Source organism: Budorcas taxicolor, chromosome 16, assembly GCF_023091745.1.
Source record: "Budorcas taxicolor isolate Tak-1 chromosome 16, Takin1.1, whole genome shotgun sequence".
Classification (NCBI taxonomy): domain Eukaryota; kingdom Metazoa; phylum Chordata; class Mammalia; order Artiodactyla; family Bovidae; genus Budorcas; species Budorcas taxicolor.
Genome location: NC_068925.1, coordinates 49405661 through 49548727, shown reverse-complemented (window position 1 = coordinate 49548727; position 143067 = coordinate 49405661). Strand labels below are relative to the sequence as shown.

Genomic DNA, 143067 nt, shown 5'->3' with positions numbered 1-143067 from the left:
ACAACGTGCAGGAGGACTGATGGGGCAACATGATGGTTTTGAGCGTGAGCGGGAAATCACCCTGTATCGGGTTTGGTCACCAAGCTCTGCAGGTTGTCTGTTGATGCAACAGTTTCTGGTCTGGGCTGAACGATGCGGTTGATGAATTGATTTGGAAGAGACAACAATAGCTCAGAATCCAGGGCATCCAATTCGACCCTTCCTGCTTAGAGCCAGGGGTCCCTGGACCTGCCAGGAGCAGCGACCCCTCCAGGGTCAGCCTTCAGCCCCTGTGCACCCACCCCTGATGGAGGAGCTTGTCCCCCGGGAGCCTCAGTCACTGGTATTTTTTCCTGCACATCCTCAGGGCTCAGTCAACACAATGAGGGCATCCTCAGTCTCTCTCCTCTCCTCCTAGAAGGAGTGGGACTTCTGGGGCTAGTAAGTGATGTCCCCCGGTCCCTTACTGTATCATTGAATGTAACCAAGGAGCCCCTGACCTGCCCCCAACCCCGTTGATTTTCCTTAATACCCAGTTCACCCATCTAAAGCCCCATCCTGAGAACTCTGTGAAGTTGGTTGGCCCTTCTTGCCACCACGGTCCCCATCTACCCAGGGCCCAGAATCTTCTGGAATGTGAGGCAGGAAGGAATTTTCCTCACATCCCTTCTGGAATTAGTCATCGTGTCCCAATTCTTCCTCCTGGTTTCTCTGGCCACTGTTGTCTCCCCCAGCCCTCACACCCCCACAGCAGAGGTCTCCCAACGCCCCTCGACACAAGCACAACTACAGAAACTTTGCAACACAGGACAAAAACCTCAGACTTTGCTTCATTTAAAAATTTAAAAAAATTGCTCATGTATTTTTGGCTGCGCTGGGTCTTCATTGCTGTGTGCATACGCTTTCTCTATTGTGGAGAGCAGGGGCTACCTTCCTAGTGGTGCAAGTGCTTCTCACTGAGGTGGCTTCTCCTGTGATGGAGCACAGGCTCCAGGGTGCCTGGGCTTCAGTAGTTGCAACATGCTGGCTCAGGAGCTGCGGCCCATGGGCTCAGTGATCGTGGCGCGTGGGTTTAGTTGCTCCATGACACGTGGAATCTTCCTGGACCTCCGGCATTGGCAGGCAGATTCTTATCCACTGCACCACCACGGAAGGCCAAAACCCTCAGATTTCAGACTCAGTCACAGGAGAATGTGTAAGGATTCAGCTGGGTAGCCCCATCCCCAGGCACCTCATTGCCTGGCTTCCCACCCATGTCTGTCCACCCTAGACCCTCTCCTCTCCGGCTTCATGCCCCAAACCTCCAGACCCTGTAATGCCAAAGGACTGCTAATCAAACGGTCACTTCATATTGCAATGGGAATGGACCCTCCTGGTCTTCATCCTTGCCCATTTAAATAGAGCAGGAAAGTTGGTCATCACAGAGAGTTTCTAAAAGGCTTGAAGTGAAGGTTTCCTTTTCCCAGATCAAATTCTCAGGCAGCCCTCATGGGAGTCCACTGCTTGATCAGAGGAAGCGGAGGGACCATATTTTTCTCTCTCTGATACACATGCGTATTTGACGGATAGTAGAGACCCAGCATCTCCTTTGGCCAGGCCCGGGTTGCTGGACAGTGGCCCTCTGAGTCGTTTGATCAGAGGGAGTCTCAGTTTCCCTCCCAGGCTCTGACCTGCCCACAGCTGGAGTGGGGGGCAGGACTCCGAAGTCAGGGGCACTTATCCTCCCCCACTCAAGAGGAAAAGTGACTTGGACTTCCTTTCCCGAACTTCTGACCCCTTGAAAGTTTTAATGAGTGGAGGAAGCTGGAAAGGCAGCGGGGCAGGGGCAGAGAAGACTGTGTGAACGCTTTAAAGAGACATAATAATTTCAATCAGTATTTCCCATCCATTTAAAATCACAAACGTAGCCACTTAATCAAATGTCATGCTTAAGACACATTTACCTCCTTGGGAGAAAAATGAACAATGGCAGCTCAATTTGGCTTTGGATGGGTTTTAAAAATAGTCAGGTCTGTGAAGGCCATTAAGTAAATGGTCTAAGAGCTTCAAAGAGGGCCTCCCGCTGGGGGTCGGCCAGCTTCTTTGTTGGGAAAATAGTGCAGGGCAGAGAGGGCTTCCAGAGGCTGGGGCCAGTCTTGGATTCCAGGTCCCTGGGTGCAGGCTTCTCTTGGGCAGGGGGCAGGGGGGGAACCTGATGATCTTTCAACAATGGGTACATTTGAAAAGTTCCCTTTTGCATTTGTTGAAGCTTGTAGGCGTGTGTCTGTGCCTGTGTGTGTGTGTGTGTGCATGCTGGAGTGCTGGGTGGGAGATGACTTACACCATCCCCTCCAAACTCCCAGGAGAGGAGAAAAATGGACTGGTCAGAAATATGAGATGCCATCCAAGCAAAAGAAACCAGTTACATTAACAGTGAAATATGTCATTGCTCTTAGTTAGTGTTAGTCGCTCAATCATGTTCAACTCTTTTCGACCCCATGGACTGTAGCCCACTAGGCTCCTTCTGTCCATGGAATTCCCCAGGCAAGAATACTGGAAAGGGAAACCATTCATTTCTCCAGGGGGTCTTCCTGACCCAGGGATTGAACCAGGGGGTCCTGCAATGCACACAGAGATTCTTTACCATCTGAGCCACCAGGGAAGCCCAATATGTCATGATTTTATTCTTTTTCAGCACATACAAATGGCCATGTTGGGACTTCCCTGGTGTTCCAGTGCTTAGGACTTCACTTTCTACTGCAGGGGGTGTGGGTTCGATCCCTGGTCAGGGAGCGAAGATCCCAAATGCCTTGCAGCCAGAAAAAAAAAAACAAAAAACGAAACAGAAGCAATGTTGCAACAAATTCAATAAAGACTTAAAAAAAATGGTCCACATAAAAAAAGGCTTTTAATAATGTCAATATTTGCATCAAGAGGAAAAAAAAACAAAATAAGAGTTGTTCTCTTCGGAGAATTTGCAGCTGAGTGGTCAGTGCCCCAGGGAAACAGAAACTGGTAGGTCTTTGTCCTAAATCTGACTTTCCAGCCTGGGTGAGGGCAACCTCCCGCCCTCAGGTGTGGAAGGTGCCCCGCCAAGTCTTGGTGGTTCCCTGCTGGGTGACTTCCCCTCCTGACTGTCCCTGTCCCCAGCTCTTTCCAGAAAACACTTCCATTTACTGTCTTCTCAGCCCTGAGGTTCCTACCTGAGGTCTGGGGATCCCCTGGGTATGTGGGTAGAATGCAAGGGGTCTTTATACTTGCATGGTGAGAAAAATCATGTAAGTCCAGCATTTCTTTCTGTTATAAACACAGCAGCAGAGCAAGGCGGTGTGACATACCTGCGGCCATCAAACAGAAACTGCAGACATTTCTCTTGCATCACCACGACTGTGGATGGCTCAAAATGTTACTGCTACATGTCCGGACACAGCCAAATCATGGCACACTTTGAATCTGGCAATTCATCCTCAGCGTAATAAAAAGAACATACACTGCTATATGAAAAATGCATTTTAATATCTTGGTGTGTTTCAGTACACTTGGTTCCCTAACAACCCTGTGCATTTTAGTTTCTATGCACTTAAAAACGTTCTGAGACGAGGGTTTGCTTAAGGGTGCTGAAGGGGTCCTTGGAGCAGGACTGATCGGGAGACCCCCAGGCTCACCTGGTTGAGCAACCTCATCAAGGATTATTCTGGCTCCTGAAGGGCCTCCCTGGTGCAGCACTCCCACTTTATCCCGCTAGGTGGCAGCAGTGAAGTCACCGCTTCTCTCCAGGCCTCAGGGGCCCAGTCCATAGTTCCAGGACCTCCCTTTGGGATCTGTCCACCCCCTTAAACGCTCAAGCAGAGAGAGGACTCCAGGGGAAGACCTGCCAGGGGTGGTCAGGTAGGTGAAATGCTGATTCAGCCTGCCGCTTCTTCGGACAATAATAGTGAAACAGTGTGAGGCAACCTCATTTAACCCCCACAGAAATCTCTGTGGAAAGGAATATGGAACCCATTTCACAGATGCGAAAACTGAGGACCCAAAGAGGTTGATAATGTGCCCAGGATCCCACAGTGAGTAGACAGCGGCACCTGGGCTACCTGCGTCAAAGACTTGGGGTGATCTGGCCACCACACCACCCTGTCCCCTGCCCTCTCCTCTAGGACCTTCTCAGGGAGGCAAGTCACCCCCTTCTGTCCTCCTGCCTGGGCAGAGAAGACCCTTATGACTTTCAAAGTCCTGGAGGCTCAGGGATGAAGTTGCCTGCCTGGGAGTCCACAGTTGCAGGGACAAGCACCGGGCCTGGCTCCACCCCACAACCATCTGCCCCCTCCCAGGGAGGCCTCTCTTGATAGAGGGGGTCTCTCCCGCGGGCTGGGGGTTACAGAGCTTCACTGGGAGAGGCACCTGCATAGACCACTGGTGCCTGCCCTTCCCTGGACCCCCGCATCCACACTTGCCACACAGGAGCTTCACTAGCTGATTTATAAGGCCTGGTTTGTGCACCTCCTCGGGCCGCTGAGAGTTGGAAGCAGGGCTTTGTCGCGGCTGCTCACGCTCACGGAGTCGGCCTTCAACGCGGAGTTTCCCAGGAGTCTCTTCCCGGTGTGAGGGACCCCGCCGCGGGCCCTTTCGCCTTTAGTCAAGGCCTTGCAAAGACAACCTAACCAGGTAGGCATGGGAACTCCAGGGACCCACAGTCCGGGACGCCGGGGGTCCTGGAACTCTCCGGGGTCCTCCTTCTTCAGGGCTGGCCGAGCAGCAGCTGCAGTCGGGCGATCGGGCGCAGCCGGACGCCCAGTCCGGGGGGCGGTTGAGGTTTTGGGGTTCGGGACGGGACGCGACCGGTGGGGGGACAGAAGATGGTGGAGCTCTGACCAGGGACGCAGAGACTTCTCTCACCGGAGCCGAAACAGGGGTCCAGGCCGCGGGGAGAGACGAGTGCCTAGTAGCGGACCCTCCCACCTTCCTGACTCCAGCGGCCGCTTCAGCGCACCTCTCTGCCTGGAGGAAACTTTTCTCCCAGTCCCCGCCCCAGGCGCCCCCAGAGTACTTCCTCGGGAACGTCCCCTCCCCCAAACCAGCTCTCCCGGGGCACTGGGCGCACCGGTAACCGGGTCAGAACCTCGAACCGCTTCGCGTGCCATCCGGTTACCGTGGCAACACCATCCGGCGGCGCCCGGCGGTCCAATCCGAGCCCGCGGCCTCTCTCGAGCTTTTCCCAAGGTGGGGACCGGGACGAGGCCAGAGCTGGGGAAGGGGCGGCCGGGGCCCCGCCTGCAGTGTCTCCGGGGCCGGCACAGCCCCGCGCGGAGAGGTGGGCCACCGCGAGGCGGGGCGGGCGGCAACCGGCAGCCGGGGCCGGGCAGGGGGCTCGGGCTTCAGTTCGAGGGGCGGGGGAGCGGGTGACGTGAGCCGGGCCGGGCGGGCGGAGTTGGGGCCCGCTCGGGGAGGCGGGGGCGAGCGCGCGGAGAGGCAGACGCGCGGAAGGAGGCGGCCGAGCGGCGCTGGCGGCTCTGCGGCGGGCGCGGTGGGCGCGGGCGGCGGGGCTCCGGGATCCCCGCGCGCCTCCTCGGCGCGGCGCCGCCGCCGCGCGTCCCCACGCCCCGCGCTCCACGGCGCCCTCGCCCCGCGTACCTCCCCCGCCCGCCTCCTGCCGGCCTCCGGCGCCGCGTCCGTCTGCGGAGCGAGCGCTCAGACGGAGCCCCCGGCCAACTTGAGCGGCGCCGAGCGGCGGCTGGAGTCCCCGGCAGAGCCCCCCAAGTCGGTGGCACGCGCAGGGGAGACGCGTCCGCCAGCGTCGCTGCCGCCCGCAGCCCCGGACCTCGCCGCCCCCTCGGCGCGGGGCTCTGGCCGGATCGAGAACCGCGCCGCGAGACACGCACTGTGCGCGGCGGCGCCGCCCGCCTCCCTCTTCGCGGCTCCGGAGGACGAAGCCGCCGCTCCCCGATCCTCGCCGCGCGGCCGCGGCGCTGGAGTGCGCCCCTCCCGGGCCGGCAGCCGGCTCCCTCACCTCACCGCTGCCTTCTCCGGGTCGCTCCCGGAGGGGGTCGCGAGCCCTGCACCCGGGCTCAAGGATGTGCGCCCCCGCGGGCCGCCCCGCCTGAACCATGCGCCCCAACGGCGGCGGCGCGCCGGCCGGCATGGAGCCCCGCGCGGCCGCGCTCTGACTCGCTCTGCGCCCCGCGGCCGGCGGGCGGCGGGCGGCGGGCAGCGGGCGGCGGCGGACCGAGAGCCGGAGACCGGCGCCGCGGGACGGAAGCGAGCGGGCGCGGGCGCCGCGCAGATGGCCGGGGCGAGGGAGATCTGAGGCTCTGCTCCCCGAAACGTGACCATGTGGATTCAACAGCTTTTAGGACTCAGGTGAGCGACCCAGCCAGCGCCGGGGTGCGTGTGGGCGCGCGGGTGCGTGGGTACCGAGCTGGGCTGAACCGGCGCTTTCCTCTGTGTTGCGAATAAAGCGAACCCCTCTCTGCTCCTGCGAGAGGCCAGCCGGTGTCCCGGGATCCGGGTCGGGGCGCCGCTCCGGAGCTTGGAGCCCCGGAACCGGCTGTCCCGGGTTCCGCGTGTCCGGGTCGGGGCGCCCGCCCCATTTCTCCCGGTTCTGGGGCCGGCCGGGCGCGCCCGCGGCTCCCGGCGCCAGCAGCGCAGTGTCCTGGCCGGCCACCCCGGCGCGCCGCCTCTTCGGGGCCCAGGGGAGGCGCGGGCCGCTGGGCGCGGCGGGCTGTGAACCCAGGGCGGGGGCCGGGGCTGCCAGGGAAAGCCAGGGGCTCCAGGTCTGGCGAGAGCTCGGCCGGAGGAGTTAGAAGAAACCGAATCCTGATAGCCACGCCGCCCCTCTTTTCCCCTTCCTCGGGGCCCCGGGACTGAGCAGGGGCCTCCTGGGCTCCCAGCTGCCGATCCAGATGTTTGCCGGTGACCTCCGGGCCCGACGGACGCGCACAGCTGGCAGGCAGCTGGGGCGGGAGACGTTGAGGCTCTGGGGGAGCGCGGGAGGGCACCCTTTCTCCCCTACGGGCAAACACCCTCCAGGAACGCCCCGGGGGTTGCCTTTGTCCCGGACTCCAGGGCCGGTTGAAACCGGGAGTTCGAGCTCGATGCCCCCAGCAGGGGTACCCAAGAAGACCCTTTGGGGCAAACTTTGCTCGCCTGCCACGGCTCTCGGGTTTTAGCCCTGCTAGGAGCCAGTCGGACACACTTGTCCCCTTGGCTGGGCTGACGGCCTCCGATCCGTCGCCCTCCCGCCGGGGTCTCAGCGGAGCTGTTGCGTGTGGGTCCCAGGTTGCATCGGAGAACTGGAAGGACGCAGCCGGAGGCTGCGAAAGCCAGCGTGCGGTTCTCGAGTTTGTCCACTGGGATGCACTGTACTCCCGCTTTGGGGAGAAAGGGGCCCGGTCGTCGCCGGAGCCTTTGCCTGAGCCTTCCCCACCACCAGCCGATAAAAGCTGGGGGAAGCGAGCTGAGGGGGGAATCGAGTGCGCGTCCTGATTTTGAGAAACTGGGAGAGGACGGAGCCTGCAAGGCGTCTCCTAGCTACCCTTGATTTATCAGACGATTCCCCAGTCCCTGGGCAAAGCCTGCTGGAAATATCTAGTGAGAATTGTCCAGTGTTATCTTTGGCCTTTTTCTTGAAAGCGGCGTTCCTTGTCTGGGTGGCCGGGTCGTGTTCGGCGGCCTGGGCTTTAATAGGTTAATACTGAAGCGGGCTGCGCTGGATATTGGCTCAGCCTGAATCGATGTCCTGTACTCAGACTAGATAAGGTTTAGGCTCAGCCGCTCTGGGACACAGACTCAATGGAGCGTCAGGGCAGCTCTGCCCGAGTGACCCCTTCCAGGTGCCCTCGCCTCTGCCTGCCGGGTTTCAGCCAGACTCCAGAGCCTTCCGAAAGATAAAGGGGTCCCCCCTCTTTGGGAGAGGGTGCTCCTTCAGCTCCCAGACACCTCCCCAGCTGCTGTCTGGCACGGCCTTCCTGATTGACTGCCGGCAAGTTATTTGAACTGACATCTTTCTTTATTACTAACTTGCTAGATTGAAAGATTAGTATATTTTGATAAAGAGAAAAGTGAATAAATATTACGGGGGAAAAAGAACCTCTCTGGTGGTTCAGAATTCACTAAAACAGTTCATCTAATGCATCCCTGAGTGAGGTCTACTTGGGATTTTGCTTTAGGAAATAGTTCTGTTGCTGATTTTGAAGTTTGACCTTTTGGTTTTTTCCCTTCCGTGTTAGCACAAGAGATTTTCTGTAAATGTGCCTCTGAGGACGGGCTGTCACCTTTCGGGGAGGCTGGCAGGAGAGAGCTCTGTCATGTCTGAGAGCCATCCCCTGGCCGGCTGGCCAGGAGAAGGGGCCGTGCTTGGAGGGTCTGTGTTTCTGCATCTCACCAGGCACAGCGAAACAGTCACTAAAAGCCAGGAATGGCTTGCCTGGGACCTGCTAATGCGTTTTTCCTTGAAGGCAGCCCATTTCCTCTGCTCCCGAGCCTTTCCATGGCTCCCCCAGGTGAGCACCGGGCATTGTGCTGCCCGGCTTCCAGCCTGGTTAGGTCAGGCAAGCATAAGACATGGGGCCCAGGTGACAGGAGATGGCTCTGGGCGCGACCTGAGTGAAGACTCTCAGCTCTGGCTTGCGAGACAAAGTCTGGGCTAGGATTTCTGCTTCTGCGTTGGAAAGGAGCTGTGCGCGGTGCCTTTTCTTCCGAGGAGGAGGAGGAGGAGGAACAGATTGAGTGTTTTGGAGCTGTTTTTATGCCTTTTTGGTGGTGGTTGTAGCAGAGCTCCAAAGATACCTTCCATCCGTGCAGATAAAGGTATCTTTTGAAGGTGGCCTCAGAGCCCTGCCAGCTGCGTCCGAGCTCGATCTGGGAGCAGCTTGAAGGGGATGCTTACTCAGCAGGCGGCACAGATTTTAGAGTTCGGCCGCCTGCTTGTGAGTGGCCTCTGAGGCCACAGCCCTCCACATAGCAGCTTTCTCGGGGCTCGGAGCCTGCCAAGCACTTGCCAGGTGTCCTCAGGGGCACAGTGGCTAGCCAGCAGCAGGCTCCTTGCAGGCCTGGTTCCTGTCCTTCTGCCTGTTCTTACAGCCTAATGTTCTGTTGCCCCTTCTGTTCCGGAGGCCCTGGGTGTGCCTGCGGTGGGGGAGGGTCTGTAGCAATATAAGATGACTCTTCTTTCATGGGGGTTCACACAGGTCCCCACCGGCCACACGGTACCATGCTTGGGCTTCTGTGCACAGTCCCAGTGGTTTGGTTGTCCCCATCGCTGCCTGTAAAGTCCTCCAGCAGCTGGGGCCCTGCAGCTGGGCTTTAGAGGACCAGGTCAGAGGCTCTGTCCACAGACGTCACCCTCCTGGTCAGTCTTGGTTCTCACTCACTTCAAGCTGCTGGCACCAAATTGATTACCACTGGAGCCCCTCGAGTGTCAGTGGCTGTGATACTCATCCAGGACAATATTGCTGGAATAAATCATCATTTTAGGAGACAGTTCACATCTTTTCTGCCACGTGGGTGCATCTCCCCTCACCACTCAAAGCTCCCCCACCCCCCAGGGGACGCACTGTCCACGAAGAGGAGGGGGCAGTAGGCTCCTCCCAGCCTGTTGATTGATTTATTCTTTGGTTGATTTATTCTAATCACCTGCTTCTTTTTCTTCTGTGCATCAAAGGGGCCAGTAAGTGGGGAGCAGGGCACAAGCTGAGACAGCTCCTTGCCTCCCTGAGATGTCTGTCTCCCAGTCCCTGGAGAAAGAGCCGCCTTCTTCCCCATGCATCCTGCATCCTCCTAGCCGGGTCGCTCAGAGGGAACAGTGGCATCCCACCCGCCTTGTGGTCCCCAGCCCCAACACGGACACCATCAAGGTGTTTGGCAGCTGTGGGCTGGGTGTGCTTCTTGAGTTCTTCACCCCTCAGACATTGTGTGGGGAGATCACAGGGTGCACAGAGCAGGTGGGGCAAGGCTGCACCCTGGGTTGTGATGAAGTGGGTGGACACCAAGCCCCAACCCGGTTGACCACTGCCCAGCCTCCCGGAGGCCCAGGCTCCTGTCTGGGGTTACGTAAGAGTCATCTGCTTTCCAAACGTAGTTGCCAAGTTTTCTTCAAAGGGCTACAACTCAGTAGAGACCAAATTGATGTAGAGATTAGCTTGGAAAGCCAAATATATCCTTGATCTAGATTTTCACTTTTGAAGTCTGGCTCGAGAGGGTTTCTCCTGCCTGATGCCAGTCAGCCAGGAGGGGGAGGCAGGAGGAGGACTCACTGGGGCTACAGCAAACAGACCCTGTGGCCCCAGACTCCACTCTCTCTCAAGACCCCCTTCCAGGAATTCAGAGGAGCTGGTGCGTCAGGAGGCCATCCAGCGGGGAGTGGTGGTTACGTAACTCAGATTAACTCAGTTCATAGAAAGTCGGAAGCTGCGGTGTTCCCATGTTGGAGCTCTGGGAGCCCTTGGGTCCTGGCTCCCCCGGTGGCCATTCATATAGAGCCTGGATTGTTTCTGGCTGCTTGGAGGAGGCTGCTCTGGCCCCTTGTTGGGAACAGCACTCTCTACCAGCAATGAGCCAGGCACAGTAGGGTACTTCTTCAGGGCCTCTTCCAAAGCCCCTTCCAGAAGAGCATGCAGGATCCATCCCCTACTGCTCGTGGTGGTGGGTGGGGGTAGTGAGCTGGATTGTCTCCTAGCAACCTCTGGACCAGCAGAGTTAATTGGGATGTCCCAGCAGGTGCAGGGAAGTAGCCAGGTGATGAGTGATGTTTCTCTGAGGGTGCTAAGAGGCTAGAAGCCCCCCGTTCATCTATGGGCATCTTCATAGTAGATAAATACCTCCAGCATGATCCAAAGAGAGCACGGGTGGAGGACAGTGGGAATGGTGGCATCCGTTTTGCCCTCGTTGGTCCTGACCCACTGACCTGGGCACCATCAGAGTGTCATGTGCTGGCAAAGAACAGGGTCCTGCTGCTGTACCATGGGAGACTAGGGGATCAGGGGGTCAGGGGTGGGAATCAGGGGGCGGGGGGATCAGGGGGCTGGTGGAGGGTTGGGGGGCTAGGCTGGAGGGACTGGGGATTGTATTTGCGTCTCCATCCCATACGTGCACTCTGAAATAAGCTATTACCTTTATTTCTCCCCTCCCGCCAAGACAAGGTGGGTGGCAGCCGTGCTGGGTGCATCTGTGCGTCAGCCTTCCGCACACGCTGCTCATGCGCTGGTTCTGTCCACTCACCAGGGTTTTGGTCATTTGGTGCACTGTCTCTTGGGTGGTCAGCCAGCAGAGCCCACTGCCTCTGCCCTCTTGCCGTTTTCAGCCCAGATTGGGCAGGGGCCTGGACTCTGTGTCTGCTGAGACCTCCTGCCTGACTCCCCAGCAAGTCAGTGCTTGGGCCCTGTGTGTGACCTCAGGGGTTTCAGCTGGCACTGGAGACTCGGGGATACTGGTGCACCTGTGCTCAGGCTTCCTGGTTGGTGCTGGAGAGGAGCCCTGGTCTCTGGACTGTGAGTGATGAGGGCAAGGGCCGTCTCATCCTTCAGCACCTCTAGAGAAGAGTGCTGCTGCTGCACAGATGCTCAGGAGCTCTCTGCAAATGAGTAAACGTATCCACTTGGCACAGTGCCCATGCTTTTTCCAAGTGTTGCCCTTGTAGTTACTTGGTCTTGACTCTAAGCTAAGATCCAGGGAAGGAATGCACAGCCAGAGCCAGGTTTAGGCTGAGACTCTTTCTGCCCCCCCACAGACAGAGACCTTCTTCAACCCTACTTGCTTGTGCTCACAATTCCACCATTAGAGATTCATTCCTTTGGCTTGAAACTTCATCACAATTGGAATGCAGGCATGTTCAGGAAAAACTATCTGAGCTACTGATCTGATAATAACTGAAAGCACTCAGTGGGATAGTTTTGAGTTACTATCAGTTCAGTAGGAGTGAGAGCATCCAATTTTTAACTTTCTGAGAGGAAAGGTGAGTGTAGAAGAAAAGAGAACATGAAGGCAGGTGGCACAGGTCTGGCAGTGGGGGCTAAGGTACCACCAAGGGAGGCCTGAGAGGCATGGGGTAGAAGTTGAGGGCAAAAGGCAAGCTCACTGGCCTTCCATGGGCTGAGGTCTCCCCTCCCCTGGATTGTCTTGGGGAATAGGGACAGTTAATGTGCCTACTAGGGATTAGTGGAAGACAGGGCCAATGCATCTGAAAGAGAATATTCTGGTCAGTATAGGAGTGCAGGTGGGCAGCTGGAAGATGTTGAGGAATGTTAGTAACACATAGGCACCTTAAGCCATGTCTGTTCCTGTCTTAAACGTGAGCTGTGGAATTTGTACTGTATTTGGATAAAATATGCATGCTTTTTTTTAAATTGAGGTATAATTTTCATAAGCATTATATTAATTTCAGGTGTACAACATAATGATTCCATACTTGGATACCTGTGAAATGAGCAACACAGGAAATCTAGTTAAGATTTGTCACCATACATAGTTACAGAATTTTTTTCTTATGGTAAGAACTTTGAGGGGGGGATAAATTAAGAGGTTGGGATTAACATATATGCACTACTATATAGAAAATAGATAATCAACAAGGCCCTACTGTATAGCACAGGGAACTATACTCAGTATTTTGTATTAACCTGTAAGGGAAAAGAATCTGAAGAAGGATATAAACAGATAGATAGTTGTTGTTTAGATAAAAACTCAGTCATGTCTGACTCTTTTGTGACCCTATAGACTGCAGTCTGCCAGGCTCCTCTGTTCATGGGATTTCCCAGACAAGCATACTGGAGTAAGTTGCTGTTTTCCTTCTCCAGGGGAGCTACCTGACCCTGGGATCTAACCCATTTAGGCTGCATTAGTAGATGGATTCTTTACCACAGAGGTATTGGGGAAGCTTCATAAATGGAGTTTTATACATATATATCTTTGCTGTATATCCAAAACTAAAAAGACAGGGTAAATCCACTATAATTCTATTTTAAAAAGAAATTAAAAAACAAAACAAAAAAGAACCTTTAAGATCTATTCTCTCAACAACTTTCAAATATGTGATTCAGAGAACAGGCTGGTGGTTGCCAGAGATGGGGGGGGGGGCGGGGTGAGGGGAAAGGGTGGACGGGTCAAAAGGTGCAAATTCCAAGAATGAAATAAGTCCCGGGGGTGTCATGTGCAGCTTGACACTGTAGTTCAGGAGAGATATCTGCTGTAAATGTCTGTACAGCACAGAAAGATGTCCTGATCCCTGTCTCCACTTATCTCTCTCATTGGGCTTGCTCCTCAACTCCTGAGTGCCGGGGCATGCCCCACCCTGAGCAGATGCCGAGCAGACCCAGAAATGAGTGGATTTCTCCTCTTCGAGACTCCTCACTCCAGTAACGGGGGCAGGCAAATGAGGGTAAAACACCCTTATTGGGGGTGAAGAGGAGCACTGTCCAAGAGAAATATAACGCGGGCTACATTGGTATTTTGAAATTTTTCAGTAACCACATTAAAAGAAAAATGTAACAGGTGAAATCAGCTTGAATGATATATTTAATTTTTCAGTATATGCAAAATAGCATTTCCACGTGTCATCAGTCTAAAATAGGATTAATGAGGATTCCTGTTACATTCTTACCCTGCTCTGAGGCTTGGAGATCAGGAGTGCAGTTTACTTTCATCTCTCCCTCTGGACTTGCTGCATTTGGGGCTCATGTTGGACACTTCCGTATGGAAACTCAGAAGTGAGAAAAGCAAGTGTTTGGAGACTGCCACCTCCCCAACCAGTGTGTCATGTTGGCACCGTTGCTCCATTAGTAAGAGCTCCGAGGAGGGCCAGTCTGGCCAGCAGCCCTCCTGATTCAACAGCGGGCGTTTGCTGATGCCAGCTCTATGCCGGGTCGGCGCCAGGGCCAGAGGCAGAAGGATGAGCTGGGGTGGGGGCATTGGCTGCTGCCATTAGGGGTCCTCGGCTTGGAGAGGGGGGTGGGCTGTGCTAGCATGTCCTGTCCTCCATACCTACCATACCATCAGGGGCCCCCCACCAAGGGCCCCCCACCAAGCTGTAATAAAACACTTTTGGGGGCCTGAAGAGGGGATGGCAGAGCTGTTCCTTTGTAACAGAGGTGTCAGAGGCCAGGGTCAGCTGATGCAGAGGGAAAAAACCAATGAAAGAGCCTAGTGAACACAGAAGCTGTGTTGCCCACCAGAAAGGAGTGCTGACCCCCAGGATGAACAACCACAATCAGAACCTGGCTTCTGACAAATGCTCAGAGAGACAACAGACCCCAAGGGGCTGGTGTGCAGCTGATCAAAGCTGCACAGGTACAAGGGGGCTCTTGAGCAGATTTGGGGGCAGTGTCCTTGCAGTAACCAGCCCACCCTGTGCCTTCAGGAAACACTGATGGGGATCTCACTAAGTGTAAGACCTTGGCTCTGGGCACACTTCTGGGCAGTGGGGTGTGATCTGTGAGGGGACTGCACTTTGCTGAGGTGCCCTGAGTTACCTGTTCTTGAGTATTAAAGAATTTGTACTGTGGAGCAAGTCCACAGTATGGGAGTCTGTCTGTATTAAATGGTAAACTCTTTGAGCTCTGAGAAAAGTATCTTTTTGATATCATTTAAATCTTTTTGAATGTACTGACTCAGTTAAGCAGGGCACAGATTCACTGTTGTTCAGTTGCTAAGTTTTGTCCTGCTCTTTGTGACCCCATAGCCTGCAGCACACCAGGCTCCTCTGTCCTCCACTGTCACCTGGAGTTTGCTCAGATTCATGTCCATTGAGTCAGTGATGCTATCCAACTATCTCATCATGTGCCACCCGCTTCTCATTTTGCTTTCAATCTTTCCCAGCATCAGGGTCTTTTCCAGTGAGTTAGCTGTTTCCATCAGGTGGCCAAAGTATTGGAGCTTTAACTTCAGCATCAGTCCTTCCAATGACTATTCATGGTTGATTTCCTTTAGGATTGACTGGTTGAATCTTGCTCTCCAAGGGACTCTCAAGGGTCTTCTCCAGCACCACAATTCAAAAGCATCACTTCTTCATCACTCAGCCTTTTCTATGTTCCACCTCTCACATCCGTACACGACTACTGGAAAAATCATAGCTTTGACTATATGGACCTTTGTTGGCTAAGTAATGTCTCTGCTTTTTAATATTGTGTCTAGGTTTTTCATAGCTTTCCTTCCAAGGAACAATCATATTTAATTTCATGAATGCATTCACTGTCCATAGTGATTTTGGAGCTCAAGAAAGTAAAATCTGTCACTGTTTGCACTTTTTACTCTTCTATGTGCCATGAAATAATTGTAAAATCCCTAAATTCAAACTTAGAGAACTTTGGGGCAACTTAGATGACGATTAAGTGGCTTCTTGTGCCCAGATCCAATGATGCAGCCTTTTCAAATGGATCTATAGCCTCTACCAGCTGTTGCGAAGATTCCAGCAAAAGAAGGGTGAGGAAGGAGTAGTCATCAGTGTCTGTAGAAGAGGGATCTCAGGAGTTCAGTATTGATTGATGGACCTCAGTATACCAGGGCCCTGTGCAGAATTTTCATGCTATTTCATGGAATCCCTGGTCCTGAAAAAGGAACATGTAGGTTGGAGGAAGGGAAGGTCTCATGGAGAAGTTCTGACAGACGGAAAGTGTTATTAAAAAGCTATCATCCTCAATTCTTTAGATCAATATAATTTATGAAAATAGACCAAGAAAATCCTTAACAGAGTATTAATAGATAGGTAAACTTAGCAACATGGAAAAGAAGCACATGGGGGCTTTCAAGGTGGCTCAGTGGTAAAGAATCCGCCTGCCAGTGCAGGAGATGCAGGTTGATCCCTGAATCGGGAAAATCCCCAGGAGATGGAAATAGCAACCCACTCCAGTATTCTTGCCTGGAGAATCCCGTGGACAGAGGAACCTGGTGGGCTACAGTCCATGGACTCGTAAAGAGTCAGACATGACTTAGCAACTGAGCATGCATGCAAAAAAAAGTATGCGCCGTGACAAAGTGAAGTTTATACCCTGGATGCAAGGATGGTTCAATATTTGGAAGTCAGGTAATGTAATGTATCATAAGAAAAGGCTAAGGAAGAAAAATCGGAGGATCATATATGTTTAATAAATTCAGAACTTCTCTGTGATGAGAACCTCTAGAAAAAAGGACTAGGAGTGCATTGCCTCAACTTGATAAAGGACATTTATAAAAACTACCACTGACTTGATAGTTTATGCTGAGAAACTGGATGTTTTTCCCCTGAGATGAGGAAAAAGTCAAGGATATGCGCTCTCACCACTGTTATTCAACACAGTGCTGGAAGTTCTAGCCAGTGTGCCACAGGAACAAAGGAAATAAAAGACATACAGAAAAGGAGAGATAAAACTGTTCTTATTTGTAGATGATACAATTATCTCTATAGATATGATTATCTACATAGAAAACCTCCTGTAATCTATTTTAGAAAACTCCTAAAGTTAATAAGTGAATTTAGCAAGGTTGCAGGATATGAGATAAATTTACAAAAATGAATTCTATTTCTATTATCAGTGAACACACGGACACTGAAATTTAAAAATGCAAAACCGTAAGTGGTTACAGTTGCTAAAAAATGAAATATTTCAGTGCAAATCTAATAAAACCTGTTATGCTGACACCTTGTATTCTGGGAAATACACAATGCCAATGGAAGAGTCAAAGAAAGTCTGAATATTTGAAAGACATACCAGGCTCATGTACAGGAAGACTCATCATAGTATATGTTTGAGGATGTCACTTTTCAGATTGATGCAGAGGTTTAGCACAATTCTAATCAAAATCCCAGCAAAATATTTTAGCACATAGATAATTCTAAAATTCGTATAAAAAGGTAAAGGAACTAGAATAACTAAGCCAATTTTGAAGAAGAATGATAAAATAAGAGGCATCGGTCTATCTGATTATGGCATTATATAACTACTGTTATCAAAACTGTGTAGTATCAGTGAAGGGTTAGATTCACAGATCAGTGAAACAGGAACAAGGAATCTAGACTCCCACAAATACACACAACTGACAGCTTTTTCAGTAAATGATACAAGAACAAAAGGACGTTTATAGGCAAAAAGAAAATCCTCACTTTATACAAAAGTAACCCTGGATACAAAGTTCTGGATCACAGAATTAAATATAAAACATGAAAACACTAAAACTTCTAGGAAAAAAAATCTACAAGATGTGGGGCTTCCCAAATAGTTCTTAGACTTGACAGCAAAAGCACAGTCCATAAAAGGGGAAAATGATAAATTGGACCTCATCAAAATTTTTGCATTTTCTCTGTGAAAACTTTCTAAGAGGATGAAAATATAGGCTGAAGAGTGGGAGAAAATATTTGCAAACCACACATTTGACAAAGGGCTAATATCCAAAATACAAAAAGACTCTCAAAACTCACAAAGACGTCTCAAAAAAAAAAAAAAAAAGATGCAGGCTAATTAGAAACAGGTAAAGCCATGATGGGACATTTCATCTAAGAGGATGTTTAGATGGTAAAGAAAAAAAAAGGCATGTGAAAAGAGGGTCAACATCATTGGCTGTTAGAGAAATGCAATTAAAACTACAATGAGACTTCCTTATCCATCTACCAGAATGGCTAAAATAAAAAATACTGACACCAAATTCTGACCAGTATATGGGGACCCTGGATTACCCTCATACACTTTTGATGGGAAGGTGAAATGTTCAGCCAGTCCACGGAGCGCTTTGGCAGTTTCTTATTAAATTAACCATGCAACTTCCTTGAAGTTGAGCATTCCACTCTTGGGCATTTAGAAAAATGAAGATTTCTGTCCACACGAGAAATTGTATATAAATGCTTATAACAACTTTATTTGTAAATAAATTCTCAAATTGGAAACAATCCAGGTGCCCTTCAGTAGGTGAATGGCTAAACATATCATGGTACCTTTACACCATGGAATACTGTTGAGCAATAAAAACGAGGAAGTGCTTAGTATGCGCAGCTGCCTGCATGAACCTCCAGAGAGTTATGCTGGGTGAAAAGAGGCAACCTCAAGGGTTACACACTGTATGGTGATTCCACAGTCTTCTTGAAATGAAAACATTATAGAAAATAGTTCTTGTAATTATAATTATAGAAACACAGTAATAATTGTCAGAGGTTAGAGAAAGAAGAGAATGGCTAAAATAGGACAAACTCGGAGGCCCTCATGGTGACGGGAAGCTTTCTGTCTTGATTGCATCTGTGTCACTATGCAACTTATTTTGTTGCTGTGCAGTCACTAAGTCGTGTCTGACTCTTTGTGACCCCATAGACTGCAACACGCCAGTCTGTCTGCAACACTATCTCCCAGAGTTCGCTCCAATACATGTCCATTAAGTCAGTGATGCTATCTAACCATCTCATCCTCTGTTAGCCCCTTCTCCTTTTGCCTTCAGTCTTTCCAGCATGGGGATCTTTTCCAGTTAAGTTGGCTCTTCCCATCAGGTGGCCAAAGTATTAGAGCTTCAGCTTCAGTATCGGTCCTTCCAATGAATATTCAGGACTGATTTCCTATAAGATTGACTGGTTTGATCTTGCAGTCCAAGGGACTCTCAAGCGTCTTACCAGCACCACAGTTTGAAAGTATCAGTTCTTTGGCACTCAGCCTTTTTTATGGTCGAACTCTCACATCCGTGCATGATGATTGGAAAAATCATAGCTTTGATTATATGAACCTTCATTGGCCAAATGATGTGTCTGCTTTTTATCACACTGTCTAGGTTTGTTGTAGCTTTCCTTCCAAGGAGCAAGCGTCTTTTAACTTCATGGCTGCAGTCACCATAAGCAATGATTTTGGAGTCCAAGAAAATAAAATCTGTCACTATTTCACTTTTTCCCCTTCTATTTGTCCTGAAGTGATGGGGCCAGATGCCATGATCTTAGTTTATCCAGCTTATACATTGTATTGTAGTTTTGTAAGATGTTACTGCGGGGGAGCTGGGTAGGGGGGTGCAGTATTTCTTCCTATCATGTCTTACAACACTTGTGAATCAACTCAAAAAGTATCGTTAAAAAAACTAGTATTCTCTACCACACTGTCAAAGGTTAGCATCTGATTGTGTGTGCGTGTCCCCTCTTTAGGTACCATGTATTTGAATTTAATGACAAGTCACGGGTGATGTGAAAACAGGTAAAAAAAATTTACAAGATTTGCTATGCCACACTTTTTATCATGCTAAATACATCAGAATGTAAACTTGCAGTGTTGCTAATGTGATGATATCTGTTAGCAGTGATGGTAATGAATGACCTGGTGCATAATTATTGGATAAGAAGAGCTGTCCAGATTCATGCATAAATCAGGTCAGCTCTGAAAATAGCACAGGCTTTCTGGGGACAGTCCTGCTTGCCTGCCCTGGCACATAGGGTGGTATCAAGACTGTATTCCAAGGAAACACAAACAGTTGGTTTCCTGTTTTTAGATCAGTAAGACAAGAGCCTCAAGTTTGTGAAGGCACAGTGTTCCTTTGTATCTTTGCTGTTTTCACTTTCTTTGGTCTTTATGATAAAAGAACTGGTGTGCGTGTGTGTGTGTGTGTGTGTGTGTGTGTGGTATGCACACATGTGCTCTATTAATACTTGTGGAATGAAGTTGGATAATGCAGTGGGAAACTCCGTGTCAGATTTGGCTGTGAACTGCTGTGATTCCAAGAGCTAGACCCTTAACTTCTCTTTTTCTCTCCTTTTCTGTCCAGCTAGGAGGCGCTGGAACACAGTGTTCCAGACCTTTCCATAACCTGGACTTTTGCAGATGACCAGCCAATCAGCACCATCTCAGTCTGTCCTCAGGATCGACGTGACAACCCTGCAAGGCAGGTGTTGCCACTCTGATTTTACAGAGGAGGAACCTGAAGTTCAGAGAGGTTAAGTGATTTGCCCAAGGTGACTCAGGTGGCTGGTGGAGGAATGTGCTCTTCCCACTGTCCTTTATGGCTCTCATGTTTTATATAAAATCTACTTTTCACTGCCTTGATTTAAGTCACATTTTGCCCTTCTAGGAAAAATAAAAATGAAAACAAAACCAAATGTAAAGTGGAGAAGGACCCAGCCACTGTGATGTCATGTTAGCACTCTGTGGATCTAGCTAGCCCTGACTCTGAGGTGGTAAGTCCTTCCTGCACCCAGAATTTTAGGTGAAAGCTTTGTAGTCTAAATCAGAGGTTATTTTGCAGCAAAGAATTCATAAGATGTCATAAAAAGATGAAAACTCATACCTGTGACACAGATACAATTATTTAATCTATTTAATAATTTAAAATAAGTATGTTACCAAATTTAAGGAAGCCTCTTTTGAGAGCTCTTGTGAAATTAAACTTGAAATTAATGGGTTGAGAAAGTTTGGTTTAACGTAACTTGTAAATCTAGTCTAGTACCAAAAGAATTCATAATGGAAGTTGGCACATCCCATAATAATCAAAAGCTCTCACGTATGGGATTATCTGAATGGTTGACTCTGATTATGATGCGTATGTATATGTACATGCAGAAGTTTAATATGTAAAGCTAAATAGATGGACATAGCTAAATACAGTACATTTAAGAAAAAAAAAAAAGCTTAGTCTGGATAAAAAGGATTGCCCACCATGTGTGTGTTTATTGAGGTATAGTTTATGTACCATAGCATTCATCCATGTTAAATGTACAATTCAGCTTCTAGTGAACTTACTGTGTGTGCAACCATCTTTGTACTTATCTTAGAGCATTTCCACCGCCCTCAATAAGATCCCTTGTATTGTTTACAGTTAATCCCATTCTCACCCCCAGCCTCAAGCAATCTCTTGCCTGACTTCTGGCTCTAGATTTGCCTGTTCTGGGCATTTACTATGAACAGGATCAGACTTTTTCGTCTGGTTTCCTTCCCTTAACATAGGGTTCTTGGGGTCTACTTTGTGGGCTTTTTTTTATTTCTAATTAGCGTTCCATTTTTTGGACATACCACAGTTGGTTTAGCCATTCATCTGTGGACGGGTCTTTTTGCTTTGCTATTTTGTGGCTGATACAAACAATGCTGCTGTGACCATTCTTTCCATTTCTCTCCTGATCCCATGCTCTTTGTACCCATCCATATAAATGCTTTGGCAGGGGTGGGGTTCAGAGATGCCCTTAAGGCGTTACTCATTTGGTGGAAAAGCACAGGCCAGGTATCCAGACTCCACCTCTGGGTTTGGATTTGCTCCTTCCCTTTGATCTGAAGAGAAGAGCTGACTGCACAGAAACCTTTGTTTATTCATTCATTTTTCATTCGATACACATTTATTGAGTGTCAGCTGTGTCTCGCCATGGTGCCGCATCTTGGCGAGATAAAGACCCGGACAAAGGTTTCCGTTCTGCCTTGGTACAAAGATACTGTGAAGGGGAACATTTTGTTCATTGGAACAAGGGCTCCTAACTGGCCTGGGGCTGGTTCACATGGCTGGAGGGAGGCAGCCTGTGGCCTAGGGGTGGAGGGGTCCTGCAGATGGTCCTGCAAAATGTCCCCGAGCCACAAAGCACCCTCCTGCTGCAAGTGGCTGGTTTGGCCCTCGGGTCTCCCAGGGAGTCTCAGGGAAGCAGCTGTGGCTTTTTTGGGGTCCTATGCTTCCTTCCGGAGGGCAGTGGCCATTTTAAGGAAATCTACCACCATGGGACATCTTAAAACAAAAGCTATCATTTCAGATGAAAGAGAGTGCGGGTCTGAAAGCTCAGGACAGAGTGTTTGGTCTGGTTTTGCTGTGTTGGCTGCAGAACCCCCAGACCATACTCTCCTGCTGGCGGTGGGTGGGGAGCCTCATTCTCAGCAGTCAAGGTTGGCCCTGAGAAGTGGCCATGACTTGGGAGATCGAGCTGGGCAAGTCCTCACCTGCTTGTCTTTCTGTAAGTGAACCTTTGGGTGAAGCTCCACATGGTCCCATTCGAGCATCCATATAACCCACTTTGATGAGTCTCATCACTTCCCCTTCGGCCCGGCTGTACCCGTGATCAAAAGTGAATGTTCCTCCTGGGGATCCAATCTCCCAAACTGTTGCAGAAAGCCACCTTAGGCCGGAAATTACCCAGGGATGCCCGATGGGCTTCATTTGCGCACATCCGCTGTTTTATAAAACTGACTTTTCTAGGTGACCAGTGAGCAGGCAAGGTTCTGCCTTGCAGGCTAGCATGGAGCCTCCAGAAACCACGAGGCCAGGCTGTGACAGAAGCCTCAGCCTCCAGACCAGCTGAAGACCACGTTCTCACGCTTAGCAAGGAGCACATTGTGATGAGGAAGGATCCACCCTAGAGTCTGTTTCTCTCACTCCTCCCACCCCCTGTCTTTTGTAAAGAGAAGATTCAGGACTGTACCCAGATGCTGAAGAGAACTGTGCTTCCTGCTGAGGGACACAGTGGCTTTCAGAATGCAAGGATTCTTTAGGGAGCCAGTTATGCAAGACAAGAGTAAGCATATTTATTTTTATGACACCACATTTCAAAACCCCAGAAAACATTGATGGAATGGCCCCATTAGGCGCTGGCCCCTAGTGCTGTGGCATGGCACTGGGCAGGTTTCTGGGGGGCACTGGCAGGCCCTTAATGAAAGCCCGGCCTGGGGCTAGTTGACTGCCTGTTACTGCTCTGGCCCCAAATTCCACCTTTCCTCAGCATCTGCAGGCTAATTCAAGTGTCTTCACAGAAGCCCGATGCCTTCGAAAAGCTGAGCCTCAAGCTCACACAGCTGGCATCTGTCTCCCAGGTTCTTGTCCCCAGGGTCACGGGAGAGGTCAGGGCTGTGGCTTCGTCACACCAACCACCAGATGGCCCCCTGAAGGTGTGATGCCCCAGCACTGCAGCCCAGGCTACTTCTGGCCTGGTGAGGCCGAGGGAGAGTTTCTCCTGCAGCTTCATTCTGCGGGTGTGGTGACCTGCCCCCAGGTGCAGTGCTGTGCTAGGCATGGAGACAGGGGACTTCCCCCAGCTCTGCAGGAACTCTTCATCAGAGTGGGAGCAGCGGTGCAGCTGGAATTGCAGGAGCTGAGAGGAAGAAGCAGAGGGCTCTACCTGGAGCCACTGGGAAGACTTTCTGGAGGAGGTGGCACTTGGTTCTGTCTGGGAAGAGGAGGAGGAAGAGGGTGCAGCTAGGCAAAGGGAAAGGGTGGCCGCTGTTGACCACTTCCAGTGCATGTGCTTCACAGCCAGTGACCTGGGGGTACCGAAGGGTCAGTGACTTTCTGAGGACACCCCTCCCACCCCCGCCGCCAGGAGGAGTGTGGGTGCCAGGAGTAGATAGAGCTGGGTGATTAGCCAACAGCACAGAGTCAAGGTGGAAATTTCCAGTAGGAAAGGGAAGATGGGAGATTGGATCCTCCTCAAATGATGTCACGTGTCGTCCAAACCTGTGTAGCAGAAAAGATGAAGGCCTTCTTACAGTAGCTTCAAAGAGAGAGCTGGTGTGTGTAGGTGTGTGTGTGGAGGTGTGTCTCTATATGGGGTATGTTTGTGTGGGGAATATGGGTATGTAGGTGTGTGTGGATGTCTGTGTGTTGTGGGAGGTGTGCATGTGTGTGTACATTTGTCTATGAATGTGGTGGTGTATGTAGCTTTTGTGTTTTTGTGTGTGTCTGTGTATATGGGGATTGTGTATATGTCTGTGAGTGTTTTTGTATGTGGGGTGTGTGTTGTGAATGGGTGTGTATGAGGAGGTGTGTAAGTGTCTGTGTGTTATGGAGGCATGTGTATGTGTGTGTATGTCTATCTACAGGTATGGGAGTGTATGTAGTTTTTACGTGTCTTTGTGTGTGTCTATGTGTATAAGAGTGCATGTGTAGACGTGTCGATTTTTATATCTGGGCCTATGGGATGTGTGTGTGTGTGTGTGTGTGTGTGTGTGTTGTGTAGGGGAGTGGGTATGTGGCATCACTAGACTTGAAAATCACCAGTTAACAAATCTTTGCCCTTTTCATCCATCAGCTCTCAAGCAGTGCAAAAACTTTCACAAAATCTCTTAATAGCTCTCCAGGGTCAGGAAACATCATTAGCCTTATTTCACAGACTGGTAAACTGAGGCAGAGCAAGGGTGACCAGTGTATCTCAGCTCACGCAGAGTCACAGAGGATCTAGCCCAGACTCTCGGGCAGCCAGCGGTCCAGCCCTGGCCCTGGGAGGGGGACTCTGGGGACAGCATGGCATTTCCTTGTCTTATTCTGTGTGTCCTTGGGAGCCCCAGCCTAGGAGATGGGACATCATCCATGCTGATGTCCATGGCAGCTCTGAGAGATGATGGGAAGGGTGGACTTCGAACCAGCTCCTCCCATCATCCTAAGGCCCCCCCTCCTCCCACCTTGTATAGGAATTCCAGAGTCCTTCTGAGCTACAAGCAGAAAGAATTCATGTCAGTGGCGCAGGGAATATTTGGATCTCACAGGAAGGAGTCAGACTCAGCCAACACTCCTTTCTTTTTCTTTTTTTTTACTGATATGAAATTCAATGGTTAACAAAACTAACCATTTAAAAATGTACTTTTCAGTGGCATTAGTGTGTGCGCAATCTTGGGCAGCCATCAGCACTAGCTAGCTGCGACGATATTCGTCTTCCAAAGGGAAGCTTGGTACCCATCAGCTGTCACTCATTCCCCTCCCTCATGCCCTGGCAACTGCCAGTGTACTTTCAGTCCCTAAACTGTCTATCCTGGACAGTCCATGTAAATGAGATCATGCAGCACCTGACCTTTGGAGCCTGGCCCCTCTCACTCATCCACACGGCAGCCCGAGTCAGTGCCTCAGTCTTTCTCGTGGCTGAATAATACTCCACTGTATGGGTGGACCGCATTGTATTTTCCATTCATCCACCGATGGTGATTTGGGTTGCTTCACCTTTGGCTACTGTGAATAGTGCTTCTGTTCATGTGAGTGTACAAGTGTCTGTCTTAGGCCCTGCTTTCGATTCTTCCTGGTGTGTGTAGGTGTCAGCACTTCCCACACACGACGTTTATGCACACCTACCTGGGTTGGAAGCAGCTGCACTGCTTGCGTGATCTTAGGCAGCTCCCGTGGTCCCTCTGAGTTTCCCCGTGGGCTTGGGATGGGCTTGTCACCCCACGTGGGGCTGGGAGGAGGGTCACTGTGTGAAAAGCACAGCCCAGTACCTGGCTGCCCAGTGACAGAGCCACCCCCATCCCCACTCCATTACAGACAGCCAGGCTTTCGCTTTGCCTGTGGTCCCAGTACTGGAGTGCCCGGCATGGAGCAGCTGTTTTCATCTTTACTCCTGACACATCCCCAGGGAAGAGGCTCGGGTGAGAAGCAGCACTTTTTATAAGCTCTGCACTAAAGAGGGATTATGAGCCATTTTGGGAGTGGATTAAAGCAATTGCCCCTGGGATGGATCTTATTCTCGGCGACTTCTGCTTTCCCCTCTTCCTGGACCTCAGACCTGAGTCGTGTGGTCTATTGAAAACCACCTGAACCAACGTTTATCCTTTTAGTTGAAAAGCCAGCCTGGACCGTGCGATCACATGGGGCCTCTGTGAGCCAGCCATGGGCCGTGAACTTGGAGCGTCCCCATAATGACTTCCTGAGCCTGTTGCCTTTCCTTGAGAGCTGTGTCTTGCCAGCACAGAAGTGCAATGCCCACTCTGCTGCTGGCTCCTGGGACACTGCTACCCCTCGAGTCCAGTGCCTAGGTCCCCAAGGAGCAAGTGGGTGGACGTCTCCCTGTCCGACCCCATCCATCTGCAGTTTTTAAAGAACCTGCTGGGCGACTTGTTAGTAAAATGTGTGAGAGCGGGAGCACAAAGGCATCGTATTCCAGATTAATTGGAATACGGGTTCCCAGAATGTTATTTTGTCCTCTCCCTTTTGGAGGAGGGGAAAAGGCAAATGACTTACCCAGTATGTCGACAGGAGGGTTTAAGTTTTAGGGAAGCATCTTTTAAGGGATGCCCTGGCATGGAGATGGTTTGCGAGAATGCCCTGAGCCTTATGCGTCGTTCCCCGTCTTGGAGATGGAGGTGATAGTAACACTTGCTGGCATTTCATAGAGTTTGCCTCACACTTCCCATGCATTGTTGTTCACAGCCACGGGTAGAGTTGGGTGATTTTGTTCATTTCATAAGTGGAAGAAACCGAGGTCCAAAGCATAATAGTGATACTAATAATGACATGAGGATGACAGTTTTCATAAAAATAGCAATAGCAAGCAACTGTTACCAGGAGCTTACAATGTATCATAGCACAAATGCATCATCTTTCTTAATCTTCACACAGACTGATGGGGGCATCAGAACATGGATCTTCTTATCTGACAGGTGTGGGACCATGGGCTCAGGACACGCCCGCCTTTCCCAAGCACAGCCTGGGCGGTGGAAGAGACGGACCTCTCCCAGATCCTTCAGTCCTTCTCTAAACGTCTTCCTGATTCTGCGCTCACAGCATATCTCCATTCATCAAAGGATGCTGGCATGATGACATGGAAACCTCGTTAGGCATGCTTCTAATCTAAAAGATATTGGCCCATTATTTTTCCTGCTTTTGTAGATCCGGAGACTGAACAAAATTGAATCCCTGGGTAACCAGAAAATGTAATTAATGGGAACACAGAGTTTCACAGAGAAGCTGGTTGGAGCCTGCTTTCATTGTGATGGTCTGAGCGGGGACCCACAGTGCAGACCTCCCACGTGCACTTGGGTGCCGTGGCAAGAATGAGACTTTTGAAAATGAGCATTCTCCTGAGCACTGTTCTTCCCCACTGAGTGGAGTGTTCCAGAACCCTCCCCCACCTCCCTGGTTTCTGTGGTTTGAGGCTCTCTGAGGTGCCTGAGCATCATTACAACGTGTACGTTTAATCTAAACACTGCCTGTCTCCTGGGTGTGGACCCTTGGCATTGGGTGGGAGGGCATTCAAGGTCACTGAGACCTTCCGTGGCTGGACCTTTTGTTTGCTGAGTGTCACCAAGGTTATTGGACCCCATATCAGTGCAGTATGAAAAGCTACAGGCACATTGAACAAAAATGAAAGAGCTGAACCTCTAGGGGCCACAGGGCTACAAGTGGTCAGATGTTCCAGCATTGGGGGCACTACGGGAATGGAAGATGTTTCTGCCTGAGCTTTGCCAATGTGGTGTTGGGATATGGTATGGCCCTGTTTGGGATTCTGCATCGTGCTTCTGATGAAGTCTGAGGGTCTGGGAAGCACGATGTCTGGCAGAAGCTCCTCAGATGGCCCCAAAGCAGCCATTTCTGGGGACCAGAACCCACTGTAGAGGCATTTCCATTGCAAATGCCAGCTCTCTCCAGTGCCATTTCCGGAGACTGGACCATGTCTCTCTGGTGCTCCACGGGGTCTCCAGGGGTGAGAGTCCCAGTGGATGATGGTTGAGACTTGTGGCCCCCTTGCAGGTCCTGGGCTTTGACTGGGATGCGATGCTCTGCCCTGAATCCATCACCTGACACACAAAGGGGACTTTGCAGAAGTAATTAAGGTCACTAATCAGTTGATCCTAGAATAAGGAGATTTCCCTGGATTATCCAAGTGGCTGTAGTGTGACTGTGCCTGCCCTTAGACACTGAGGCAGAAAGACGGAGAGATGCAGAGGCCAGGTAGGGAGATTCCAACCATCACAAGGATGTGACGTGGTGTGGAGATGGAAATGACCACCCATTGAGGAAACGGGGACTTCAGTCCTGCAACCATGGGGACTGGATTGTGCTGGCTGTCTGCATGACCTCAGAAGAGGATCTTTCCCCAGGGTCTCCTGGGGAGAAGCAGCCCAACAGTGCCTTGATGTGAACTTGTGCAGCCCTGAGCAGATGGTCAGTCATGCCCCTCTGAACTTGGACCCACAGAGGTATGGGCTGATCCCTGGCTGGTGGTTCAAGCTGCTAAGTTTGTGGTAATTTGTTACACAGTGCAGCTGACTGATACAAATAACTTAGGTAAAGAGGTGTCCTAGATGTCCAGTTTTCTTATGCCTGCTCCTCCCCTCTTGTCTTCCCCTTATTCTGTTCTCTCTTCCCTTCTGTCCTAAGGCTTTCTCAGAATTAGTGGTTCCTGAGATTTGGGATCTCTGTAGACTGTATTGAACTGTGTTGCCACCACATATGACTGCCAGATAAAATACAGGATGCCTGGTTATATTTGAATTTCAGACAATTGTTTAAATGTACTAAATACATTTTTGGTAAAAGTTTGTCCCAAGTTTTGCATGAGATATCCTTACATTAGAAAAAAAAAAAAAAAGGCTAAAGCTGTGGTTTTTCTGAAATGCAGATTTTATTTTCATTTGCTAAATCTGGCTGCCCTGGACCCCGAGATTGCAACCAAGCTGAGGGACTGGCTTGCAGCACAGGCTAATGGGTCGGGGGAGGGCATTGGAGAGGGGATTCATGGAGAACCTTTGGGGTTTTAGGAGCTATTATGTAGGTCAAGGGTCAGCAAACCAAAGTCTGAGGGCAGTATCCCACTCCTGCCTGATTTTGTAAATAAAGTTTTATTGGCACATGGCCACACCCACTCATCTGCATATTGTGACTGTTTTTGTGCTGCAAAGGACAGGATTGCATGATTGTGCCAGGGAGCCCTGCCCAGCTCAGCAGCCTGAAATACTTGCTCTCTGGACTTTTACAGGAACAGTTTGCTGACTCTTGGTGGGTTCAGAGGTCAGAGGGAAGGCAGAGGTGCTGGTGGTGAAATGAAGGACTGAAGTCAGATACAAGGGGGGACTTTCTGACCCAGAGCACAGCTGGCCAGGCTTTTGCACACAGCAGGCAGGAGCTCTTGGCCCCCAGGGCTCTGGTTTGATGAGAAGCTTATCAAGCCAGTTTTTGTTTGCACAGAGGACAGGGCAGAGTAAGCAAGCTACGCTCTTCTCTGCCTCCCCGTCTCTGTATTTTGGGGTCTCTGGCAGAAAGTTCTGTGCAAACAAAAGCCTCCTTTCATCTGCCTGTGCCTATTTCTGTCTCGTTGCCTACTTCTGCTCTTCCTTCTTGACATTCAGCGTTTTCAAACACAGATTCTGCACAGGGCATGAATCATGTTGCCATGTGGCCATGGAGACGTTGTCTGGGGCGCTGGCTCCAGCATCCTCCTGCAGGCTTGGGGAACACACTCCCTTCCCCGTAGAGTCCAGGTGTCAGAGCCTCAGGACAGGAGGAGGGGGCAGGACCTGGGACATAGACCGTGTCCCACTCTCCAGCCCCTGTCCCTCTCCTGAGCCCCTTGAGGACCAGTGATGGGAGCTGTCTCCAGGACCACTGTCTCTTCCTACATGGGCTCCTGTGTTTGGGAATCCCCGGACCACTCCCACTTCTGACACCAGCTGTAGCATTTGAGGGTCCTCAGGACCACCCTCAGGTTCAGTAAATTACTAGAGGGACTCCCAGAACTTGGAAAGGCTCTTGCACTCACAGTTAAGGTTTATTACAGGGAAAGGATGCAGATTAAAATTGGCAGTGGGAAGAGACACATGGGCAGAGCCCGGGAAGGAGCCAAACCCAAACTCCCAGTGGGCTCCTCCTTGTGCAGTTAGGACATCGTCCTCTCCTGGGGACAGTGTATGATGGTGCACCTGCAGCGTTGACCCCAGGAAAGCTCACCTGAGTGAGGCTTGGTGTCCACAAAGTTTTCATTGGGGCTCGGTTGACTGTCCAGGTGACTGGCCTTGAAGGTCAAGCAGATACCATGTGATGCACCCCTGAGTCATACTCTTGAACTATTTGGTGGCCAAGCCCCCAGGAGAAAACACAGGCATTCCAATCAGGCAGGACATTCACAGGGCCTGGACCCACCTCCCAGGAGCCATGGGCAAAACCAGACCTCTCAGGTCAAGGTTAAATCCTTTACTACACAGTGTCCTTTACACCAGGGTCTGAGGGTCTCGCAGAGTCTCACTATGGATGGAGGTGTAGCCAACGCTGGTTAAATGCTGGTCTGCAAACCTTCAGGGTAGAGGAACTGGGAGAAGGTAGAGTGGTTTCTCCCTGAGTCAGCATGACATCCTGGGTGTGCAGTGGAGTTGCTTCGAGAAACAGCATCAGAGCTGCTTCGTTTCCTGCAGGGACTCAGACACCTTCACTGGAGAGGAGGCTTGTGTCCTTGCCCAGGGACAGCAGCCCTTGCCAGCCACTCACTGCCCCTCCTCCTCCTCTGGGTCTGGACACCTAGCCTCTCTCAGAAGAGGACTCTGTGTTGCTTGGTTCTCAAGCTGCAGATATCGGTGGGCACCATGCGTTGGCCTCCTCATTTCATTTTCGGTGCCTGTGTGTTAGTCACGCTGCTCCGATTTCCTCATCTCTTAGGCACTCGCTCATGGTTTTTTTTTGTTGTTTTTTTTTTTTCCTTATTCTTTTTTTTAACCAGTTCCAAAAAAAGATGATTTGTGTGAAGGGAGTGAAAATTGAGTTTATTTACGACAAATTCAAACTTCGGCGAAGAATTCCAGAAGAGGCTACTGGCTCCTGAGATGGGTCTGGTTGCATCATCATTGTACATGATGTTTCCAGTCCAGCTGGCCAGTGAGACACTGACCCTCACTCCTGTCCTCCTGGGGTCCCTGAGGTCGACTTCTGCACCGCCCCTTCTCAGAGTCAGGAAAGTTCGCTTTCAAATAATGCACACATCAGAAAGAGAAGGTGGTTCCTTGGGGACTCCAGCCCACAGGGTCTCTGGACATTTACGAGGGGGTGGAGGCAGACAGGCTGAGGGAGGGAGATGGGAATTTTGGGTGCCCTTCCTGTCTGTCATCCAGGTTCTGGGGCTGACAGTGCTCAGGCAGACCTTGTCTTCCAGTGTCTCACTGAGGGTCAGGCACCAAAAAAGAGCGCTGTGAGGATTTCTAGATGCCAACTGGGGTATGGCATTGTTGAATTTGCTAAGAGTAGGGACTCTTGAGAGTCCCTTGGACAGCAAAGAAATCAAGCTGGTCAATCCTAAAGGAGATCAACCCTGAATATTCACTGGAAGGACTGATGCTGAAGCTCCAATACTTTGGCCACTTGATGCAAAAATCTGATTCATGGAAAAGATCCTGATGCTGGGAAAGATTGAGGGCAGGAGGAGAAGAGGGTGACAGAAGAGGAGATGGTAGGAGGGCATCACCAACTCATTGGACATGAGTTTGAGCAAGCTCCATCCAGGAGATGGTGAAGGACAGGGAAGCCAGTTGTGCTGCAGCCCATGGGGTCTCAAAGAGTTGGACACAGCTGAGTGACTGAACAGCTAAGAGTAGGGAAAAGAGATGCAGTGGTGCTGGCTCCAGAAGTTTTTTTTCAAAAAGAGCAGTGGACAAAACTTCCGCTGATGGGTTGCTGTTCACTGGGTCTGAATAGAAGGTCGGGCCTTCACCCAGCCGTGGGTATTGGAGCTTGACTTGTAGATGGAGAGGGGAGGAGGTAAGAGTCCTCTTGCAGGAGCACCAGCTCACTCCCCTTTCCTTGAGTCATCTGACTCCTTGGGACCAACCATGATGCCCTCCCAGCCCTGCCTGCCTGGCCCAGCCCTTTGTGGAGAGGCCGGTAGCCCTACTGGTGGTCTTGCCCAACCCCTGGGGGCAGGTCAGAAGGTGACTCAGACACCCTAATCTATATCACCATCCTCCTTCCTGTTCCCTGGCAGAGATGACCAGTCCCACTCAGAGCCATGGAGAGAACTCCAGAAGTAGGAGTGACCATCGGTAGGGCCCCGGTGCCCAGCATTTTCCTTTGTCCTCACCCTCAGGCCTCTATGTATGTCCCTGGCCATGCTGTGTTCAAAGGCCCACCCCCCGGGCCCCCCCGAGACAGTTCCTTGTTTGGAGGACACTGGGGAAATGTGACACGGCCTCGCTGACTCTCATGTCCTTCATCGGGGACAGATAGATGTCCCAAGAGAGCAGGGCTGCCAGTCTCCCTCTTGCTGGATCTCCGCACCCAGCACAGGCCTGGCGCATCCCCAGCGGCTGTCTGCCATGGGGTTAATTCACTCAGGGATGGACGGGTGGGTGATGGAGGGGCTGAATACACAGAGACACGGGAGATGTTTGTGTGTCTAGGAGGAGGGAAGGCTTGGGAGAATCAGGAGTTAACCTGGGCCGTGTGAGCTGAGGTCCTCCGTCAGCAGGGCTGTTTGGGATGGAGGGTGGTGTGGACTTTGTGATGGGATGGGAAAAGTGGGCAGGGCTCACAGGGTGGCTGAGATTAGTTCAAGGTAAACAGTGACATAATCTTTGCAGGAGGTGTCCAGTGAGGCAATGAACGGCTCATAGAGAGAGTGAGTTCCCAGACAGAAGAGGCATACAAGCCCAAGCTGAGTTGTCAGGGACAGTACAGAGGGGCACGCCTGTGGAAAGTTGGGGTGGGCTGTGATCTACGGTGCTTTCTAGCTTGTCGGGCTTCTGAAGGCTAAGGACTCTAACCTCACAGCCTGCTTCTTCTAATAGAGAGGCTGCCGACGTGGTGTGTGCAGCCGCTGCCCAGCCTGCTGCAGAGATTAATTGCTTTTCTTGGTCATAAATGAGCTGTTCAAATAGGGGAGGGTCTCCATGAGAGCTGGCCGGTGGCTTTTCTCTCCTCTTCCAGAGGGTACCCCACTGTCTCCTGGCTCACTCTGCTATGCTAAGTGGATGGCAGAGAGGGGATTAAGAAGGGAAAGCAGGATTAAAAAGAAAACAAACAAACAAAACACTCTAACATCTGAAACCAAACCTGGCCGTGCAGTGGGCGTGAGGCCCTGGTTTACGGGAGACTCTTTTCAAGTTAGTCAGCCGAGATTCATGTGGGGTGGGAGAGACTTGCCTCATACAAAGGAACCAGCAAATATTCCAAATGAAAATGACATAAAGTAAGAAAAAAATTATGTGTGAGCCTGTGCTCAGCTCATTAAGAGTCTGTAGTAAATACGTACCATGAATGATGAAAATGAACCACTGTATTTGTCTGTCCACGGTGGTTTTAGAGCCAACTGTTGGTTCAAATCAGAATGTCAATTCACTAATTTTTTTTTTTTAATGTCTATTTTTCATTTAGGCTGCATTGGGTGTTAGTTGTGGCCTGCAGGCTCAGTAGCTGTGATGTGCAGGCTTAGTTGCTCTGTGGCACCTGGGATCTTAGTTTCTTGGCCAGGAATCAAGCCCACAGCTCTTGCACTGGAATGCAGGTACTTCACCATGGGACCACCAGGGAAGCTCCTCGATTCACTAATTTTAAGAAGAGATGTTAGGAAATTCCCTGGCTCTTGAGTGGTTAGGACTCTACCCTTTCACTGCCAGAGCCACGGTTTCAATCCCTGCTTTAAGATCCCACGAGATGCATGTGCTCAGTTGCTTTAGTCGTGTCCAATTCTTTGTGACCCCATGGACTGTAGCCCCCAGGCTCCTCTGTCCATGAGATTCTCCAGGCAAGAATGCTGAAGTGGGTTGCCATGCCCTTCTCCAGGGGATCTTCCCAACCCAGGGATCAAATCCACGTCTCTTAAGTCTCCTGCATTGGCAGGCAGTTTCTTTACCACTGAGCCACTGGGGAAGCTCCACAAGCTGCATATCCCAGCCAAAAAAATAAACAGTAACTGTATATTATAAATACAAGATAGAACTATGGAGTAGGGTGCTTTTTGTTTTTCTGAGTCGTGGGTTTTCTCCCTGAAGACAGCTTTTTGAGTGTGGCTCAACCTGGGGCCCAGTAAGTGGTGGGTTTAGCAACCCCCAATGGGACTTAAATGGAAGAAAGTAGGGAAAACCCCTAGACCATTCAGGTATGACCTAAATCAAATCGCTTATGATTACACAGTGCTAGTGACAAATACATTCAAGGGATTAGATCTGATAGAGTGCCTGAATAGCTATGGACAAAGGTTTGTCACATTGTACAGGAGACAGTGATCAAGACCATCCCCAAGAAAAAGGAAATGCAAAAAGTCAAAATGGCTGCCTGAGGAGGACTTACAAATAGCTGTGAAAAGAAGAGAAGTGAAAGGCAAAGGAGAAAAAGAAAGATATACCCATTGAATGCAGAGTTCCAAAGAATAGCATGGAGAAATAACAATGTCTTCCTCAGTGATTAATGGAAAGAAATAGAGGAAAACAATAGAATGGCAAAGACTAGAGATCTCTTCAAGAAAACTAGAGATACCAGGGGAACATTTCATGCAAAGAAAGGCACAATAAAGGACAGAAATGGTATACACAGAAGAGCTATATGAAAAAGATCTTCATGACCCAGATACCCATGATGGTGTGATCACTCACCTCAAGCCAAACATCCTGGAATGTGAAGTCAAGTGGGCCTTAGGAAGCATCATGATGAACAAAGCTAGTGGAGGTGATGGAAGTCCAGTGGAGCTATTTCAAATCCTAAAAGATGATGCTGTGACAGTGCTGCACTCATTATGCCAGCAAATTTGGAAAGCTCAGCAGTGGCCACAGGACTGGAAAAGGTCAGTTTTCATTCCAATCCCAAAGAAAGGCAATGCCAAAGAATGTTCAAACTACCACACAATTGCACTCATCTCACACGCTAGCAAAGTAATACTCAAAAATTTCCAAGTCAGGCTTCAGCAGTATGTGAACCATGAACTTCCAGATTTGAACAAAACCAGATTTAGAAAAGGCAGAGGAACCAGAGATCAAATTGCCAATATCTGTTTGATCATCCAAAAAGCAAGAGATTTCCAGAAAAACATCTACTTCTGCTTTATTGACTATGCCATAGCCTCTGACTATGTGGATCACAACAAACTGTGGAAAATTCTTAAAGAGATGGGAATACCAGACCACCTTACCTGCCTCCTGAGAAATCTGTATGCAGGTCAAGAAGCAACAGAACCGGACATGGAACAACAGAATGATTCCAAATAGGGAAAGGAGTACATCAGGGTTGTATATTGTCAATCTGATTATTTAGCTTATATGCAGAATACATCATGCAAAATGGCAGACTGGATGAAGCACAAGCTGGAGTCAAGATTGCCGGGAGAAATATCAACAACCTCAGATACACAGATGACACCACCCTTATGGCAGAAAGAGAAGAAGAACTAAAGAGCCTCTTGATGAAAGTGAAGAGGAGAGTGAAAAGGTTGTCTTAAAACTCAACATTCAGAAAACTAAGGTCATTGCTTCCAGTTCCATCACTTCATGGCAAATAGACAGTGAAACAATGGAAATGGTGAGATACTTTATACCTGTTTGAGCCCTGAAGGTCAAGAACAAGCTGCTGACTAGGGCCCTGGTGGGTAGCTCTATGCCATGCACCCCCCAGCTCCTCCCCATCTTAAACATATCATCCAACTTCAGACAGCACCCTCGTGCGTGTTCTGTACCCCACTTCCTGATGCAGCCATTTCTCTCGACGGCCCTCTTTGTTGTCTCATCTGCTGTACTTTTACTTGATTTGTGTCTTGCCTGTCTCCCCTTCCTGGAATGTAAAATCCACAAGGCAGAGGGTTGTATCTTGTGTCCCCAGACCCCAAACAGAGATGTTTCAGAGCAGACCTTCAGTAAATATTTGATGGGTCAATGGATGAATGAATGAAAGATCCTCATGTCTTTGACTTTTAGGTGGGGGCCACCTGAGATAATAAGTGACCCCAGCTGATTAGTTTTCTGGGGCTGTCATAACAAAGGACCCCAGTGACCCAGCTATCATGTCTCTGGATATTTACCCAGAAGAATGAAGCTTATGCTTACACAAAACTCTAGACATTATACTTTACCACAATTCTATTTGCAGTAGCCAAAATGTAGAAATAACCTAAATGTTCTTTGATAGGTGAATGGTTAAACAGACTATGCTGTCCAAAAGACAGCAGCCTTGAGACCCAGAGAAGAGCTAAGATTTTAGTTCAGGTCCAAAGACAGGAAATGCCTGATGTTCCAGCTCAAAGCAGTCAGGTAGAAAAAGGTCTTGCCTCCTCAGCCTTTTGTCTATTTCAAATCTTCAACTAATTGGGTGAGGCCCACCCACAGCAGGGAGGGCAATCTGCTTTACTGAGTTTCAGATCCAAATAGTGATCTCATCCAGGAACCCTCTCACAGACATGGTCAGGATAACATTTGGCCAGATGTCTGGGGACCTCATGGCTTAGACAAGTTGGCACATAAAATTACACATCACACCAGTCGTTAGACTTCAGTACGACCTCTTCTTGATTACATCTTCAAAGACCCTATTTCTAAATAAGGTCACATTCTGAGATTCAGGGGGATGTGGATTTGGGAGGATGCTATTCCCTTCCCCTACTATACACCCAGGGACTTCTCTTGTGACTCAGCTGGTAAAGAATCCACCTGCAATGCGGGAGACCTGAGTGTGATCCCTGGGTTGAAAAGATCCCTTGGAGAATGGAAAGGTGACCCGCTCCAGTATTCTGGCCTGGAGAATTCCATGGACGGTATAGTCCACAGGGTCGCAAAGAGGTGGACACAATTGAGCGACTTTCACTTTCACTATACACCCATGGGAGGCAGAGGCTTGGAAGGAGTTCAGTTGTGGGTCCACTGGGCCCACAGCCTTCTCCTCAGTAGATGCTTGTGTGTGAATGAATGTCACGGGACTGCACAGAGGCCTGACCCTGCTGGCCCCAGCTCTGGGCACCATGCAGGCTATGGCTGTCCTCTTTACTCCCTTGCAAAACCTTTCTTGAGGCTGGTACAACTGCTGGGCAGAATTACAGATGTATCTTCAGGTGTGCTGGAGTTTTTATATCTAGACAAATAAAATTTGTTTCTTCCCCAATAAGAATGGCAAAGTCGCTGTAGCATTGCTACTTAGGTGCTTAGGTTCCAGCACAAGCCTCTTTCCAGACTTGTTTTTATGTGGACTTTTGGCTGAAGGGGAGTCTAAATAGGCCATTTCTCTGCAGGATTATAGTCTTATGTCTTATAACCTATACAATATACGAGCTAAATAACAGGTCTTTGACATTAGAATTTGGGTGGATTTGGAAATATTGTGAAGATAAACTTCTGAGCAAGTTCTGTTTGAAAAAGAGTGCTTTCCAGCACCTGTTATTGGCTTAAAATCCTGAGGGGAAGAGTTAAATAAATCAACGAGACAGGTGCAGTTTTTAGATTAAACAGCCAAACTCATACAAAATCCCTTTGTCTAGACTGGACAAACATCAAGTGTTATTTCAGACGTTTTGATGAAATGCCCACTGTTAACCCGCAGCCCGCTGAATGCCCACACTGTTTGGAAAAGCCCCTTGGACGTTCGTGTTTTCAGCACCACGGACAGTGTGCAGAATTACCGCAGACCTCGATGGAGAGGGGTGTGCGCTGGGCCACGCTGGCGTCCCTGTCTGCCAGCCGCAGGCCGAGGAGAGTGGCCCAAGCGCCTGCCAGAGCCAGACTGGGATGCCAGCCATGCCTGCCCCTCTGGCCAGCCTCCAGGAAGACCCACGAGGTGCCAGGGCCTCTGGGGGTGGACCGAGGCAGGGCTGGGTGCTGTCCTTTCTGGGCCTCTCTGCTCACACTCCTAAGACGAGTCATCTGGGGCAGAGGGGACTTGACTGCACAGAGGTGGTCCCAGGGCAGAAGCCGGCTCCTCATTCTGGGAATCTTTGTGCCCCATCGTGGGTGTGGAGGAGAAGGCCTCTCTAGAAACAGTGCATCTTGAATTGTCACTTCTGGCTGTGTCCCCACACAGGATAGGCAGGCCGTGGGCAGGAAGCTGCGTGCTTGGGATCCAATGGGCCCGAATGGGGATGTTGCTCAGCTCGTGATGCAGGTCTCCCCACCTGCAGAATGACAAGGGTGATACTAGCCACGGTGGCAGCGTCTCTCAGCTTGCTACATGCTGGACACCAAATGATGGTCAGTCCTCAGCACCCCTGCAGTGATGCTCATGTTACTCTCTTGAGGCACAGAGAGGGTGAGTACATCCTTAAGGCCACACAGCCCAGAGAGCCCAAAGCTGGGATTAATCTCTGGAGTCTGGCTGAGGGTCTGTTATCAGACTATATCTGATAACACCCTAGTCCCTTGGGGCTCTGATGCTGTGGATTGGGATCTCGTAACTTCAGAGATGCTAAGCGTGCAGGCAGCTCGCGTCTTAGGATCATGGAAACAGAGGTGCTGATGTCATGGGGCTGTGGGGATGGTTGATGAGGGTCTCTGTGAGTGGTGACCCATCGTCACTACTGAGGTTGTCATTATTACAAAAGCATCTCCATGCTGGTCCAGCCTGACCACCTGTCTGGCTTCCACCTACCCTGTGGGGCTTCCTCCCCTGACCCTGCCTGGGCCCACCCCCATCTGTGTCTGCACCTGGACCACTTTTCTTCTGATCTCCTGGCTGGAGACCAACCACATCAGCCCTCAGAGGCCAGCTCACGCCCCCACTGCCTCAGCCCTGGGGCGTCCCAGCTCCCTGTACCAGGCAGCTCATTGGTGCCTGCGGAGCATCTACCTGGTTTTGTATGATTTCAAACCCAAGGTGTCTTCTGTGTTTCCTGTAGCCCCACCCTCACAACATGCAGAGCCATGCTGAGCCTTTGTGGGGCCTTGGACGTGGGTGTGACGGTGCCGATGATGGCGATGATGATGCCTTGATAAGGAGTGAGGATGCATCATTGTCATGGCCAGGACCCTTCTACCCCGTGGAGCTCAGTGGGTGGTGTGTGGGCTCCACCTGCCCCACTTGCCAGAGCCCCAGCGCTGTGTTACTGGCAAGAGTCAGATGTCTGTGTCTCAGATCTGGACTGTTACCTGCTGTGTGGCCTTCCATGCATTACTCACCCTCTCTGGGCCTCATGCCCATCATCTGTAGAATGAGCTAATAACTGCATCTGTTTGTCAGGGGCTCGGGGGAATTAAATTAAGGCCTTTGAAGTGCTGTGCACAATGCCTGCCCCTGGTGCTCACTCAGTGAAGGGCTGCTGGCATTCCCACTCAGCCTCAGAGCCCGGGAACCACAGCCCTGAACTTGTGAAAATGCAGATTCCCGGGCCCAGGGCCTCTTGATTTCCTGGGTCTGAACTGCAGCCTGAGAATGTGCATTTCTTCGAGTTCCTGGGTGTTGCTGGTGCTGCTGGCCCTGGATTCGCCCTGAGAACCTCAGAGCCAATTTGTTCTGCTTCAGTGGCTCTTCTGTGACTTTGGTGTGTGGAAGACAAAGGGACTCTGCAGACATCGGAGGGTAGTGATGTGGGAGGTGCCTCTCGGTGGTTTGGGGGCATGGCTTCCTGTACCGCGTGCCCTCGACCCTGGGCCTCAGGGAACTCTAGCACGTCTTCTGGCTTCAGAGCTGGAAAACTGCCCTGAGACTCAGGATGAGATGAAGTCGTCACTCACCCTTTGTGTCATTCAGTTTGCTTCCATCTGAGGTCTCTCCTTGTGCCGGCTCCAGAGTGAGGTTTTGGGCCATGGAGGCAGGGAACGTCACCCCTGCCTGAGAAAGCCTCGTGAGAAGGGTCAGGAGAGCGTGATACACAGGGCTGGGGGCCTGGGGAAGGCATCCAAGGTAGGCAGGAGGCCGGCGAGCAGCTATAAAGCCAGAGAGGGTGAGCCCCTCAGGTGTACGAGGGCAGGCAGGCCTGGCTCACTGGGCGGATCCAGTTTCCTGTCTCTGCAAAGCTCCAGTATGTGCAGGGCAGTGAAGAAGGGGTGCGTTCCGGCTGTTTCGGGGCAGCTGTTACACAGTTGATAATTGTCCTCGGTAGAAATTGTTCTCCATTTCATATGCTGCTGGCTCAGCATTTCTTGTAGGTTTAAGAGTGCACAGTGCAGGTCGGCAGGAACGAGTGGGCCAGGAGACCCCCTCGCACCTGGAGCTGCCTGCCATTTCTGAGCATGACTTTCTAGCTATTAGCTTTATGAACTGAGGGAGGCAGAGTTCAGGGAATTGAGATGAGACCAAGGGCAGCTCAGAAGGCTGCCTGCCTGGCTGCCTGGGGGAGGCATAGGGTGGGGAGGAAGGGCGTGGAGAAGCTGTGGGGAGGGGAGGGGAGGCAGCAAGCTGAGCAAATTCTCTGCACATCCTGATTCCAGGGAACTGTTTACCTCCTGTTTCTCAGACATCCCAGATCCGTGGCTTCTCTGGGTGGAATACTAGGATGAGTAGTTTTTGCAGGTCACCTAGGGGTCATCACTGGCTTTCAAATAGAGCTGCATCCTAACCATCAGAGGCAGTCTGGCATCTCTCCATTTCACAGATGGGAAGGCTGAAGCACCGGATATCGACTTGTTCAAGGGCAGCTTCCCAGTTGGCGCTAGTGGTAAAGAACCTGCCTGCCAGTGCAGGAGACGTAAGAGATACAGGTTCAGTCTCTGGGTCAGGAAGATCTGCTGGAGAAGGAAATGGCAGCCCACTCCAGTATTCTTGCCTGGAGAATCCCATGGACAGAGGAGCCGAGTGGTCTACAGTCCTTGAGGTCGCACAGAGTCAGACACGACTGAGTGATTTAGCAGCAAGGGCAGCTAGTAAACACAGAGATGGGACAGGACCATCTCGTGAGCTCACCCACCCCTGGAGGGTCAGCCAGTTTCTTCCAGGATAGCAGGGCCTCATGGTGGCCTCAGAGGATGGACTCAGACCTGGTCCCAGGCATTGTCCTCAGCTCTCTGAAAAGTCAGGAAGACTATTCTAGCCTCCTGCTGCCGGAGCATCCCCTCTCAGCAGGCCTTCTCTGCCGGATGTGATAGTGGCTGAGAGACTGTCCACGCTGTCCCATGTCTGTGTGACAGCCAGCCTTCCTGGGCTCCAAGAGTCTCTGTTAGTCTGATTATGTCCAGAATCGGGAACTGTGAAATGCTTCCAGCCCATAAATCATGAAAAACAAGGACATAACCTTGCTTCTTTCTGCACCATCAATACATTACCTAATTCAATCATAAAATGGAAGAGTGGTTCCATTTGTATAATTCCATAGGAAACATCAGCAGATCTTTGCATTTTAAGTGCTGCCTGCATGGCCTCTCCACGGGCCATGCAGGGTCCCCTTTGATGAAATGAGTGTCGAGCAGAAAAGGGTATCGAGGAGCTGCTATGACACTGCCTTCATGCTTATTTAGGGGATCTTTTAATGCCTCGCTGCTGGGGTTTATTTGCAAATGGTCTGCAAGCTGCTAACAATTTGTGTTTCACAATGTGTGGGGCCTGGTAGCAGCCAGGGTCCTAACTAATAACACTGGCAGGTCATCAGTGTGGCATCTTTGTCTTCAAACTGCTGTCGGCAGGCACTGCTTCCTGAGAGCAGGAACTTGGGGCTGCAGCCCCCTTCCCAGGCAGGGGCTAGGTAGGCTGGATGAAGACCATACCCTGGCTCCTTCTTAACGTGCACTGTGGGGCCTCCCCTCATCCCCCCCAGCAACACCCCCAACTGCAGGGGCAGGTGATGTGGGCAGCCTGCCATCAGCCATCTGGTCAACCTGAGGCCACAGGGCTGAAGGTCTGTTTGCTTGGTTATAGCAGCCTCTACCAGGATGGGGATGACGGGAAGAGTCAGATGACAGACACAGGGACCCAGGCAGCCATTGAAACACTCACCAAATTTGACAGAATCCCTTTCTTTAGGGATTGCCCCTTGTTTTGCCAGGCAACCCAAACTATAGCCTGAATGTCAGGGTCTTTTCTACTTCTCTGAGGTCTTTCCCTCAAAAGCATGTGCCAGGCACAAGAGAGCTGATGGTTGATGGTTACTGAAGTGATGAGACAATTGAGCCTCCTCTTGACTTCCTCCTTAAGTTTACTTCCTCCTTGCTAAAAAAGCAGAGACATCACTTTGTCGCCAAAGTCCATGTAGTCAAAGCTATGGCTCTTCCAGGAGTCATGTATGAATGTGAGAGTTGGACCATAAAAAAGGCTAAGTGCTGAAGAATTGATACTTTCGAATTGTGGTGCTGGAGAAGACTCTTGAAAGTTCCGTGGACCACATGGAGATGAAACCAGTCAGTCCTAAAGAAAATAAACCTGGAGCATTCATTGGAAAGCCTGATGCTGAAGCTGAAGCTCCAGTACTTTGGCCATCTGCTGCAAAGAGCCAACTGATTGGAAAAGACCCTGATGGTGGGAAAGATTAAGGACAGGAGGAGAAAGGGTTAACAGAGGATGAGATGGTTAGTTAGCATCACTGACTCAGTGGACATGAATTTGAGCAAACTCTGGGAGACAGTGGAGGATAGAGGAGCCTGGCATGCTGCAGTCCACGGGGTCACAAAGAATCAGACACAGCTTACTGACAGAATGGCGACAACATTACTTCCTCCTGAAAGCCCTTGGTGGGAAGGGTGTCCTCCATTCAGGGCTGCCTTAGCAAATGACCACACCTGTGCAAATGTCCCGGGGCAGCTGTACCACTGGCTGGGATTCTCAGAACAACAGAAATACATCCTCTCCCAGATCTGGAGGCTGGACGTCTGAAATCAAGGTGTGGGCAGGGCCATGCTCCCTCCAGAGGCTCTGGGGGAGGGGCAGGAAGATGCTTCCCACCTCTTCCAGCTCTTGGTGGCCCAGCATCCCTTGGCTGGTGGCTACATCTCTCCACCCCACATGTCCTCCTCCTCCATGTCCAAAATCCCCTTCTGCCTTTCTGCTGTAAGGACACTTGTCACTGTATCATATGTCCCCGCAACGAGTCCAGGATGACCTCACCTCCTGATCTTTAACTTAATCACACTGCAAAGACCCCCTTTCCAAATAAGGCTCAAGTCCAGGTGGTTGGAGGTGGCCATCTCTTTTGCGGGGACACCGTGGAGGCCTGTGTAGCAGCTCTGGAACACCAAGGTCCTGCTGTGAGCTGGGGACTTTGCATCCATCATCCCTGACCTTTCTGAGATCCCACCAGACACCTTCTGTCCTTTGAAACTTACAGATGAGGACACCAAGGCTCACAGTGGGCCCGATGCACAAAGGTACGGCCCAGGAGTGAGTGGTTGAACTGGCCCTCAACCCAGGATGGTTGGGCTTCAAGGTCCAGATTTCTACCTTGATAACTGTCTCCCTTCCTCAAGCTGGAACCTTGAGGGGGCCTGGGGTTAAGTTTTCTTTCTTCTCTGAGAGTGTAAACCCCTGAATTCTTTTGTGCCCCCAGCAAAACCCCTTTTCCAAAAGAGTGCCCCTACTCACAAATATTCAGTCTCAGTAAGTAAATGAAATGATAAACCCCAATCCTCCTGGATCTCTCACTGGTGCCGAGGGAGCAGGTAAGCCTGGGCCAGGTCCCCAGTGAGCCTCTCTGGTCAGGAGGCACCAGTAGGAATTTATCCCCTTGCTGCTATTCTGCCATCTCAAAGCCTGCAGATAAAAAAAGGAGATTAGCTGAGATGTGGATGTGGACAAACCATTCTTCTGAAATGTTTTGTCCACTCTTCTCAGCTGTGGTCAGGACTACCACCTGGCTCTGGGCAAGTGAGCCCCTGATCTGTGTGTCCCCTGGCCTTCCAACAGTCACCAGTCCCTCTGGTCCATTGGGATGACTCACTGGCTGTGTCAGTCCCGCTTTTAGGATTTCAGGCTCCAAGCAGAAGGTAGTCATTGCTTTTGCAGAGGGCTCAGGGTGGATAGAGTTAGTGTTCCCGAGTTGGACCAGCATCCTTGCTGCCTACACCCTGCCCCGAGCTGACCAGGGCAGCTATCTGTCATTGTGATCCCCTGTAAGGGAACCTCCCATTCCCTCCACCCTGGATTATCAGGACCAAGAACACTCTTTGTAGAATCCATTCAACAAACATAGGAAAGTATTTGATTTTTAGAGCCATGACCATAGTGAGGATGTGGGGTAGAGGGCTTGAAAACTTAGGAGATCTTTGTGGGCAGTCACCATGTAGCGCAATCCTGGGGACGTTTAGAGAAGCTGTGGATGGTTTTTGCAATTTCCTAGGATCATTTGTTGTCTCAGCTGAAAATTCAGAAATTGGCTCTCCTTAAACCCCACACAGAAAAGTATAGAAACATGGGCATTCCCTCCATTGGCCTCAATGTACCGATCTAGCCATAACATTGTGTCCAGTGTGAGGTCAACCCGCGTGGGCACAGCCTGATGGGCAGCCTCTGGACTGGGGCTGGAACCCCTGGGGTTTACATGCTGGACGCGAGGTCCTGGTTTTCTTTTTGATTGGAAATAAAAGTACCTGACAGCTTGTCTGCTTTCGTCATCAGATGGTGGGGGTCAAGGGTTGCATGGTACCAGCTGGGGCAGGGAATGGACACAGTTCAAAGGGATGGTAGCGGGAGTTTCTGCCCTCCATGACTAAGGCTTCTTTAAGAAACGAAGATGTTCACAAGGGAATTACGAAGACTCGGGCTGTGGCTGTGAAACCCTGAGCTGAATTATGTGATGAATGTGGCTGTCATTTAGAGAAGGCAGAGCACCCAAGACCTGGTGGTCAGTGCAGATAGAGAATGGAGGGAGGCACCCCACAGATGGACCAACACAGGTGTCGTCCGTCCGTCCATGCATCCATTCACCCGTCCCATGTTTGCACGTGGGGTGTTGCCGGGGAGACTGGGATACAGACCAGGGCAGAGCCCACAGCCTCGAGGGCCCCCAGCCAAGGAAAGGGGTGCAGCTTTAAGGGGCTGCTGATGCAGGCTGTGGCTCCCAGAGACTTTCTCTGGGCCCACCTTTCGTGGGACATAGGAGGTCGTTCAAGGCCGGCAGGAGCTGCTGTGAAGATGGGAAGAGGGCCGGGAAGGGGCGTGCTGGGTGGGGCCGAGACTGGCCTCGAGAGCCCCGTGGGGTCAGATGTGGGATGTGGGGGCACCGTTTGGGGTCGATGGTGCCTGGCCCAGGGGTTGGCCGAGCCGTGGGAGCATGCACGTGCGCTCGGAGTGACCACAGGTGCGCAGCCTGAGAGGCGCTGTGGGCCCATCCCCTGTCTCTCCCAGGGTCCAGGGAGGTGATTCCTCCACTGTTTGGTCAGACCTCGGGCCGGCTCAGTGGGCCCAGGTCTCAGCTGGGGCCTGGGAGGGTCCAACAGCGAGCTGGCCTGACCGGGGTCTGTCAGCTCTTCGGTGGGCTGTGGGTCCAAAAGGAGGAGGGAGGAAGGGAAGGAGGGAGATAGACAGACAGAGGGAGAGAGAGGTTGATGTCCTTAGGTGAAATGCAACATGTGAGAAATGTAAATATACATTCAAACATAGGCTTGTTTAGTGAAAACACCCAAGGTGTAGCTTCTCGCTAAAAACAAACAAGTGATTAACTTGGAAATAGAATTCTGGAACAAAAAAAAAAGCCCGATTCGACGTTTTCTCTCGTCGTTTATCTCACCGTAGAGATGATCCACATAGTCGAATTGGATCAATTCACAAAATGCACAGACTCCCTGAGAGTATCGTCACCCCCCTTGGATGGGGAGACTGAGTTCCAGAGGCACTACAGGCCCTGAGGACCCCCGCTCAGATCAGGCAAGTAGCACGCAGGCAGCACGCCCATTGAAGGAGAGACCCGTTGGGGCTCAGCCCAGGGGAGCTTAAGAGGCTCTTGGTGAGTGGCGGGGAGGCGAGGTCCCATTCTCTGTGACCATGTCTGTGGGGTGGGGGGACTCAGGCTCCTGGCTGACCTGGCATGCTGGCCCTCATCCAGAATACTCTCTGTTCCCTATGGAGTGTCCTGAGGCCGCAAGAGGGAACGGGGCGTCCAGAGCAGCTCCTGGCAGAGCTCAGAGAGAGACATGCCTACATCCTTCTATCCCAGAGAGGGTTCAGACACAATTACCGATAAATCAGAACAGCGCTCCCAGTATGAATTCAACTGATTGAGGTGGTTAAATCGTTTGCCCTTGTCAAAGGGTGGCCCGATTAACAGCCAAACAAGCAATTTGATACACCTGAAATGCCCACTTTCCTACTTTCTGAGCGGATAGCAGATTGAGGGGAGCCTGGCGGAGCCCCCCAGGCAGGCAGAGCCTGGACCAGAGGCCCAGCCCACCCTCCCTGTGGAAGGTAAAGGGAATTCCTGGAGGATTTTATACACATAGCAGGGTGAGGACCAGACTCCATTGCCCGAGACTCTTCAGCAGATTTCTGCTGAAAGGGGTGAACACGGGAAGCCGGGACTAGATGCAGGTTGAAGATGGGGTCCTGAGACCTGGGGCTTGGATTTGCTCCTTTAAGGAGGGCTGTGCCTGGAAGGGGCTTCCCTGGTGGCTTAGCCGTGAAGAATCAGGCTGCAATGCAGGAGACCCAGGTTCGATCCCTGGGTGGGGAAATCCTTTGGAGGAGGGAATGGCTCCCCACTCCTGTATTCTTGCCTGGAGAATCCCATGGACAGAGGAGCCCGGTGGGCTAATAGTCCATAGGGTCACAAAGAGTCAGACACAACTGAAATGACTTAGACACATACATATGCCTAGAAGAGTCTGGATTTCAGCCTTGAGATGTGATAGGGCTATGAGCGCCTGGAATGAGCTTGAAGGACCATGTGCTTTCCACTCCATGAAAGGCTGGGCTCCCGTGAAGGGTGTCTGTGAAAGATGGGGGGGGGGGGCGGGGGATGGAGAAGCAGGCTGGCGGGCAGCATCGCTGGAGGGGATGGGAGCCCCCGGTAGATACAGGTCAGAGAAGAGCTTTCTTCTTTCTCCCCTTCAAAGGGAAAGGGGGGGTACTTGCCTCAGGTGGGCTGCCTGGCCCAGGGAAGCATCCCTGGGTTATAACACGGGACCTGCTCAGCTCCAGTGCATCCATGTGGACTTGATGGATGTATATAATATTTCCTGCCTCCTGATAAGACAAACAAGGCCCAGCCCTTCTTTGGAGGAGCATAGTCAAGGGTGGGGTCTCCCCACTGACCATGGCCAGACATGTGCCCAACTTCCCCAGGAGGATCGTGCAGGGGCTTCTCCCAGCGAGACCCCGCAGGAGGTTTTCCAGGCTCTAGCCCCTGTCACTGATCCCTGGGCAGGGCTGGCCACTACCCTGCCCTCTCCTCAGGGGTCTGGGATGCTGAGCTGGGTCTGCAAAGGCATCCAGAGCTTTCCTCCGTTCACAACATGTGTGACTTCTTGTATTAAAGACGGGTACCCAGCTAGTGGCCATCGGAGCCTGCACGGCTGCTGCTGCTTGTCCTCAGGGGTCTGCAACCTGGAGCTGCCCTGGGCTCCCTGAGGAGGCCCCTGGGAGCAGGAACATCACTGTTGCTCTGTGTCTGCACCTCCGGGCTGCAGGCCTGGTTGAGAGGGGCAGGGCTCTCCCGGTTCATGGAGCATCTGCCCACCCTAGGTCCTAGATTGACCTTGTTTCATTTACTCCTTGCCCCAAGGCATCCTGTCCATTTCACAGGTGAGAACACTGACAGCTTAAACCCCTGCCCAAGGCTGCACGGTCCATAAAAAGAGATAGGCCTTTGCAAGTTCTCTGGACATTTGAGGCCCTTGAACTGATTCTAGTGGAAGGGAAGTCCTCAGTTTGTTACGACCCCAGTCCTCTACAGGGGGACATGCCCTAGGGCTGGGAGAGTCCAGCTGCTCTTTGTAGCCATGCCTCCTTCCCCCATCCCTCTCAGGCTGGAGCTGGGCAGGGCCCCCAGCCACCTTCCTTGTCCCTCTCTGGGCAGTAGGGCTCAGCCCTCAGAGGCTGTGGGGGGTGCAGGTCGGTCAGCAGGGTCTGGGGCTGTGGGTGGGCAGCTTGGAATTCCCATCTCAGGAGGCCTGTCCTCTGCATTATCAAAGCAACAGGCGATAATAGGAACAACAGCACTGGTGCTTCTGGGGGCCAGCTCTGCACATGTCACGGCATCTCCTCGCCACCACCTCTCCAAGGGTTAGAGGTCATCCTTGTCAACAGAAGAGGGTGGAGATGTTGTCTCTTTGTTTCCAGATCCCCAGAGCCCATCACTGTAGCTGCTTAATCAACGTTTGTGCAATAATTGGATTAAAACAAGAATTAGGAAGCAAAGTGTTATCAATATTGAATAAGAATCAGGTTCAATAAGCATCCACCTTAGGCTGCAGATTTCCTCCCTCATCCCAGTTCTGGGAGTTTGGTGGGGCTGGATTCCTCTTCCGGTTCCCAGGAGAAAGCATCTGAGCAAACCCAAGAAGCCTCTGTGATGCTACCAGGATGTGGAGATGCATGTAACAGGATGGGGGTGGGAGGAGAGGCAGTGGCCACCAATGTCATGGGTAGGCGCTGGGGGAGATGGACTCTGAGCTTCAAAGGAGACCTGGGAGAGAGAAAGGTGGGGGTGGGAGTTAGTCATGGGTGGCTTCCTGGAGGTGGTGAGGAGGTGATAGGGGCTAAAGCACACCTTCCTTGGAAGTGCCAGAGCCGCCACCCCCACTGTCTGCAAAGGGGGCCTTCCTTCCACAAGTGAGGCTGACCACAAGTGCGCTGGGCACCGAGGAGCTGAGAGAGTTGCCTACCTGCGTTAGGTTCCTGGGCCCCAGGGCACATGTGATCATGTCAGGAATGTTTGTCACGACTTGGGGGGTGCCATTATCATCTTCTCGGTGGAGGATGGCAAAGCCCCCAGGTGTCCTGCAGTGCCCGGGACAGCGCCCCCCCCCCCCCCCCCCCCGCCCCGCGCCCAACTGCCCTGCCCCAAAGAATGGTCCAACCCAGATGTCCATGTGTGGAGGCTGAGAACCCCAGTGTGGGAGGGAGGGAGGCATGGATGGAACTGCTGTTCAGAGTGGGGGTGGTGGGGAAGGGGCGGGGGGCTCTGAGGGCAGAATTCTGGCTGTGCTACCTGGTAAGTGGTGGTGCCCCATGGCTATGCTGATGGCAGGGGTTTTACAGGGCTCAGGTTGAGTTCTGCTGTGAGCTGGCTGTGAGGATGGTCAGGCCCGGGACTGGAGAGCCAAGTCTGGACCGGTAAGCTGGGGTTGTGCTTGTGAGTGACCCCTGCGGGGACAGTATCTGGAGCTGCAGTGCTGGGTCCCAGGAGAGAGTGATGACAGGGACCCGCAGCAGTCACTGAGCCCTGAGCCCCCGTGGTGGGAGCAGCAAGAGAGAGCACCCTGTCCTGGTCAGCTCAGGGGCTGTAACAGCCACCGCAGGCCTTTGTCCTCTCCTGATCCTGGAGGCCAGAGTCTAAGATCAAGGTGCGGGTGGGGCTGGATTCACGCGGGGTCTCTCTCCTCGGCTTGTAGATGACCAGCTTCTTCCTGTGTTTCTACATGGTCATCCCCCTGTGTGTGTCTGTTCTGATCTCTTCTCTTACACCACACCAGTCATAGAGAATTAAGATCCCGCATCTATGAGTCATTTACCTTAATTACTTCTGTAGAGACCTCACCTCCAAACAGTCACTTTCTGAGATATTGGGGGTCATGACTTAATGTATGAATTTGGGGGGACATGGTGCAGTCTGTAGCAGAGCCTCAGAGGGAGGGAAGGTTCACCCCAAGAGGAGGCATTGCTTGGGGGGACGCTGCTCTCAGAACTGCCAAGGGTTCATGACTGATGACCCCCCAGCCTATCTCCCAGGTCTGATGCTCAGCTCTGCTGGGCTGATAGGGAAAGAATTTCCCGTGTTTCATCCCCAGGCTGGTGGTGACCATCCCATTAGCTATACGCCAAATTGTCTTGCGGCCAAGCTCTGGACACCCCACTTGCAGACTCGGGTGACATTGTGCCCAGGATGGTGGGCTTCATGGTGCGGCCCCTGGAGGGGATGCAGGGTGAACCAGAAGTGGAGTGACTGCAGGTGTGTGGGCACCTATGTCCATGTGTGACCGTATGTATGCACACATGTAGTCCAGGCTCATGTGGCCTACAGGGGGAGCACCTCTCGTGGGTTGGATGAGTCCAGAGTCCCCGCAGGATAGCTTAAGAGGTGAGATGGAAGTGCCCCGGGGAGGCTGTCTACCTGAGCCCCCAACCCAGACCTGCTCAGTGCTCTTTGTATGTAGTGAGTTCCCTGTCAGCGTTTGTATTTAAGCTGAGGCTGGAAAAAGCCATGGATGGTGGTGGTTACAGCACAGATGTCCATCAGGCAGGATGTCCCCTGGCACTGTCTGGCCAGCTGGTGGCTGGGCCCTCCTCACTCTGTACGCAGGCCCCAACATAAGATGGGACCAGGTAGCTGAAAAGTGGGATTGAGTCCTGTAGGCGGGTGTCCAGTCCCCCAAGCATCTTGCTGACATCTCTGAAACATCCATCCCCTCACTGGTGATGTGGGAGGACTGGAGTTGGATCTCTCGGAGGGTGTGGATGGAGTAAATGGGAACTGGGGGACTGTTCGGGCAAGCGCTCGGCTCCTATTTGTCTGGTGTCTTTCCCAGCACTTGGGGGCACCATTCCCCGGTCCTGTGGGACTCATGCCAGGCCCCTCCCCACCTCGACTGGGGATGAGTGTGTTGGGATGTCAGCAGCAGAGCCTCTGTCCTTCTCATGTCCTCCCGACAGGGACACGGGAACTTGCAGTCATAGAGACAGAACGGTGACCTACATTGTAGGATTTGCACAGATGACTTCATGGACTTCCGGCTATGCCAGCTTGTTTTCCAGTTAGCACTTTCTTTCTCTCCCTCATGGGCACTGTGGTATTAGATGGACCAAGGAGGAGCCCCTGACCACTCCCTGCTCCCCAGATCCCCTCTCCACAGGAGCCCTGTTCTTGTGGAGGCCACTGTGTGGCCCCTCAACCACCTGCAAAGGCCCCATTTCATCTCAGCCTCACTTACACTCAGGTACAAAAGACTGAGGATGGTCATGTGGTTGCAGCTGGGCGTGGAGACGGCTGCCTCTGGACTTCCGTGCTCCCTGGTCCCATTAGGTGGGCTGAGTCTACTTTCACTGTGAGAGGAGGACCCTGCTTTTCCCTCCTACCTGAAATCTGCCCATCACAGACTCTGGAGGACCTTCAAGGTCATCTGCCCTCCCCTGACCCTGGTCGGCTACAGGGGCTTCTCCCCTGGTGGCTGATGAATGGTCGTCTTTCCTTTGTATGATGCTCCTGTTCCAACACTGGTGCCACCCACGAGATTCTGAACCTCCCCAGGTTCCTCTGCAATTTCACCTCCTTCATATCGCTCACTGCGAGCTCTTCAACTAGCGCCTTTGTCTTCCTCATGGTTTATCTTGATATTCAGGAGCCCACCATGGTCAGCCACACTGAGCCCCTCTGAGCAGAGGCTGCAGCTTTCCCTAAGGGATGGTCCCACGGGCCCTAGGGCTTGGGGTTGGCCTGGAGACCAGTGGAGAGAACTAGAGGGTTGCAGCCTACGCTGGTCCTTGGGCTCCTCCAGCCGTCCACCCGTTTTGTCGCTGGACACAGAGATACTTTGCCTTCACCGCCCGTGGCCTGAGCCCAGCCTCCTCTTCAGTCCTAGGCAGCAGTGTAGCTGGGCCCTTTCCCGAGAGCTCTGCCAGTGTCTTGTCATTGTTACCCTCTCCCGCACAAAGTTGGCACGTGAACACCTCGGGAGATGGTGTGCAGGGCAGGTGGGGTGACCTGCCCCAGGCCATACACCTGGTGAGCTGGTGATGGAGCTGGACTTTTAGGCCGCGTCTGCCTAACCCCCAAGCTTTCCCTCAGCCTTTTCACTCTTCCTTCCTCGTGTCCCACCCTCGCCACCTCCACCACTGTTGTCCTTTTCCTGTCTCTGCAAGGCCCACGGCAGCTCTGCTTCTGTGACTCTGAGAGGCAGAGACGCCTCCACCGTTCGCCCCTGTCCTTCCTGATTGGCTTACAACGTACCAAGCACCTGTACTGGACTTCGTAAATGCAACATAACAAGGGCAACAAAGCTGAAATAGATATTTCCCATGAGGACAGAGGGACTTCATTGGGTATTGTGGAAGCTGACATCATTTATCCTTCTGAGTCCACTCTCCGGGGACAAGATCAGCATTAAGGAGCCGTCTATCGCCAGGAGCAGCGTCGGCTACTCGGAATGTTCTCCACGGGGAACACGTGTGTTCCCCAGTGCCAGAGAGGTGATGGGACGGTTCTCCAGACCTGAAACCCTGGAGGAATGCATCCTTCCCAGAACCGGCTTCCCTCTGGGCTGAATATTTACCTCCTTCAGCGTCAGCTGCTTTCAGTTGTATTTTTAAGAGTCTTCTTTCCAGAGAAAAACACAGCTACTATTTTTGTGCTTTTCTTTCTTCTGCAAGATGAGAGTAACAGCCGTTCTTCTCGGAGGGTTACCGTGCGAACGGCATGAGACAGTTCGTGTTGAGCACTGAGCCCAGAGCCCCACGTGTTGCTGGTGCTCCGTCTGTGTGCGTGATGGTTCTGGCGCCCGCCCCGCCCTTTCTGTCCTCGATCAGCTCTGTTCAGCACAGGTTTCCATAAATACGCATCTGTGCCGTGGTCCTTATCTCTTCACATGATTGCATAAGAATTTTCTTGTGAGCATCTTCCTAGCCTGGCAGGCCTGACACGTGGTGCCTGGGACCCCTGTGCTGAAGAGTCAGCTGGCCTACAGCATTCCTTCCCCCCCACCCCATCTTGTGGAGTGTTAGTCACTCAGTCGTGTCCTACTCTTTGTGACTCCATGGACTGTAGCCCGCCAGGCTGCTCTGTCCATGGGATTCTCCAGGCAAGAATACTGGAGTGGGTTGCTGTCTCCAGGAGATCTCCCCAACCCAGGGGTCAAACCTGAGTCTCCTGCATTGCAGGCAGATTCTTTACAGTTTGAGCCACCTGGGAAGTATCATCCTATGTCTCTTGTTAAAAATGGATAGAATTAAAAAGTAGAATTAAACTGAGCCCTACGGAGGAGCAGGGTTTCCCACGTGGCTCAGTGGTAAAGAATCCTTCTGCCAATGCAGGAGATGCAGGAGACACAAGAGTTGCAGGTTCGATCCCTCTAGTCGGGCAGAGTTCCCAGAGAAGGAAATTGTAACCTGCTCCAGAAATCTTGCCTGTAAAATCCCAGGGAGAGAGGAGACTGGCGGGCTACATACAGTCCGTGGGGTCGCAAAGAGTCTGACACGACTGAGCACGTGGGTGAAAAGCAGGCAGTGTTCCCCAGCTCTCAACCCTGGATGCCTGGGGAGCATTCCAAAATGTTATGATGCTGGGCTCCCTCCCCAAAGATCCTGATTGGTGAGTCTGCTGTGGTGGGACTGGAGCTCAGAGTTTTGTAACCATCCTTTCTCCCAGTCGGATGGTTCTCATGTGAAACCGAGGCTCAGAACCACTGCCAGGGGTTTGGAGAATTGACTTTGCCTTTCTGGGGAGTTCTAGTCTTTGTTCTGAGTTGGCTTTGGTGATGATGAAGGTTTACCAGACATCAGATTCACCTCCAACTCCTATTCAGGTTTGCCTTTGCCCTGAGAGAGATGGAGAAGACAGGCTTGACCAGGGGATGGACCAGCTCCTGACAAGGGCCCGTCTCAGACCTTTGCTTCCTTCCTGCAGAGGAAGCACGGGAGGATGGCCCTGGGTACCTGGCAAGATGGGCTGGCAGATCCGGGGAGGCTGCTCAGCTGCTGGTCACATCCTGGGTGCTGCCCAGACAGGGCACTGACCCCACGCTGGGGGGTCGGTAGCTGAGCCGAGGGGACTGACTGGGCTGGGGGGCACTTGGTGGGGCCACCTTTCTTGGATGGCCTACTTGCTTTCTGGGTGCATGATGGCTGCAGGAGGGCAGTGGGGGCCTGGCCGCAGCAGCAGAGACCCTGCTCCCCACTCCCAGGGAGACAGCGTCCCGCCCACAGGGCTCCCCACCCACCGCTTGTCACCACTTCACTCCTCCGGAATGCTTGCGGGCACGTTGCCCAGGCAACCAGAATGCCAGCGCGTTGCTATCCTTCAGTCTCCTCTGAGCACCTGCGAAGCCTGTCGAGCAACAGCCCCCGTGCCTCAGAGTTCTGTACACGCCCTGCTCTGAAGCACCCAGGGAAGGAGGATGGGTTCCTGGGTGCCATCCTCAGCCATGGTGGGGAGTGGTGGGACCACGTCTGGGAGCCGAGCCTGAAGTACTCACCATGGAGTCCCTGACACACCATGGTGCGGGCACCCATGTTCACCCCATTTGATAGGTGGGGAAACTGAGGCTCAGAGAGGTTCCACTCATTGCCCGTGCTCACACAGCTAGGAGGTTGGACGTCAGGTCACCAGCCCTGAGCCCCTGTGTCAGCACCACACCAGGCCACTTCTGGAACTCCAGGGCTTTGTGATGGGGGCCTGTCCTGTGCACGTGGAATGTTCTGCAGCCTCCCTAGCCTCTGCCCACTAGATGCCAGTAGCAGAGCCTCCCTCCCCAGCTCCTGGTGCCCAGGAACGTCTCCAGACCTTGCAGAACATCCTGTGGGGGCGTGACTCCCCTGGGGAGACACTGACGGCATGAATGCACTGAGTTATCTGGAAGGCGTCACTCACACAAGGGCTTGTTATCTTTTGCGAGAGTTCGTGAAATGATTCCCTGGAAGCCGCAGGGCCCTGAAGGCTGGATAAGGTTGGGGGTAGGGATGTGGAGTCCTACCTGCCCAGGCTCGGCACCTACCCAGGCACCTCCCTATGGGTGGAGCCTCTGTGCAGATGGTCCAGGGAGTAGAGTTGCCACGGTTACAGCTTATCATGAGTTTGTTCTTGCTCTACTGCTTCTAGTGTGTCCCCGGTCCCAGTGGTCTAGGGCTGTTGGGACCTAGTTTCTGAGCACAGAGATCATGAGTCCCTGAGTCCTGGACTCACAGTGACCCCAGGCAGGCCCCTTCATTCCTGGGTCTCCTGTTGCCCACACCTGGGTAATGATGGTTTGGGATGAGGGCACCTGCACACAGATGCTGCAGGACAAAGGGGTCTATCAGGAGACTGATCTTCATGTGCTTCACTCACTGTGAGGCACCAGGAATGAGAGAGTGCCAAGTGAAGGGTGCTGAAGGGCCCGCAGACCCAGGACTGATCCCACTCTCCAGGGAAGGAGAGTAGCCAGAGATATCCTGTTGCCTGTTGTGTTGGAGGTTTATTTCCAGGGCTGTTCCCTCTCCACGTGTGTGTGCCCGGCATCCACGGGGGCCATGGAGTACGAAAGCTTAGGCACCGTGAGCACCTTTCCTGAAGGGAAGGGAAGTGAAGTGAAGTTGCTCAGTCATGCCCAACTCTGCGACCCCATGGACAGTAACCTGTACCAAGCTCCTCCATCCATGGGATTTTCTAGGCAAGAGTACTGGAGTGGGTTGCCGTTTCCTTGGGAGGCTTTAATCCCCTGAGTCCTGGGGCTGAGCACGGAGCAGCTCCAACAGGACATCATGGTGATATCGGGCTGGGAGCACTGTTTGAATGAATCAAGGCTGCATTTGTTTCATTAGGAAAACTGAACCAGTGACACTTTGCAGGAGAAAGTATGTGTTCCCTTCTGGAGCCGGTATGGAGGGATGGAAGTTGAGGCACCTGTGTCCATGAGCAGGGAGGGTGGGTCTCTGCTCTAGAAAAATAGTCAGAAGCTGCTGCACTCTATTGTTGCTGTTGGGGATCCAGGGTACACAGGGTGGAAGGGGGCCCCTCGAGTGCATCTTGGCACCAGAGGGTCCCGTGTGGAGGGGGGGAGATGGACATACCCTGGTGCTGGAAGTCCTTGTCCCACTTTCTCCAGGGCAGAGAACTTGGGGCAACACTGAATCAGGTGACACAGCTTTTCCTGCCCTGGGTACCACGCTCTCCCGCCTCAGCTAGAACTGATGCTGCTGCTTCCTCATGGGATGTATGTTCCACCAGGAGGAGAGGGTGCTGAGTCCACCTGGAGTTTCACTTTGCCCGAAGGGCAGCGTTAAGCGTGACTATCCTCTCCCCCCTCTCCCAGCCTTGCGATCTGGGACATGACCTCAGAAGACTCACTGCCACCTCCATCCACCCCGGACCAAAAGCCTGCGCTCCATGGTCTCTGGTCTTTTTCGAAGAACAGAATTCTGCCATCAGTTTCTAGGAGAGGGCAGCTCTGAATATCCTGAGAGAGAATCTCATGACTTGTTCCTCCCAAGCCTCCCTCCAGCTCCCTGAGGGGGAGATCCCATGACTGGGCACCCCAGTGCCTTCCTGCCAGCCCATACCCCCAAAGCACGTGGAAGGTAGGTTTGAAAGGAAGAGAAAATCCTGCCTGTCACCACTGTCCTCTCTGTTTGGGACAGTGACTTGCTCAGATTTGTCCCTTTCCACAGAGTATTAATAAGCAGAGACATCACTTTGCTGACAAAACTCTGTATAGTCAAAGCTATCGTTTTTCCTGTAGTCATGTATGGATGTTAGAGTTGGACCATAAAGAAGGCTGAGTGCTGAAGAATTGATGCTTTCAAATTGTGATGTTGGAGAAGACCCTTGAGAGTCCCTTGGACTGCAAGGAGATCAAACCAGTCAATCCTCAAGGAAATCAATCCTGAATATTCATTGGAAGGACTGATGCTGATGCTGAAGCTGGAGCTCTAAAACTCTGGCCACCTGATGTGAAGAGCTGACTCATTGGAAAAGACCCTGATGCTGGGAAATATTGAAATATTTGGAATAACATGGAAATAATGAAGGCAGGAAGAGAAGGGGGCGACAGAGGATGAGATGGTTGGATGGCATCACTGGCTCACTGGGTGTGAGTTTGAGCAAACTCCGAGAGATCGTGAAGGAAAGGGGAGCCTGGCGTGCTGCAGTCCAAGAGATTGCAAAGAGTTGGACATGACTTAGCAACTGAACAACAACATGGCTTGGCTGCTGGATGGATGAGATTTGGAGAGTTAAAAACAAAGTGGGTTTTCTCCCTCAAGTGTTTGCTGTGCTTGGGGTCCTGCTTCCTGAGATGAGCATGTGGAAAGGGGACAGTCATTACTTTTCAGTGGGGACTCCTGGCCGACAGGACGTCACAGGGGACTGAGGTCATCAGCAGTGGTGGGTTGTGCTGACAGCAGGTGCCCCCAATATCATGTGATGAGGAGGCTGCTGCAGTTCTGTGTTTCCTCCCAAGAACCCATCAGGCCAGTCTAACCTTGAGAGAAGCACCAGACAAATCTCAGTAGAGGACCATCCTACAAACTACCCAATCCATCCTGCTCAAGACTTTCAAGGTCGTCCAGAGAAAGCGAGTCCGAGCGTCCATCACAGTCTAGAGGAGCTTGAGGAAACGTGATGACTGATGTCACATGGGGGCCTGAGCGGGATCCTGAAAGAGAAAACTGGTGAAACCCTAAGACAGTGTGGAACTTAGTTCCTGGTCATGGGCCCGTGTGTTCTCCTAGTTTTGATGGATTCATGTTGGTGATGTAGGATGTTCTCATAGAGGACTCTGAAGGACTACACAGGAGTTCTCTGTGCCCTTGTGCAATTTTCTGTGAATCTAAAACTGCTCTGAAAGCTACCATTTGCAGCCCCTTGGACAGGAGCCTGCACCAAGCTCCTCCGTCCATGGAATTTTCAAGGCAAGAGTACTGGAGTGGGTTGCCATTTCCTTCTCCAGGGAATCTTCCCAACCCAGGGACTGAACCCAGGTCTCTCGCGTTGTAGACAGACAGTTTACCATCTGAGCCATGAGGAAAGTCCAAAAGCTACCATATGACCCTGCAATCCCATTCCTGGGTGTATACCAGAGGAAAACATGATCCAAAAGGATACACGCACACCAGTGTTCATTGCAGCACTGTTTACGATGGCCAAGACACGGGAGCAACCTAACCGTCCATTGACAGAGGAATGGATAAAGACGATGTGGTCCATATACACAATGGAATGCTACTCAGCCATGAAAAGAAGGAAATAATGCCGCTTGCAGCAACATGGATGGACCTGGAGAGTGTCATCGTGAGTGAAGTAAGTCAGACAGAGAAGGAGAAATATATGACTTCCCTTTTATGTGGAATCTGAAATGATGCAGATGAACTTGTTTACAAAATAGAAACAGAGTCGGAGACTTGGAGAAGGAACTTATGGTTCAGGGAGGGGGATGGACAGCGGGGGGAATGGGGAGGGGTAATTAGGGAATTTGGGATGGACATGTGCACACTGCTATGTTTAAAATGTGTAGTCAACAAGGACCTACTGTATAGAACAGGAAACTCTGCTATGTGTTATGTTGCAGCCTGCATGGAAGGGGAGTTTTGGGGAGAATGGATACATGTATGTGTATGGCTAAGTCCATTTGCTGTTCACCTGAAGCTATCACAATGTTGTTAATTGGCTATTCCTTAAAGTTTTTTTAAATTTAAAAAAGATAAAACTGCTCTAGAAAGCTTATTTCAACAAACAAACCAATAAGTGGCGTGGGATGGAGAGGCATCTGCACGCAGGGTCATGCTGAAAGTGGGGCAGGTAGACTGAACAGGGGTCCCAGGTGAAGAGATGCTCGAGTCTGCAGGGGATTGGGAGCATCCACTTAGGAACACGGACTCCCCCAGAGCCAACTCTGAGCTGGAGGAAGCTCATCTGTGTCTGTCACACATGCATCTTTGGAGTCATTTCAGGTTGTACCCTGTCAATTATTGATCACAGACGCACGGTTCTTCTTAGAAGGTGTGGAGTCCTCCATGCCACTGCTCCAAACGTATCCAGGGCCTGTGAAGCAGACGCAATAAGCCCACATTCAGGCCAACCTCAAACAGAATTATTCCTACCGTGACTTGTCCCTCAAGCCAGCTGATGACAAGCCCAAGAGCAGACATGGAAGGTGGGGGTCTCCCTCAGTCATCTGGTGCTGAGATTGCACACGGGGTGCTGGTCACTGGCAGGGCTGGGACAGGCTGGCCACCTACCTGACACCTCTAGGGTCCTGTCTCATCCTGGAGATTGTGGTATGGCCTCTGAGCCATGCAGACTCAGGGCTTCTGCATGAACTTGTGGTCCAGGCCCGATGCTCAAGCAAGTGGAAGCCAGCTGCTTGCAGGAGGCACCCTTGCAGACGCCTCGCTCGAGAAAAGTGCACCCTTAAACGGGAGAGACGTCTTTGTCTCCCTTAATTGACAGTGATTTTCTTCAGTGAAGAAAATACACAGAAGGTATCGAATTGAATCTCAATTTGCTGAATCTTATTAAACCATTCTTGGGGAAAAAAAGATCTCAATAAAAATTTAAAAGGGAGAGAAGCAAAAAGCCTGCAAACTAGAAAGTAAAGTGAGATGGAGCCGTAGTTCCAGATTTTGGAGCAGTCAGGTGGAGGTGACTGGGGCGTTCTTCATTTGAAAGTCTGGGCTGGGATGCTGCCGTGGGGGAGCCGTCTGCCATGGAGTGTAGATGGGCAGCTGGACATTCAGGCAAGGATCCTGAGGACGAACCTGAAGTCTCAGCCGCAAGTTTATTGCCAAGGCCGCCTCGGACCCCAGCATCCTTTCTTTCCTCCTGCCTGCCATGACTGGGAGCAGGACTGGGCCTCAGTGCAGTGCCCCCCCAGGCCTGTCTACTCTACCCTGGCACACACCACCTCTTCAGATCCAGTCTGCTGCTGCTGCTGCTGCTAAATCACTTCAGTCGTGTCTGACTCTGTGCGACCCCATAGACGGCAGCCCACCATTACATACCCTAAAATCCACTCCTTTAAAGTGCAGATGTTAGTAGTTTTGATATATTCACAAGTTTGTACAACTGTTGCCACTATAATTCTGGAACATTCTTATCACCCTTAAAAGAAATCCTGTAATCATTAGAGTTTAGATAGTAACTCCCAACCTCCCTGCCCCCAGCTCCTGGCAACCACCAGTCTACTTTCTGTCCCTGTGGATTGATTGATTCTGGGCATTTCATGTAAATAGAATCAAGCAACATGCAGCCTTTTGTAACTTCTTTGTGATGTCTTCAAGGTCCATCCATGTGGTAACGTGTATCAGCACTTATTTCCTTTAAAAAAAAATTCATTGGAGTGTAGTTGCTGTACAGTGATCTTCCCAGGTAGCTCAGCTGGTAAATATTGTGTTATTTTCTACTTACAGCAAAGCAGATCAGCAGTGTGTTTACATATGTCCCCTCTTTTTTGGATTCCCTTCCCATTTAGATCACCATAGAGCACTGAACGGAGAAGGCAATGGCACCCCACTCTAGTACTCTTGCCTGGAGAATCCATGGGGTCCATGGGGTTGCTAGGAGTCAGACACGACTGAGCGACTTCACTTTCACTTTTCTCTTTCATGCATTGGAGAAGGAAATGGCAACCCACTCCAGTGTTCTTGCCTGGAGAATCCCAGGGACGATGGAGCCTGGTGGGCTGCCGTCTATGGGGTCGCACAGAGTCGGACACGACTGAAGCAGCTTAGCAGCAGCAGCAGCAGCAGCAGAGCACTGAAGAGAGTTCCTTGTGCCACACGGTCAGTTCTCCTTAGTTATCTGTTTTATTCATAGAATCAGTAGTGTGTATATGTCAGTCCCAAATCTCCCAGTTCATCCCGCCCCCATACTTCTTTCCATTTTATGGACTGTAGGGCTGGGCCACCTTTCTTTATCCACTCATCAGCTGATGGACACTGACGCTGTCTCCCCTTTCCTCTGTTAGAAATAATACTACTGTGAACATTCAGGTATACATTTTTGCTCCCAAGAGTGGAATTTCTGGGTCCACTGGTAACTCTCAGTCTTTGAGGAACTTCCAAACTGTTTAATGGCTGCCCCATTTCACGTTCTCACCAATGATGCATGAGACTTCCTGTCTCCCCTGCATTCCCGCCAACACTTGGAATGGTCTGTCTTTTTCCTCGCAGCCATCTGTGTGAGGGTGAAGTGGTGGTACTTTGTAAGGGGTCTGTGGAGGCCCCAGAGTTTAGGGGGAGCTGGCCGCACCTCTGCCTGCACTGTGACCTGACCTTGGTGTGTCACCTGCCGGCCCTGATGGTCAGTGGCCTCCTCAGCAGTGTTAGCAGCAGTCTCAGGTGCTCCCAGCCCCCACAGATGTGTGGGGTCCTCTTGAGAATAGGCTGATGGCACCGTGGTTGCCTTCCTGAGTGAGAGGATATGTGAGTGGTGCTCCAAGAACCCCTTCATCATAAACTGGGTGTGGTGTTGGGGGCTTCCCAGTCCTGTGCTGAGCAGTGTCACAGCAGAGTGTTCCTGGGGTCCTGACTGGTTTCAGGACCAGCTGAGGGATGAGGACAGAGGTGACCTGCTGCCCCTCACGTGGTCCTTGCAGACCTGGCTGAATCCCCTCATGCCAAGGTGCGTCTTCAGCCCAGCATGTCCCCACACCAGTCCAGGAAGGTCCAGATTTCACGTAGAGGCAGCAGGCCTGCTGATAGAGCAGGGGGTGGAGCCTTTGACCCTTGTAAAGAGATGGGTGATGATGGGTCCCCTGTAAAGAGGCCACAGGATCAGCCGCTGACCTCCTTGTTTGAGGGGCTTGCTCTGTCCCCACCCTGAGCCCTGCATTTCCTGGCTGCTGGGGGTTGGGGGGTAGGGTGGGTGGAGTCTCTGTCCTGACCTGTTCACCTGGCCTCCTGTTTTCCCTGTGAACAAGTCCACCAGTTCAAAAAGAAAGAGACTGGACTGGAAGAGGAAAAATACATCCAGCTCTCCCTGCCATTGTGATGGCCTGGCTTTTCTACATAACAGCTGGGTGGCATGGAAAAGAGGGTTTCCATGGTAACCAATTACAGCTCATGATTGGTGGAAAATGGCAGAAATATCCTGCGTGTGAAGTTATGCTGGGCAGGCAGGCACAGGCTCAGGGGCTGCTGTTTTAATTTCCTGGGGTGATACTTCTCCAGGTAGAGGTGGCAAGTGGGTTTGTGTATAGCTGCTCTTCAGCCTGGTGAGGCCCGATGTGACTGTGGTACCTGGGGGTGCCTGGACAGGCCTGGGCATGCAGGTACCTAGGGAGGCCCGAGGGTTCCTGGTCATACCTGGAGGGGCCTATTGGTGACTGGTGGGGTACTGTGAGACCTGGTGAGGTGGTGGTACTTGGTGGTACCTGGTGAAGCCTAAGGTTACAAGACAAGGCCTAGTGGTACCTGGTGGCACCTACTGAGGCCTGGTGGTACCTAACAAGACCTGATTGTACCTGGTGTAGCCTGGTGAGACCTGCTGAGACCTGGGGGCTCCTGGTAGTACCTGGTGGAGTCTCGGGGTGCCTGATGGGATCTGGTGAGGCCTAGTGACACCTGGTAAGGTGGTGGCACTTGGTGGTACCCAGTGAAGACAGGTTACAAGATGAGGCATGGGGGTTCCTGGTGAAGCCTGATGAAACCCAGTGATACCTTATAAGGCCTGGGGGTGTCTGTGAGGCTGAGGGTGCTCAGCACTGCCTTGTGGGTGCCTGGGGGTGGCCAGTGGCATCCTCCAAGCTGAGATCACACCTGCTGGAAGCAGTGTCTCACTTCCCTGGGGGCTGGACTTCCCTGGGGGCTTCTAAACCTCAAGGGTCCACAGAGCAGCTACCTTCGGTGTGCGCCTGGGGGACCCCTCGCTGACCTGAATCTCTGTGTGAAGCTGGCCTGGTCCCTGCACTGCCCTGGGCTGGCCATGCCGAGAAATTGCACACCGGCAGCCTCTTGATGCGGAAACATTAGCATAATGAGCAGTTCCTAATTTCTGCAGCCAAGCACTTTCTCGTTCTGATTAAAAAACCAAGGCCTTATTATTCTGGGATCTGTCCTTTTTGGCAATTAGCACTCATTAATACAAGTTTGTTTCTTTCAACACATGGATGTCCAGGGGCACAGCACCTTCCTGGGTGCTGGCGAGCATAGGTCAGCCCCAGGCACATGGACAGCCTGATACTCACTCAGGGGCTGAATTAGTCACTTTTAAAGTCATATCACAGCCTGGCTAAGAAACGCTGTCGAACTCCGCTTCCACAGGCCTGGTTCCGAGCAGCGTTTGGGTTGGCAGCTCAGCTCACTGAACAGACACACCCACCCCTGCCCATCACCATCCCTAAATTCTGGCTTTGTGTCAATTTTCAGATCTGACGTTGGTGCTGAGCTCTGATTTTGAAGGGCACCTGTCCCTGGCCCTCAGTTATCTAACTAAGCAGGTGGGAGGCCCCGGGGGCCGGGTTCCCCCGCCCTGCGTGTGGCTCCATCCTGCCCAGGCCCAGCGCATGCTCAGCCCTGTGCCCTGGCTGAGGGGTGTGCCCTCCCCAGCCTCCCCACGCTGAGGACGCAGGGTTTGCCAGCGCACCTGCATGGGAGGTCAGTGTCAGCAGAGCAAGCACTTGGTGGAGTTGGTGCCTTGATGAACTTTCCACTTCCGGGCAGCACATCTTCTGAGCGAGATCCAGTTCAGTTCAGTTCAGTTCAGTCCAGTCGCTCAGTTGTGTCCGACTCTTTGCGACCCCATGAATCGCAGCATGCCAGGCCTCCCTGTCCATCACCAACTCCTGGAGTTCACTCAAACTCACATCCATCGAGTCGGTGATGCCATCCAGCCATCTCATCCTCTGCCGCCCCCTTCTCCTCCTGCCCCCAACCCCTCCCAGCATCAGGGTCGTTTCCAGTGAGTCAGCTCTTCGCATGAGTGAGATCCAGAGGTGGCCGCAAGCCAGCAGCTTTCCCTGTGCACACATCACGGCATTTGAGGCCGCAAGCCTGCTTTCAAATAGACGTGTCCGACTGAAATAGGTGGAGGGGGCGGGGGTGGCAGGGCCCAGGGCCCAGCCGGAGCAGCAGGTGTGGGACTCTGTGCCCCATGGGAAGCCCCACGGTCTGAAACCCCCGTCCCTCCAGACCTCAGGACTGGCAGCTGTGCGCTCAGCATCACTCACCCTGGAGTGGGGACTTCTGTGACCCAGAGCGACGTGCCGGGCCTTGGGCGCGGTGTGTGGACACATTCCTGGCTCTGCTGTCCCCTCCCTGGTTTCCTCTTGGTACCTCTGTTTTATTCTGGGTCAAACCAAAGTGGGATGGAAGACCCCTGAGGTCATCATCTCTCTGGGGGCTTTGGGGACTCAGTGTCCCTCCTGTAAGCGGATTCTTTGACACCAGCTTGTCATCAGCTGGCCATGTATGGGAGAGCTCCTGGGAGGAGAAGTGGGTCCTGACAAGTGAGGTTGGGCCTGTCCTTCAGCGATGCTAGCAGAGTGGACATGAGTTGGCCTTTGAAGGGGACTAATGAAGGGTTTCATTCCTCTTTGGAAGTTGGGATTAGTGCTCGTTACTAGGAGAGTGTTTCCTCGACCTGGAGTGGGGGTGGAGAGAGCCCCCCGGGTGGAGGCCCCCACTGACCCTCTTCTCTCTTTCCCATGCAGTTCCATGTTCATCCGCTGGCCCGGCTGCTCCCTAGGAAGCCATGCTTGGATCCTTATAGCCATGTTTCAGCTCGCCCTGGATCTGCCCGCGTGTGAGTCCCTGGGCCCGGGCCCTGAGTTCCGGCTACTGCCTCGGCCACCCCACCGGCCACCTCGCTTGTGGAGTTTTAAGAGTGGACAGCCCGCCCGGATCCCCGCTCCTGTGTGGAGCCCCCGGCCGCCTCGCGTGGAACGCGGACACAGTCACGGACAGATGCCGAGTCCCCGGGCCCGACGGGCACACAGACCCAGGGATCAGGAGGCCACTCTTGGGCCCAAAGGGGGGCTGGCCAAGCCCCCAGCTGCTGCCAAATCCAGCCCTTCCCTGAGCTCCTCCCCCACCTCCTCCTCCTCTGCAGGGGCCAGTGGGGCCCCCACGGACCAGCAGGCCCTCCTGCGGCGGGGGAAGAGGCACCTACAGGGGCCTGCTTTCAACAGCTTTGACTTCCGGGGCAGCAGGCCCACCACGGAGACGGAGTTCATTGCCTGGGGGCCCACGGGGGAGGAGGAGGCCCTGGAATCCAACACATTCCCGGGCTTTTACGGTCCCACCACGGTCTCCATCTTCCAAACGCGGAAGACAACTGTGGCCACCGCCACCACCACCGCCACAGCCACCACGGCCACTTCCGTGACACTGCAGACTCAAGGGGTCACTGAGCCCCTGGACCCCAGGAGTAGGATCCCAGTTGGGGTAAGCACAACGGAGCCTTCCACCAGTCCCAGCAGAGACAGTGGCCAAGACAGCCAGCCCCCGCGGGTTCTGGGGGAGACCTCAGGTACGCCCACCTCTTCTCTGGTTGGATTTGGGTTGTGGGGTGCTTTGGGAGGGTGTGGCTAACAAGTGGTGCTGGGATTGTCTGTTTTCTAGCAGGAGCACCTAAAGCTATAGTACCTGAGGGCGAGATGGGGACCTTTGTGTCCATGAACTTGCACATGTCCACGTCCTGGCAAAAAAGGGTTATGCTCTACGAGGAGTGGCCAGGCTCTTCTAGTAGATTAAGCGAGAAGGGAGAGGGTCTCTCCCTAGTAGTGACCTAGAGGTGGGCATGTACCCGCCCTGACTTTGTAGGGGATTGTGAACCCCACCAGACATTGAGCAGCATCTTCTCAAATGCCAGAACTTAATCTCCTGAACCAGCCTGGGAATCAGGTGTGAGCACATCTGCTGATGGAGGTAGGGTGTGTGGCATCTTCAGAAACCTTCCAGGGTGCAGCCCTCTGGAGGGGCAACTACCAGACCCACCCAGAGTTAGGAATTAACCTTAAACAGCAGGAGAGATGGAGGCCAGGTTATCAGGAGGAATTCCCTTCAGTGTTAGCTGAGGCATTGCACACTGACTTGGGCTCTGGGGTATCTTGTCCCTGAAGTCAGGTTGAGAGGTGTTTGGAGGATGGAGATCAGACAGGTGGCTTTGGTTCTTCTGCCCGTGTCATTCTAGGTGCGTGCACACAATTAGCATTTCCTGGTTTTGAAATATCTACTGCATCGTCATTTTTTCTTTCTCAACTCCTCCAATTGCTTCAAAGGGAGTAGCCCTTGGAAATCTCCCAGACCAAAGCACTTCCTTTCTCTAGTAGCCTCTTGTATATACCTGGCTTCAGGCCAGCAAAGGGGCAGCCCAGAATCCTGGACCCATTTGTTCCCACCCACTGCTAGCATCCTTGGCTTCTGTGAACAGGCCATGGCCCCAGACCCCATCACGACTTTCAGGTTTGGTTTGGAACTGTCCATGCACATTCTTGACCAGTAGCAGTATTTGCTAACTTGTAATACAGGACACAAATTCCAGGGCATAAGCAGGAAGGTGATGGGGGCACTGTTCAGTCTCTCCCACCCTTGGCTTGCCTCTCTACTTCCTTGGGGTTTGGAGCTGATATGGGTCCTCTTCAGAACCCAGAGGACAGAGAGAATTGCTCCTCAGGATCCCTGTGCAACCCGATTACCATGCTGTCCCTTGCACTCCGTGTTTGCATTAGATTTTGCAAACTGGCCGGCAGGCAGGCTATGGTCATTAGTTGGAAAGGAGTGGGTGGCTTTTGTTCCATGACCTACTTCCTCCCTTCACCTGGACAAGAGAGCTGCAGTTTTTATTCCGAGCAATTCTTCCCTAGAGAGCAACATATCTATGGACGCAAAGCCAAGCTCCATCTCAATGCTGGGGCCCATGGGTCAGGATGGAGGGATGGAGGCCGTGAGCTTGGGAGCATCATGGGTGAGGGTCTGCAGGACTGTGCTTCAACCATCTCTCCTGTAGCCTCCTTCTGGAATCCACAGACACACAGAGCCTGCCATTCATTTCTGTGCCAGGCACCCAAGCGGCCGTTTACAAAGCATTAGTTTTTACCTCAATAAACTCCCAAGCCATCATCATAATAGAATCTAGTGGTGCGTTCATTTATTGTCATCTCCCTGCCTACGTCACTTACTATATAGACGTGGATGAGAAAACAAGTTCCCATTTCTTCCAAATTACATTTGTTATTACTAAAGTTAAACGCCCGGGACACCATTATAAGGCTTAGCAAATTAATTCACAGTACATTGGATATTGCTAATCCAACTCGACAGATGCTTATCTTGGAAAAGATTTATGCTTCTTCATAATATAATCTGGTGCTAGATTAATTTGTTTAGCACAACAAATTTAAATGGGGGAAAATATGTGTGTTTGCTTTTAATGCAGAGAAATGCTCATTCTGGGAAGTGATGCTGGATGCTGAGGAGGGGCACCCCACCATCCTCAGCTTCGAATTCAAGGCAAGAAAAGAGAAAATGCAGAGATGATTCCCCTAACTGGGCTCCTCCATGCTCAACTGGTCCTGCAAAAGTGACCCAAGCCCCAGAGCATCAGGAGCCCAAGCAGGGGTCCTGAGAATCCCCCTAGTGGTCAGATACATACCTAAGCCCCCCCCAGCTCTTTGGAGTATGACCACTACTCACACTTCTTGGCCAGCAAGGGTGGCCTTGGGGATCCCAGAGCAGTGGTCTGTGGGCCTGTGTGAGCTGTAGTGAGCAGTACCTGCTTCTAAGCTGCAGATCTGCTGAACATAGCTGGATGATTCTGGGAAAGTTCCCTTCCCTCTTCGCTATATTTTCTTCATCAGCATAATTAGAGCTTCAAAATATCTCTCCTAAAAGGTTGCTGTGAGGCCTCCGTAAATCAACCCTGAGTACAAAACGCAGTGCCTGGCAACCAAGAATCTTCCATTTGCACCAGTTGTTTTTATACCCAGCAGGAGTGACTCCAAGGAGAGAGTTACAGATGTCGAGGGCAAACAGGCCCAGGCTTGCCCACTCACTGCACCCCAAGTCTGGAATTAAGGCTTTAAGAAGAAATACAAAGAGTTTGCTAAGTCAATTCTGTTGTCCAAAGAAGTGTCTCTGGAATCAGACTTAGGGAGTTATGTTTTTAATAACCTTATTTATTTATTTTTGGCTGTGCTGGGTCTTTGTTACTGTGAGGGCTTTCTCTGGTTGCAGAGAATGGAGCTGGTCTGCATTGTGATGCATGGGCTTCTCATTGTAGTGGCTTCTCTTGTTGTGGAGCACAGACTGTAGAGCAAAGGCTGGGGGTGGACTTAGTTGCTCTGAGGTATGTGGGGTCTTCTTGAGACTGAACCTGTGTCTCCTTCATTGGCAGGTGGATTTCTTACCACCAAGCCACTAGGGAAGCCCTGAGGAGTTGTTTTATTTTTCTTTCTGTAGATAAATGTTTAGAAAGGGAATGTTATGTTTTCTTCTCTTTCTATAGCACAAACATTGTTGGGCATAGAAAGGGCAAGTGGCTGGTGATTTGAAGCCCTGTGAAATCTGTTAGAAGGTAACATTTTATAGAAACACTACTGGAATTTTCCAAGGGCCATAAAGTGGTTGGGAGATCTCTCCTAGTTTTAGTGTGATGGTTAAGAGTGATGCAGCCTGGTGCCAGTTCCTGGCTTCATTTGTATTAGTTGTTTGGACCAGGACAACTTGCCTCTCCTCTTTGTGCATCAGTGGGAATTACAGAATAAACCATCTCATAATGTTGTAGAAATTAAGTGAGATAGTATGTGCCAGGTGCTCAGTGCCTGTCACGGGCCTTCCCTGGTGGCTCCGCAGTTAAGGATCTGCCTGCGATGCAGGAGAAGCAGAAGACTCGGGTTCCATCCCTGGGTTGGGAAGATCCCTTGGAGGAGGGAGTGGCCACCCACTCCAGTATTCTGGCCTGGAGAATCCCATGGACAGAAGACCCTGGCAGGCTACAGTCCAAATAGTTGCAAAGAGTCAGACACAGCTGAAGGGGCTGCACATGCATGCACAATGCCTGTCACAGAACAGCTCCTTAGGATGTGTTTGCTGCTGTTAATATGATAATGATGATGGTGGTAGTGACGATGATGATGATGATGATAGAGACAGTAATGATAATGATGGTGCTGGTGATAGATGTGATGATGGGGATGATGGTGGTGGTGGTGGCGATAGTGATGGTGGTGATGGGGTGATGGTGGTGGTAGTGATGATGGTGGTGTGATGATAGAGGTGGGGATGATGGGGATGATGGTGGTGGTGGTGGTGATAGTGATGATGGTGGTGATGGTGGTGATGGGGTGATGGTGGTGGTGGTGATAGTGATGATGGTGGTGATGGGGTGATGGTGGTGGTAGTGATGATGGTGGTGTGATGATAGAGACAGAAATGATAATGATGGTGCTGGTGATAGATGTGATGATGGGGATGATGGTGGTGGTGGTGGCGATAGTGATGATGGTGGTGATGGTGGTGATGGGGTGATGGTGGTGGTAGTGACGATGGTGGTGTGATGATAGAGGTGGGGATGATGGTGAGGATGATGGTGGTGGTGGTGATAGTGATGATGGTGGTGATGGGGTGATGGTGGTGGTAGTGATGATGGTGGTGTGATGATAGAGGTGGGGATGATGGTGAGGATGATGGTGGTGGTGGTGATAGTGATGATGGTGGTGATGGGGTGATGGTGGTGGTAGTGACGATGGTGGTGTGATGATAGAGGTGGGGATGATGGTGAGGATGGTGGTGGTGGTGATAGTGATGATGGTGGTGATGGTGGTGATGGGGTGATGGTGGTGGTAGTGATGATGGTGGTGTGATGATAGAGGTGGGGATGATGGTGAGGATGATGGTGGTGGTGGTGATAGTGATGATGGTGGTGATGGGGTGATGGTGGTGGTAGTAATGATGATGGTGATGATGATAGAGGTGGGGATGATGGTAAGGATGATGGTGGTGGTGGTGATAGTGATGATGGTGGTGATGGGGTGATGGTGGTGGTAGTAATGATGATGGTGATGATGATGCTACTGGGATGTGATGGTGATGCTGATGATAGGGATGATGTAGATGATGGTAATCATGATGATGGAGATGATGGTGCTGGTGGTACTGGTGGTGATGGTAATGACAATGATGGTTATTATTCTTGAATGATCACTGGCTTTCTGCTCCACTTGCTCTTCTCATGGTGAGTTCATTTGATGAGGTCATTAGATGAGGTCCCCATGTTCTCATCCCTGACCTTGGTGCTTCGAGCAAAGATGTAGATGATGCTTAGCCTGGAGCTGCTTGGGATGGAAAATCACCTGGCTCAGGTTCACGGAGGCACTGAGCTCCAGGCTCACATGGTGCTGGCAGAGTCTGCGTGTCAGACGGTCAGCAGTTCACCCGAGGCTGGAGGGGAGGGCTCCCCACAGCAAAGCACCTTCCTCCTGTGACAGCCCTCTTGCTGGTCGTGTTCCGAGTGTAGAATCACAGAGTCCCCCTGGGGGAAAAATGGAAAGTCGTTTCCCAGGCTTTAGTCTTAACCCTGGGAAAGGGAGCCGTGGGGAATTGAAGCCAGCTGGTTTCAGTCCCCGCCTTGCCTGCTATGGTATCTCCTGGGCACTGGCTACAGTTGTTGTTTCAGTTGCTCAGTCATGTCCGGCTCTTTGTGACCCTGGCTTGCAGCGCGCCAGGCTTCCCTGTCCTTCACCATCTCCCAGAGTTTGTTCAAATTCATGGCTACAGTTAGTACTCAGTGAAGATTTCCCAGCCCTGCCAGTCCTCGACCCAGCCTGCCGGCCCCTGGCCCCCTGCCTGCACAGATACAGCTGACACTTTCCCTACCAGCCCACACTCACAGCTCTGGGAAGGGGCACTGCCTAGGAGGCCAAGGTGCCCATCGTCATTCAAGCTTTGTCCCCATTTGGATCAATCACAGATTCGTGACACCCGGCAGCTCAGTGATGCGGTGGCGCAGACGTCTTCCCAGCTCTGCCTGGTGATTTTTACATTGGAAGCCACTCATGCGTTTCCAAGGGTGATTTCCAGGCTGCTTTGGCCTTGTCACCAGGGGCCTTCAGTGTCCTCGTTGTGGGATGGGCTGTTGTCATCTTCTCTCACCCTGATGGTCAGCTGACTTGAACAGGGAGTGGGGAGACCTTGGGACCAAGTTGTATAACAATGAAGTAGTTTCTGGATGCCCGAATTGGAGGAGAAGGGAGTGAGAGGCAGATGGAAGGGACAGAGATGTGGTCCTTCCCTTCTGTTTGAAGCCATGATGGCGGTTTAAATGTTGAGCCCCTTTTAATTAACTTGCTGGGTGTTTGCTACCAGGGAAATGAATGTGTCCTTCATTTAAAGATATTTGAAGCAAATGACTCATGAACTTCAAAAGTTTGGAGTGGCTTAATTGGTATAAGAGCGTCAAAGGACAAATGAGCATGTGGAGCTTTGCTAAACATGCTAAAGTTTGTAGATGACGAGGCTGGTCTTCCGGGTCTTCACTGGACCCTCCGGGGTAGATGGGGTGTGGCCTGTCCTATTGGCTGTGGTTTTGCAGTGACTCGTCCTGGCCACAGGCAGGGTTCCTATGTGTCTGCCGACAGCTCCTGGACCTGTCCAGCCTCCCCAGGCACTTCCTTGCTTTTGCTGAGCAAAGCTGTGTTCACACCAAGTGGATAAATGAGCTCTGACTCATTAAAGCCGACCTCGGGTTCTCCTGGAGATGACTGTCACTGGGTTCCTTTTATTCCCTTCACATGCTTCCTGCTCCAACGTATTGCAATTAGTGCTTCTTAAGTTCTTTGCTTCCCTCAGGGTTTCATTCTCCTTCTAAGAGCACCTTGGAATCTGGAAGGTTCTTCAATTCTTGTGGAACCCAGGTGCCTATACTGCACTTTCTGTCTGGAAACCAGGGCCTTCCACACCCCTGGGCTGTTGTCCTCGCCAGGCCCTGGGGAGCTGCAGGAGGAGGCCTGGATTGATGCCTCCTCACCCTGGAAAGCAGTGTCCTCTAAGGGTGTCCCTGGGGCTGCTGGCCACTCAGGGCCTGGGGGTTGCAAGAGACACACCCTGTAGGACATGTGTCCGCTCCATGGGAACTGCACTCACAGATCCATCTGATACATGGTGGATTGAATTTATGGTTTCATCTGCTCACAGGGGAATGATTCTAAGCATTGTGATTAAATATTAGATAGAACATCATTTTTAGCATTTTTATTTGACTATGTTAAGGGAACCGCTCTCAGAGTTTCTAGCTTCTGATCAATTGCTCAGGAAACCGTTCATTCCTTAGTTGACATTAAATGTTGCACCTCAGGGTGGAGAGGGGCCAGGAAATGGAAGACCCATCCCAGTGCCCTCTTTTCAAGGAGTTTAAAAATCTCTCTGGGAAAGCCAGACAGGGAAGGGCACAAGAGAGGTAAATGACAGTTAAGGACACTAGCGGGAATGTCACAAACACCACGTAGGCTGCAGCTCAGTTGTTATTCTGCAAACGCGGATCGAGGAGAATGAGGTGAGTCCTGATGGGTTGGGAGGGTGAACAGGGGCAGAGGCTGGGGAGCCTGGTGCTCCCGGAAGCCTGGTGGCCTGCCTGGTAGAGGGAGCCTTGTGGTTGAGGGGGTGAGGGCCGACCCCAGGATTGTCTTCTTGCCTCTAGAACTGCTAGAAGAGAAAACCTGTGAGGGCCTTGGGCTAGCTCACAGCTGAGACAGGACCATGAGCAGCCCTGTGTCCTTCTGCCAAGAGCTGGAGCTACAGCCTTGATGTTGCTTCCCTCCCATTTTGTCATCAGTGAAAGGAAGGCCTTGAGGAGCTTTGGCCTGCCGGCTTCTAGCTTCAACAGCCTGCCAGCCGAGGGGCTGAGCAGTGGGCCCAGCAGTTCTCAGGTGCAGGCGAGCTCCAGGGTCAGCAGGCAGATGCTGGGAAGGGGGTTTCAGAGCCACCATTTGGGGTGAGATGTCACCCCTCCTGTTCCCACCCCCACCCCAGCCCAGGTGTGGCCCTGGGTTATAGTGAGTAAGGTGAAATGGCCCAGGTGAATACATCTGGGGAGAAGCTGTGCCCTCACCTGCAGCAGGTAGGTTCCCAGTGAAGCCCAGGGCCCCCTAGAGCCCCCGCCCAGATCCAGAGACCCAGTTCTGGCTGCCTCTGGGGGTTGGACATGCCTTGTGGTCACCAGACCTTCGGTCTGTGCTTTCCACGAGGTTCAGTGACTTAAGGCTGCTGTTTATTGTTGTTTAGCCACTCAGTCACCCCGACTCTTCGTGACCCCATGGACTATAGCCCTTCAGGTCCCTCTGTCCTTGGGATTGTCCAGGCAAGAATACTGGAGTGGGCTGCCATTTCCCACTCCAGGGGGTCTTCCTGACCTCAGGATCGAACCCTAGTCTCCTGTATTGGGGGCGGATTATTCACCACTAAGCAACCAGGGAAGGCAAAGTCTGTTGTTAGGAGGTGATGATCTGCGATGGTAGAGGAGGAAGCTTACTTTTCTAGAAGTTTTCTTCAGCAGCAGGGATGCTGAATCTGTCTAGGGAGCTGCATGGGGGATGAAGCCAGAGGTGGGGGGTGTTGGGGTGTGCAGCAGAGAGAGCCCCTGATTTGACCAGACCTGCCCTGGGCCGTGGCCCCCCGCCTGCAGGCTGCTGGTGTGTCCTTAACAGTACACCTGACCTCAACGGGTCCTGGCTCCCCTGCCTGCAGAGCTGGGAAATGCCTTCCGCCTGGCGAGGCCGTCCTGAGACTTGACCATGTTGACCCTGGTGGAGCGTGGAGCTCCTGGGAGGGCCTGGGTAGCGCTGACATGGTGGAGTCCACCTCCTTTGGGGGATGGAACAGTGCCAGCGCTGGGAGAATGCTGCTTATTTTATGTCCTTCAAATGCTCCCCAAAGATGTTAGCAGGAGGAGGAGGGTGTTCAGGTGCCCGGCCAGCTCTATGGCAGCTCTCCAGTGACCTTTCTCTGCCCTGGAAGGCTTTCAGCAGCCAGAATTACCCCGTGCCCCCTAAAAACCCAGCAGAACCCGCCAATGAGGCACATCAGCAGCTCATGTGTGGTTTTGGGGGCATCCTACCTGGGGGAGATCAGGGGCTGGACTGTCCTTTCATGAGGGCAGCTTGCTTCTCTCCAGACACCCCCTGTACACCTCCCCACGGCCCCAGTAAGTAGCCAGGAAGCACTTTCCATGCTCCAAGCTTGGCTTCACTCTGCTTTTTCTTAAACTGCCTGGGGGTAGGGGTAGTGATGCTGGTGTTGAAGGAGGCTGGTGGGCCTGGGCCCCGCTCTCCTCACCGCAGGCCAGGGCTCTTTCCATGATTCTGGGGGCCCTCCCCCCACATACCCCTGTTGCCTGAAGCTTCAGGACATCCTGATTAGAGGGATGTGTGTGCTTAGTCGCTCAATCATGTGCAACACTTTGGGCTATAGTTTCTCTGTCTATGAGGTTTTATAGGCAAGAATACTGGAATGGGCTGCTGTGCCCTCCTCTGGGAGATCTTCCCAACCCAGGGAATGAACCCTGTTTCTTGTGTCTCCTGCATTGGTAGGCAGAGATTTGCAGGAGTCAGGTCCAGAGTCCACAAGGAAGCTGACTTCCTTATTCATTAGGATAACCTGGGCCCATGTGTGAGGTCCAGTGATAAAAGAACCTTCTGTGGCCTCTTGGGCCTTTAAGAAACTCTGTTGTGGTGGTGGGGGGGGGGGCTTCACCATCAGAGCCCAGCCAGGGTGGATGGAAGGGTCACATGCCCACATGATGTGATCTCACACGCTGTCTGGAAAGGCCAGCAGCTCAGGCCCCAGCCAGGACTCTGGGGGCATGTCCTGGGGCCAAGAGCAGAGCCCCTGTAACGTGCATGCCTGGGTCCCCTTCTGCTCCCACTTGCACACACGGGAGAACGCCAGTGTCCTCTGTGGAGACAGGGCAGGAGGAATGACTTCGGGGGGCAGTAGTGACTGGAGGAAGCTGGGCCGGGTGGAGGATGCTAGGGGCAGGAGAAAGAAAGACCAGGGCTCTAGGTTAGGACCCCTGCCCCATCCGGACGCAGAGCTTGGGTTCCTGGTACACATTTGCCAATGTTCCTTTAACTCACCTCTGATGTACCTTTTCATAGAAAGTACAGCTTGCCAAAATCTTTGGTTCTAAAAACTCATGCAGTGCCCTGACTGATTCAGAGGGAGCACAACAGAAGGTTATTTAGAATAAACGCTGGTCTGTGCACGACTGGGAGGCTCGAAGGGCCCCCCATCCCCTATCCCTGGCCTCACCAGGAACGTGATGCCACATGAGCTGAGATGGGTGTGTCTTTCTGGGCCTTGAGGGCAGTGACTTTCTGAAATGGGGAGCAGCTCGCTGGGACAGATTAATACAGCTTCCTTCTGATATGCTTGGTGGTCAAGTTCTAGAAACTTTGGTGCTTCTCAACATCATGCAGAAACATGGTGGGTCTGTGCATGGAGCCTAAGGAGGTGCTCCAGGCTCAAGAGTGTTGAGAGCCCAAATATGCAGCAGGACAGGGCATCTGTAGTCATGCAGGACGGAGGGCTGTCAGGGGATGCATATCTGTCCCACATCCTGTAGGGTGGGCAGCATCTCAGCCTCACCCAGCTAATGCCAGTCGTCATGACAACCAAACATGTCCCCACATTGCAAGACGCCCCAGTCCTCAGAATCCTGGATATCCCAGAGGTAGCCTTGCACCCCGTGTGTCCCAGGCCCCACCCCCACCCACGTGCTGCATATAGAAGGGCCAGCTTTCTTCTGAGCTTGAGTGTCCTGGGGCCAGAGCAATGAATCAACCCAAATGGGGGCCCAAAAGCCAAGAGAAGTTCTTTCTCTCCCAGTTCCAGAGGGCAGAGGACAAGAATGGAGGTGCAGACAGGCTGTGCTTCCTCCAGACGTTCTGGGAGACCATCCTTGCTGCCTTGTCCAACTTCTGGGGGCTTCAGCATCCTTGGCTTGTGGCTGTGCCTCTCCAGTCTCAGCCTTGTCTTCACAAGGCTTCTTCCTTCTGTGTCTGTGTCCCCTTGTAAGGACACCTGCCATTGGATTTAAGGTCCAACCTGATAACCAGGATGGTTTCATCTTGAGACTGTTAATGTCATTACATTTGCAGAGTTCCTTTTTCTAAATAAGGCCATATTGACAGGTTCCAGGGATTAGGACATGGCTGCCTTGGTGGGGCTGCCATTCAGTCCACTGCAGTGGGAGGAACTTTGGTTGGCTCTGGCTAGTGGTTGGCAGTGCCAGGGGATTTTCTCCTGTAGAAGCAAGGAAATTGCAGCTTCTGTCCATGCTGGTCTTGGCAATGACAAGGGCCTCACCTGTGGCCCTTCACCTGGTGAGGTGAGCTTGGCATCATCGCCTGGTTAAGTAGTAGAGCAACAGGTATGGAAGAGCCCATTCCAGCTGCATCCCCTCTACCAGAGCCTTGCATCCCCCACCTGCCCAGCTGAGCCCGTTCTTGGCTTCTCTGATGGCTTAAGTGGTAAAGAATCCGCCTGTACTGCAGAAGGTGCAGGAGATGTCGGTTTGATACCTGGGTTGGAAAGACCCTCCTGGAGAAGGAGATGGCAACCCACTCCAGTATTCTTGCCTGGAGAATCCCACGGACAGGGTAGCCTTGTGGGCTGCAGTCCATGGGATCTCAGAGTCAGACATGGCCTGAGCAACTTGAGCACACACACGCTTGCCAAATTCACAGAGCATCCCAGGCTCTTTGTGCTGCCTTCCATCTGTAAGCTGATACCAATGGCAGCCCCTTCCACAGGTGGAAATCAGTTTCTCCTCTGTGAGAGCCTTTCCCCGAGGCTGGAGGCACTGCTGGGCCAGAGAACGGCCATCTGGAGTACACCCTTTAACAGTCGTCTCTAAGGCACACCAGAACTGGTCCTGCTCCTGGCAGAGACTCAGACTCAGAAATGAGCCCCTCACTTTCTTAGGAGATCCAGGCTTTATTGGAAATGATGTTCTGCCCCCATGGGGACTGGGTGGACATGCAGGAGGTGTGGACCCCAGCCCCAGGGCTGGCACCACATCCACAAATGTGGTCAGTGGTCAGCTGCCTGTTCGGCAAGACTGAGGCGCACCTCTGGCCAGTGGAGGACTGACCTATTAGTGGACATCAGACTGGGTGCTGTTCCCAGAGGCTCAGGAGAGGATGAGCCGCCATGGGTGACCATGCATGACCAGCAGCATGCCAGCTCTTCTGGTGTCTTGGCAGTAGCTGAGGACAGGCTGGTGCCTCCAGCCCATTATTAGGAAAACGGAAGCATCTGGGCAATGAACACACTTTAGTCTGTCCTGCCACTGCCATGACCTTCTGTGGGGTGGGCACCATGCAGGGCAGGTGGAGGGGGCAGGGTGGCTTACATCCTCAGGGTGTCCTGAAGACGTGTGCCCCCTGTCCTTCTGTCCTCAGATACAGGCCACAGTCTATAGGGTCACAAAGAGTAGGATATGCCGAGAGTGACTGAGCACACATCCTGGCCACAGAAGCCACTTTCCTGTGAACGTCAGTCTTGGCCACGTCTTCTCACGGAGTTTCCCACTCCACCTTGGGCCTGGGACCCCCACTTCCCCTAGCCCACCCTCCTGCGGGCTCTCTGTCACCAAAACCAGCCCCGCTGGACCTGTCACCTCTGTCCTGGCTGCAGACCCCCACCAGTCTCCCCATCAACCCCTGATGGTCACGAGGCCTGTGGACCCCCAGGACTGCTGCTCCCACTCTCTTCTCCCCCTGCCCAGCTCAGAGACCATTGTTCTCCCATGTCCCAGGAAAAAAAAAAAATCATTGATATAAATTACACATCAACAGCTAGAGATGGATCATTAATTAATACACTCAGCCGTCTCGGCTTCCTACCCGTAAATAGCACCTCCAGTGAATGAATAAGTGGCTTGGTTCCTGACCTCAGTGCTGACAAGATCTCCCTTTTGTTGGTCAGAGTGGAGGAATGCTGGACAGGGTCTTTGTCCCCCTGGGTGTCATACATTCACTGGGGCACTCAGGTGGTCCAGCTGGAGCATGTGGACTGGGCTTCTCCGTAACTCAGTGACCTCCAAACGAGGGAGCAGCCTGAGGTCCTAGGGGTTACGTCTCCAACAGAGCTTTTGTGGGGGACACAAGTCAACTTGAAAAGCTTATCATTGGATTTAGGGCCACCTAGATAATCCAGGATGATCTCATCTCGAGACCTTTAACTTAATCATATCTGTAAGGACCCTTTTTTCCAAGGAAATTCACATTCCCAGGCACTGGGGACTAGGACTTTCGTGTCTTTTCAAAAGTTTTTTGCTTATTTTTAATTGGAGGATAATTGCTTTACAGTATTGTGCTATTTCTGCCATACATCAACATGAATCAACCATAGGTATACATTATGTCCCCTCCCTCTTGAACCTCCATCCACTTCCCACCCCATCCCACCCTTCTAGGTTGTCATAGAGCACTGGTTTGAGCTCCCTGCATCTTTATAAAGGGGCAAAGTTCAACCCATAAAAATTTCCCCTTCTTCTGGCTCTTCCATTGCCAACCAAAAACAGCTCCCCTCTCCTGTCTGTATGAGCTTCGCAAGTGGCGCTAATGGTAAAGAACCCGCCTGAGAATACAGGAAACATAGATACGGGGTTGATCCCTGCATCAGGAAGATCCCCTGGAGGAGGAAATGGCAGCCCACTCAAGTATTCTGGCCTGGAGGATCCCAAGGATGGAGGAGCCTTGGGGGGGCTATAATCCATGGGGTTGCAAAGAGTTAAGTGCAACTAAAGTGACTTAGCATGCACAGGTACTCTTGTCTCTGTGGCCCCACTAGAGCAAATCCTTGAGGAGGTGGGTGTTTAGTAAGACTGTTGCAGAGGGAAGGGCTTCCTTATCACCAAGAACAGAAGTTTCTAGAAGTTTCCCTTGACCACACGTGGATTGTTTAACAACCTGTTGGAGGAGGAGACGGGAAAGAAGAGAGGCATGTCTGCGACATGTTTGCGGCAGAGGTTCTTGTAAAGTTTGCTGTTGTTGACTTTGGCTTTGGGGAAAAAATGACTCTGCAAGCTACTGAAAGAGAATTCTAGGCAGCGAGCTTGGCGCAGCCAGTCCAGAAGCCAGAATTAATGTTTCAGCTCACCTAGCCTAGTGCCTGGAGAAGAAGTGGGGGGTGGGAAGCACTTACCTTCCTCTTGATCTCATTTCATTTTTACACATTTTAAAAACAAGCAAAAACATGAGCTACAGCTTCTCCTACTGGATATGTCAATCCCTGGCAGGCGTGCTGTGCTACCTGCTGGTCCAGACACAGGAACGATGTGGGGCCTCCTCACTCTGCAGCTGGAGAGAGTACCATGGAACCCCTCTTTTGGGCCAGAGCCAGAGCCCAAGGGGAGGACACCTCCTCCAAGGAGGAAAACACCTTCCCTTGCTGAGCCCACACCTGCTGGATGGAGGCAGCCCTGTGCTCCTGTAGAAACAGGCATTTCTGGAGCGTCTGTCAAGTGCAGGTGGAGTTGGGCATCCAGAGTTGTACAGAGAAGAACAAACACTCCAGCCTCCTTCCCACACTCTGTCCTTGAGGAGTTCTTGTCCCTTGAGTGACTGGATCAAACTTTGCCTGCACTCCTTTTCCTCCAAGGAGAAATTTTGTCCTCTTCCTTGGGTACCTCTCTTTAGTTTCACTCATAGATTCAGCTCCTGAAATTAAAAGACAATTGCAGATGCTTCCACCACAAGATCATTTTATTGTTGTTGTTTTGGGAAGTAAGTGAAGAGCTGACATTTGCTGAGACTCTTTCCAGATGTCATCTCTGGGGAAGAGCTGCAGCCTCTTCTTGGCATTTTAAGTGCCCCCTCTCCCCGCCCACCTCCAAGAGCTAAGACAATTAAAAAAGTATATCAAAGCATCCTTTTGTAGGCCTTATATTTGACTTTCTTTGTCAGTGATACCTGAATAAAGCTGAAGGGAAAGAAAAGACAAGTTCATGACAAGGCAGGCAGGCAGGCGGAGGGACCATGGGCACAGTCAGCCTGCCATCATCTCAAGTTAGAGTTGCAGGGACAGCTTGAGAAGAAGGAAGAAGCAGGTGGTTTAAGGGACTGCGGCCCCAGAGTGTAGCTGGTGGTGTATGGAAGGCCATGGGGCAAGCTCGCTCCAACACGGGGTGCTGTTTGTATGGATTTCCAGAAGGACCAGCTCCTGCAGCGTCCCAGCCTCCCTGGGGCAGCAGCAAATGAGCTCAGACAGTGGCCTCCTAGCCTGGAGCTTCTAGAAAAAGAGACGAAGCCACATCGGCTCTGGAATGGTGCCCTCTCCCCATTCTTTGTCTCAGGTCTGAGCCTTCCTGGGGTACTGGGGTCTCAACATCTGCCAAGGGGTTTTGGGGGGGCATCTCCAGCAGGGTCCTCTCCAAGCTGCCCATCCTCCGAGATCCCTCCCTGGAGGCCAGGGCTTCCCCGTCTAACCTCAGCTGTGATAGCAACAGAGGGGGAGCCCCCAAAGCCTTGGGGTGGCCAGGAATGGACATGCCCTCCAGGGAGAAAGGCTTCAGGGAAAGAGTGATGTGAGTATGTTCCCCTGCCCGAAGGGTTGATGGAGTGCATTTCCACAGCCCCTCACGGTGCATTTCAGCCATACGTCAGGGGCTCAGAGGACCCCTGACACACAGTTCTGGGGACAGCTATGTCCCCCTCTTCCCTCTTCCCCAGAAAGCCTGAGAAGGGGGTTGCATGGTAAGGTAGGACCCTGGGGGTGAGAGTGTACAGAAGAGGCCGTGCAGGTCCAGAGAACTCTAATATCATCCCATCTTATTTATTTACTTGTTTCTTTCTGGCTGGTCAGGGTCTTCGTTGTTGCGTGGGACTCTTCTCTAGCTGGAGTGAGTGGGGGCTACTCTCTGGTCGCGGTGCACAGGCTTCTCATTGCCGTGGATTCTCTTGTTGTGGAGCGCAGGCGCTAGAGCACTCGGGCTTTAGTACTTTTGGCACATGGGCTTAATAGCTGTGGCTTCCAGGTTCCAGAGCATAGGCTCAACCATTGTGGTGCACGGGCTCAGTTCCTCCACGGCGTGGGGACTCTTCCTAGACCAGGGATCGAACCAGTGTCCCTTGCATTGCACTTTCCATAAACAAGAGCGTCACCCTAGCTCTGGGTGCCCCATGGTGCGTAGTGCCATCCAGTACAGAGCAGCTTAGTAGAAGCAGCTCAGGAGCGAGGCAGCTCACTGCTCCCCCTGAAGGACCTGGGATGGGCAAGGAGCCCTGGGCCTCAGTGTGCACTCCTGTAAAATGGGGTGACCTCCCTGCCAGGCCTCCCTTGGCATGAGGGTAGTGGATGCTGGAGCTCCTAGTGAGATACGCTGCACTGCCATCCTTTCCAGAGCATCCTCAGTAGATCCTCAGAGAACTTCCTTCCCAAGCATCCATCTCAGCCTGGACATCTACCTGTGGCCTCTCCTGCTCCAGTGTCCCCACGGATGAACTGAATAGGATCCGGGACTCTTCTCTGCCCAGAAGAGCATTTCAGAGCATGTTAGCATGGAGAACAATTGAAAAGCTGTTGAAATACTTACTTTCACCTCGGGAATCTTCATGGGATGGCCTGGCCCCCTTACTGTGGGCTGCTCTCCACCCAGTCTTTCCCCTTCTGCTCTTGCTGAGCTGAGCTCACCGGGCTTGACTCAGTTTCACTTGATTTAGTCATTTTTGACTGTTCATTGATTTGGCTAAGCTGGGTCTCAGATGCAGCTCTTATAGCTGCAGCATGTGCGATCTCTTTGGGAACTAGAAGTTGCGGTGTGCGGGAGCTAATTTCCTCACCAGGGATCAAACCCAGGCCCGATTGCATTGGGAATGTGGAATTTTAGCCACTGGACCACCATGGACGTCACTGACATTGTTTTATAGAAATGAAATTCTCCCTTCGGACTGCATGCATGAGGGAGACCGTATTTGCCCAAGGCTCCGGTGGCCCTGAGAACCATCATCTCCAGATCCCTGATGTAGAAGCAGGGAGGGAGACAATGCCCAGGGGAATCCCTATTGCTTGTTCATTCATTCATTCGAACCAAGGGGAATATACGGAGTGCCCCGGTCTGTGATCAGAGCTGGGGCTTTAACAGTTATCAGAATAGATTCTGCCAGGCCCTCAGGTCTTCAGGGAGCCCGTGACTAGCCCAGTGGGAACCAAATACAACTGGGCAGCTGCTTGTCCTGTTTGGAGAGGCCGTTCTAGTTGTTCCAGAAGTGCGGCGAGGAGGGCTGGCCCTGCTCCCAAGCACAGGAAATCCACTGGGCGTGACCTGTGGGAAAGGTCCAGGGTGTTCTGACCTGCTCCTGGGTGTCCCCTCCGTGGCCCAGCAGGAGCAGGACGAGGCCACTGTGACTTGTGCCACTTCCCAGATTCCAGAGAAGATTCTAGTGTTGTGATCTGCCCACAGCTATCGTCTGTGTCAGAGCCAGAAATAGAACGCGGAAGAGTCTTGCTCTGATTTCTGCACTCATAATTCTAGGGCAAGCTGCCCTTACGAAATGTGGATCAAAGGAGACGGGGTGGGAATGGGGAGGGCAGAGCGGAGTGGTTCTCCGCGAGGGCTGTGCCGCGATCGCCTGGCCTCCCCGAAGCGCCAATTAGCTGCATTTATAACCCATCACGTCCAAGAATCGACTGGGTTCAGCCCAGGGTAAAAAATGGGAGCAATTTGCAAAGGCCCTTTCAACCATGACAATGAAAATCCACATAGGGACTCGAAGATCTCCAGAACCCCGGGTGCTGGTTCATGGGGGAAGCCCAGAAGGTGCCAGCTGGGATGCTGCACCTTCTTGGAAGAAAGCCACACATTATGTGAACCCCAGAAAATGGAAGGGGTGTCCAGTGTACAACTCCTGCCTTCAATATTAGTAATTTACATGTACCTTGTACCCACCAAGAGCCAAGTGCTTGGCTTGAATTAAATCTTGTTGAACTCACAGCAGACTTAGGAGACAGACACTTCTCTGATCCTTATTCAGCAGTGGCAAAACCAGAAGCGTAGAGAGGTTAAGTGACTTGCCCAAGGTCACACAGCCTACAAGGACTGGAGTCGGGATTCTGGACTTCAGGGATTGCATTGTAATGCAATGCACCTTGTTGTCGATAGGTTGTGTCTGACTCTTTGCAACCCCATGGAGTGTAGCCCACCAGATTCCTCTAAAATCAGATGGGATTTCCCAGGCAAGAATACCGGAATGAGTTGCCGTTTCGTTCTCCAAGGGATCTTCCCAACCCAGGGATTGAACCCAGATCTCCTGCATTGCAGGAGGATTCTTTACCACTGAGCCACCAGGGAAGCCTAATGCACTGCACAAGCCTGGGCCTTTTCTACTTCAATCTTCTCAGCAACTCTTTGGAGTCTATAGTACAGACTAGGAAATGGAGACTAGAAGAGACTAAGGAGTCTGTGACCATCACTGAGTTTGACCCCAGTGCTGGCCTGGCCCCAAAGGCCTGCTGTTCCCAGTGCCCTGGGCCTCTGAGCACACACACGTGGAGCCCGCCGTCCCTTGGCTAACCTTACCTAAGCCTCCTTCTCCTGAATCCTCCCACCCTGGGGCCCTGGCCTGCCCTCTCCTCTTGGCCCATTCAGACCCATTCTCAGGGAGCCTCTGTTCTCAGTGGCTAGAGCCCAGCTTCTGTTGCTTCTCTCAGAGTTGTGGCCCCAGGAGGTCTCAGCAAAGACGCTTAGAGCATCTGAAGAATGGGAGGGGGCGACGGTGCGTGAGAGGAGCAGGAAAGCCCCCACACCCCAACACTGCAGCACCCCATAGCAGCTTTGGGAAATGCAGACCTTTTTCCTAGCTGCCCAGGGACCAGCTGCACATCCTCAGGCAGACAAAACCAATGACAGCCCCAGTGCATGTTATCTCAGTCCCCGTCCCTCCGGGCAGAGGGACCCACAGGGCTGATGCCCCATATGATGCATGAGCTCTCTGTGAGCATTCTTGGAAGGAAGAAGAGAGGCAGCCCCAGGGAAGGGCCAGTGTGGGGCAGGTTTCTCACCTCCTTCTGCACAGGTTCCAAGGTCCAGGGGCTTCCTCTGCTCCCAGAGCCCATGGGGGTGCCTCCCCTACCTTCCTGTGTCCCCATCACATATTGACTGGCCCATGTCTGCTGTCTGAGCCTCCACCCATCTTTGCTGGGTACATGGACGGGGGCTTGGCTAGTCAGTAGAGGTGGGGACCTCCCCAAAGGCCTCCAGCGGGATCCAGGGGTCCTCACTGCTAGACAGAGAAGCTGAGAAGAGCCATTTGGGTTCAGATCACTTCAAACTGGATGGCAGCCTGTCTGCCATCCTGACTGTCTCTTCTGGGAGCTGGAGGGATGGTGTGAGGCCCACAGGGTCCCAGGGTTGGGGCTCTGCCTTAGAGGAGTCTGTCCACCCCCACCCCCACCCTGACTGTAGATAACCTGGGAGGTACGCAAGGGCAGGCATGATGTGTTGGGGGCCACCCATCCCTGCGTCTCTGGGTCAGCAGCCGGCTCTGCTTCAGCTGTCTCCTGAAGGTCCTAATTCTCTATCCTCTATCCTGGCCACCCCTGGCCAATCCAGGGAACCAGGCTTAGGAGAAGAGGGCCAAGTCTCCTCAAGTCCAAAACCCAGCTCCGCCAGATCCTTGCTGTCATTGCCTGACTGCTCTGTGTCTCACCTTTCTCACCTGTGAAATGGGGATATGAAAAATGCCTGCTTCGTAGTGCTGTGAGGGCAAAAGGAATCAATACTTGTAAAGGGCTCAGAACATGCCTGGCACATGGGAAGAACTATAAAGGGTTTATTCCATACAGTTCATAAAATAGCTTGCACACAGTGACCAGATCTGACATTACCACTCCCTTGCTCAAAAATCATCAATGGCTCCCCATTGCTATGAAGAAAGAGCATGCTCCCTAACTGGGCTCAAGGTTGCAGTCACCTATGCACATGCCCTCCAGGGACCCTCCTCCTTCCCAGGCCTGGGCTCTGCCTGCAGGAGGCATCCTGCTCTAGAGGCTCTGGCCACAAATGTTCCCCAAGCACAAATCTCTCTCTAATCCCCTGCAGCAGGAAGTGATCTCTTCCTTCCCTTCCCTGTTGTGCTTGTCTACAGAAAGTACTGCAAAATAAGACTGGAATGAGACCCTCCCTCCCTAGCTAGCCCCAAACCCCATCTGAGCTGAGCCCTGATAAGCTTTCTTTTTTCATCCTCCGTGTAGAACATGGAGAGTAATTGGACCTGTGGTGCTCTGTGCATGCGTGCATGCTAAGTTGCTTCAGTCGTGTCTGACTCTCTGCGACCCTATTGACCGTAGCCCGCCAGGCTCCTCTCTCCATGGGATTCAACACGACAGCTGGGTGACACCCCCTGGAAGCCAGGTGACCATCCCCCCATTTTCTTGTGTTTCCCAGGCGAGAGTGTTCACCTGAGGTCTTATTGCTGCCTGCCGAGCTTTCTGGGGAAATAAGTCAAAAAGTTAATTTGATTTTGAACAGATTCTTAAATCAGTTCCCGAGAGGCAGAGATCAATTTGCATTTTATTTTTTCCTACTGAGTCATCTTGGCTGGTATTTCACACGAGTTGTTGGTATTTTCCGTGTTCTCTCACTGCACAGAAATGACCCTCCGAGCATATTTTTAAAAGAAGAAGCCATCTGAAGATGGGAAGGAGGCAGCAGGTTCTTCTGTATGTGCGGCTTCTGTTCCTGATGGCACGGAGGGTCGCAGTGGCCCTTGTCTCTGAGTTGTGTGTTTGGTCAGAGGAGTGTTTGCTTCTGCTTTTCCACCAGAGTTCAGCATCTCTTCCTGAATCCTTAGCCACTGAGTATCTCCTAGGGGTTGTTGTTGTTCAACTGCTAAGTTGTGTCCAACTCTTTGTGACCTGATGGACTGCAGCACTCTGGGCTCCTCTGTCCTTCACCATCTCCCCTGGAGTTTGCTCACATTCATGTCCATTGAGTCAGTGATGCTATCTGTCCATTTCATCCTCTGCCACACTCTTCTTTTGCCTTCAATCTTTCCCACCATCAGGGTCTTTTCCAATGAGTCGTCTCCTCACAGAATATTGGAGTGGATAGTCATTCCTTTCTCCAGGGCATCTTCCTGACCCAGGGATCAAACCCATGTCTCTTGCATTTGCTGTCTGAGCCACCAGGGAATCCCTACGTACTAGGGGCAGGGATCTGCTAGTACAGACCCTCCCCCAGCTTGGGCGTCCCCATACAGAGCTCAGATGTCCTCATCTTGGAAGGTGGACAGGATATGATGGGCCATAGACCCCCAAAGAATGGAAAGCAGGGACTCAAGAGATATTTGTCCACATATGTTCACAGCAGCATGATTCAGAACAGTTGAAAGGTGGAAGCCACGTAAGTGGCCCTGGATGGATGAACAGATAAACAAACTGGTCCATCCATGCAATGGAATATAATTTTGTCTTATAAAAAGAAGAATGCCTGCTGCAATACTGATGAACCCCAAGGACACTATGCTTAAGGAAATAAGCCAGTCACAAAAAGACAAATCCTATGTGATTCCACTTACATGATGCCCCTAAAGTCGTCAAACTCAGAGACACAGGAAAGGGTGGGAGTTAGGGGCTGGGGGGAGAGAGGAGGGGAGTTAGTGTTTAATGGGGACAGAATTTTAGTTTGAGATGAGAAAGTTCTGGTGATGGATGGTGGGGATGGTTTCTGGACAGTGTGAACATGTTTAATGCCACTGAGCTGCATGCTTGAGGAAGATGAAGATAGATTTTATGTGTATTTTTATCATTTTTAGATTATTTATTTTAATTGGAAGGTACTTTACAGTATTATGATGGTTTTGCCATACATCAACATGAATTGGCCATAGGTGTACATGTGTCCCCTCCATCCTGTACCCCCCTCCCCCCTCCCTCCCCCACCACATCCCTCCAGGTCGTTACAGAGCACCTGGATATCTGTTTTACACTGGATGTCTATTTTACATATAGTAAAGGAATAATGCTAAAGCTGAAGCTCCAGTACTTTGGCCACCTCATGCGAAGAGTTGACTCATTGGAAAAGACTCTGATGCTGGGAGGGATTGGGGGCAGGAGGAGAAGGGGATGACAGAGGATGAGATGGCTGGATGGCATCACTGACTCAATGGACATGAGTCTGAGTGAACTCCAGGAGTTGGTGATGGACAGGGAGGCCTGGCGTGCTGTGATTCATGGGGTCGCAAAGACACGGCAGCGACTGAACTGAACTGAACTGAACTGAACTGAACTGAAATAATGTATATGTTTGGATGTGGAAGCAACCTAGATGTCCATTAGCAGATGAATGGATAAGGAAGTTGTGGTATATATACACAATGGAATACTACTCAGCTATAAGAAGGAACACATTTGAGTCAGTTCTGATGAGGTGGATGAACCTAGAACCTGTTATACAGAGTGAAGTGTCAGAAAGAGAAAAACAAATACCGTTTATTGAAACATATGTATGGAATCTGGAAAGATGGTACCAATGATCCTACGTGCAGGGCAACAAGGGAGACACAGATATAAAGAACAGACGTTTGGCCTCAGTGGGAGAAGGAGAGGGTGGGGTGATTTGAGACAATAGCATTGTAACATGTAATTTTTTTAAAGTTAAAAAAAAGGACTCACAGGGTGAGGACTAGGGCATCTTGCATCTTGCTTCTGGCCTCAAATCTTCATCAGAAGCATTGGAAGTAGAAAGGCATTCTGGGAGTTCTAACTGTAGAATCACCATCAGACTCTACAACTTCAGAGAAGGCATGGTCTCTCTGCCGATGCATGTGACTGGGGCCATTCCAGGGGGTTTCAGAGTGGGGCAGTGGCCGGTGGGATTGAGAGATTGGCCTCCTGCAGGGGACAGAGCTGGGCAGACAGGCAAGGTTTCTCCCGGGGATATGAGAATGGGAAACTGAGGATTAGCTGCAGGGGTGGGTTGTGTTTGCTGGTTGTGTTGGTTTTCTGGGCCTTCTGCAACAAAGTGCCACAAACTGGGGGTAGGAGGCGGACTTACAGCAGCAGACATTCATTCTTTCCCAGGTGTGGAGGCTAGAAGTCTGAAATCAAGGTGTGGGCATGGCCAAGCTCCCCCCGGAGGTTCTAGGGGACGGTCCTTCTTTGCCTCTTCCGGGCTCTGGGGTCAGGCTGTTCTTTGGCTTGTGGCCGCTTTCCTACAATCTCTGCCTCTCTGTGCATTTGGCAGCATCTCCTGGAGTGTGTTGTGTGTCTCTCTTCTTAAGGTACTGTTGCAGGAAGCGAGACCCCTTCAGGGGCCCAAGAGTGGATTCTTATCTGGCACTTGGAAGTGAATTGTCCGAGAAGACACCTGATGACAAAGCAAGAGGCTTTATTCGTGGCTCTCAGTCTCGGGTTTTACGGTAATTGGGCTCACTTCTGGATTGTCTCTGGCCAGTCACTCTGACTCAGGATCCTTCCTGACGGCATGTGCATCACTTGCTGGTGGATTCTGGCACGGAGGATTCTGGGAAGTTGGTAGGACATACAGACTGGCATCCCTAGTCGTTAAGTCATGTCCAGCTCTTTTGTGACCCCATGGACTGTAGCCCACCAGGCTCCTCTGTCCGGACAAGAATACTGGAGCGGGTTGCCATTTCCTTCTCCAGGTGATCTTCCCTACCCAAGGATCAAACCTATGTCTCCTTCTTGGCAGGTGGAATCTTTACCACCAAGTCACCTGGGATGCCCCTTCACTCTTTTGGACCTTTCTCTAATTGTTCCAGTTGGTGGTAGCTTGTTAGTTCTGCATTTCTGATCAGGACCTCCTGTTATGACTCATGCAAGTGGTTACTATGGTACCTGGCCAGGGTAGGTGGTTTTGGTCAGTGGTTCCCCTAACAATACCAGTCATTGGATGTAGGGCACCCCCCTAGCCCCAGTGTGACCTCCACTTAATCACATCTTCAAAGACTCTATTCCAAATAAGGTCCCATTCTGAGGTTCTGGGTAGATAGGAATGGTGGGGGCTGTTTAACCTCCTGCAGAGTGATTGGTGCAGACTCACGGTTTCCCTCGTGATCATCAAGACGTCTCCCCAGCTCTGGGGCCCAGGAGCAGCAAGACCCTAGCCTGCATTCTCTGCTGAGGGCTGAGGCCTCCTTGAAGAGAAGCCTGATTCCAGGGCTGGGAAGGAACAAGCCAGACCTGGAACTCCTTGTACCTAGAGGTAAGAATGTACTCCCAGAACTGAAGGGATGTGTTCCAGAGATTGAGAAGCCAGCTTGAAGGGACTCCCGCTAACCAAACCTGAGACAATTCCAGGTACAAAACAAGAGAGGAGGGCATAACCACATGAATAAAGTAGGGCTACCTGAGTGGATAAAGAAATAAAGAGATCCTATCTTTTGTTTTTTAATTTTTTAAATTATTTGTTTGTTTGTTTGTTTATTGGCTGTGTTGCATGTGGGATCCTAGTCCCCCAACCAGGGACTGAGCTCATGCTCTCTCCGTTGGAAATGAGGAGTCCTAATCACTGTACCACCAGGAAGATCCCAAGGCCCCTCTTCTTGATGGCAGGATGCCAGCTAATAAAGGCAGAAGGAATGGTGGCATTAAACAATTGCTACCTTTACAGGTGGCTCAGTGGTAAAGAATCCGCCTGCCAAAGCAGGAGACGCAGGAGACGCGGGTTCAATCCCTGGGTTGGGAAGATCCCCTGGAGGAGGAGATGGCAAGCCACTTCAGTATTCGTGCTGGGCGAATCCCACGGACAGAGGAGCCTGGTGGGCTACAGTCCAGGGTGTCCCAAAGAATTGGACAGGACTGAGGACTAGGCATGCGCTCAACTTGCACATCATAGTGATAATTAACTCAGACAAGAAACATTGATGGACCATAAAAAGAGTGGGTGAATGTTGGGAGAGCCACAGGACTTTACATCTTAGGCTGTCTCCCAGAAAATGCTGATTTTCACAAAGGTAGGGGGAGTAACTTTGCAGCAGAGATGCTTGGTGGACACCATCTGGGCCCAGTGGTCCTTGCTGCCCTACCAGGGAGGAGACACAGTGACCTGCTCATGCCAGTAGGAGTCACAGACCACACAGCCTCACTTTGTGATTTCCCCTTGAATCCACAAATTGGGGAAGATGTTGGTCAAATCAAAATTTCATGCTACAAAATGCCTAATTATTCTGTTTTCTTAAAAAATGCTAAGCTTGTGAAAGTCTAGGAAAGACTGGAAAATTTTTCCCAATGGAAGGAAACTAGAGATGAGTCAAAGCCAAATGGGACAAGTGGTCCAGGACTGGATCTTGTGGCAGGACCATTGGCAAATCCCAGTGGGGCCTCTGGTTACAGGTGTGTGGGCATCTGTCCTGTCCTTGCCCTTTTCCTCTTAAGTCTGAAATTGTTTCAAAATGAGAAGTGAAATAGCTAAATATAAAAGCCTCTCACCTTTTGCAGCCCCTCCCTATGCCTCTCCCTGCATATGTGCACACAGACACAGACAACAAAAGTGTTCCCATTGTTGGAATCAACATAAGGCATAAGGGGAACATTGTGACCCGTTGTCAGTTAAAGCACAGCTCAGGGACAATACTTGCACTTTTTTTTCCCCTAAAAGTCCTGGAATTCAGAGGCCATTCCTAACATGAGTTGTTTCCTTGTAGGAAAAGAAAAGAAAACGTGAGGCAGTGATGGGAATGATGACTGTCCCTCTGAATGGTATTCTAGTTTCCAGTTACCTGAACAGGTAGATCGGGTGTGCTGGCACATTCTGGGAGATGCCCCTCAGGTCCCATGTGCCTGGAGACCCCGTACCGGTTCCACAACTGCCTCCAGAATGTGACTATGGGGAGGGGGTCCTGAAATGTGGTTCCAGGGTGGCTGCAGTGCAGCCCCCATCCACACGGACGGCTGCCCTGGGCCAGGTGCGAGAGGCTTTTGTTAAAAAGGAAATGTGTTCTCTGTTGTGGGACCCATGGGGTCATCTGGGCTCCTTGTTGTTAGGTTATAAGAATGTCATCAGAGGCTCTGGGGCAAAAGGATGTGGGACCGAGGTCTTAAACAAGCAAAGGTTGTAAACCCAGCACTACTTAGCCAGGAGCTTGTGTGCAGTGGGGAGGCAGGGACGGGGGGAGGAGGGCCATGATGGGGTCAAGAGACAGCATCTGAGTTTGTAGAGAATAAAGGGAAGAGGGCTCAGCACAGCTGGAGAAACAGGGAAAACAAACTGGAAACTGCAGGTATCTGTCTGCTCTCCACAATTACTCACACTCCCAGGTGTCTGTGTATTCACCCATTCATTCATTCATTAGCAGTAGGTCATCAGGCAAATGCTGAGGCTTTGCAGGGAGCTCAGGATATGTGGACAATATGTGAACCATTCCCTCCAACTCTTCCCCCCAGCCTTCCCCAAGGAGTTTGTCTCTTAGTTTTTGACCTGAACCCTTAAGTACTCTGGGCAGTTGGAGCGGATTTGCATATTGAAGGTCAGGTTGGCTCAACCTCATCCACAGGAGGTCTCACCAAGAACAATTCCTGACTTACCTACTCAAAATGGATTGGGGGATAATTGGCCTCCTGACTTCGGTAATGCTCGTGTGCTGATTCAGTCTTGATGGTATAATTATGGGAGAAGGCGGGGCTGTGGCATGCTGGACGGTCCCCCAGGCGCTCTGGAGGCTGCACTGCAGCTCTGGATGGGAGGTGAAGTGATCGCTGTCTTTCCTTGGGATCTGTATGAACAGTGTGGGAGAGAGGATAGCAGAGACTCATGGCTTCCTGTCAATGCCACTGTGACCCTCTGCAGGACAGCGGAGTGCTTGGACCAAATGGGCCCTTTGAGTGCCTGAGTCACTGTGCCCAGGGCAGTCACGTGCGTGCGAGTTTAGACCCAGAAGTGGTCTTGTCTCCCAAACAATGAACCTAGCCACTGCTCCTGTTTCCAGCTCCAGAGATAATCCTTACGTCTGTACAATGCTTCATGAGTTTTAAAGGACCTCTCACATGTTTCCTCCTCTGGCAGATGAGTCGGCTGAGGATTTAAGTGGTTTGCCCAAGGTCAATGAATCAATCAACAGAGCAATTATTGAACTCTATCAGAGAGGGTGATGCTGAGGGCCTGACGAGAAGGACGAGGGCCTGCCCGAACTGCTCAGGGAAGGGGTGGATCTCAAGGCAGATGCAGGCACACGTGTGCACATACACCATGCCCACACAGATTCCAGCCTCAGACCAAGTGCATCTGTGTGCCAGAGGGTGAGGACACCACCTTGAAGCGGCGAGAAAGCAAAGGAGATAGAGCAGGTGGGTCATGGGGGCTTCAAGGGAGGGGGGCCTGGGTCCCAGGTGTTGGGCCTGGGGACCGAGACCCCATCCCCCCACCTCGAGCTGACGCCATCACACCAGGAAAGAGCCCTTCAAAGTCTCCTTGGAAGGAAGGAAGGAGCGAAGGAGCCGATCCCGGTGGAACTTGCAGCTGCCTGCCCCCTCTACTGATGCAATTGAAATAATCAGAATAATCACAGGCAATCAGACTAAATAACAATGTGTAATGATAACAAATGGTCGTCGGAGCTCCTCCAAGGTATGGAGTCGACTGGAGAGCCTAGGATGACAATTTCCTAAATTAATTGCTCCGGGGCCTCGGCTCAGTGGTCGGGTGCGGAAGGGGCTCGGGGATGATTGCTGCTCCTTCTTCCCAGCCCGCAGTAGATGTTTCCACTTCTCTGTTTTCTCTCCGCTCTCTGAGGCTTTGGGGGCATTGCCGCCCCCGCCTTCCAACCTTGACAGCAGGTACGGATCTGGATGCTTTGATTAGAAAACAATAAAGTACAGCCCTCAAAAAGGGGTGTGAGGGTTCACCCCTCTGGGGGTCCCCCTCCTTCTGCTAGGCCTCTCCCACTGCCAGTCAGCCGTGTACCTCGCAGTTGATTGGTGTCCTGGAATGAATTATGCACGTCTCGGAGCCTGGGGTGGAGCGCAGAGGGGGAGATGAAAGGCAGCCTCAGAAAAGTGCAAAGTATGAGCGTCCCTTCCGCTTTTGGCTCCAGCAAAAGGTGGGTCATTGGGGCATCTCAGGTGGAGTCTGGGAAACTTGTTCTCTTACAGAAAGTCGTGGTCCCAGGTGCCTCTGCTGGTCGAGTGACCTGGTGGGTATTCAGCTGGAATTTAAGGACGAGTGGAGAGAGCATGGATTTTGGAATCGGGCTGAGCTGAATCTGAACATGGGCTCTGCCACGTACCAGGCACCTTTCAGCCGGGTTCAGCTCTCTTCCCTCCTTAGAGAGTGAGGACAGCAAAGTCTGCTGTGATAAGTCACCACCAAGGACAGCAGATCTGCTGTGACAAGTCACTACCAGCCCAGTGAGGGTCTTAACACGACAGCAGTGTACCATCCCACAGCTGGTAAAGAATCAGCCTGCAGTTCGGGAGACCTGGGTTCAATCCTTAGGTTGGAAAGATCCCCTGGAGAAGGGAATGGCTACCCACTCCAGTATTCTGGCCTGGAAAATTCCATGGACTGTATAGTCCATGGGGTTGCAAAGAGTTGGACAAGAGTGAGTGACTTTCACTTTCACTTTTCCCTACAGCTCTGGAGGTCAGAAGTCCTACATCAGGGTGTGGGTGGGGATGTGCTTGCTCCGGAGGTTCCAGGGAGGGCCCTTCCTGCCTCTCTCAGCTGCCGGGACCTCCAGGCATTCCCTGGCTTGTGGCTGCCTCTTTCCACTCTCAGAATGCTTCTGTTTCCCCATGGAATTCCCCCCCACCCCCCCGCCTGTTTGTCCCATATCTCCCTCTGTTTTCTTTAAGGATACCTGGCATTGGATTTTAGTCCAGAATAATGGAGTTTCTTAACTACGGAGATTCTTAACAAACTACATCTGCAAAGACTGTTTCCAAGCAAGGTGACATCTTTGAGCAGGGCTGTTCAACCCTCTGTACCTGTTCTGTAAGATCACTGATATAAGAATAAGTACTACTGTGTGTAATGGCCTGCCAGCTCCTGGCTATGGCCACTATCCCACACATGGCAGGTAGCTCGTCACCGTCCCCTGCAGAAGGACTCAAACTGTCCCATGGTGACTACTCCAAGTCTGCTGTAAACTGACTTCACACCATGGCTGAAAATAGATTTATGCCTTAGGATGACAGTCATCATGTTTAGCATCAACTATTTTCCCCAAATTCCCCTCTTTATTTTTTGTGGGTTTTTAACTTTTTTTTAAATTAATTTTTATTGGCTTATAGTTGCTTTCCAAATTTGCTGGCATATTGAGTTTGCCAACAAAGTCCGTCTAGTCAAGGCTATGGTTTTTCCCGTGGTCATGTATGGATGTGAGAGTTGGACTGTGAAGAAAGCTGAGCATCGAAGAACTGATGCTTTTGAATTGTGGTATTGGAGAAGACTCCTGAGAGTCCCTTGGACTGCAAGGAGATCCAACCAGTCCATTCTGAAGGAGATCAGCCCTGGGCGTTCTTTGAAAGGAATGATGCTAAAGCTGAATCTCCAGTACTTTGGCCACCTCATGCGAAGAGTTGGCTTATTGGAAAAGACTCTCATGCTGGGAGGGATTGGGTGCAGGAGGAAAAGGGGACGACAGAGGATGAGATGGCTGGATGGCATCACTGACTCGATGGACATGAGTCTGAGTGAACTCCGGGAGATGGTGATGGACAGGGAGGCCTGGTGTGCTGCGATTCATGGGGTCGCAAAGAGTCAGACAAGACTGAGCGACTGAACTGAACTGAACTGATAGTTGCTTTACAATGTTGTTAGTTTCTGCAGTACCGCAAAGTGAATCAGCTATACATATACATGTGCGTGTGTGTGTAGGTGTGTGTGCATTCCAAGTCCCTTCAGTCACGTCCGACTCTTTGAGACCCCATGGACTGTAGCCCGCTAGGCCCCTCTGTCCATGGGATTCTCCAGGCAAGAATACTGGAGGGGGTTGCCATGCCCTCCTCCAAGGGACCTTTCCAACCCAGGGATCAAACCCCTATCTCCTGCTTTGCAGGCAGATTCTTTACCTGTGAGCCACCAGGGAAGCCTATGCATATACGTATATCTCTCTTCGTTTGGATTTCCTTCCCATTTAGGTCACCACAGAGCACTGAGGAGAGTTCCCTGTGGTATGCAGTAGGTTCTCATTAGTTACCTATTTTATATACAGTAGTGTATGGTGTCAGTCCCAGTCTCCCAGTTCATCCCACCCTCTCCTTCCCCCCTTGATGTCCATACACTGGTTCTCTACAAATTCCCTTCTTTTTCTGCTTAGCGAGCACCAGCTTGGCTGGAGGTGGTTGAATGGAATGAACCCCAGGCTCTTTGTGTTGCCTGTTCATTTGGTTGTTCACAGCTTGGTTTCTCAAGATGCTCCCCAGATAGAGAAATTGCCTCCTCACGTTGGGAGTTTAGTCGACAAGGCAGCTGGTGGCCTTGGGCATCCCACGTGAGACAGCAGTACACCAGCGGTTGCCCCACGCTGCGTTGGGAGGGGCTGTGTCCCTGTGGTCACTGTGATGCTGGGATGGATGGTCTGCCCACGAGGTCAAGGATCACAGCACCATAGCAGTCTGCCAAGAAGAGTCTTATTCCCTGCCACCGGCAGATGAGACTGTCTGTGTCGCGTCCATCCAGGCCTCTTTACAGAAGCCCCTTCTGTGGAGGTTGGGCTGCCTGAGCCCAGAAGTCTGCCTTTTGCATTTGTGTTACTTTCCTGTGGCTGTCGTGACAAAGCACCACAGACTAAGAGGCTTCAGACAGCAGAGATGGACTCTCACAGCTTGGAGGCCAAGATCAAGGTCAAGGAGGCACAAGGGGCGTGCTCCCGGGTGACTCTGGCTCAGGACCGAATCACTCTAATCGCTGCCTCCGGGGTCACGTGGCTGTCTTCTCTCCATTTTGTGTGCCTTTTGTGTGTCCTTGCCTGTGGACACCGGTCACACTGGGTCAGAGGTCACACTGGGTCAGAGGTCACCCTGCTGAGTGTGCCCTCATAGCTGGTTACATCTGCCCTGACCCTCTTTCCCAGTAAGGTCACATTCTGAGACGCTGGGGGCTCAGACCTCACCTTGTCATTCGAGGTCACAGTTCAACCTGTAGCATAGTTTTTCAACCTGAAATCGCATTCCCGGCACACCCAACCCGCCATGCAATTCAGCCTGGAGGGCTCTGTGGTTTCAACCCCTTTAACTTTGATTCTCTGCCTGATTGTCAAGTACCCTTCAGAAGTTTAAACAGATGATGACACACCCCCACCCCACCCTGCCAGTTCACGTGGGATCAAAGAAGGCTCTAGGGATAAGGGCCCCATGCAGGGCATGGCATCGGCACCACTTTCAAGCTGTGCTGAGCCTCCTGGGAACGTGCCTTGAAGAGGCTGCCTTGTCCCCAGACAGTAGGGCTTCTTATCCACAAAAGTGAGACCACATCACCACCCCGTGGGTCTCTGCAAAGAGCCAAGGCAAGAGACGCTGCAATCCCAGGTTCTGAGCATTTCTGTCTGCCCAACTCTAATGCAAGGTTTCAGAGGTCAGATGGACCCTTCCGCGTGCATGAGAGGGGGTTGTGAACTGATAAGAGGTGGACCAGAAGGAGCCAAAGTTGGGGAGTCTGTCTGATCACCAGGAGAGTGTGCACAAAGAGGCACCGTAACCCAGATGCTGGATGGTTGAGGCCACAGGTAAGCGGCTCTGTATAGACAGGTGTTTCAGAAAGGCATGTGCACGCGTGTGTCTATCTGCCCATGTGTGAGTGTTCATGTGGACCCACGTGCTCCAGAGGGAAGCAGTTGGAGGTGTGGACCCACTTCAAGTCATCAGGGCAGGACTGCCTGGTGGCCTCACAGTCCTTCAGGCTTTTGTGCTAAAGATGGAGACAGAAGGTGACCAAAGGGTCCCGACAGCCAACCTTGTCATCCTTGTAACTTGTAAAATAGTTTGCAGCTATAAAAGTAAAAGACACTTCTTCCTTGAAAGGAAAGGTATGACAAATCTAGACAGTGTATTAAAAAGTAGAGACATCACTTTGCCGACAAAGGTCTGCATAGTCAAAGCTATGGTTTTTCCAGTAGTCATGTACAGATGTGAGAATTGGACCATAAAGAAGACTGAGTGCCAAAGAATTTGTGCTTTTGAACTGTGGTGCCGGAGAAGACTTCAGAGTCCCTTGGACAACAGGGAGATCAAACCAGTCAATCCTAAAGGAAATCAACACTGAATATTCACTGAAAGGACTGATGCTGAAGCTGAAGTTCCAAGACTTTGGCCACCTGATATGAAGAGCCGACTCATTGGAAAAGACACTGATGCTGGAAAGATTGAGGGCAGGAGGAGAAGGGAGTGACAGAGGGTGAGATGGTTGAGTATCATCACCGGCTTGATTGAATCTGAGCACATTCTGGGAGATAGTGAAGGACACGGGAGCCTGGCGTGCTGCAGTCCATGGGGGCTTCAAAGAGTCAAACATGACTGAGTGACTCAACAACAACAACAAACCTGGAATGGACGGCACACATGGTAGACACCACCTGAATGGATGGAAGCATTCTCCCTACCTTCGTTACAGGTTCTACAGAGTGCAGGGCTTGGGGCAGAGGAAACTCCTTCAAACACACGAGAGCCAGAGTGCATCGTTCACCAAAGGAGGGCAGGGAGGAGGGGGGAGCGGAAGACCCTGGGGGTGTCCACCAAGATGGACACGTGAAAAATGGGCAGGCTTGTTTTGTGCTTGAGGGGTGCAGAACTTCCCCAGGGAGATCGCAATAGAGGCAAGAATGTAGAAGGTGAGGGGTCTCAGTGGGAGAGGATGCCACAGACATGATCAGTGTAGAGACAGTAATCATAGGTTGAGAGCCACCAGGACTGCCCAGGGAGGGCCCCCGTGCAGTTTCTGTGCATCCCTTATTTGCTGTCCTACCGGGCCGGGAATACTGAGTGATCCACCCGGCACGCAGCAGGTCAGAAGAAGTAGGATTGTCATGCGGTGGAGTCTACACTGGCGAAGTAGGAAGGAGCTGGTGTAGCTCCTGGTAGAGAGCTCTCCATGAGATTCTGCCCCAGCTTCTCAACATCACATGTGATGCACACCCAGGACTCTCTCACTTCTCTGCATCCCTTGTGTCATTAAGAAATGACCCTCACCTCCCACACTCTCCACACCCCACCCAATCACAGTTACCTGAATGGTTCAGTCTTCCAAGGAGGGTTTGCCCCTCAAAGACAAGAATAAAACCAGGAGCTGAAGGGTGGAATTCAAGTCATGAGACAAAAGCTGGGTCCTTGGGGCTGGAGAAGGGGAGGGAGGCCTTGTAGGGCTGGGGAAGACACATCCTGATCCAGGGGAGCCGGTGGGTCCTGCTCTGCCCAAGGCTCCTTGTGCCTGTGCACAGACATCCTCCCGACTGTGACCTGGGGGCCCCTTGGCCCCTGGACTTTGTCCTGGCCACTGTATAGGTCCCCCTCCATGGCCTTTCCTGCTCATCACATCCCCACCTCTGAAGACCATGAATCTCCTTCTTTCACAGAATCTTACATCTTTGCTACTGGAAAGGCCCTCACACGCTAATGGATCCAACATTTTCAAAGTGCTTTCTGGTGAACTTTTGTATCTTCAGTGTGGAGGACAGGTTGAAAGGGGACGATGCAGTGAACAGAAGTGAGGACCCCAGAGCTACCTCCTTCATCCTTCCTGACCCCCAGGAAGGCACAATGTCAGGTTCAGAAGATTTCACTGGGGACCACAATGGAGGCCTAGTTCCCCACGACACAGATGGGAAAACCAAGACCTCAGAAAGAAGTAAGAACTTCCCAAGGCTGGTCACATAGGAATTGGCAGGAATAGATTCTATTTTCTTAAAAAAAAATTCGTACATATTATTCAGACATTAATATAAAAGCTATTCATATGCATTATATGGGGCGCCTGTGGTGGCTCAGACTGGAAAGAATCCGCCTGCAGTGCAGGAGACCCAGGTTCTATTCCTGGGTCAGGAAGATTCCCTGGAGAAGGGAATGACTACCTGTTCCATTATTCTTGCCTTGAGAATTCCATGGACAGAGGATACAGTCCATGTATTATTCATACATAAATATATAAGCTATTCATATGCACTGTTTATATACAGTAAGTCTCCATAAGAATGAGTTCTGTTCTGAGAGCCTGTTTGTAAGTCCTTATTTGTTCATATGTCCTACAGAGTTAGCCTAGGTATCCAAATAACATGATCAACTGCATACTGCTCCTTTTATGCTAGTTTCTGGCCATCGTAGGCTTGAAATAAAGATGCTGTGTTCTGTTCAACACTGTACAGTAAGGTACCCAAATGCACAACCACTTGTCGAGGAGGCATGCGCTTGACAGTGTACACCAGAGACGTGTACTAACTTACATGATTGGACATGGGAAGGCAGGTTCACATCTTTGAGAGTTTGCAACTTAAAAGTTCATGTGTAGGGGATGTACTTATAAGGTATCAGGATTTAACCAACTTTCTCTTTATTGTCTGAGCCACCAGGGAAGCCCAATAAGAGATAGGTCACCGTTATTTGAAACTTGGTGCCTGATAACTATGAAACTTGGATATTCTTGGAGACTGTTTTTTTCTGTCTACTTGTGTGTTGCTCTCTTGGTTTTTGTTCACTGGGTCTTGTCCCTTGCTGTGTCTGGTAATGTTGTGCTAGATGCTGGACATTGTATCTGAAAACCTGTGGAGATCATCTGAGGTTGTTGACCAGAGGTTGCCAAACTATGGCCTGTGGTGCAAACCTTGCCTGTTTTCTGCTTATGTACATCATGGGATCTAAGAAAAAAAAATTTTTTTACACATTTAAATGGTTGAAAAAATAAAAAGGATACTATTTCATAATATGTGAGAATTATTTGAGATTTGAATGTCAGTGCCCACTGCTTCTTTGGACACAGCCCCGCCTGCTTGCTTGTATCAGTCTCTGGCAGCTTCTGAGCCACCATTTGTTGTTGTTGAGTCACTAAGTTGTGTCCAGCTCTTTGCAACTCCATGGACTGTAGCACACCAGGCTCCCCCTGTCCTTCACTGTCTCCTGGAGTCTGCTCAGATTCATGTCCACTGAGTCAGTGATGCTTTCTAACCGTCTCATCCTCTGTTGCCCCCTTCTCCTCCTGCCCTCAATCTTTGTCAGCATCAGGGTGTTTTCCAGTAAGTCGACTCTTCACATCAGATGGTCAAAGTCTTGGAGCTTCAACTTCAGCATCAGTTCTTCCAGTGAATATTCAGGGTTGATTTCCTTTAGGATTGATGGGTCCAAGAGACTCTCAAGAGAGTCCACAATGGCAGAGGCGAGTGGACTATATTGGTCACAAAGCCTAAATGTTAACATCTGGCCCTTTGCAGAAAGAATCTACAGACTTCTGCTTAGAGGCTGTTCCTCAGACAAAGAGGTTGGAACCATGAGTTTGGAAGCCAGGTTTTCATCCTTCTGGAAGGCCATCCTCCTTAGAAAGGTTCAGCCCCCATTTCTGAGTCTGCAGCCCATGGATGCCTCCTTGACTCCAAACAGCTGTGGGAAGGTAATAACTTTTCTGGTGTCTGAACCTGCAGGAAATTCCTAGCTTCTGACTTCCCAGACTGAACTTGAACATTTTTCTGTTTCCTGCTTATTCTCTCGGACTGGGTCTCAAGTGTGTGCTTGAAAGTCCTGTCTGGAGAACATGGGTTTGAATATTGCAAGGACCCCAAACCAAAGCCACGAGTTGCTGTTTCCCCATTGTCTCCCTTCTTCCTCCTTTCTCCCTTGCCTCCCAGCCTCAGGTCTTTCTCCTGGCTCCCTTAGAGTCATGGGGATAGGTCCCCAAACTATCACTGCCTGGGCTCTTTATGTGCTGACTTTGCAGCAAGCTCAGGGGGCCAAGATGCAGGGGGAGGTCCAGTCTGACCTGGGCCAGGTGCTTCTCAGCAGGACAGACAGGGGGCTCTGCCTTGGGGATGTGGTTCTCTCCTGGTGCCCCTGCTGGACACTGCCTTGCACTGTCTGCTCCCATCCTGGTGGGAGGAGAGGGATGGACCATCACCTGAGGTCAGTGGGAGAGCCAAGCAGGGCTGCTGGGTGGAGATGGTGGTACTGGAATCTTTTAAATGCAGCTCTTTGTCTGTTTATTGCTTTTTAAAAATTTGTTTATTTATTTTAATTGTAGGATAATTACTTTACAATATTGTGATGGTTTTTGCCCTAGATGAATATGAATTGGCCATAAGTATACATGTGTCCCCCTCCATCCTGAACCCCTCTCTCCCCACTCCATCCCTCCTGGTTGTTTTGTTGTTTTAACAAAATGGTAGTTAGCAGCATAAAGACCTCAGCAGTGGCTATTGGATTTAAGGATATTTCCCACCAGGAAGCCTTTCAAAAATGGGCAACTGGTGCTGGGAGTGCTTGCCTTTCTCTTGCTCTCTAACACCCCCTCTCTCATTGCCCCCATCAAAATTGCATTGCAATTTCCCCAAACTTTCTGGCTACAGATAGGTTTTAATGGGACATGGGGATAACCATCTCCCTCCTGCTGGCTCCACTGACACTGTCAGTGGATTCTGAAGGCAGAGCTGACAGCCAGCTGTGCCTCCCAGTCTGTTTGCAAACTGAGCATCTGTGCTCCATGGAGGCTGGGCCGGAGCCTCCCACCCCACCCCTCGCTCTCAGTTTAACCCTGGAGGTTTAGCTTAGACCTTCCAGAAGGCTGTTACAGATGGGGCTTTGTTCCCTTCATCAGTGAGTGTAGAAACAGAGCACTAGCCAGGCAACAAGGCAGGGCTGAAGGTGTGGCTGCCCCAGCATGGCGGGGTCGCCTGACTTGGAGGCTGGGACCAAACCCTTGCTCTGGATGCCCTGGGCAGGGTCTGTCATGGACAGGAATTTCAGACAGCTCGTCTCTGGCTGTTTTTTAGTCTCCAAAGCAGAAGCTCATCCCAGCCAAGACTAGGCAACAAGAATGTTCCCTCGTGATGAGCAGTTCCGACGCCGAGTTTCTTGTCTCCATCCACAGATGTTTGTTGAGGGCCGAGGATGCAGCAGGAAGTGAGTGGGACTTGGAGAAGCACCAGAACCTCGAGCCGGGGTGGAGGGGGCGGGGGAGGCGGGGGTCATGCTCCTATCCTGAGCCCACATGCTGTTGAGTTCCATCCATGGACACTCAGTTTTCCCCGAGGTTCAGGCGCGTCTGTTCTGAGGGAGGAGAGAGCAGATGCCAGAGCGTCTGGGGAATGCTGGGTTAAACCAACTTCCTGAAACAGGCTCCTTTTCTGGAGGATTTTCAGACCCGTGCATCATGAATCTCTAGGAGGAGTCTAGGGTGCATGGGCAGAGCCCTTGTTTTATTGGATTGCTGAGAAGGGTCTTTGGAGAAGGCAGCGTGGTCCCTCCAGGTGAGCTGCCCACAGCCCCCTCCCTAACCCTTCTCTCTCCACCAAGTAAATCAAACCCTGTCTGTCCCATGTCCCCACCCTTTATTCCGTGTGTCAGAGCCTGGCATTCCTGAAGGGAGAGCCTGAGGGTCACGTGTGAGTTGTTATTGGGGACGTGATCTCAGTGAGTGACTTGGGGAGCTAGATGTGCATCCTGGATGACTGGTCCCCTCAGCTCTGGACCAGAAACCACCATGCCTCTTAGGAGCCCTAATCTCCCTGCATCACTGTGTCTGTGGAGTCCTCCTGCCACAAGGCCTTCCAGGGAGTCCCACACTGACCTTCACCCATGCAGTTCCTCCTCTTTCCCTGGAAGAACCATCATCCCTTGCTCTCTTCACCAAGTGTACTGGTTAGCTATGGCCCTTTCAGTGCCACGTAATAAACAGCACCAAACCTCAGGGAATTCAACCATATGAGTGAATTCCTGGGGTTTGCTCACATGGCTGGGGCTGCTTTGCTTGCTGATCTGGGTTGGCTTCCATCCCATTGATTGAGGCCATCAGTTCTGCTCCGCCTGCTCCCATCCCCCAGTAGTAGCCTGGGTATGTTTCCACGGCAACAGCAACATGCAAAAGAGCCAACCTCACACACAAGACCATGTCCAGCCTCTGCTGCCTCACTGGCCCAGCCCAGAGATGAGAGCCAGGGCAGGTCACCGTATTTAGGGTAGGGATGGCAGGAGCACTCCAAGTGCCAAGGATGGAAGGAGGGAGGGAGGGGGAACACTTGGGGTCACCATGGTGACATTACACCAGGGGGCTAGTCTGAGGGTCTCAGGGACCCTTTCCCTGCCTTCCTAGATTGGCTCATGACAGGCCTTCTCAGCACCTCTTGTCATTGGAGCCTTTGTCACAGAGACAATGCACAATTATATTTGAGCGTTTTTGATGGCATCTGCCCCCTAGGTCCCCAACTGCAGCTTTAGTGTCCAGCCTGGTGCCTGCACACAGTAGGTCCTCAGTAAACAACTGCTGACAGGACACATGACACTTTCCTATCTAGCAGGGCCCTTCCATAAAGGAGGTATCCATCTTCATCTGGTCTTGCTGGGGGCTCTCAAGTCTGCACAGGGACCAGGGAAATGATATTGTAGCCATTTGAGGTCCTGCGGCAAAGCACAATCATGTCCCCGCCCTGCCTCGTTGATCAAAGAGCACTTCACATGCCTCTGTGGGATGAGAGCATGCCCCCCACCCCACGCCCCCTCAAGACATCTTGAGTACAGAAGGCATTCTCATGAGTGACTCCCAAAGGTGCAGCAGTCAGCGGGCAGCTCCCATCTGAAATCATGTTCTCAGAACTGCATCTCAGACAAGCTCTTTCTTCCTCCTGAGACCCCAAGCCAGGAGCAGTGGCTGCACCTGCTTTGCATGGGGTGCCAGGTGAAGGTAAGAACAGTTTTCTGCTGGAGTTTGTTCAAACTCATGTCCACTGAGTTGGTGATGCGATTCAACCATCTCATCCTCCTGTATTCAGTCTTTCCTGGCCTCAGGGTCTTGCTGGGTTATTAACATTATTACATCTGTCACCGTCCCGTGATTGTCTTTATCTGTGACACACTGACCAGCAAGGGGTATTCTGGCTAGGATGCTGAAGCCCCTCCAGTGCTTGACCGGCATCTGAGAGCCACTCACTCTGCCCTCCACCTGGCCTCTGCCTTGACGATCAGGTCTGCTCCTCTCTGCTGGAGCCACTGGACAGCCATGTCTGTCCTGGGTCATGGTCACCATGCTGAAATGTCACTAAAAGTAGGAAGAGGACGCGGGCACATGCAACAGGGAGGTAAATGCCCTATAGTCTGGGCTTCTGTCTGTCTGATTTGGAGAGGTGTTAAGGGCATGGGGAATTTGAAGAGTCTCAAAAGATCAGTGGAGCTGAGGCCTCTGGGACTGGACTTGCATAGGAACATGGACTTGCTTTCTTCTACTGGAGTATAGGTAATTGGCGATGTGTTAGTTTCAGGTGTACAGCAGAGTGATTCAGTTATACATGCAGGCATGTATATTCTTTTTCAGATTCTTTTCCCTTATAGCTTATTATAAGATATTGAGTGCAGTTCTCCATGCTCTACTGTAGGGCCTTGCTGTTTATCTATTTTATATATAGTACCTTGTATATGTTAATCATAGGCTCCTAATTTATTCATCCTCCACCTTTTCCCACTCCCTGGGGCTTTCTGAAAAGGATGCAGCATTGGTCCTTCTGTCTATTGTTGTTGTTCAATTGCTAAGTTGTGTCCGACCTTTAGCAACCCCATGGACTGCAACACACCAGGCTTCCCTTCACCATCTCCCTGAGTTTGGTCAAACTCATGTCCATGTCATGCTTACTTAACTTACATACAGAGTACATTGTGAGAAACACTGGGCTGGAGGAAGCACAAGCTGGAATCAAGATTGCCGGGAGAAATATCAATAACCTCAGATATGCAGATGACACCACCCTTATGGCAGAAAGTGAAGAGAACTAAAGAGCCTCCTGATGAAAGTGAAAGAGGAGAGTAAAAAGTTGGCTTAAAGTTCAACATTCAGAAAACTAAGATCATGGCATCCAGTCCAATCATGGCAAATAGATGGGGAAACAGTGGAAACAGTGGCTGACTTTAATTTTCTGAGCTCCAAAATCATTGCAGATGGTGATTGCAGCCATGAAATTAAAAGATGCTTGCTCCTTGGAAGGAAAGTTAGACCAACCTAGACAGCACATTATAAAGCAGAGGCATTACTTTGCCAACAAAGGTCTGTCTAGTCAAGGCTATGGTTTTTCCAGTGGTCATGTATGGATGTGAGAGTTGGACTATAAAGAAAGCTGAGTGCCGAAAAATTGATGCTTTTGAACTGTGGTGTTGGAGAAGACTCTTGAGAGTCCCTTGGACTACAAGGAGATCCAATCAGTCCATCCTAAAGGAGATCAGTCCTGGGTGTTCATTGGAGGGACTGATGTTGAAGCTGAAACTCTAATACTTTAGCCACCTGATGTGGAGAGCTGATTCATTTGAAAAGACCCTGATGCTGGGAGGGATTGGGAGCAGGAGGAGAAGGGGCCAACAGAGGATGAGATGGCTGAATGGCATCACTGACACAATGGACGTGGGTTTGGTTGGACTTCGGGAGTTAGTGATGAACAGGGAGGCCTGGGGTGCTGCAGTTCATGGTGTCTCAGAGTCAGACGCAACTGAGCTACTGAACTGACTAACTGACTGATATGTCCACTGGGTCAGTGATGCCATCCAACCATACCATTCTTTGTCGTCCCCTTCTCTTCCTGCCCTCAATCTTTCCCAGCATCAGGGTCTTTTCCAATGAGTTGGCTCTTCGATTCAGGTGGCCAAAGTGTTGGAACCTCAGCATCAGTCCATCCAATATTTAGGTTTGACTTCCTTTAGGATTGACTGGTTTGATTTATTTGCTGTCCAATGGACTCTCAAGAGTCTTCTCTAGCACCACAATTGGAAAACATCAGTTCTTTGGCACTGAGCCTTCTTTATGGTCCAACTCTCACATCCTTCTGTTACTGGGAATGTGCTACACTGTGAGTCTGCTCTGGGCCACGCCCAGCCCTGTCCTGTGCCAGGAATGTGGCCTGAGCCTCTGCCTGGTCACGATCACCTACTGGGATGGGAACTACTGTCCTCTGCACACCTACTGTGCGCCACCTCCTGGTCTGGACCCCTGGGAGTTCCAGGCACATGGTCTACAGAACAAGAATGTGCAGGTGACCCTGTGAGGATGGTTCTGAAAGGAGGGGCAGGCAGGCCTCACTGTTTGCCTGGCGGTTTGAGCCATTCACTGTTTTATGGGCTAAATATAGACCCCATCCTGATGGTGGGTGCTGGTTCCACTGGTGAGTAATCCGGTCACAGACTTTGCAGCTGACACGTGGGACCCAGAGCTGCTGCACAGTGTGCTCTCAGCAGTGCTGGCTGATGGGCGCCTAGTGTGTGTCCCTCCCCGGCCCCTCACCCCTCCTTAGCATCAGGCAATACTGGCTGCCCGCCTACACCCCATCCCAGCCTGCTGTCCTTTGTTGGAATATTCTAATGCGGTTGGGAGTTCAATGAAGGAAATGGGTCATTTCCATGTTGGCTACTGAGCTCAAAGCTGAATGTCATCAATGAGACGAGCAGTAAATTCAGCATGCGTGCGTGCGTGCCTGTGTGTGTGTGTATCCACAGAATGCCTTGTGTGCTTGTGCATGTGTATATGTTGTGAGTCCGCAGGTTCTGGAGGGGATTAGGGAATAGCACGGGAGGGGGGACAGTGACACACTTGAGCAGCCCCAGTGTGCACGCTGCCTGGGAGTTTCGGACTCCATCCCAGCTGTGTGTTTTGCCTTTCCCCTTGTTGTTGTTCAGTTGCTAAGTCATGTCCGACTCTTTGCAACTCCATGGACTGCAGAACACCTGGCTTCCTGTCCTCCATTACCTCCCGGAGTTTGCTCAAACTAATGTCCACTGGATCAGTGATGCCATCCAACTATCCAACCTCTGTTGCCCCCTTCTCCTCCTGCCCTCAATCTTTCTCAGCACTAGGGGCCTTTCCAATGAGCTAGCTCTTCACATCAGATGGCCAAATATTGGAGCATCAGCTTTAGCATCAGCCCTTCCTATGAATTATTCAGGGTTGATTTCCTTTAGGGTTGACTGGTTTGATCGCCTTTGCAATCCAAAGGTCTCTCAAGAGTCTTCTCCAACATAACAGTTCAAAAACATCAGTTCTTCATCACTCAGTCTTCTATATGGTCCAACTCTCATATCCATGTGTGACTACTGGAAAAACCATAGCTTTGACTATACCTACCTTTGTCAGCAAAATGATGTCTCTGCTTTTTAATATGCTATCTAGGTTTGTCATAGCTTTTCTTCCAAGGAGCAAGCATCTTTTAATTTCTTGGCTGCAGTCACTGTCTGCAGTGATTTGGGAGCCCAAGAAAATAAATTCTGTCACTATTTCCACATTTTCCCTATTTGCCATGAAGTGATGGGACCGGATGCCATGATCTTAGTTTTTTGAATGTTGAGTTTTAAGCAAGCTTTTCACTCTCCTCTTTCACCCTCATCAAAAGGTTTTTTAGTTTCTCTTCTCTTTCGGTCATTAAAGTGGCATCATCTACATATCTGAGGTTATTGATATTTCTCCCAGCAATCTTTATTCCAGCTTTTGCTTCAACCAGCCTGGCATTTTGCGTGATGTACTCTGCATAGAAGTTGAATAAGCAGAGTAACAATATACAGCCTTGATGTACACTTTTGAACCAGTCCGTTTTTCCACGTCTTGTTTTATCTGTTGCTTCTTGACCTGCATGCCGATTTCTCAGGAGGCAAGTAAGATGATATGGTATTCCTATCTCTTTAAGAATTTTCCACAGTTTGTATCTGCCTAGGGACTGGCTTTTCTGTGGGAAATGATCCTGCCTGTGAATGAGTAAATCTGACCCCTGTGTCTGGCTGGCCAGGGCCCCAGGCTGGGGGCACATTTCCTGGGCCAGCAGTGACAACATCCTGGTCACTGCTGCCCACTGAATCGAAATTTGGTCAAGCGGCCAGGTGGATAGGCCCTGGCTTCCGTGGATAACCCATGTGCATAGCCATTGAATCCAGTTCAAAACCCTCTGAAAGTGGCGACCCTATGGCTCAACCCTCCAACCCGTGTGGTCATGCAGCAGGAGAGACACGTGATAAAAGGGTATGCTGGGTCACCCCTTGCTTTCCCCAACTGTTCACTGCTCCTCACCCCAGTCATGCCACATGCACCATGGTGCCCACTCTGGGATTTCAGCTGTCCCCTAGGGGCACATAGAAAGTATTTTAGGATTTCAGCCACACTGCTTAACTCTACCATTGTAGCATAAAGGCAGCCCTACACAATATGTAAATGAATGGACGTGGCCTTGTGCCAATAAAAGTTTATTTACTGTGTCAGGCAGTGGGCCAGATGTGTCCCAGTTTTCTGACCTCTCCCTTAAGGCTTTGTTGTGCTGGTGTGGTATCAGGGACCCCAGGCGCAGGGGCACAGGATTTCAGCCCCTCAGCACACCAGCTGAGTCCCTCTCTGGAAGGAATTTGTTTCCAGGGTGGAAGGAGGACCACCCTCACTGTTGCCAGGAAAGACACCTGCCCTTCAGGAGACGGCAGCTAAAGACTGCCTGGGTACTGTGTGCTGGGTACTGTGTGCTGTGCCTAGTCTCTTAGTTGTGTCCAAGTCTTTGCGACCCCATGGACTGTAGTCCACCAGGCTCTTCTGTCCATGGGGATTCTCCAGGCAAGAACACTGGAGTGGGTTGCTGTGTCCTCCTCCAGGGGATCTTCCAACCCAGGGATCGAACCCTGGTCACCCGCAGTACAGGCAAATTCTTTACTGTCTGAGCCAGCAGAGAAGTGTAAAGGCTGCCTACATCCCCCGAATAAACCTTCCTCCTGTGATCACTTGCTCAGTCATGTCCAACTCTTTTGCAGCTTCATGGACTGTAGCCTGCCAGGCTCTTCTGTTCACAGGATTCTCCAGATGAGTACTGGAGTGGGTTGCCATGCCCTCCTCCAGGGGATCTTTCCAACCCAGGGATCTAACCTGCCTCTCCTGCAGCTCCTGCTTTGCAGGTGGCTTCTTTACTGCTGAGCCACTGGGGAAACATCATTTCCTCCTGCATCTTTTTGTAAATGAGGAAACTGAGGCAAAACCAGTGTATCTGTGTCCTGGGGCACAAAGTAACAGAAAGGTGTTCTCAACAGCCTGGAGGTTAGGATCCAGTGTCTGAAGGGCCCTGCTCCCTCCACAGCTCTGGGGAGGATGCTCCTCATCTGCTCCAGCTCCTGGTGGCCACAGCTCCTTGGCCACATCCCTTCTTCCCTTGCCGCTGTCTTCACATGTGTTTCTCCCTTGTTCTGTGTCCTCTTCTCTTGTGTGTCTTGTAAGGACACCAGCCACTGCGTTGAGGGCCCGCCCTGAATCTAGGGTAACATCATCTCCAGACCCTTATGTAATTCATTAAATCTGTAAAGACCCGATTTCCAAATAAGGTCATATTCTGAGGTTCTGGGGGGCATGAGTTCTAGGGGGAGACTATTCAACCCAATACAGAGAGACGTCACCTGTCCCCTGTTGGCCGTCATGGGACTGGTGAAGCGTATGGTTAAGATGGGGGCTTGGGAACTTCCCCAGTGGTCCAGTGGTTAAGACCTTGCACTCTCAATGTGTGTGTGTGGGGTGGGGCATGCGTTCAAGTCCTTGTCAGGAAACTTAAGATCCAATGTGTCATGTGGCATGAAAAGTAAACAAAATAAATAAAAATAGATCTTTAAAAATAAATAAAGTAGAAACATTAAAAAAAAAAAAAACGATCACAGCTTTGGGCACATGGTCCCCTCCCTTTGTGATGGCCCTGTCAGGGGACTGACTGAAGGGCATGAAGCAAGGGAGGAAAAAAGAAATTGAGACCATGGCTTTGCAGTCATCTGTGAAGTGGATCATAGGGTGAGGGCTCTGGGTTTCTTGACCCTACTGACACCTCCCTCCCCAGTTTGCCTGAGTGCCACAAAGGTCAGAAGGTGCAGTCAATTCCTGGGGTCCCCATGACACAGACCCACAGATTAGGGCGAGGAGGAGGCTTACACAGCAGAATCTATCCTCTCAGTACCCTGCAGGCCAGAAGTCGAGGCCAGTGTCTGCGTGGCTCTGCTGCCTCTGAAGGCACCACAGAAGCATCCATCAGCGGCTCTCTTGGAACCACGGTAGCATCCATTACGGGCTCCCTTCCAGGCTCCCTCCTGGCCCCGAGCAGGTCCTTGGCTCTTGGCAGCATCACTGCAGTCTGCCCCCTGTGTGTGTCCACATGCCCCCTGTTTACAAGGACACTAGTCACATGGGAGTAGGGGCCACCTGACTCCAGTGTGAATGAAGTCACTAATTGCATCTCCAAGGACCCTATTTGCAAACAAGGCCATATTCTAGGGAGGTGGGGGAGACAGAACTTCAACATTTGCACTTGAGGGGGACAAGCCAACCCCATAACCTGGAGCAAACCCTGCTGCCCGTGAGTGGGGTCTCCTGAAGCTTGCTATTCCCCAAACCCCACTCTTGCATGGATCCCAGGTCTGAATGGGCAGAGCTGGCCGTGGGGCTGAGAAGGGACTGAGCTGAGACCTGGCTGAGAAGACAGTGCTGAGAAGAGTGAAGGTGGCTGGATGTGTTCTCTGGGGTTTGGATCTGACATCCGCGTGACCATGTTAGGTTCCAGGCTCCCTCTGTCTCCCCATCTACAGCACTGGGTTCTCTAGTTCAAGTCCAAAAATGAAGGAGGTTCTCAACTGAGAAACTTGCTCCCAGATATGGACAATGTGGATGGAACAGTTTTAGTTGATCCCAGTGTCAGGGGATGTCATTCAAGGTCAAGTCCCTTTTGAAGACTCTGGACTGCAGAGTGGGTGTCATCCCAGGACTGTGTCTCCACAGCCACTGACCTCCCATGCAGAGAGAGGACTGCCATTCTCCAGCGGGCTGTGCAGGGCACCAGCTAACAGTGCAGGCCGAGAACAAGCCTGCTTGGGTCTGAGTCCCGTGTTTGCTGAGTCTCTGCTATATGTGCAAAAAGGGTTAAGCTTGTTCAAAGAAAAGCTCTTGGTCCTACCTCCTGGGAGGTCACCCTTCAGCTCCAGGAGTGTGCTGCCTGATATGAAGTTCTTTGTTTACCTGGGGTCTTGAACTGAGCATATAGCCTATGCTAACAAGGTAATTTAGGCTGGGACCGTAGGCTACTATGTCAGCTTGACCTCTGGATGGGCTGGAGACCACAGCCAGCATCATGGGAAGTCAGCTTTGTAGACATAACCAAGCCCCAACAGGATTGGACACTCAGGCTTGGAGGAGCTTCACTGGCTGAGCATACCCTGTGCATATTGTCACCGTGGTCACTGGGAAGCATCGTGCTGTCCACACCTCCATTGGCAGAATGGTTGGAGGCCACTGGTCTCTCCCACACTCTTCCTATTGCTGATTTTAATCTGTAGCACTGAGCTGTCATAAACTGTAACTGGAGTTTAATAGCTTTGCTCAATGCTGTGGGTCCTTATAGGGAGTTAGTGAATCTGAGAGTGGCCTTGGGGACCTCCCAGGTTGCTCTGTGCTATCTCCGCATGGAAATGGGGAGCATCTTTGTGCCCACTTCTGCAGGGGAGGGGATGCTGAGCTGCACGGGAACTCATTCACTGAGAAGCATGGGTGGTATCGCCGCCAGCACAATCACCGGGTGGATCAGCTCTACAGCCCCCACATCAGTCCTGCACCCTCGCTGCCAGTCCTATCTCTGCTCTGCATGGGGACAAGACTAGGGGGAGAAGAGACTTGATGGGGAAGAACCACATTCCTCATGGTGCAGCCCCAGAGGGTGTCATCTTGGGACGTTTCTTACCCGCTAGCTGCATGCTGCCTCAGTGATGGTGTCCCTGGGAGTCAGTTCAGATGGTCTGCTGGGGGTTTGAGAGGTGGATGCCCGTGTCTTGTTCACCCATTTTTCCTTCCAGACAGCCTCAGCACAGTTGACATTTGGGTCCAGGTCTTTCTTTCTCATGAGGCTATCCTGTGCATTATTGGATGTCTGCTGGCTTCTGGGTTTGTTGTTATTGTTGTTTTTATTGGAGGATAATTGTTATTACAATGTTGTGTTGCTTTCTGCTGTATAATGAAGTGAATCAGCTATATGTATACATATATCCTCTCCCTCCTGACCCTCCACCCCACCCCCCACACCCCACCTCTCTAGGTCATCACAGAGCACTGAGCTGAGCTTCCTGTGCTACATAGCAACTTCCTACTAGCTATCTATTTTACACATGGTGGTATATATATGGGCTTCTCCAAGGGCTCAGTGGTAAAGAATCCACCGCATTGCAGGAGCTGCAGGAGACACCGATTTGATCCCTGAATCAGGAAGATCCCCTGGAGGAAGAAATGGCAGCTTACTCCAATATTCTTGCCTGGGAAATCCCATGGACAGAGGAGCCTGGCTGGCTACAGTCCATAGCGTTGCAGAGTCGGACATGATTGAAGCAACTGAATATGCATTCACAGTGCATATACATCAGCGCTACTCTCCCAGCTTGTCCCACCCCCTTCCCCCTGTGGTGTCCATATGACCATTCTCTACATCTGCATCTCTGCCTGCATCTTTGATGTCCACCCTTTAGATGCTAGTGGGACCACATATGTCCCCTGCGTCTCCGGACCCAGCCTGATATTCCTGGCCCAGGACCACTGCTGCAGTCAGGCTCTGAGGTCCTTTGGGGTGATTCCTTGAGGTGTCGGCCCAGCCGTTTCCTGGGTGAGCCTCTGTGCTCTCTGCTGACGTCCTGCCCCAGGCTGGAAGGACTTTGGATGGGTGGACATGTCATCTCAACAGTCTTGTCTCTAAACCTCTGTTATCACTCAATCCTTGGAAGGCTCTTTCGGGTCAGTTAGAAAATGATGTGCCTTTGTGTCTCCACCACAAAGCAGGTAGCTTTTTCTGTGAACACCCCAGTTTTAGAAGGTGCACTTTCTCTCAACAGCCTGCTCCCCTCCAGGTGGCCAGCTGCCTCAGAAAGAGCCTCAACCTTGTGGTTACTCTTCCTCAAGAAAGTGAGGCTGGCCTCTCACCTGTCATCTGGATGCTGTAATTTCTGCAGTGTTGCCAGAAACCATTTGTCAAAGATGTCCTGTGTATTCAGTGCTTTGTGGTGTTTGTGGTAAAGGAATGGTCTCTTTGTGGTGGAATTGGGTACCACAGTCACCTATCCAACCCCTGGAGACAGACATCCTTGCATCCATTTGTCAGAGTCTTGATTCCCATAATGTGGGTGCATGAGAGCCCTGCTTTGGAAATGAGCCAGTGTAAACCCAGAAATGCTATCCTTTACCTCAATTACGGGGCCCTTGTTCCTGCCTTAGGTACCCACAGGTGAGTCCCACTGTCCCTTCATGTCTGGAAGGGAGGTCTCGGAAGGGCTGGTTCCTGCCATGGACAGTTGATTCAGCTGCATTTAATAAGAAACTCATCCAGACCCAGAGATGGATTACCAATTTCCCCATCAATCTTCAGGACCTGATCTTATTACAAACCACCACAAATATATCCATAAAAGCCCTATTGATTGATGCAGCGCTTGGTAATCCATCTGCCGCCATCCATTATTCCGGGTATAATTTTTCATTATCCGGATGGCAGCTGATTCCTAGCACATTAGTATACAGTGGCAATTACCAGGAGCAGAAAGAGCCCCTAAATTAGCAGGAACAATCACACCTGTCAGGAAGAGGAAGCAAGATTCCCCACACAGCTTGCTCTGCGCACTGGGACCATGTCTGAATGGCAAAGAGTTTGAAGATGGATTCAAGATTGACCTTGGAAGGTGGAGAGGAGAAAGTAAGTTGTCTTTTCCTCCCTTTCTTGAGGATATAGAGTGTATGTTCCCTTAAGGTGACATCCTTGTCAACCCAACCACAACTCACCCAACAGCTGGCCTTGCTCAGGGTCAGTAAGGTTTATGGCATAGATGTTGCTGCTTTTGCATTATGTAATGAGTACCAGAGACCTGACCGGAGGGAACAGCATTGAAGATGAGAGTGTTGAGGGAAACTATTCAGAGAGGAGAAAAGTTGGGTGAATGCTTCCCGAAGAACAGTCCCGTTTGTGGCAGCGAAAACCCTGTCCACAGACCCAGGGGTAAGATCTCTCCCAATGCAAGGATTCTATGCTCTGAACATTCTTTATTTTTAAAAATTAATTTTTATTGGCTCTTGTTGCTGTAGTCACTAAGTAATGTCTGACTCTGGACCCCCATGGTCTGTAGCTCTCTGGGCTTTTTTGTCCATGAAATTTCCCAGGCAGGAATATTGGAGTGGGTTGCCATTTCCACCTCGAGGGGATCTTCCCCACCCAGGGATCAAACCTGCATCTCCTGCATTTCAGGCAGATTCTTTTACCTCTGAGCCACCAGGGAAGGTCCCCCTAAGCTTTTTTTAGTTGGAGTATAGTTGATTTAGAGTGTTGTGTTAGTTTCTGTTGTACAGCAAAGTGAATCAGTTATGTTGGTTGTTTTTTAGTTGCTCAGTCATTTCTCTTTGTGACCCCATGGACTGTAGCCCTCTAGGCTCCCCTGTCCATGGGATTTCCCAGGCAAGAATACTGGAATGGGTAGCCATTTCCTTCTCCAAGGATCTTCCCGACTCAGGGATCAAACCTGTATCTCCTGCTTGGCAGGTGGGTTCTTTACCACTGAACCACTTGGGAATCAGTTATTAATATACATATATCCACCCTTTTCTAGATTCTTTTCCCACATAGGCCATTACAGAGCACTGAGCAGAGTTCTCTGTTCTGTATAACATAGGTCCTTATTATCATTCACACCATGAAGCTTCTTTTCAACCTTCAAGGAAAAATTGAGATAGACACATGGCTGAAATATTCCTGAGGGCTATTGATTCAACTGGTAAGGTTCTCCTTGATCTTTAGTCTCCAAAAATCGAGAATCCTGTTTAACTGAGTGTCACAGAGTGATCTGTTCTCAAGCCAGCTTTGCATGAACGTATCCAGTAGGACGAAGCTGTCCACTGCTGGTAGTTTTGGCCCCACTTGATAAGACAGATGCTTGACTGTCTTTAAAATCACCTTGACACTTACGGTGAAGGTCTCAGAAGACTCCAGATCTTTGATGATAGAGCAGGAAGGTTGTATAATACCAGAAGTTTGCAGTTTGAGTCCCAGCTTTAAGCAACCATTCAAAACTGATTGTCTGTTTCTTAACTGATAAGCTACATCGCCTTCAGCTATTCACCTAAATTAGCTGTGTGTTTTCCTAAATAAAGTTTTATTGGCACACAGCCGTGCCCACTGGTTGCATACCATCCACAGCTGGGTTGAGAAGTTGCAACAGAGGTCATGCTACCTGCCAAACCTAAAGTATTTGTCATCTGGCTCCTTATGTCAAACTTTGCCTACCCAGGATCTGTGCAGACTTAAGTGACTTACATGGATGAGGAAACAACTCCTGGCATTTGGGGAACCTGAATGATAAGACAGATGCTTGAAACACTACCCAGCCTCTCATGAGAAGTTCTATCATCCTTTTAGGACTGACCTCTCAAAGAGAAGAAAAGATGAGACATCCTTCTTGGGTTTACATCTTCTAATCTGCTTCCTACAAATACCATTCTCACTACATGTCAAAAGGCCTGGTCCTTGTCAACCATCCTGACTGTGGGGTCTTCTTGTAGTCATCAGTCCCTTATGCCTGAACCCAGTGACCCATCACAACCCACGGGCCAGGCATGGAAGCACAAGGCTGTTTGCTTTGCAAATGAAATACATGAGGAGCAGTAAGGAGTTTGCCTCTAAGTACCTTTATTCCCAAGAATGTGGTTACAGATTTGTTCACTTGGAGCTTAATGTTTGATTTTTCCGGAGTAGAGACCTGCCTACACCTGGGCTCTGCAGGATCAGCAGTGGATTAAATTGACCATGGGTGTGAAGACAGGCATACAGCAGTCTTTCCAAAGAGCATGGCCATGATATTATTGTTGTACTTCCACCCAGATGATCCTGGCTGGTTATTAACCCATATATCATTTTTTCCAAATTTTAACTTGGCAAGTCCTATGGAGAAATTTCACACAGAAGGCAGGAAAGGGTCCTCTAGAACAAGGCAAACATTGGAATTATGTCATTAACTTTCTCCCTGTTCCCCTGGCTTTTTGTTCTCTAGTCTTCAGTTATCAATTTCATAATGTCACACAGTGCTGTTGCAAGGTTCTGTGTCAGGCAATCTGTGTATGGTTGGGAGTGTGGTGGATATAAAGATGATGAAGATTGGGCTTTTTCTTCAGGGGCTCAAAGACTCGTGAGAACCTTAGGCAGAGGGCTGGGCTTCTGGTCTTCTTGTCATCAATGAGGGCATTCCTTGAGCCAGCTGTTTTCCCCTCTGATCATCAGTTTCTTCCATTCACCAGACGAAGAGAATGAATATCTTTTCCCCCATCCTCAGTTACAGAGGGAATTAAACATCTAAGATGTAGCTGGTCATTGAGCTCTTCCCTTCTAAGGACTTTGGTCACTGCAGATGTTCAACCCAACAGAAGAATTCCCTTGGTATGTGGGGTCCACATCCAGTGGTGGCCTGGGCCTCTCTGGCCCTGCAGACATTGGGGCATGGACCACAAAGTGTTCTGATCTTGTAAGGGAGCTCTCAGTGCCTCTACTCTAGCTGGGCTTGGCCTGAAGTTGAACCAATCCCTACTACTTTTGGCTCACTCCCATTCAGTGTGCTCTTTATAGATGTTGAATGCTCCTACCCAAGAAAATGGCAGGTTTAGCTCAAGAAGCAGTGGTTCAGTTCTTGCCATGGACTTGGGAATATGACCTGCCAAGATGACTGAGAGGCTCTTGACATGGGTCTGGAGCACTCCTTAAGAGATCTATCCATGGAAGAGATGATGAGGCTTTTAAACACCAGCATCCATAATTTAGCAGATTATTCTCCCCAGGAATGTAGAGGGTAGTGGTGCCAGCCTCTGTCTTGGAAGATGCAAGGACCCGAGATCAAAGCCCAAACGGAAATGAATAAAGTTTAAGATCAAATCCTATTATACTACAGCTCTTAGTATGGGTTTAGTAGCCATCAGGTTCTATGTGATCCAAGGAATTCAAGCAAACTTGTCCAGATGATTTTCAGTTCCATATTTATTATGACAGCATGCACCTTTGAGTGATGTTGCAAAGAATAAATGAGATAATACACACCTGACAATTTCTAATACTTGAGCATGCCTGTGATCTCCATCATTATGACCAACATCATTATAATCACCATCACCTTCATTATCATCATCAGTATCATCATATCATCACTACCACCGTCATCACTAACATCATCACCAGCATCATATCACCATCATCAACACTATACCATCATCATCAATGACGTCATCACCATCATCATCACCATCACCGTTTCCACCATCAAATCACCATCAGCAATAGCAGGAACATCATCATTACCACTATCACCGTCACATCACCATCATCACCACTTTCATCATCACCACCATCACCAACACCACAATCATCATCACCAGCATCATATTACCATCATCACCACTCTACTGTCCTCATCACCACCACCATCACCATTTATGTTATCAAATCACCATCACCAACAGACATACCACAATGACCATCAGCAGTGACAACATCAACATTACCACCACTGTAACCATCACCATCATCATCTCCACAATTACCATTTCCATCATCACTGTCACTGTCAGCAACAGCACAATCACCATCATCATCATCATCACTATCATCAACATCAGTACCATCATAGTCACCATCACCATCATCAACATCAGTACAATCATAGTCACCATCACCATCATCAACATCAGTACCATCATAGTCACCATCATCAACATCAGTACCATCATAGTCACCATCGCCATCATCAACATCAGTGCCATCATCAACATCAGTACCATCATAGTCACCATCATCAACATCAGTACCATCATAGTCACCATCACCATCATCAACATCAGTGCCATCATCGCCATCATCATCAGTACTATCATAGTCACCATCACCATCATCAATAGTCACCAAAATCAGTACCGTCATAGTCACCATCACCATCATCAGCCTCCTTCTCTTCACAAGAAGCACAGATGCAGGATGAGCTCATACTCTTCATGACAGCATCCTCGTCTCTTGACTGAATCAGAAGGATTGTGTAGATGGAGGGTGAGGGAAGACTGAGCAGCCATCTTTCCTGATCATCCATTAAACTAGACATCCATGTCAACCTCCCTCTTCCAACAAAGTCTGAGTTGGGTCTCAGGGAAAAAGCTGGTGAATATATAGAGATTACTGAGACTGGTGGACACTTTGTTGGTGGTGAGATTAAGAATGGTCCTTTACTGGCATATGTAGCTTTCAACCCCATTGTCAGGCTGATCTGTCAGACCCAGAGGGAAGGCAAACCAGCTCAGAGCTTTGTAGTACATGTCATGTATTGGGCACAGGTGTATGGGAAGCCACTGGTCAGAACCAGCAGTGAACACTGCCACTTTTAAAAATGGGCACCACACCAGCTATTCCTGAGGGCAGGCACCATGACTGAGTTAGTCAAAACTGGCCCTGCTTGGCATGCTGTAGGTACTCAATAGGTGATTCTTGAATCAGTGGCTAAAAGAATGAGTGAAGGGAGGCCCATGACATCTTCGGTTTTCTGAGTGTTGCTTATTCTGTGGGCTCAGGAAGGGAATTCCTGGGGAAAAAACAGAAATAGCCTGGAAGAGAGGTGGCCAGGAAGAGCTTGTTTTCTGGTCATGCCAGCTTTGAATCATTTATTAGCAATTTCCCCCACGAAGATCATATTCAGTGGAGAAGTAACATCTGTGTGTGAATGTGTCCTTCAGAGGCCACCAAAGAAAAGTGTTACACCTCTGAGATGCTCCACACTGGACCACACACATGCTGTGTCCTCACTCCAGGACTGGCAGGGTCCACAGGTGTGATGGGTGGCCTCTGCACCTGAACATCAGAAGTGGAGAGAGACAGATACTCAAGTGGCAGAGATGTAAGAATGGCAGAGAGTCAGCACTCCCGGGGGCAGGGTACTGCACCTGCAGGGGTCTCTGCAGAGCCCCTTATGGCTGTTAGCCCCCAGCTCCTCAGGTGTGGTTCTTGATGATGGGAGAAGAGCAGGACCAGAGTCCTGGACCTTCCAGGTGGACCTCACTGACCAGAGGATTCAACCCTAGTGTCTCTGGAATGATGTAAAGATGAGTTACACGGGAAGGGATCAGAAGTGTTGCCAACCTGTCTTTTTTCCCTCTCCCTGCATCTGTGGTTGATGGAAGGTGATGCAGGGGATGGGGGTGGATGGACAGAGGGACAGTACAGACCATTCTTGTCCTCTGCCATCCTGGCCCTCGTGTGGGGTTCAGACCACTCTCATTCAGGGCTGTGGCTGCTCTGCTCCTGGAGTGGCCAGTCCTTCTGTCCCTGTCTGCTGTTTCCCCTGCCTCCTCCCCCCATGGTGTATAACACACACAAGGGGAGACAGGACCTGGAGGCCAGACTGCAGATCCTTCTCTGGGACTTTAGGAAGCATCACCTTCTGGGCCTGGATCTCTTATTCCCTGGAAGCTTATCTGGCTGTGAACTTCTTAGAGAGGAATCTGGAAAGATGAAGATGCTCTCCAGTGACCCAAGTGCCTGAATCTACAACAATGTCACCTGCCTCTCTTCCCTCCCTTCCCAATAAATCCTGGGCTGTCCTGGCTCCTCCTGCATCTAGGCAAACCCTGCTCCCACCAGCAGGCCAGCTTCCCTGGTTCCCAGACACAAGGAACAGAACTTACCCAGGTTGGGAGCAGAGAAAGGGGTGGTGCCAGAGCTTACCTGTGCCAGGTGAAGGGCTCAGCAGGTGCAAGAAAGGGCAAAGCTGCCCAAGGGCTGAGTCATTTCTCAGGGCCTGAGAGAGGCCAGGCTGGGGCCTCCCTTCCCTGGCTCCAGGTGAAAACAGCCCTGGTACCCATTGCATCTGGCAGCACCTGCATGTGGGCAGAAAACCGATCTGACCTGGTCCCATGAGACCCCATTGACGCGGACCCCCTTGCAGGGCTTCTCAACATGTGACTGGACCTCGTGTTCAGGGCTGAGTTGATGGGACAGGTCCCTCCTCCCTGTCCTTTCCTGGGCCCCTTCATCTCATGCCTCTGGTTTCACGGCTCCCCTCCTCCTTTTCTGTTTCCAGGTTTGGCCGTCCATCAGATCATCACCATCACCGTCTCCCTCATCATGGTCATAGCTGCTCTGATTACAACTCTTGTCTTAAAAAACTGGTAAGGACCCTTGGCCCTTCTGGCTGGGTAACAGGGGTCAGTGGGGGTCCCTGGGGAAGCACACACAGAGAGTTCTTGCTTCTCAACCCCATCTCAGCTCACAGACCAGGGAATCATTTCTCTGGGGTGGAGAGTGCCACACAGCTCCTGCTCTGCTCAACCCACTCACCTTTGCCAGGGCAGCTCGGCCACCCAATGGGAGGGGTTGTTCCCTGACAGTGCCCTCCCAGTGGCTTTCCCTGCAGGGCACAAGCCCAGCCTGCTTTGCTTAATTCCTTAGGCAGCAGGTAGCCTGTTCCTGAAGTCCATCTCTCAGATCCTAGCACCCCTCTGAATGTCCCCCTCACAGCTCAGTTTGGTTTTCCTTATTTCATACAAGCAGCCTGGCTGGGGTCCCTGCTGGCCCCTTGCCGTCCCCTGCCTTCCTATCACAGTCACTCTGTGTCTGCTGAACTAGGTTACTTCTTTGCTCCAGGCAGCCCTTCTTCGCCTATTTCCTCCTGGAAATTGGCCTACTTTGAGCTTGGCCTTGCTGGGTGTACACACCTGCTACACCCCTGGGAGAATCGGGGGGCTGCCAGCTGACCCCACTGCCCGCACACCTCCTGGGCCCCTGTCCGCCTACAGTCTCTCCTCCAGCTAGCGAGGCTCCTCTTAACATCAAGGCCAAAGCACCTTGGACGCAAATCATCCCCCTGCCGACCTTGGTAGGAAGTCACAGGTTTGTGGGAGGGAAGTGCCCCGAGTCTCTGGGTAACAGAGACTTGAGGAAATGTGGGAGAAAGCCAGCCTCCAGGATTACAGAGATCAAAGTGTGGAGAGGTACCACCCTGGAACAGCCCAGGGAGGTCTTAGAGCTCCTGATGGCCTGCAAACCCTGGACCTGGGGTGTTTTCTGGGGGAGATAGAGAAGATAATGGTCAGCTCTCAGCAGCGTGTCTTGGGCAGGGCTGGCTGGTTGGAGAAGGGGCTCCAGGTCCCTGGACCACATGGATGCTCGGCAGGTCCGATCCCACTGGCTGTCTTGATGGTGAAATCCCCTCCCCACCGAGGAGGTGGCAGACTGTGATGCTGTAATAGGCAACAAGCTTCGTCTTGGTTTTCCCACACTTTGGGGTTTGCAGCAGACCTTCAAAGAGTCTTTTGGGGAAGACAGTCCAGCAGGGTGAATAAGTGGTTCCATGACATTGGTGAGCGGGGTGGCGGGGGCGGGGGGGGGGGGGGTCACTTGGCTTTCACGTCCATCTTCTCACCTTCATTTATGGGCGGGTCTTCCCTGCCAGCTATAGGGATATCTCTCGTTGAGAAGAGGCAGGGAATTAACACAATTTATATGGGGACAGGCTCATGAACCCCTGCGCCTTGCAGCCCACTCACTCTGCAAAGGCTCTGAGCTGTGAAGTGGGTAGAAAAGGAGAACTGATGAGCTGATGAAAACCATGACCCCTCAAGTCTCCTCCTTCATGGGCATGACACTTCCTTCCATCCTTGTGAACTTGCCCTAGAGGTGATTCCTGGAGCCGGGAAGGGTCCCTGTGCACCTTTTCTGTCAAATCCCTTGGTCAACAGGGGTGGGACCCATGTGTGCAGTCTACACAGTGTCTGAAAGCCTCTGTGGTCCAAAAGAACAGGGGATAAAGGCAGGTACCCACGGGCACAAACACAGTCTTTTTCATAGACCCAAACGATCTGCTTTCATTTCCAGCTTGTGAGCCTGGCCAGAGGAGAGGCTGAGGATGAGAGTTCCCAGTCTTATCTCTCCCCAGAGATAATTATGGGGTCCACTCCACAAGAACCATGGCCGCCCCGACCTGTGCACAGAGCCTTCCCCATGATCATCATTTTCATACCATCTAGGCGTTCCTGGGGAAACTGAGTCAGTACCACCGCCCGGCTGACATTCCTTGGCCAAACCAGACCTTCGCTCCCCAATAACACAACTCCACTCCTCACTTCTTAATCCTTACTGCAATAATGGCAGCATCTAAAAATCAAAGTTTATTTTATTTTTAAAAAAGAGCCCATTGCTTGTGGTTGATTTTTCTGAAGAGGCTGGGAATTACTATTAGATGATGTCTAATTAATGCCTGGAGGTGAAGTTTCCTTAGGGTCAGGGCGGCGGGAGATGCTGGTGGGTCTCTGCACCTGCGAGTCCCCCACCCCGACTCCGACCCCCACCCTGACCTCTCTCTCCCCCAGCTGTGCGCAGAGTGGGAACCCACGAAGGAACAGCCACCAGCGGAAGACGAACCATCAGGAGGAGAGTTGCCAGAACCTGACAGACTTCACACCTGCCCGAGTGCCCAGCAGTCTGGACATCTTCACGGCCTACAACGAGACCCTCCAGTGTTCCCACGAGTGTGTCCGGGCATCTGTGCCCGTCTACACTGACGAGACGCTGCACCCGGCCGGGGAGTACAAGTCCACATTTAATGGGAACCGGTAAGCGCAGGCGCGAGCCAGAGCTGGCCGCTGCCCCCTTCTGGGGATGCCGGGTCTGTGGATGGGTGTCAGGCAGCTTTCTCATCTCTTTATGTGGTCAGGGCACATGCAGGCAGCTCATTTGCTGAGTTGAGACAAGAGGCGCAGAGTAGATGTACTAAGGTGCCAGGGTTCACATCTGGACCCCTGCACTTGGCCAGTGGATGGACCTGTCTTGCTTGGTCCTGGATCCCACATGTTGGAAGCTGAGCAGATAGCTCAGAGCCCAGAACCAGCCTCTTAGTCTCAATCAAGCCTCCAAAATATCAACAAATCGTGATGGGTCCCTCCCTCCCCAGTCAATATCTGTGAACCCCATCACTAAAATGTCAGCAGCAAATATGACAGAAATATCAAACACCAAGCAGACTCCTGGTTATTAAATGCTCTTTTTAATGAGTCATATGTAATCCCTCAGAGAAGACATGTCTCTAAAACCATCCCTGGGAATATTTAAGAAACCCTTGAGTCAGCTTCTGAAGGTTTATCCGGAATTAGATTAAAATATCAATAAGCTATTTTTTTTCTAAGTGAGTACACATTCATGCATCATTTTATAAATTAAAAGAGAAACAATTCTCCAACGACTTAAAGATCTTAGGAAGAAATGAGCAGGACAGCAGGTTGACTTGAGGGGCATGGGGTCAGTGACAGGAGTGGTGACCAGGGACACAGCCTAAGGTGCCCTACCGGGCTCCTCCCAGAATCCAGGTCGAGGAGACTCAAGGGAGCCTTCAGCTGTTGTGCCTGTGACTCATGTTGGCCTTGTCCTCTCCTGGAGAGCAAGGAGGTGTTCCTTAGACACCTCCCTGCTGCTCCTGTCCTGGTATCTCCATGTTGGACTCTACTGTATGTTCTGTCTGAGATACTCCCTCCCCAGGGGAGAAGAGCAGAGAGCAGAAACCCCAGGACCCTCCCTCTGAACGACTTTGCTTTTACTCGACCACATTGGGGAGCCCATGGGTTGCATCCCAGCCTTCTAGAAGGCCGAGTTCACAAAGAATTGGAGAAAAAACTTTCAAACCATTTCATTGAATGCCTCTGTGCCTATTTGGATATAAATCTTGGCCACCCAGAACCTCAGGCTTGGGGGGAGGAGGAAAAGGGACTGGCTGGGTCCTGGTGTTTCACTGTGTCTCCCTCTCTGCTCCCATGTCCTGGGAGAACCCTGTCCATGTGCATAGTGGGCACAGCTGGCTGGTGTGAATGCCCTGGAGGGAACCGCTTCTTGCGTTGGGGCCAAAGGTAATGCTCTGTTGGTTCTCACTGGCTCTGGGAAACATTAGCTCAGTCTCAAAGGGGACAAAATAACTGGGGGCAAGCGGCATTTTAGGCATCAGGCCCTGGCCTCTCCAGAAGGTGCAGTAAAGTGGGTGGAATCTCTGATCTCAGAGACAGAGACGCTGAGCTTTGCACTCGTACTGCAAATGAAAGACTGAAATCCAGACATAGCATCTTTGTGCATCTTCACCGGATTCGTCCTATGCACGGAGCCCCTGGACTGTGTGTCCTCTTAAGCCTCCCAGAGTGGAAGGGAGGACAGGCCAACACAGGGAGAGGTGGCCAGTGCGTCCAGGCCAGGTGAAGCATCACCTTCTGGGAGTTCTTTTTGCCTGTAGAAGCCAGTTTTCTGCAACAGGTCCCATCCAGCCTGCCTGTCAGGTTTTACATATGAGCCCTTGCAAGCCCATTTTTCTGCTTGCTGCAGGCCCTCTTCTTCTGATCGGCATCTTATTCCTGTGGCCTTTGTGTCTGAGAAATGGTTTGAAATCTCCTGCTGACTGGCCGAAATCTTTTTTACCTCCTGGGGGCAGGGCAGACGCCATGTGTCTGTTTTATGGTACGTACCTCTCTTACTGGACCTTGCTTGATTTTCCCCACCCCCCACACCCCTCCCCCCATCTCTCCTCTGGAATACTGGGAGCCTGTCTGGACATGGCAGGTGGGTCTCAGCAAGGGCATCATTGCCCTGGAAGCAAACCAGAGGGCTGGGCGCGTGGTCTCTCTGCTGCACTCGTTAGAAATGCCCCCACATCCCGGTGGGAGGGAGTGACAGACTCAGGAACCCCTTCTCTGCAATCTTGTTCAGTCCTGCCCATGCCGCTCCATCTCCCAGGAAGCCCTGTAGGGCAGGGGACCCCAGTTCTGGAAACAAGCTATAAGTACACCCCTCACTTCCCCAAATAAAAGGAGATCAGAGCCCCAGCCCAGTGGGCAGACACCATGCCGCCACCCCGTCTCTACGAGGGGGTGGGGAGAGAGAACACTGAGTGGAATTAAAATACAATTTTGAAATATAAAAATAAGAGATAAGAAAGAAAATGATAAAAAGAGAAAGTGAAGAGTTGAGACGTCTACTAATTTGAAGCCAGGGACTGGTACCAAAACAGGGATGAATTTGCCACGCTCTGCTGGATAGGAACATTTGGTTTGCTTTCAATGATATTGACTTTAATGCTGACATTAAATTGCTTTCTTCTGTGCTGAACCTCCTGAACACACAGGCTGCTGTGGGGGGAAGAGCATCTCGTCGCCCCCCTAGTGACTGCACATTCTGGATGAACAGTCAATTGAGGTGACTGGGGTTTTTGGGTTTTTGTTTTTTTTTTCATTTTTCTTGTTTGATGCTAGGGTTTTCAAAGGATGACATCTTGTTGATCCACAGAGAACATCTTTTTTCCTCCAGATCTTCTCTCTAAGCATGACATCACATCCCTTCCAGGAGCAGGGAATCTAGTTTTTAGGGTTATCTATATTTGAAAAAATTTTTTTCCTTTACTTTTTCTCACCTTCTGATGTGGGGACTGAGTGGGAAGTGTCATTGTCAGAATTGGAGGAGTGCCTGGGGCTTCTTGAGGTGTACCTCATCTTCTTAGGGAGCACACAGGACCCTCAGAGGCCTCTGCTTACAGCACCTCTGAGGGGCCAGGGGGCCCAGCTGCTTGGAGAAGCAGGTATCAATCAATCAGTTCATAATCCCAGCCCTAGCGAATTGTATATTTTTTCCACATCAAATGTCCATCCCTCGCTTTTGTCCTGAAGCCAGAACAACCCGATTAGCACTATGTTTAGCCAATGGGTGAAGGAATATAATGAGGTTAAAATGGAAATCGACCCCCTATTCACACAGAGGCCTTTGCTGAGATGTGTAGGCCAGGCAGGTGAGATGAGGGCTGTGCCTGACATTCAAGAGCCACATGCCCTGGGCACAGCTCTCCGTCAGATGCTTGCACCTCTGTCTGCCCGGATAAGACTCATCTCATTAAGGCCTCGGACAAGCTCCCTTTGGCGTTTCAACCCAGCAAGTGATGGGGAAGCTCCCAGTTAGCAGTGGAACTCCCGCCTGCCTGGCAAGGCCTCTGCAGGGCGGCCAGGTGAGTGCCTGCATCTCCTTTGGGATTTCCAAATGCATAAATACGTAAGGCATTGACCTGGGAGACCCTAGCCCTGCACATCAAAGACTTCTGCTCTCTTCCTCCAAGAGCTGTGGACCTGCAGGCCTGAGGCAGACACACCTTCCACTCCAAGTAGCCCCCATCTAGAGAGGGTGGGGGGAGACACTGCCCTAATGGCACCTTCACATGGCAGCTCGCTGGCACACTTTTGACATATAAAGACCCATTCAGTCTTCTCAGCAATCCCACTTACAGATGGGAAACTGAGGTCGGATGGGGAGGTCATGTGACTTGCCTGAGGCCAGTCATGTTGTAAGTGGTGGGGCCACGTGATCCTAGGCCACCTGACTCTGGGGCCACACTCTGCCCACCAGTCAGACTTCCTCAACTGCTATCCCCAGTGGAATGCCTCTGTGCCCCTTTCCATCCCTGACAGCACCCTAAGTGGGAAGGGAGTCAGGTAGTGGGAGAGGAGGGAGGGGTTTCCAGCTGATTTGACATCCCTGCAGGGGACACCCAGCCTGACTCTGCAGAGCAGGGGGCATTGCAGTTGGGAGACCAGCCCCAGAGCCTCCAAAAGTCTGGGCCGAGGATTGAACCAGGGAGCCGCAGACCTGGCTTTAAGAGAAAACCAGGTTGGGAGGAAAAAGTGCTTTTTATCCACGTCTCTGGTCCAGAAGACATTCCCGTCCCTTTTGCCCAGTTCTCTCTAGCAGCCTGGGACATAGAAGGACCGCACAAGCTAAAAGGTGGGTTCTGCCAGTGTGCCACCCCAGATAGGCCCCAGGGACCATGTTCTCCACTAGGTTTCCAGACCCCACTTCCCAACTCTGCATGAGGATCAATTTCAGGACCATCCCCATCTACAGGAAGACATCTCTGTGTCTGGAGAGCTCGACCCTCCCACCATGGATCTCAGGTGGGCATTTTGGGGAGGTGAGAAGAGGCGACAGGACTCAGCGGAGCCTGGCCATGCTCAGCCACAGCACCTATGGACTCAGGGCAGTGGCTCCCTCCAGCCAACTCCTCCAGGATATACAGACCAGGAGGTCCATGTGAGCAGCCTTGTTAGTCCTTGATAAATGCTTACACATCCCTTCGCCGTGAGTCAGAAGGGCTGTTTATCACTCACTGGGAGGAAAGCATGCGCATTCGAAGTGTCCCTGATGTCTACAGTTAATGCCTGGATGTGAGGATGGAGCGGTGGAGAGCCAGGAAGACGGCTCAGATTTATTGGTATTCTTATTGTCCCTTAAATAAATAGCAATTAATACTGGAACATTTAATTAAGGTTTAAGAGCCAGCAAGATATTTATCTCTTGCATAACTGTTAGGCCTCTCCAAATGCATTTTTAATGATGCTACCGCAGTTTGTTAACAGCACCGTCTTGTGCGCTCACGCTAACCCACACGCAAGTCTGGGACCCAAGCCCCGCCCACCCCGTTTCCCTGCGGGCAGCTTGATGGTGATTCTAGGGCTCGTGGACACAGGTGACCCCACCTGGGCAGAAATTTGTCCCGTTTACCTAGATTCAGCCTCTGTGATAGATTCGAGCAAACTCTTTACCTGGACCCTCCTCCTCAGTGGAGCCTGATGGAATGCTGGGCAAGACAAAACGAGGTGGCCTTTCCTGCTCCGAGGAAAGAGACCTTGAACACAGGCCTGTCATTGGCTCTTGGCTAATTTCCTGTCATTTTTCATGCAGCAAGTAAACTTCAGAAAAACCTCATCAGTGTTCAGATCTTCCCATTTGCCGAGGCCACTTCATTCCAGCCTGAGAACTCATAAAAGCTCTTGCATCCGAAGCAAGTGAGAAATAAATCATGCGTTATTATTATTTTCAAAAAACGCACTGAAGAGATAACTAATAAAAAAAACAAGAAGTGCACCTGAGCCTTCCTGCTTTGTTCTGAAAAATGCATTAACAGAATATCCAGCTTCTGTAATTCAAAGGAACATTTTCTTCAAAGCAACATCCAGACCCTTCTGGAAGCCGTTTTTCTCCTGAAGCTGAGAGCCAGCACCAAGGAAGCCGGTGTGCGAGAAGCTTTTTCGGTATGTGGAGAAACTGACTAGAGGCTCAGTCTCCAGGAGGCCTCGCTGCCAACTGCCTGCTCTCTTTGTTCCTCAGAAGCTGATGCGGATCTTGAAGCCCAGGACCCCCGTGTGGTTTGCAGCTCTGGGGGCTACAGAGCCGGAGCATCCCCTTCCAGGCAGCAGAGGGCACTGGTTTCTCCCAAGTCAGGATTCATCCTGGATCCCTGATTGCTCAGATCTCTCTCCAGCCACAGCTTTTCCTTCTGGCTCAGAGTCTCCCCTGCCTGCCCTCACTGGCTATACAACCTCGCCAGTGACCTTCTCCAGAAAGGATGCCTCTCCCTCTCTGCTTCTCCCTGGGTGAATGCCAGGCTGAGAGGCTCTTGCTCTGAGCCTTTGGATCAGAAAAAAACCAGCCCTTCCCCTCAAGTTGATTGCAAGCAGCAGTGTTTCAGCAGGAACTGGGGCAAGCCTGGAAGGTGGCCTGGCAGCTGAGACCTCTCTCTTGCAGGGGACCATCATCTCTTCAGGAAGCCAGCACTGCTGTTCCAACAGCTACTCAAGGTGCAGAGTTGGAGCCATCACTCCTTCTCTATACCAGCTCTTTTTCATTCTGAAAAAGTGAAAGTGTTAGTCATTTGTGTCTGACTCTTTCCTACCCCATGAACTTTAGCTTGCCAGGTTCCACTGTTCCTAGGATTTTCAGGCAAGAATATTGAAGTGGGTCACCATTCCCTTCTCCAGGGGATCTTCTCTACCCAGGGATTGAGCCGGGGTCTCCTGCATTGCAGGCAGATTCTTTAATGACTCAGCCACAAGAAAGTGCCTGAGATGCTGATAGAAGCAGATATTGGTAAGTTTGGAAGACACTTGGCCCCCTCAGTGGCCCAAGAGCCCCTCCAGCCATCCTCCCAGGCAGGCAGTATGTGAAGGTCATTCCAGACAGATAAGGGCTGAGGACAACACTTCTTTCACACAGATACCTCTTCTCTGAATTTCATCCAGTGTTGATCTCCCTCCAAAGGGCCAGGCTCAGAGCTGGTACCCAGGCAAACCTTGGTGGACCTGGCAGGCACCCGTGACACCTGGATGACGTGTGATGTACACACACTCAGGTACAAAGCAGTGCCCAAGGAGTCACAGAAACAGATGCTCTAACAGAGATGAAACAGAACACGCTTAGGAAAGGAAGGGGTATCCATGAAGGTCTCCCCAGGGAGGTAACAGTCAGCAGAAACTTGGGGGTTTTCACGTCAGAGATTTGCTATTGAAGCCAGGCAACCGCCCGGAAAGAGGGGAGGGAGAGATGGGGCAAGAGGGGCCGGGCCCTTGTCCTCAAGGATCCAAGGAGCCACTGTCAGAAACACTGAAGACTTTTAAGCCTTTTAGCAGATAATGTCTGTTTGAAAAAACCTCAGGAGACGGCTGGCCCCAGGGAAGAAGCAGTAGCAGTGTCTCCCTCATCTATCTGGTTAAGGTTGCCAGGAAGGATCTGAGAGCAGCCCCAGGCTGTGGTTCTCCCTTCTTAGGAAAGGAGGCCCTATGACTCCAGGACCCAACCTGGATGCATCTGAGAGTGGGCAGGGGCCTGGTGGTCAACCTGCTGGGCCAGTGGGCAGCAACTCAAACCAGAGACTGCCCCAGATCTGGGCAGATGGTCAATAGGCCTGGCTTTTACTGTCCCCATATTTTTTCATAGGTGACAGAATGAGATGGTTAGATAGCATCACCAACACAATGGTCAGTGGACATGAGTTTGAGCAAACTCTGGGAGATGGTGAAGGACAGGGAAGACTGGCATGCTGCAGTCCATGGGGTTGCAGAGAGTTGGGCACAACTTAGTGACTAAACAATAGCAACAATATTTTTTCAATATGTATATATATTTAAAGATGTTTTGATATGGACCATTGTTTAAAAGTCTTTTGTTGAATTTGTTACCACGTTGCTTCTGTTTTATGTTCTGTTTTCTTGGCTATGAGGCATGTGTGATCTTAGTTCCCCGATCAGGGATCAAACCCACACCCCCGACACAGGAAGGCAAAATCTTAACCCTTGGACCACCAGGGAAGTTCCCCCAAATATTTCTTAAGCTCTTAAAATTGTAGTAAAATATATAGAACATAAAACTGACCATTTTACTTTTAACTGTTTTTAATGGAACAGTTCTGTGGCATGAAGTACATCCACAATTGTGCAGCCGCCCCCACTGTCCACCTCCACAACTCTTGTTGGTTTTCCTGAACTGGTATTATGCCCCCCTTAGAAACTAACTCCCCCCACCCGCCCCTGGCATCCAGCATTCTACTCTCTGTCCCCAGGAACTTGACAACTCTGAGGACTTCTTATAAGTGGCATCATCAAGGATTTGTCTCCACATTTTTTAACTTTCTAAAGATTAAAAAGAAGGTAGACATAAAGGAGGGACATTCTGCTTTAATGATTTCACTTTTTAAACCACACTCCCTCCCTCCTTGCAAATCCTAGAGAGCCTAGGTGTCGGCAGGTCGGGGGCGGGCGGGAGGGGGTGGATAGCTGGAGTAACCTGGCCGAGGGTGGTCCAGCACACAGTTGACCAGATGTCCATTTCATCACACTCCTGCTCACAGCAGGGCAGGCCATCCCACAGGAGATGAGTAGATGCCCCATTTGGGCCTCCTGGGGTTGCCCAAACGGGTGTCATTTGTTTGGGCAAGGCGACGCCCTGCCTTTCTTATCCAAACCAGGAGGGGTCCCGGAGAGGGAGCAGGCACTGCCACCCCACCTCGATGGAGTAGGCTTTCATGTGCTGAGGCCCTCGGAGAAGATGACGGATGCAGTGCTGACCAGATGCTCTCCTGAGGGCTGCAGGTGTGTCCCTGCACCTGGACGCCCTTCAGCCCTCCATCCTGTGGAGGTTCCCCTGGGGGGCTTAATTGATGCAGGAGAAAGAACCTTACCGCAGAGTCCATTTAGAAGAAGGGTGCCATGGTATCCTCTTTGTATCATTTGAGGGTCCAATTTCCTGTCATTGTGGGAGTGCAGATGAGGACTCTGAGTGACAGCAGAGAGACACACCACCCCACCCTTGTAACAACAGCAGCTTTGAGCCAACCCCCCTCCCCCAACCCGGGGCTGAGCTATGGGGCATTCTGACTTACCTGGCCATGCCCAGGATGGCTGTAGCTCTGTCTCCCTGGGGGATGCTGACCTCAGGGTTTGTCACTGAGGCAGGATGACTTTGGGGTCCCAACTTTCTGAGGCAGCATCCCCAAACTGGGTGAAAGCCAGCCGCTTCTTCGTAGCCATCTGACCTGGCCGGCATGCGGGGCAGTTCAGGTTCTTCCTCTCTCCAGCGAGATCACTTCTTAGGGAGACCCGAGGGGTGGTTATTCTGGTGCAGCCCATTAGCCTCCCCAGGTCCCAGCCCCCTCCAGCTGAGCAGGATTGAAATGGATTCCATTGCTTCCTGCAGCCCAGGACTATAGCTGGCAGCCCCTCTGCCCTTGGCATCAGGAGCTGGAAGGGGAGCAAGCAGGACACTGGATACATTCAGTCACCTGCGGGCCTGGAGTGCCATGCCTGCTCATGAGTTAGTGTCGGGGTAGTCCCAGCCTCCTCTTGGGAAGCCCAAGCCACTCCCTCAAAGGCAGGAGGACCACTCTGTCAATTACTGTAATTAACATGAGGTCCCCTCGGGATTCCTAGAGTTTGTAGCAGTCCTTGGTGACAGGTCCAGCAAGATAGCTTTGGTGCCCCTAGGGTGACACTTGCGTGTCGTTTAGCTAGGCAGCTGTGTACCCAGGTCCTGGTGACAGAGGCTCAGAGGGGCCTCATAGACACCTTCTACATTTGGCCTGCTGCCATTTAATCTCTTGTTTTCTTTCCACACAGGATTCCGTTGGTGAACCTGTAAAAAAAAAATTAAAAATTACAAAAAACACACAAAACCTAAAACTAAACTATCTAAGGGGAGGGTCCCCACCCCTACCACTTCTGTTTGCCGGTGGGGGACTCTCAGAGCAGGACGCTATAGGCCAAATATATTTTTATAAAAATGCTGACGCCTATGGGGGACTGCCTTCTCCCAGAGCTCCTTTGGGAAACAGAAAGAAGACCCAACAGAAGGAACCGGAGACAGAAAAAGGGCAGGAGGACGCACCAGAAGCTGGAGTTTGTACTTCGATTCTGAACCTGTGCCAATAATACCATTATGTGCCATGTACTGACCCGAGAGACTTGGTGACAAAGCCGAAGCCAAGCGAACCACGAGGAGTAAACTTACAGAAAACAGGAGTGGGCATCTCTTCTGTAGAGTCGCTATTTCTGGTTAATATACATATATAAATATATAAAGACACACAGACACACAGACACACACACACACCCCTTTTTTGTACCGTAGCAATTTTTGAAGACCTTCAATGTTCCTTTTTAAAAAAAAAATGTGTTCTCGGTTACAAAATCTGATTTCTTTAACACGCTTAGTATGAACAGGATGAACTGGTGTTTTCTACTTTGCAGGCTCACACACAGGCACACACGCGCATACACACACGTCCGCACATATATATGCATACACTGGAAATGCAGTTCCACGCGTGAGCATATTCTTCTGGTGACCTGGTGTCCCATCGCTGTCCAGCCTGGGGCGGCCACGATGAGCAGACAAGACCCTCGAATGGCATGTCCTGCATTTGCTGGGTATTTGGTGAGTGGCACTGGGTGTGTGATTTCTTCTGTTGGGCCAGAATGAAGATTGCCATGGTTTTATCCACATACATACATACATATATATATATAATCTCTATACATATAAATACGACCTTTTTTCATTGAGTTGTTTGGAGAAGCTACCTAATAGCCATGTGCACACGTGTGTGGCCGGCCACTTACAAACAGGCCTGAGCGTCAGATTGGGGGAGGGGGGGTTGGCTGGTGGATTCTTGGCCATCCTTGTGTTATACAAGCATAGACCGAATTAAAGGAATTTTCCAGTTCCCCAAATTAAAGGAATATATCCTCATAGTGTGTGTGCGCGTATGTCAGAGCATAATTCAGAAACACGTGAGCGCCCCATTCTCCTGGCCAGGAGCACTGGGTCCCGGGCCAGCATGCTCTGTGTCTCTTCCCACACAGTGGCACTCAAAGGTCACCCTCTCTTTCTTGAGCCTGAGAGTGACTTTGAACCTTGGTGGAGATGGTGGCAAAGATGCTGTCTCTTATCGGCCCCTGTTGGCCAGTCTGTGAGCTTTGCTGTTAAGAATTCCACCTCGGGGCCTCTCTGAACCCCGACCACACACTTCAGTGAAGACCCCGCTCTTCACAGCCCCCACTTTATGAAGGCGCCCTGTTGTTCCTCCTACTGTCAAGGGGAGCGCTGTAAAAGATGGGGATCCATCTAGGCCTCAGACAGAGGGCATGTCCTCCTCCCAGGGACCCCAGATTCTATGCACAGGGCCTGTCTCCAGTGAGTGATGTCACCAGTATGGCATGAAATGCGACAGGTTAAGTTGAAGGGTTAAAGGTCATCAAGCAGGAAGCTCACCCCTCCTACTCACTCACTGACCAGGCAGGCGACCCAATCCTTTCACCAGGCTCCCTCCGCAACACCTTGAAATGTACTTGGAAACTTGGCTTTGGTACCTTTTAATATATTGGAGAGTCAGACAATGCCAGCAGAGGGAAAAATGTCATTTTGTCACAATGCCCGTTAAGATCTGTTTTGGGGATACCCCCCTCCCAGAGTGGGAAAACTGTGTTTTTTGGTTTTTATTTTGTCATCCCCTTACCTTCCAAAGTTCTGGCACATTAACAAGATGCCACTAATGTCCACATCATCTCCAGGCTCCCGACTCGCCCGCATGGTGCTCCCTGCCACACTGCTCTCGGCCCGGCACCCAGCACAGTCAGTTCATCCTCCAGTCACTCTCCCTGACTGGAGGGTGGCCCTGGGGGCCTTTGTGACTCAGGTGAGCACTGTGCAGTGTGAACGACAGGTGAGGGCTATGGGAGCCCCCACTGTGTGTCGGGCGAGATGAAGGTGATGGCAAGGGTGTCTGTTGTAACGCTGGTAGCAGAGCCTAGGGTTCCTGACGGGGATGCGGCTCAGTGGCCAGCGTATCACCTCTAACTGTAGCTCAATCCTCTCCCCTGGACCTCAGGCTGCCTGACCACTGGGTGACACAGAGCTTTCAAAGGAAGCTTCAAATAACAGCCACTTCCTCTGCCTCCAACACACACACAAACCCCTTTGGCACGAGTTCAGGACAGGGCTGGGAGATGCGTCTCCCACCCCCAGACGAGCCATGCCTGCATGTTCCCCACTGGGAATTCTAGCTGTATACTGACATCTGTCCAAACAAATCCACTTTGAGGAAGGCTACCATATCACGGTGATGGGAATGTGTGTAGAGATGCTTTATTTTTTAAATGGTTACCTGGAAACATCATCTCTATACAGGGAGATGAAAGTGAGTAGGCTTACGAAATTAAGCTCGTTCCACAGTCAAGTCTATGAAATGATACAGCACAGGTTTTTTCTGACTCAGGCCCCATATTGTCGTTCAGTTGCCAAGTTGTGTTTGACTCTTTGAGACCCCACGGGCTGCAGCATGCCAGTCTTCCCTGTCCTCCAGTATCTCCCTGAGTCTGCTCAGATTCATGTACATTTAGTCTGTGATGCCATCCATCATATTCTCCAACCATCTCACCCTCTGCCACCCCCTTCTCCTCCTGCCCTCAATCTTTACGAGCATCAGAGTCTTTTCTCAAAAAAAAAAAAAAAAAAAGTCAGTTCTCCGCTTCAGGTGGCCAAAGTATTGGAGCTTCAGCTTTAGCATCAGTCCTTCTAATGCACATGTGTACATTTGTCTGGACATTGTATGTATCTGTGTGTGATGAGTTTGGCCTGGCCATGCTTGCACAGACCTAGGGTGATGCTCTGGGTCAGTCAGTGATCCCTCTTCTCAGCTCTTTGGATTTCAGAGTCCACCAGTGACCCAGTTGTATCTTCTTAGGTCACACGGCCCCAGTTCTTACATTTCCTTTAACTTTTTTATCTTCTTTAAAAAAGGTACTCAAAGGAAACCTTCATCTTGTTGTTTGGTGAGGTACTACCCTCATGGGTTTAACTTTCTGTGACAGGCAGAGGCAAACAACACAGATGCGAACAAAATAATTTTCAGAGAGAAGGATGAAGGAAAAAATTTTTTAATAAATTATAAATAAAAAAATAAATTTCAGAGAGAGATGGTAGGAAAGCAACAGAGTAGGATGACAGGAAAGAGAAAAGGGGGAGCTGTCTGGGCTTCTTCATCTGGCCATCATCTCCAACTGGGAAGTCATCTCCACTTGCTTCCTGAAGGTTGGTCTGGGAATGAAGGATAAAAGTGAAGTGCCAAGAAATAAGAAATAAGATGTTCCAGTCATTACAACCCTTCTACCCCTACCCCTCCCCCGACCCAATCATTCTAGCTAGGAGAAACACCCGAGGAAGCAGAGAGATGGGACCAAGAAGAAGCATATCACCCTGATGATGGACTTGATCTTTGCTGGGGTGCTGTCTCCCCCCAACCCGAGTCCCCTCCCTACTCACATCCCTAGGTTGTCAAGTCACCACTAGGTCAGCCAGATCTCAAGGAGGACAAAGAAACTCAAGGAGAGATAGGAAGCCCACGGGACACCGGGGGCCCCAGGGAGAGCCATCCCCCCTCATAAGAGAAGTCAGCTGCCTTTCCCAATGCGCAACCTCAACACAGATCATGCTCAGTAACGTACTTCTTAAACAACATCTGCTTTTATTCCAAAACATGCTGTGATTCATGTAATTCTGGAGTGGTTACTTTGGTACAGTTTGTCAATTTGCTATGCCATACTGTTTTTTGATCGTTTGTTTGTTTTCCGATGTAAATAGCACAGCCCACATAAACGAGCCAGACTCTCGCCATCTGAGAATCTTTGATTATTCTTCCCAACTTGTTCTTCTTCGCCTGCTCTGAGCCAAGATGTGTGTGTTAGCTGCACTGAGCACTATTCCTGGGGCTCCCATCCAGGTCTCAAATGATCGGTTGATGTTTTGAAATATGCACCCAGCCCTTCATTTCAAAAAGTGTGAGGCTGGGTGGGCAGCTTGCATTTCTAGGTTTTGAGTTCACACTTAAATGTAAAGAATGGGATAAATAGAGGCACAGGCAGAGGATCAATCTTTTTATATCACCCCACCCATTAAACAAGGGGTTCCCAGGTGGCCCTAGTGGTAAAGAATCTGCCTGCCAATGCAGGAGACATAAGAGACACAGGTGATCCCTGGATGGGGAAGGTCCCCTGGAGTAGGAAACAGCAACCCATTCCAATATTCTTGCCAGAAGAATCCTTTGGACAGAGGAGCCTGGTGGACTACAGTCCATGGGATTGCAAAAAGTTGGACACGACTAAAGCAACTTAGCATGACATTAAACAAACAGGAAAATTGAATTTCTTTGGACTTCGAATGATTTTAGGAAGAGCACAGCCAGCAAGCCCACAATAGCCAAACTCCAGAGTTCAAAACGGTCACCACGTGAGCAAGTCGGAAATTAAACTCTGGGTACAGTCTCTCTTTATGCCAAAGGGCCAGCTGTAGCATTTGCCCTTTGTCAAGGGGGCAGTGTTACCAGAGCAACCAGCCTCTGGTGGGTGGGGCTTGCATGTACCCACTCCATTCTACTTCACTTTGGTTAGGGAGGTTCAGCACCTAGGCTGTACTGATGAGAAAGCCGTGAACACCCGGGGCCAAGAATAGAAAAGGACAAGGAGAAGGAAGAGGCAAGCAAGATGCTATGTGGGCTCTTGAAGGCAGTAGTGCTTGGAGGGGGATGGGGTAGCGATGCGGGCAAGGGGCTTCTCCCCATGGGTTCCCAGACACTGCAGCAGCAACAGGTCCACAGTCCACATTTAACAGACGTACAGCCCACACCCAAGTGTAAAGGCAGCTGAAGAGAGTGGTCAGCTAAGTTATAAAGTGCGTCTGTGTTGGAACTGGAAGGCTAAAATCCATCCTTCCAGAAGCACCATTCCATTTCCCATTTGATAGATTCCCTGCTAAATGCTCCAAGAGTTACGCAGCATAGAATCAAGAGAGAATCAGAGCAGTTTTGAATGAATCCATAAATCTAAGTCATATACGGAACAGCCTGAGCTTAAGAGGCTAGTATAAACTGGGGCAGCCCTGCCCTCTGGGACAACAGAGGTTTATAAGCACATAGATAGGGGTAGGGTAAACAGAGAATGAGCAGTAGGGGAAGGAGCCAGTGAATCTATCAATGGCCCTGCTCTCTCTTCTGTGCAGGTTGAAATCAGAACACACATGTACCATGGAGAGTATAAATGAAATAGGTTCATAGAATAAGCCAGGAGAGTTGCTAAGACATCCCCTGGGGCTGAATTAACTTGCTCAAATCTTGAATTTCAAAGTAACACAACTGCTGATCATATATACAGAAATGGATGCAGAGAGGATCAGATTGTAGGAAATCCTTCTTTATAAAGTTAATTTATGTTGTCCCTTGTAGTCTCTCTTAAAAATAGAATCCCCTGGAGAACTAGGTTCTTATCAATACCTAGATACTGGCAGCACCAAATAACTCCCCAGAAACTTCATTCATGTGTGAACCCAAACTCAGCTGTCCACACTGGTTAGGTTTTCTTGGATTTCTGAAATTCTGCAATAAATTCTTTAGTGTTGATATTTATAGATTTGGGATTGGGGAACTGGCAGTTCATGCCAGTCTTCCTGAATGTAACAAGTTATTGCTTCCAGAGAAGTGGGGAGAACTTTTTTCACAGGAGAAACACAGCCCTAAGTTCTACTTTTTGACATCAACTTGTACCACGAAGACTTGTTGCTACAATGGTGGGAGACCCTTTGAAGACCCCCAGTACATTTGTGTCTAATAATTATGCAGGAAACTATAAGAGCAAAGACTGTTGTACTGACCTTCTAGACCAATGATTCAACTCCCAAGAGAACCACATCATCCTTCTCCACTCTGCAATCATGCCAGGCCAGAAGGGACACTTTCAAAGCCATTGTGACACTCTAAACTCAATTTCCAAACTTTGGGGGACTAAATGGAGTAGGAGAGATGGGCTTCACTGAAGTCTCAGGTCATAGGAATCCACATGGTCATAGAATAGTGAACCAATAATGTCGTTCCTTGACAAGGTTTTTGTGACAGCAGTTACCACCAGTAGGAACTCTCTCCCTCTGCCTGCAATGTCTGTTTTGGGCTGGACACTCCACTCTGTGTCATCTCTCCTTATGTGTATGGATTTCTAACATCAAGTGTTGTGACTGCCGACAACTCAAGGTCTACAAGGCAACATGAGTGTTTTTTTCATGGACTTACAGCAAGCAGACATGAACCGACATGAAGGTTCTGGAAAGGAGAGATTTCTAAGGTGCTGTTAAGTATTGTGCTACTTCTGCACATAAGCACAATTGGATGGCCAAGTCAAGGGCCTTAAAGATGAAGATGGATAATTGGTTTTGAAAAGTCAGCAGGAGTTACAGAACCCACCTACAGCCACACACTCCTTGAGTTGAACTGCCGTGACCTACAGAAAACATTTGGTTTTATCATTTTTGTTTGTTTGTTCTTCATGTGCATTTGGGTTGCTTCCTCTGAAGCCAGAAGTGTGAAAGGACTTGAACAAAATTGGTTCTAAATTGACTCACCATGAATTTGATCTTTAAAGATGAATCCTCGGCATAAGATGACATGGAATGACTTGAGATTCAGCAGAGCTTTCAAAGACGCTCACCTGTTTTCCTTGGCTGTAAGATGAGCACCATCTGAAGCATTTGCCGCTCCCTGAAACATTCTCCTATCATGGGGAGAGAGGATGTGGGGACTTAGCATAGTCTGGGAATAAAACATTGAGACTGAGGGAAAGACTGCAGTCAGTTTTGGGTTCCAGATCATTGTTTTCTTAAAAACTAGAGAGTTTGTGGGGTTTTCTAATTTCCTTTTTTTCTGGCAGCCCCATTGGAATCCTTCCTCTTGTCTCACTTGGAGAAAAAAGATGGCAGGTGATGGAGCCCAGAACACAATTATTCTTCAGTAAAAATTATTTAAAGGAAAAGCAGAACAATAACCAAGCCTCACCTGACCATGAATGACTTTACTGATTAAGTTTTACTTAACTCATGATTCATATTTGGATCAAGAGATTTATTGATTTTCTGTCTCTCTATATGTGTGTTACTGAACATGAGTTAAACCCTTGAACATGAGTTAGATCCAGAAAGTATTAAACTGGACATTGGAGGAAACATAAGACCACACACTGACTGTATTTTCAAAGTCTTTTACATTTTTTTTCAAAAGGAGTAAATGTTTACCGCAAAATATTTAGAACATAAATAGAACCAGAAAGAAGGGCAAAATCGGAAACCCTTCAGTTCTTATTTAATTCAGTGGTAACTGTTCATTAAGGTCTGGGGAGTGAGGACAGGTCAGAGATCTCTCCATGGTAAGCATGGTTGCTTACCCATGTTGGAAGCACCCATCTGTTTCCAACATACGTTTTCTAAAAAGTTAGTCTAACTAATGCTTGAAGGCATCCTTGTTGTGAACTACAGTCTTCACTAATCACTAGAGTGTCTCCATGACTAAGTGGAAAAGGCAGTCAATCATTTGGATGTTTTGCTTTCACATCCATCGTCACACGTGGGCACATCTGGGTGTTGTGGGGGGCAGCAGGGGTACAAAGGATACTCAGAGAAACATCCAAACTCTTGGCTGAGTTTTTCACGTGGGGCATCTATCTGAGGGTCACAGATCTGATAACCAGAAGGCTCCATGCCCTTGTGTGACCCTCATGTACTTGAATCACATCCGAATTTACCAGGTCTAATCACATACATTTAAACACAGACCCATTCCCCCCTCCTCTCCCCAGCTCACCCGTGGAACTAGGAAACTCACAAACCATGAACCTGAATCACAGGACAAGAAGGTCAAAGGTGATGGCCACACAGGACCATTTCAGAACTTTATTTTTCTCCCCTCCCCAACTCATGTATAGCAACAATGGGTTTATTTTGATTTTTCTAAATTATTTTCTGATACAATAAACTGTTTACTGTTTGTTTATACTTTTACATGGAGCAGTGGTTATTTTTCCATAGAAAAACAGAAGCTTCTCTGTTTACGTGTTATGCATATATATCTATGCCACAGCTGTCCTTACAGACATATGGATATATCATCTTCCTGAAAGAGCTCAATTATTGTAGTTTATTGTTGTGTTTTTCTTTGAATGCATCTCATAATCATGTTAATAAACAGACATGACATGAGCTACGGGGGGTAGGGGTGGGGGGCTGGGTGTGATTTCCATACAGGTGAAATTTTATTCCAGATTTTTTTAAGTTGTTTCTGTATTTCAAAGCTATGTAATTTGAAAAATTATTGTCAATGCAGCAGCTATATCAACTTTGCTGTATATTTAGTACTCTGATGTTGCTATTAAAAAAAAAACATAATATGAAAAAAAGAGACAAAAGAATCACCATTAGTTCAGGTCATGACCTCAACATGACTTTTTCAAAATGTTATTTGTATATTTATTTCCTTTACCAGCATTATCTGAAACCTCCTCGAAGACTATGTTCACGTCTGTGTCATGGTTCACAGATTCTAAGATTTCCTCCTGGGTCTTCATTGTTTCCAAACCAATTCTTTCCTAGTTCAACCATGAAGAAAATATTTCCAGGTCTCTGGTGTGGGTCCCAGGGTTGTTTGCAGCCAAGTCTGTGCTAACTGGGATGGTCCCATAATACTTTAGCTGAGGCCACGAGGGCCCACAAGAGCAGGCTGGGGGCTTCCTGGGAGGATGTTTTGTCGACCATCTGAGTCTAGGTCACATCTGTGGAGATTTCCCTGCAGAGGAAACTGCCCCCGGGAGGAACAGAGATCCAAATCTTCTTTGTCTGTGCCGAGGTGGGATATTCCAAAGGGCCCCCTTCCTTGGAGTTGATGGACTCATGGAATAGGCAGGGTTTACAGAGGCAGAAGATGGGCTCAGGGCAGGCCAATGGTGTGTGAGTGGCCCTGCCCCCAGCCCAGCGGTTCTTAACCAGGGACAGTTTTACTCCTCGGGGAGCATCTGGCCTTGTCTGGAGACATTTGAGGGGAGTCACACTGGGAGGCGTTGCTCCTGGCCACTGGTGAGTAGAAGCTGGGATGCTGTAAGCATCATAAAATGCACACTATGGCCCCCAAAGCAATGGTCAGACCCAGATGTCGACAGCGCCCAGAGAGCAAAGCCTGCCCTTATCTTCAGGGATGTAGGCTGAACTCTGCCCTGGTGGCAGGCAGGGGTCTTGCTCCCCTGATGTGGATTTAACGTGAATGCCTTTGCCTAAGAGGAAGTTTCCCGGCCCCCAGGCCAGTGGGCTCTCTGGTCAGGTCTGAGACAGCAAGGACCCTAAGGCTGTCTTCTTTTTCAGCAAAGTCACTCCCTTGGTCCTTAGCCCTCAGCCCAGTGAATTGCTCTTCTGTTAGTGCCTGTCCACATACCTGCTGTGGTCTCCCATGTTGGGGATCCCTTGACTGCAAAAGTCCTGCACATCATCAGCTGCCCAAGCTACCGTGAGCATCCCTGGCTTCTGAAGGGCCCCTAGCCCACGGAGTGGACCCAGAACCTCACTCCATCCTCCCACTTCCAACCACAGCCTCACAGGCCTCCAGAAAAGTCTCTGCAGCACAATTCACCTGCTGCCAAGTTTCCTGGCCCCTCTTTGTGGCTCAGTAGCTAAGATCTGTCTGTCTGACTCTTTGCGATCCCATGGACGGCAGCATGCCAGGCTTCCCTGTCCTTTGCTATCTCCCAGAGTATGTTCAAACTCATGCCCATTGAGTCAGTGATACCGTCCAACCATCTCATCCTCTGTTGCCTGCTTCTCCTCCTGCCCTCAATTTTTCCCTGTATCAGGTTCTTTTCCAATGAGTTGGCTCTTCAAATCAGGTGGCCAAAGTATTGGAGCTTCAGCTTCAGCATCAGTCCTTCCAATGATATTCAGGATTGATTTCCTTTAGGATTGACTGGTTTATCTCCTTGCTGTACAAGGGGTGCATCCATTGCCAAGGCCATTGACTAGCATCAGAAAGACAGGGAGGAAGGGGGCAGGGAACTGTGGTCTCAGGGATCAGGCAACACACAAGAGCTGACTTACACCCCGGGATCCCAATGAAGATCTGCAGAGTTAGAGACACGAAGTGTTCACCATCTTTCCCTAAAAGGAGAATGGGTTTAAGAATGCAGAGAAGTGAAAAGTGAAAGTGAAGTCGCTCAGTCATGTCCAACTCTCTGCAACCCCATGGACTGTAGCCTACCAGGCACCTCCATCCATGGGGTTTTCCAGGCCAGAGTATTGGAGTGGGTTGCCATTTCCTTCTCCAGGGGATCTTCCCGACCCAGGGATTGAACCCAGGTCTCCCAAGTTGTAGGCAGACACTTTAAAGTCTGAACCACCAGGGAAGTCCAGAGATGACAACAACTGGAAGCAGGGGGGTAAAGGATTCTTTTTAAGTCTAAATGAGTATTCCTCACCCTTAAATAGCTTAGGAGAGCAGGTGGCACCCTGCCCAGCCCTCACCCCTGCCCAGCCCTCACCCCATACCCCTGCAGGACCCACAGGGTATGTACGTATCACCTAGTTCAGCACAGGACCCATGCAGAGAGACACTCTTCTGTTCCCTCTTAGCCTGGAGCACTGCCTTGGTCTCAGCTCCTCAGTACCCAGGAGCCCCCACTGGTGTCTGAGGCTGTGAGCCAGCAGATGGCTTCAGTGACCACTGGCTCCCCAGGGAGAGCCTCTCCTCAATCAGTGAGGGGTTTAATGCCCTGAGACACATTGATGAATGGGATACATAACTGTCTTTAACAAGCAGAAAAAACAAAAAAACAATACCACTTTGGTCATTTAACTGATTTAAACAAATCAACAGCCTGGATGCCATTAAAATAAACTCAATTTGCTCACCGGTGACAGATTCTAGGATCCATTTGCTACCACATAGAGCCCTTGCCTCTGAACTGAAGCCAAGAACATAAATATGGGGGCCTAGGATGGCTGGATACATTTGGCAGAGCTGACCGTGATGGGTGTCCGAATCTGCAAGCCCAGCAGAAAGCTTTTGGCTCTGGAGGGTGGCTGGAGGAATGTCCCCATCCCTGAGCTTATTGTAGGGGTGTGGCCTGTGACACAGGGTTTCTTCAGTCCCTCCAATGGAGAGGGGAGAGGACGCAGGGGAAGAGTTTGGAAGGAACTGAGGATCTACATCACTTCCCTCAAGAGGAAGTCAGGTCAGCAGTCTAGCCACCAAAGATGCACACCAGTCCATCACAAAAGCGACTCACAGACCACCAGGATTCCAGATCCTATGGGTCTCCCCATCTACAGGAGCATCGCCTAACTATCATGATTAAGGAAGGGCGCCACTGGCACGTGGAGGTCAGGGATGCTAACATACTTCTGGTTTGCACAAGACAGCCCCCCACAACAAAGAATGATCCGACCCAAATGACAACAGGTAAATAATCCACCTGCAATGCAGGAGATGCAGAAGACATGGGTTCAGTGCCTGGGCCGGGAAGATCCTCTGGAGGAGGGCATGCCAACCCACTCCAGTATTCTTACCTGGAGAATTCCACGAAAAAAGGAGCCTGGCAGGCTACATTGCATGGCCTAGCAAAGAGCCGGACAC

The 143067-nt window shown here is 50.9% G+C and overlaps 1 protein-coding gene across 1 annotated transcript; it reads left to right on the top strand.

Annotated features, from left to right (window-relative positions):
• The first annotated feature begins 62278 nt into the window (after nucleotides 1-62278).
• Nucleotides 62279-123681, top strand: AJAP1 (adherens junctions associated protein 1). Its single transcript, XM_052653557.1, has 5 exons — nucleotides 62279-62325; nucleotides 63825-64642; nucleotides 119332-119419; nucleotides 121619-121861; nucleotides 123609-123681. Exons 1-5 carry the CDS (start codon nucleotides 62279-62281, stop codon nucleotides 123679-123681), a joined length of 1269 nt encoding a protein of 422 aa, XP_052509517.1.
• Nucleotides 123682-143067: the final 19386 nt, after the last annotated feature.

Coding starts and splice junctions, on each gene's coding strand:
- AJAP1 (XM_052653557.1), top strand. CDS start 62,279: ATGGATGTCCAGGGGCACAGCACCTTCCTGGGTGCTGGCGAGCATAG. Junction 62,326..63,824: donor CTGGGTGCTGGCGAGCATAG/GTCAGCCCCAGG, acceptor TTTCCCATGCAG/TTCCATGTTCATCCGCTGGC. Junction 121,862..123,608: donor TCCACATTTAATGGGAACCG/GTAAGCGCAGGC, acceptor TGCTTGCTGCAG/GCCCTCTTCTTCTGATCGGC.